Here is a 144,179-nt window from a genome sequence, read left to right as displayed (position 1 = left end):
AGTATTTTTAACACTTTTTAGGAGTCAATGGGACATAACCTTCATTATCACATGTATGATATATATCATGCAAAAAAGAAGTTCTTCAAAATAGCCCCGAATACTCCTAGAGTTTTCAAACTTAGATTTTTAATTAAATACATTTTTATTCCTATACTATTTTATATCTTCTACATTTTCTTAGATGAGGCCAGGCCATCCCGTGCGGCCGACGCGGGGCCGCACCGGACGGCCACCAACCCTGGTCATGTTAATCTTGATTGACCTAGAGTCTGGGGGATTGATTGCCTTGAGCCTAAGCAAGTCCTTGAGGTAATCATTTGAGTTGTAACCATTTTATGAAATGGGATCAAGCATTGTTGGCTTGAATTTTCATGCAATTTTGGGATAATTTCTATGCTTATATACATTTATTCTTGTATGATCTTTTCGATGGCTTGCTCTTGTAAAGAATGTATGCACCTTACATACGAATGCAATAGTTACACCTTCAGTATATGGTGCAAAAAGAAATGTCTTGGGTTTCTCGGTTGCGTCGCTTTGTCTATCCTCCTCGATCCATGAAACAAAGACTGCAAATTTATCCATGAAACGGAGATACACGCCTCCAACATGCGTGGTCATGGAAGACCGAAAGCTCCTTTCCAGCGTCCCGGTGAAGATCTGCACCGAACTTGATCATGTTTTGTTCCGTGGGAGCTCCGTGCCCGGCTTGTCCGGTCCAGGACGAAAAGATCAGTTTTTTTGCCCTTTTGACAACATCAGATCAAAATATTGGATCTTGCTTGGCGTACAATCGTTCATGTGCCATTTCGATTGATTGAGAGGAGTATAACGCTCACGTGCATGCATCAGCTACAGCAACAGCTACGTGCGTGCATGCATATGCATGGTGTCATGCAGCTAGGTTTGAATGATTGAATCGATCAGCTACGTACAAGTAGCACATGCATGCATGCACAAAAAATAGATTACCTAATGCATACGTGGACAAAAAAAATATTGTGGAGCACGTGTGTACGTATATACATGTACCTACTCAGCTACTCCACTGGTTTTATACCATCGTCGGATACGCGGCTAGGATGACCTCGTCGTTCCCCGCGGTGGCACCGTGCACCCGCAGCCGAGCTCAACGTCGATGATGAGGAGCCGTGGCCCCTGCGGCGCCGGCCGGAGCAGAAGAAGATGAGAAGCGAGAGCATGACAAGCCCGGCCACGGATGGTGTCTCTAGACATGGTGATCCGTTTTATTATTTTTCCGAACCAAACCTAACCACTCTACTCCGTCACCCGAGCTCCTCCACTGACGATATCGGGCCTTTCCCGTCATGGCGGGCAGCAGAACCAAATCTCACACCTCCATACCCGTCGACTTCGAGCTCATCCCATAGTGCCCCGAATGGCGCTCCAACTGGGCTCTATCTCTTGGCTGCACGCGACACGCTGACGCGCTGTGACCCACACCGAACGTCGTCGACTGTGCGTGGTGGCGAGGTGTATACCATCGTTGGGTAGACGGCCAGGACGGCCTCGTTGATTCCCGCAATGGCGCACCCGCAGCTGAGCTCGACGTCACGCTCGGGTGCGATGACGACGACGACGACGCCGCCGCCCCTCAACGTCGATGAACTATTCCTGTAGCTTTGAATAATTTATATTCCTGGGACCATTTTTGTAAGAAAAAATCGACGAGATCGACCTTTTAGCTTTGATTAATGTATTTGTGGACGCGGCAAGGTTGGCGGCGGCGATGAATAATCGGGGGTTGTACGTGTTGAGTGGGCGTTTCGTCTCCAGAGAAAGTTTTGTTATGTTATGTTTTGTTTTGTTGGGCCACGGAATGGATCGCTACTTCCTTCCTTCCTTCTCATTTGTGAGTCCTGTTGTCCCACGGATTCATTCTATCTCAAACATATCTCAACCGACCGTCTATATCCAACTGTGCCTTGAAATGCATGATAAAAGTTGGTGTTTCTTCATGGGTCAATCTCGTCATTCCATGTCTCCTCAGCCATCGGCCCACATCCGATGACAACGCGTATACCGCATCCTCTTATTTTTCTTCTCTTAATGGACTGTTAAACATGACTTGTGTTGGCGGGCGACCCGAAATACAAGTGATTTCGTTTGGTCCGCATGAGTGACGCCGGCGGCTGATCGATTGGACGGAGAGACACGTTGGTCCCATCATTGATCGGCAATGTAGGTACGAGCAACTCTAGGCTGGACTTGCGGACGCGAACGTAAGCCGAAAGGGGCTGTTAGAGAATTTTCAATAGAAGATGTATACGCTAAAATAACTACATTTTGCATCTCCGAAGCCCCAACAGGATAGTGTAGGTGCAAAATAAAAATAATACATCTCTTCCTTTCGAAGATGTAAACTACAACACCTTGTGGTGTAAATTTGCATCTCCTCCTCTAGGAGATGTAAAAATGCAACCACACACCATTTGCCCAGCTGTCGTTCATTTCAATTCTGTGCGACTAGCCGCTCGCCCGCCCAACTACGTCATCGGCCGAATCCACACAAAATCAACGCCATCGGCGCGACTTCCCTCCCCCTCCCCCGACGCCTGCCTCGTCGGCCCGCCGCCCACAACCGTTGATTCACATCTGCATGCGCCGGTCCACCTTGACGAGGGCACGAACGGCAGTGTAATCCGGCTGTAGATGCTCTTAGCTACTCCCTCCATCCAAAAATACTTATCGGAAAAAAAATGTATCTATATGTGTTTTAATTTTAGATACATTTATATTTTTTTATTTCAACGATAAGTATATGCGGAGGGAGAAGTATTTCACAATAGGGAAACTAATTATCTTCGAGACAAACTCCCCTTGTTCATTCGGGGACGAGCACGTGCCGAAGTTGGCAATGATACGACAATGGAGCCGATGATGGTGGGTTCGAGCTGCAACCAAAAAATGATGGCGGGATGACATCGCTGAGCAGAGAAAAACTTGAGAGGTCGAGTGGGTCCGATGACAACACGACACTATTGAAGTCAGAGCTCCGCGACAATGACACCAACAGGGGCATGCATGGCCTAAGCGAAGGTAAGACAACGGTGTAGGAATTAATTATGCTCTGACCCTCATGAAACACGTGCCCGATCTGAGGACAGTAGTGGAGCCGCTCAAGTGCATGAAGAAGAAGAGAAACACGAATCTGAATTTGGACGTGTCCGAGTAGGGAGATGTGGAATTCCGTTTGCAAGTGCGATCCTAGCCGTCCAATCTCAATCCATCCATGCAAAACTAATTTGATCCAACTTTGACCAACGGAATGGAATTCGTCAAACTGTTCAATAAAAAATACTCTCCCCCATCAAGTTAGTGTTCTTATTATCGGATCCAGAGTATAGAAAGGTTACTTGCTATAACCATTAGCTTTTTTGTGGAAAATTGCCTTTGTTTCGGAAAGCACAAAACGACATTTCTATCCAATTGATATATCGAGGTGATACAATCAGCCAGGCTGAATGTCCAACCTCTGGTTAACCTTGGTGTCCAGACCCGAAACTTCCAGAATTGCTAGCTAACCTTTGCATGCATGCATGCACGTGCGCATGTTTCCCGGCGAGCATATGCAGCAAGCGGTGGAGCTTCTGGAGTGTGAGATGGGATGGTCTCATTTGGGAATTTCATGCAGCAGATCGTCTTGGATCGATCCATTCAGCGCTGGTCTGCAGTGGATCTGCTTGGATCTAGCCGTCTTTTGCGTGCGGCTCAGCCGTCCCTTGTTTTTGTTTTGTGTTTGCATGTATCATCCTTCTAGTTTACACTTCTCATGGTCGATGCCTATTGTCATTTTGATGCGTTGGTTCTTTGGGGCTTGCCACGGACACTTCGCTACTTTCTTCTACAATAAGACTTGCCCGGTTGTGGACTTCTAGTGAGGAAGGAGCGATCATGACGGCGTCTTCGGCTCGTTCCGGTGCTTGTAGTCGCCACTAAGTGGTCCTTTGACATGGTTACGGTATTTGTTACTTACGAAGATCTTTGTATTTTCATATTATTAATAGTCTCTTCATCCAGATTAGATTAGTAGTCGTTTAAACAAACGGATGTATCTAGCATCAAAGGCATTTTTAAAGGAAAAAACTGAGACATGGGTGTGATGAGGCACTGTGTATTTGTTTTTGTATTAATAACATATATTGTTGTGGAATTTTAATTAAGGATTCTATTACGCGTCGGCCAACGGATCTTTAAAAAGATACATCGCCTAATGAACCGTTGGACCCGACAATTTTACTTTGCAACATACGTCTTGTTGTAGAGACATTTGCAACCGAGATTATGTTGTGGCTTTTTTGTGTAACATGGATCGTGTTACCGAATTTGTTTTTGCAACATGAATGGTGTTGTAGATTTTTTTTGCAACATGGATCATTTTGTGAGATTTTTTGCAACATTGGTCGTGTTGTAGGATGTAGTTGCTGTGGGATCTAGCCCTTGATGGGTTTGAACCTGTTTGATTAAATAAAATGGCTGGAGAGTATCCCGGTGCCAAAGGTGTCGCGGTCGGCGCGAGCTCATGCGAGGAGTGGTGAGGCGTCGGAAGCAGCAGCTGACGCCTGAGCAGCAACTCAACCCCGCCTACAATGTAGACTCTTCCGATTGAGAGGTCTGGTTTGTGTTTGAGCACGAGGAGCAGCGCCGGCACGGTGTCTGCGACGTGCGGGCTGGCACCCCGCGCTCCTCGTCGTGTGCGACGAATACCAGGAGGCGAAGGCCGCCTACCAGAAGGCGTTGGCGGCTGTCCTCTGTGAAAGTGAGGAGGAAGAGAGGCGCAAAAAGAAGAAGGGGGAGGCGGCTTACTAGGCACATGGATGGCGGAGGCCATGGCGCTCTCCGCTGTCGGCGACTGCGGCGTACCACCGCTGGCACCGTCGTCCCCCCGCCAAGGCCGAGCCGGGGCCAACCACCCTCAAGACCGAACGCTACACAAGGCACTACAAAAATCCTCAGGCAAGACACAACTTAGGACTATTAGGAATAGGAACTTAGTATTATCAAGAGGCAAAAGCCGCCACATATACATGTACAGGGGTGGCCAAAGGTCAGTATGTAAAAGGCCAAAGGCCACCATAAATAACTCTAACACCGCCCCTCAAACTCATGATGGATCCGAAACACTAAGCTTTGAGATGTAAAATTCATGTTGTGCTCTAGTCTGGTCCTTCGTGAAGAAGTCCGCTAGCTGTAACTCAGAAGGTACGTAGTGAAGGGAAATAATATGGTCCTGCACACCGGCTTGCAGAAAAAAAAAGCATCAACATCAATATGCTTGGTAAGCTGATGCTTCATAGGGTCCCATGCAATACTGATAGCACATGTACTTTCTGAAAAAAGTATAGTAGGTGTAGTAACATAACACCAAAATCCTCAACTTACCATCATAACCAAGTAATTTGTGCAAAAGTGACGAGCGACGGACGACAGAAGCACTCTGTGCTTTATTATTAGGGAAAGATAAAACATCTTTTCTCTAACACCAAATATTTTTTTCATAATTTTTAAAGCTTCCAAACATGGTTTTCACAAAAAGTGTTTTCATCGAATTAATATATTTCACTTCTAGAGAAGATCTACGAAACCAGTAAAGTAGTTGTACTGTTTGTATTAGCACGCATAGCATATTTTGGCTCCCGAGGTCACATGCTCTCATATGAACACTAAACTCAAAGTTTATGCTATTTTTAATATCCGTATCAGCACCTTTTTTTTTACCAAGAGAAACTCAAAGTCACATGCACTCATATGAACAGTAAACACAAATTTGGCTTTGAATGCGCTATGCTACTAGCTAAGTTACCTCACTATGACCAGCCCAATGTTACGAAAACAAGACAATAGCCACACCTGAAATTTGCGTAATAATATAGGTGCCTTATTTTAACCACTTACCTGATAATACATGTGCCTTATTTTGAGTCGATACAAAAATCTAGATATGAATGATGCTCCTTTACAAAGGCCCTTCGATTGCACGAATATAATAGTTTGGAATATATTCATAGTGTTATAAGAAAAATTGCAGCGGGTGGGGGAAGGGGCAAAACTCAGGCCGTCTTTTTCACGATAACAATGGTGGTGCTTGCTTATCTTTATTTTTACAGAAAGGCTTAAGTTATATATTAAGTACCACATGTTGTGGCAACACACCCTTAGAGAAAATAGACAAACTCATTAATTGGAGTCCCCGAGGGTGCTGAACTAATTCTTTTTCACCTGCATTCATCTAGGGGTGGCGCACCATGAACAAAGCTCATTGGACTATCTTTGTTTCCTTTGATTTGGTCATGGTATACAACCTAAGATGTTCAATGCATGGATACGAAATGAGTACTCCATCCGTCTCGGTTTATAGAACATACGCGTACGGCAATGAGTAGCCATTCTGGAGCTTTCGGCTCTGGACACCTAGGATCGACACGCTGCTCCTTCCTGCCTACACGTACGTACGTGCGCACGTAGCGTGATTCAGACATTTCTAACCAGCTGAAAAGGCCAATCATAGGATGCACACCGCCATCTACGAGTAGTTAACTAGGAGTGGCTTGGGTTGCAGCGACTCAACGACGGCCAGTAATATATTATCAGGATGTTGCTTTGTCACTCTGTCCCCTCTTTTGTGTTGGGATAACATGGCTCATCACAAACCGCATAGAATAAAGTGATGGTTTCCTTTTTGCTGGACCATACCGGGTAGCTGATGAGATGATGAACACCTGCCTACCTAGCAGTTTTAGGCTGGACATTTCTAACGAGGTCTGTGCAAAAAATACAATTTTGTAGCATTTTAACACACGGTACTATTCATCCCAAAAGTCCATGAATTTGTTCCTTTTGCACAGATCACATCTTAAGATATTTCATCTTGATTTTTTTTTCACACATATACATTTCATCCTTGTGTGCTTGAATATTTTTTCAGATATTTTTGAAACAAAAAATTTGAATTTTGAATTTTTCAAAAAGAAAGGGTGCCATGGAGCCCGAGCTCCAAAAGGCATTTCCGGTATAGATACATTTATTTTCTTCGACAAGTATTTTCGAATGGAGGGAGTAGCTAAGAGCATCTACAGCCGGATTGAGAAAATCTGGCCTCCATACGCCCGCAGACGCGCCCGGACATGCCCGCGGATGCATCCGTACGGCTCTTCATATTTCGTTTCGTGCATCCACATACCTCATATCCCAATTCTCAAATCCATACAAAACCATCTACGTCGATCATCCGGACATGCCAAAATGAAATCAATGTCCGACCGAAAAGTGATGTCAGATCACTGGCCGGATGAGTTCGTCCATGCGTCCTACTCCGCCTGGGCATCCATCTTCGTCTGCATCCTGGCTACCTCCTCCGCCTGCATCCTAGCAACGATCGTCGTCTCCATACGGTCTGCCTTCTCCACCTGGGCATCCATCTTCGTCTGCATCTTGGCTACCTCCTCCGCCTGCATTCTAGCAACGATCGTCTTCTCCATCCGGTCTGCCTCCTTCGCCTGCATCCTGGCCGCTTGCTCCGCCTGCATCTGGGCTGCTTCCTGACCGCCTGCTTCGCTTGCATGGATGGGGTGCGGGGAGCCCGGCTCGTCGGGGGAGACATCTCGTCGACGACGCCCGCATGTACCTGTGCCGCCAACTCCCTATGTCGCTGTCGGCGACGGCGTAGCTTACGGGCGATGTTCTCCGGTTTGCAAGACGAAACGGAGGAAGCGTCGTCGATGGACGAGGCGGACTGCGTCTCCATTGCGGTGGTCGGGGACGGGGTGGAAGATATCACGGCGATGGATCGGGATAGGTGGTGAGGATGATGAGCAAGTGTGCCGGACGGGGAGGAGTCGGACGCGGGAAATGTTGATGGGCAGCGGGAGGAGGAGAAGAGTTTGAGGGATTTGATGCAATTTAAGGTAGGGTCGGGCTATCGGGTCCGACCTGACGGACGTGCCTAGACGCGTCCGACCTCCCCATATCCGCACCATATTTAGGCTAGAAATGGGGTCTATCGATCAACCCGGGCATTTGAGGCCGGTTTGAGAGACCCGTCTGAGTCGAATTTTTGTGACCGGGCAATGACCAGGCGGACTTCTCGGACGTTTGAGGAGGGTTTAAGGGTCCGATTGCAAATGCTCTAACACGCGCTAATTTGAGGGCATGAGATGAGAGTACTATCGGCGTTCCATTATCTTCATAAAATATAAGGCCTGCTCGGTTTTTTCTATTCTTTGACACACAAATTTAGCTACTCCTTCCTGTCCATATTAATTGGCAGTGTTTTAGTAAAATTCTGTACTAGAGAAACGTCTTAATATGAATCACATGAAGTATGATTTGTCACTTATGATATGTCTACAGAATTAGTATAAAGAAATTTAAAATAAAAATATTTTACCATATTACTTTTACAAGACAAATATATAATTTATTATATTTTGGTAGTCAAAGTCGGGTTGGATCCATTCGATCTAAGCTACTCTTTATCAACAGTGGTTGCTATTCTGGTTTGTTGTCTTATGAGGCCTTAGCACGGTGACTTTCTGACTGTCTACTACAACAAGTTTAACCTGGCTTCAGTGAGGAATGAGCGATGAGGGCGGCACACCTTTGGCTCGCTTCGCTGCTTGCAGTTGTCGTTAGGTGGTCTACGAAACTAATTTTATTTTTATTATTCCCGATGTTCGTTGTACTATTATGTTTGAAGATGAATAGATTTAATGTTTTGCTGCAAAAGAAAAAAGTTTCCCATTAACAAGCCAGGTTGTTGGCAAGAAATTCATTATTATTACTTTCCTCTTTTGAAAGCAATCGAGTTCGCCAAGTGTTCTGCATTTTCTTTATTTTGAAAAGTTATCAGATATGCTAGAATACAAATGCTTTTGATAAAGGGTGATGTATATACCAGCTGCAGCCCGGTGGGATGCATGACTACTTGGCAGATTCTCCTGTTCCTTTTAGACAGCAGAGGATCTGAGTAGCTGACAGACTGATAAGTAGGAACATTCCTAGAAGCAACAGGGTGTGAAAAGTCTGAAGAAGCAACGATAAAGCCAAGAGAATGTTTGAATTAACAATGTAAAAAGGGAGATGCACAAAAGGTGATAGAGAAAAGGAATCACCTGAGGTTTTATTCAATTTGAGTCTCTTTCATAGGTCTCTGGGTGGATTGATCCTCGCCTCCGTGCCCCTTTTCACGGTTTGTACCAAATTGACTGCAAGTTCCACACTGTGTTTCAGGTTTCTTCATATCGTGAAATAAAATTGTATGTTGAAGAGGTGGTATTCTACAAACATAGTATATATAATTTCTCGTTTAAGATCACATTCATTTTGGAATTACGAGAAATAGGTTCACAAGAAATAATGTTGAACGGTACAACTCTCTTGTTCATCTATATTGTTTTCTTACGTCCCAAATGAATATGAGTTTGAACTTCAACACACAGATTTATCAAACATCACATTTGTAAAAAACAATATGCTTTTGCGATTTTTTACAGCTTCCAAACATGATTTTCATTAAAAATAAAAGCATTGTACTAATTTAGTTTACGCGCAATACAATTCCGGAATAATTCTGAAATCATTGTTTTGTTTTTTCTATGATATAAAAATAATGTAACACGCGGCATTGATTTTGGACATGGGTGCAACACCTGCTGGCTGCTGGTGCCCTTGGGCTGGGCCACGGGACAAAGTCTTGGTCAACCAGACATCCAACCAAAGCTGACCACGACTCACCATGGTACGTGTAGCGGGGTCCACACGGGAATCGATCAATTCTATTTTTTTAATACAGTACACACGTAAACGTTTATACATACGTGCATATACTCATTTATATAAACATACATATGCATACCCTATCCTATAAAGACTTTCGAGGCATATCATCTATAAATTTAGAAGCTATCGTAGGCAACTCGTCGTCGACGGGACGTCATTGAATGCGCAATACAATTCCTGAATAATTTTGAAACCTTTGTTTTGTTTTTTCTATGATATAAAAATAATGTAACACGGTATTGATTTTGGACATGAATGCATTACCTGCTGCCTGGGCCACGGGACAAAGTCTTGGTCAACCAGACATCCAACCAACACTGACCACGACTCGTCAGGGTACGTGTACTTAAGTAGGGTCCACACGGGAATCGATCGATTCTTTTTTTTTTAATACAATACACATGCAGTTTATATATACTTTTTAAAAACTGAGCCGACATAACATCTTTAAATTTACGAAGCCATAGGCAAGTCGTCATCGATGGGAACGTCTCGTCCCACTGAATGCGCATAATCAAAAATCCTGAAATAAATTCAGAAATAAATGCGAGCATCAGGATTTAAACCCTGATGGGCTGGGAACATCATAGTCCCTCTAACCATTCAACCACGAGTTAATTCACGATCAATTCTATTATTAAAATTTGGGAAATCTGATTTTACACGAGCGTCCACGGCCTCCATGTCGGTTGGATGGGCTCCGTCAATGGTCAGGAGCCAACCCTTCCGTGAACACATTCTATGATTTTATTTTATTTTTGAAATAGAAGAAAGCCTTCGGCCTCCGCATTGTGGCGATGCATGCAATCATTTTATTTAAGCAAACAAGTTCAAACCGACCAATGGCTAGATCCCACAACGGCTACATCCTACAACACGACCAATGTTGCAAAAAACCTCACAACACGATCCATGTTGCAAAAACAATCTACAACACTATTCATGTTGCAAAAACAAATTCGGTAACACGATCCATGTTACACAAAAAATCCACAACATAATCTCGGTTACAAATGTCTCTACAACAAGATGCATGTTGCAAAGTAAAATTGTCAGGTCGGACGGTTCATTAGGCGATGTATCTTTTTAAAGATCCGTTGGCCGACGCGTAGAACACTTAAAATTCCACAACAGTATAGTAGGTGCTTGGATACGTTTTAGTCCCATGACTAAAATTAGTGGAACTGAAACTTGCTAGTCTCATCCATGCTTGGATCCAAATACTAAAAAGACTAGAATCAAGTTAATGAGCATTTATTATCCTCCAAACCCTCCAATCCAAAACTCACATGTGTTAAAGGAGAGGAGTTAAATGAGAAGAGTGAGAACTAATCCACATTTTAGTAGGGGTACCCTTGATTAAAAAAAATAGTCTCAGCCTCCCTCTCTCTGCTCTGGATCGAGTCGGTGTGTCGATGACGCTCTGGCCCGGAGAAGCTTCAGGATTCACCGATTCGGCAGGTGGAAGAGGCGCCCTGTTCATCCAGCTCCTCGGACTCCGACAAGGGAAGTGAGGCCCCCTCTCCTCGGCCCGCCGGCGACGATCCGATCGCCCCGAAGAGGAAAGCAAAGAGATCGCTGCGGAAAATAATCTCCAAGACGCAACAGAAGAAGAAGCCCAAGGCGAAGGATGCCTCGGGCTCTAGCGACGGCGAGGTCGAGCAGCCGGCTGGCGAGGCCGAGGGATTTCCACCACCTTCCTCCCTGGAGCAGACGCCGTCAGAACCAATCACAGAGTCGTCGCCGACGTCGGTGGAGATGAAGACGGAGACGGAAAGGCGAGGGGATAGATTCAAGTTCCCCCTGGCGGCGTTCGTCCCGGTCATCCTCGGCGGAAGCTCCCGACGACGGCGCTGGCCGTGCTCTGCGTGGCCTTCTTCGGCGCGCGCCGTGGAGTGAGTTTAGGCAGGCAGTGATGCGCTGAGTTTGAGTGTTCCGATCGACTAATCCCCTCGAAACCGGGGGAGATGAGTAAGTGAGTGAGTTCGTTCGATCATCCGTCCGGCTGTAAAAAGTAAAAAAAATCAGAGACAGAAGAAGAAGAGTCATGTTGAATGTTGGCTCTTATAGGCCCACGCATCAGCAGCCACAGACGTCCTTTTTCAATCCGAGCGTGCGGCGGGACCGTCCTCATCCTTTTCCAGAAGCTCGACTCCATCTAGCCAACCCCTCAGCTCATACATCGGTGACAAACCCTAGCCACCATGGGTTTTTTCTCATGCGCTGGCTCAAGCTCAGGCAAGAACAAAGGCAAGGTCCCCGCCGTCCCTTGGCGCGCGCTCCCCACGCCATCGTCTTCTGGCCCGCCTCGACAGCGGATAAGCATCCCAGTGCACCAGGCAAGGTGGCACTAGGAGCATTGCATCCCCATCCCTACCCCGACGTGACTCTGACACATGACTCTCACTTGGATCTGGAGAGTATCCAAGTATCGGCGGTCGGCGCAGGCGCATGCGGAGGAGGTGAGGCACCGACGACAGCAGCTGACGCATGAGCAACGGCTCAACCCTGCCTATGATGCAGACTCTCCCGATTGGGAGGTATGGTTTGCGTTTGAGCACAAGGAGCAGCGGTAGCGCGGCATCCGCGACATGCGGGCTGGCACCCCGCCGCCCCTCATCATGCACGCGCGAGGACCACAAGTCAGAGGCCTCCTACCAGGAGGCGCTGGCGGCTGGCATCCGTGAAAGCGAGGATGAAAAGTGGCTCAAAGAGGAGGGGTGAGGCGGCTTACCAGGCGCGGATGACGGAGGCCATGGCGCTCTTCGCCAAGGTCGAGCCGGGGCCGATCGCCCTCAAGACTGAGCGCTACGCATGGGACGGGGTAGTGCGCAAGTGGGTGAGCGCGCCACCTGTTTGGTTGGGGGCGCAGGCGCATGAGCAGATCTACCTGAAGAACTGGCGGCAACGGCTGCCGACGGAGGAGCGCCTCGAGGGCCAGTGGCTCGAGCAGTTACAGCGCGACGCCGAGGCGGAGGAGGAGGAGCGTCTTGTCGTAGCCCAGCCAACGACGATGCAGCTACCGATGGACGACGTCGTCGCCGCCTAGGATACGGCGTTTCACTGGGCTCCCGACGTCGACGCTCATCGACCTCACCGGCCCCGGCAACATCGACAACGAAGCCTAGTGCAGCACGTCTTCTGTTTTCAGTTTAATGTAATGTTTAATTAAGATTTTTTATTCTTTAAATATTTATGGTGTATTTTCTCGTGCTACCTAAAAAAAAGTTATGATAGTGTTGGACGCAAGCACCAACTCATTTTAAAAAGCGAACATAAAATATTCATCGGATCAATTCAAACAAAAATAACACCAACAAAACATGGGTCCATTTACGTCACGCGTTGCTCTTACTAGAGTATGTAGTAGTCACTTCATAAACTAATATATAATCGTTTAAATAGATCGCTTTTATATTAGTTTACATCTCTCGGTTTCTAAATATATGTCTTTTTTGATGTTTTCTCATGAAACTACATACGATACGAAGCAAAACGAATAAATCTACAATCTAAATTATGTATGTATACACATCCTAATGAAATATTTAAGAGAAGATTTATATTTAAGAACGGACAGTATAGTACACAAAATTAATCCCTACTCAAACTAGAGTACTATAATAAATATTTGCACTAATTAGCGGCGGTTTTCTTGTTTTCTTCGGTCACGAACTCCAAAGCCAAAGGAAACAAGGAGACGGAGGCGCTCCCTCCCCATAAATCCAAAGCCAAAGCCAAAAGAGACCATCCCACTCCACACTCCACACTCCGGCAGCTCGGCCGCCTCCTCTCCTGCGCTCCTGCATGCTCGCCGCCGGCGATGCCCAGCACGCTGAAGCGCCCCTCCCTCGGCCGCCTGCTGGCCTCCCTCCGGTCTCCCTCCCGCGTCCCCGTCCAGACCGGCTTCCCCACCTTCCTCGCCGACCTCGTCGTCAAGAACCATGCCCGCCTCAGGAACCCCCGCAAGCCGCGCAGCCACACCGCCCAGCTGGCGCTGCCCCCGTCTCCGGCCGAGACCCCGGTGGTTGTAGAGGGGGAGAATCCTTCGCTGCCGCCGTCGCCCGAGCCTCCCTCGCCGGTGGCCGTAGAGCCGGACTCCTCGGCTCCGGTGGCGCGGCCGCTGGACGACGCGCCCAAAGGCGCCGCCTTCCTCCGGCCCCGCCCGCAGCTCCTCGCGCTCGGCGGGGCCGTGGCGCTCGCGCTCCTCGCCGTGTGGAGCGAGGGCACCGTCGCGGTCCTCACCGTCGCCTCGCTGTCGCTGCTCTGGATCGAGTCGGCGTGTCGACGGCGCTCTGGCCCGGAGGAGCTGCCCGATTCGGGCGGCCGAGCCCCCGTATCGCCGATTCGGCAGGTGGAAGAGGCGCCCCGGTCATCCAGCTGCTCGGATTCCGACAAGAGCAGCGAGCTCGTCTCCGGCGGCGAAGATCCGGCCACCCCGAAGAGGAAAGCGAAGAGATCGCTGCGGAAAATAATCTCCAAGACGCTGCAGAAGAAGAAGCCCAAGGCGAAGGGCTCCGGCGACGGCGAGGTCGTCGAGCAGCCTGACGGCGCCGGACCAACCAAAACCGAGGCCTTTCTAATTCTAGCCCCTTCCACTTCCACCACAGACACAGAGGAGGCGCCGTCGGAGCCAAGCACAGAATCGTCGGTGGAGATGAAGACGGAGACGGAAAGGCGAGGGGACAGATTCAAATTCCCCCTGGCGGCGTTCGTCGCGGTCATCCTCGCCGGCCTCGCCGCCGGGAAGCTCCCGGCGACGGCGCTGGCCGTGCTCTGCGTCGCCTTCTTCTTCGGCGCGCGCCGTCGAGCGTGTTTAGGCAGGCAGTGATGCGCTGAGTTTGAGTGTTTTCCTGATCCCCTCGAAACCGGGGGAGATGAGTGTGAGTCCGCTTGTAAATAAAAAGTAAAAATCAGAGACAGAAGAAGAAGAAGAAGAAGAAGAAGAAGAAGAAGAAATCCATACATACATGTTGAATGTTGAATGTTGGCTGCTCAAATCCAACATTCAACATTCTGAATGGAATGGACAGATACATGGTGTGATTCTCAAATCCAAGTAGAAATGCTGCTGCCATGTCATGTCTGAATTTCCTTCCTGTTGAACACTTCTTTCCATGATAGCGACCGACCGTGCAAAACCGTTAGCGTGCGACCACACTTCAGTTCAAAATCGATGATGATGACAGATGAAATGGAATTAAACTGAAATTCTGTCGGCGTCAGCCATTCAACTCCCGATATCACCATGCTAGTAGTAGTACAGTATCAGAACCAGACCAATAATTCCACAGCACTTGTTTGGTCTTGCATGTGTTTTGTGCATGCAGAGTGGTGTTCAGATCAATCAACCAATAATTGCATCTGCATCCGATGAGAAATCAGACCAAACAAGCGCGGGCGTTTTCCATGTGCGTGGGTGGGTTTCCGTGGTGGTAACACCAACCGCAACCACGACAGACAGAGATACTCGTCCTTTAGGTTCAGGTTCAGTTCAGGCTCTTGGTGAGAAAATAGCCTTCATCTTGTTTATATTAATAACTTAGATAAACAAAATCAGGGTGCTGTGGTCTGTGTCTGTGTCTGTCGGCTACACCTTCTTCAGTATAGCATCATCGATATCTAAATATGAGCAAGAGCAACCAGCCTCTGCCACAATCGTTTCTCTGCATCTTCAGTTGCGCGACCAAATGTATGCACTGTGCATACTTTCTTTCCCCGCAATCAACCAATCATCTTATCTTATCCCGTACAATAAGGTGATATCAGACTTATCTTGGCGATGTCATGTCCGTACGTAAGATGATTGCTGAGCTAAAAAATGATCTCCGTCCTTTCATACATTATTTTTCTGCTTTTTTTATATCTTTCATTTCTTTGCCTGTTAACAAGATGTCAGCTCTTATTCACATAATCGTTTTTTCCCTACTTAATTTTAAGCACTAGAGATACATGTCAGCATTGTTGATTTGTTGTCACCGTCAATACAACAGGAGATAAGGTTATTGATACTTAGTACGGTTGTGGAGTGTTTTTATTAGGGGCGTATACGACGACCTTATACTAAGGTATCCATACACTGAATTGTTTTGTAAATAGGTTACGTCGAACTGTGGTTGTGGTCTACTTCTATGTTAGGATCGATGCACGGGGCAAGCTTGTAAGGACTAGCTAGGTCCACTCTCAACATCGGGTCACTTGTGATCTGCTTCTCCGATGATGTAGATAGTAGGTCTCCCTTGGAGCTACATGTATCTTGTGCAAAATGCATCAGGCATTCAACTCCGGGGGAGCCTACACCATCAAACCATCACAGTACCTGAGTTGATTAGGTATAGCGATGCATACATTCAGACCAGCCAGTCAATCAATCAGTAATTGCATTAACACCAACAACATCACAGTAAGCGGGTTCAAGTTCTTGGAGAAACACAGGCTGCTAAGAATCGACAAAATATCTAAGAAAATGAGTCATGGCATCGTATTTTGTTAAACAAATGAGTCATGGCAGCGTATTCAAGTGTCCGTCGTGTGATAACACCAACCACACCACAGACAGACAGAGATATGGTGGTTCACTGGTTCAGGTTCAGGTTCTTGGTGAGAAAATATGATCGTCGTCATCTTGATACTAACTGGTAAACAATCAGGGTGCTGTGGTCTGTGCCTCTCGGCTGCGTGTTGTTGGGTGTAGCTTGTAACAAGAGGAAGAAAAGGTATCGATCCTTTGGATTCTGATGAGTGTTAAGATCATGTCTGTCAGTTGTTGGGTTTCAGACATCTCATCAAACAACCCTATGTCAAGCGGCTCTGCATAAGGTTAGGAATGCATGCACTCCACACAAAAAATTCTTCGCCATAAACAAATCATCTTTATCATGTACTCCCTCCATCCCATAATTTAAGAGCGTTTCTGATACTACGCTATGTTGGAACTCGTCCACGGATTGATCACATCAAATCACGATAAACACGCGTATACAAAACCATGTACACGCTAACACGTAGCTGAAATCTTTTACTCTCCATGCACACACCATGTACAAGTTCAAACCGAACTCAACATGCATGCATACTGCCAAGACACCTCTTAGCCGAACTAAACAATTGAGCTGAAAACTAACTAATCTACTACTAGACAAGATTATCACTAACATTCTCTCCCTAATCTTGACATGTCATCTCCTTGTGCTTTTTTTGAAATTAACTCGTTGTTGACTCGTGACTTGTCGACACATCGACTAAACCGCCGTATTCGTACATTGAGTATGACCCGTCTGGAAACATTTAGAACCTCCTTGCTCTACAATGTTGTGCCACCGTCATTGCTTGGCCGCTGCCTTGCACTCGGTCCACACCATACTCCCTGTACTTGCTTGCAGTATATCCACTCTCCACTCCTTGCACATCTCCTCGCTTTACGATGGCATCGCCTACCACCGTCCGCCTTCGGCATGACACCGAACCCACGCTGGCCGCAACCAGGACGCTCCACGAGGACATGGACATGACTCACGGAACACCGTGCACACCACTTCAACTTCAACGAGTCATCACCAAGACAAGCACTTGGGCATGATGACACCGACGACTCACTGACACCATGACGACCGAACATGCGACTCGCACGACTCCTTGACTCGCCTAACTTCCCCGGACGACGATCTTGACGAGCTCCAGCGCCGCACCTCAGCACCACCTCTCCCATCAATGATCTCCTTCCACCACCTTGCTGACGACAGCCCGTCGTCTCCCTCCATATCGCTCTGCCGAACAACGATCTCCTGAACCTCCTCATACTCCATCGCTCAACGAATGACTATTATCTGCTCCTCCTCGTTGGTGCATCACCCAGCGACCATATCGCCCGCCCCGAGACGCTAATCGGGTCACCTCCCCGAGGCAAGCGCAACTTTGCCTCGACCTTGTTCTGATACCAAATGTTGGAACTCGCTCACGGATCGATCACATCAAATCACGACAAACACACGTACACAAAACCATATAGCCAAGGACCCTTGTCATGCCCTAGTTCTTCCCTCTACTATTTTACATTTTCGCAACTCATGATACAAAGACTAAAGCCCCTCATGCATATATATATAGACACACACACATACATACACGAACAACCGGCTCATAGACTACGTAAAACTTGATTTCAAGTCCAAACCAGACTGCTGGCAACTCCTATCTAACTAGGACACGTTTAACACTAGGACACCGCTAACACGTAGCTGAAATCTTCTACTCTCGATGCACACACCATGTACAAGTCCAAACCGAACTCAACATGCATGCATACTGCCAAGACACCTCCTAGCAGAACTGAACAATTGAGCTGAAAACTAACTAATCTACTACTAGACAAGATTATCACTAACACGCTACTGTCAAAAACGCTCTTACATTATGAAACAGAGGGGTACAGTAACAGAATGATATCAGAGTTATCTTCGCGATGCCATGTCCATACGTAAGATGATTGCTGAGCGAAGAGATGATCGCGATCCTTTCACGCTTAAGTTAATACATGCTTCTCTGCTAATTAATGAGATGTCAGCTCTTACTCGCATAATCTTCTTTTCCTACTACTTAATTTTAAGCATTACATAATACAACTAGAGCGCATGTCAACATTTGTTGTCGCCGTCAATACAGTACAAGATAAGGTTATTGATGGTTAGCGCTTATTGATGTACGCTCAAGTGTTTGGTAAATACTCCCTCCGTTCGGATTTACTTATTGCATAAATATATAAAAATGAATATATCTAGAATTAAAATACATTTAAATACATTAAATAAAATACGATCTGGAGGAAAAACCGTGAATGTATGTGATCGGGTTGCCGTAGCAAAGTTGTGTCTCAAAAACCCCAATACCTCTAGTATATATATAGGAGGGAGGGAGGGGAGGAGGCAGCCTCAAACCCTCAAGGTTTGGCCGAAATTGGAGGTGGAGGAGTCCTACTCCAATCCTACTTGGAGTAGGATTCCACCTTCCCACTTGGAAACTCTTTCCACCTTGTGTTTTTCCTTCTCAAACCTTATCGGCCTTAGTGGGAACTTATTCCAGCCCACTAGGGGCTGGTTTATCTCTTCCCATAGCCCATGAGACCCCTTGGGGCGTGACACCCCTCCCGATGGTCCCCCGGCACCCCTCCCGGCACTCCCGGTACATTACCGATAAGCCCGAAACTTTTCCGGTGACCAAAACAGGACTTCATATATATATCAATCTTTACCTCCGGACCATTCCGGAGCTCCTCGTGACGTCCTGGATCTCATCCGGGACTTCGAACAACTTTCGGTTACCAACACCTATAACTCAACTATACCGAAAACATCATCGAACCTTAACTATGCAGACCCTGCGGGTTCGAGAACTATGTAGACATGACCCGAGAGACTCCTCGGCCAATATCCAATAGCGGGACCGGGATGCCCATATTGTGTCCTATATATTCTCCGAAGATCTTATTGGTTGAACCTCAGTGTCAAGGATTCATATAATCCCGTATGTAATTCCCTTTGTCCTTCGGTATGTTACTTGACCGAGATTCGATCGTCAGTATCCGCATACCTATTTCAATCTCTTTTACCGGCAAGTCTCTTTACTCGTTCCGTAATACAAGATCCCGTGACTTACACTAAGTCACATTGCTTGCAAGGCTTGTGTGTGATGTTGTATTACCGAGTGGGCTCCGAGATACCTCTCCGTCACACGGAGTGACAAATCCCAGTCTTGATCCATACTAACTCAATGGACACCTTTGGAGATACCTGTAGAGCATCTTTATAGTCACCCAGTTACGTTGTGACGTTTGATACACACAAGGTATTCCTCCGGTGCCAGTGAGTTATATGATCTCATGGTCATAGGAACAAATACTTGAAACGCAGAAAACTATATCAATAAAACGACACGATCAATATGCTATGCTCATAGTTTGGGTCTTGTCCATCACATGATTCTCCTAATGATGTGATCCCGTTATCAAGTAACAACACTTGCCTATGGTCAGGAAACCTTGACCATCTTTGATCAACGAGCTAGTCAACTAGAGGCTTACTAGGGACAGTGTTTTGCCTATGTATCCATACAAGTATTGTGTTTCCAATCAATACAATTATAGCATGGATAATAAACGATTATCATGAACAAAGAAATATAATAATAACTAATTTATTATTGCCTCTAGGGCATATTTCCAACAGTCTCTCACTTACACTAGAGTCAATAATCTAGTCCACATCACTATGTGATTCTAACGAATCCAACACCCTTACAGTTCTGGGGTTTGATCACGTATTGCTTGTGAGAGAGGTTTTAGTCGACGGTTCTGAACCCTTTCAGATCCGAGTGAGCTTTACAAATCTTTATGTCATTTTGTAGATGTTGCTACTACGTGCTATTCGGAAATACTCCAAATATCTACTCTACTATACGAATCCGTTTCACTACTCATAGTTATTCGGATTAGTGTCAAAGCTTGCATCGACGCAACCCTTTACGACGAACTCTTTAACCACCTCCATAATCGAGAAAAATTCCTTAGTCCATTTAGTTACTAAGGATAACTTTGATCGCTGATCAGTGATTCAATCCTGGATCACTCTTTGTACCTCTTAATAGACTTGCTGCAAGGCCCACATCAGGTGCGGTACTCAGCATGGCATACTTTAGAGTCTACTGCCAAGGCATAGATGACGACCTTCGTCTATTCTCTTTATTCTGCCGTGGTCGGGTTTTGAGTCTTACTCAAATTCACACCTTACAACACAGTCAAGAACTCCTTCTTTGCTGATCTATTTTGAACTCCTTCAAAAACTTGTCAAGGCATGCATCTTGTTGAAACTTCTATTAAGTGTTTCGATCTATCTCCATAGATCTTGATGCTCAACGTTCAAGTAGCTCAATCCAGGCATTCCTTTGAAAAACTCCTTTCAAACAACCTTTTATGCTTCACAAAAATTCTACATTACTTCTGATCAACAATATGTCAACCACATATACTTATCAGAAATTCTATAGTGGTCCCACTCACTTCTTTGGAAATACAAGTTTCTCATAAACCTTGTACAAACCCAAAATCTTTGATCATCTCATCAAAGTGTATATTCCAACTCCGAGATGCTTGCACCAGTCCATTGAAGGATCGCTGGAGCTTGCATACTTGTTAGTATCCTTAGGATCGACAAAACATTCTGATTGTATCACATACAATCTTTCCTCAAGGAAACCGTCGAGGAAACAATGTTTTGACTTCCTATGTGCAATATTTCAGAAATAATGCAGCAACTACTAACATAATTCCAACAGACTTTTAGCATCGCTACGAGTGAGAAAGTCACATCATAGTCAACTCTTTGATCTTGTCGAAAACATCTTTGCGACAAGTCGAGCTTTTCTTAATAGTGACTTATCACCATCATCGTCTGTCTTCCTTTTAAAGATCCATCTTTACTTAATAGTCTTACTACCATCAAGCAGTTCTTCCAAAGTCTACACTTTGTTTCATACTTGGATTCTCTCTCGGATTTCATGGCCTCCAGCCATTTGTCGGAATTTGGGCCCACCATTGCTTCTCCGTAACTCGTAAGTTCATTGTTGTTCAACAACATGACCTCCAAGACAGGGTTATCGTACCACTCTGTAGTAGTACACGACCTTTGTCGACCTACGAGGTTTGTAGTAACTTGATCCGAAGCTCTAATGATCACCATCATCAGCTTCCACTTCAATTGGTGTAGGCGCCACAGGAACATCTTCCTGCGCCCTGCTACACACTGGTTGAAGTGACGGTTCACTAACCTCATCAAGTTCCACCACCCTCCCACTCAATTCTTTTGAGAGAAACCTTTCCTCGAGAAAGGACCTGTTTCTAGAAACAAATACTTTGCTTCTGGATCTGAGATAGGAGATGTATCCAACTGTTTTGGATATCCTATGAAGATGCATTTATCCGCTTTGGGTTCGAGCTTTATCAGACTGAAACTTTTTCACATAAGCATCGCAGCCCCAAACTTTCAAGAAACGACAACGTAGGCTTCTCCCAACCATAGTCTATACTGTGTCATCTCAACAGAAATATGCGGTTCCCTATTTAAAGTGAATGCGGTTGTCTCTAATGTATAACCCATAAACGATAATGGTAATTCGATAAGAGACATCATAGCATGCACCATATCAAATAGGTCGCGGCTATGACACCATCACGCCATGGTGTTCTTGGTGGCATGAATTGTGAAACAACTTCCACATTGTCTTAAGTGTGTACCAAAACTCGCAACTCAGATATTCATCTCTACGATCATATCATAGACAATTTATCCTCTTGTTACGACGAACTTCACTCTGAAACATAATTGAACTTTTTCAATATTTCAGACTTTGTGATTCATTAAGTAAATACTCCTATATCTACTGAAATCGTCATTGAAGTAAGAACATAATGATATCCACTGTGTGCCTCAGCACCCATTGGACTGCATACATCAAAATGTATTACTTCCAACAAGTTACTATCTTGTCTCATCTCAATGAAAACAAAGCCTTGCTCATGTGGTATGATTTGCATGTCACAAGTGATTCAAAATCAAGTGAGAATAAAGATCCATCAGTATAGAGCCTCTTCATGCAATTTATACCAACACGACTCAAGCGGTAGTGCCACAAGTAAGTGGTACTATCATCATTACCTTGTATCTTTTGGCACCAATATCATGAACATGTGTAACACTACGATCGAGATTCAATAAACCATTGAAGGTGATTATTCAAGAAAATAGAGTAACCATTATTCCTTTTAAATGAATAATCGTATTGCAATAAACACGATCCAATCATGTTCATGCTTAACGCAAGCACCAAATAATAATTATTTAGGTTTAACACCAATCCCGATGGTAGAGGGAGCGTGCGACGTTTGATCATATCAACCTTGGAAACACTTCCAACACGTATCGTCACCTCGCCTTTAGCTAGTCTCCTGTTTATTCCGTAGCTTTCATTTCGTGTGACTAATCACTTAGCAACTGAACCGGTATCCAATACCCTCGCGCTACTAGGAGTACTAGTAAAGTACACATCAACATCATGTATTTCAAATATACTTCTTTCGACTTTGCCAGATCTACCAAGCATCTAGGGTAGCTCCGCCTCAGTGACCGTTCCCCTCATAACAGAAGCACTTAGTCTCGGGTTTGGGTTTAATCTTGGGTCTCTTCATTAGTGCAACAATTATTTTGCCGTTTCACGAAGTATCCCTTCTAGCCCTTGCCTTTCTTGAAACTTAGTGGTTTTACTAACCATCAACTATTGATGCTCCTTCTTGATTTCTACTTTCGCAGTGTCAAACATCGCGAATCTCTCAAGGATCATTGTATCTATCCTTGATATGTTTATAGTTCATCACGAAGCTCTCATAGCTTGGTGGCAGTGACTTTGGAGAACCATCACTATCTCATCTGGAAGATTAACTCCCACTTGATTCAAGCGATTGTCGTACTCAGACAATCTGAGCACACGCTCAACGATTGAGCTTTTCTCCTTTACTTCGTGGACAAAGAATCTTGTCGGAGGTCTCATACCTCTTAACAAGGGCACAAGCATGAAATCACAATTACATCTCTTTAGAACATCTCTTATGTTCCGTGACATTTCGAAACGTCTTCGGCGCCTTGCTTCTAAGTCATTAAGTATTTTGCACTGAACTATTGAGTAGTCATCAGAAACATGTATGTCGGATGTTCACAACATCCACAGACGACGCTCGAGGTGCAGCACACCGAGTGGTGCATTAAGGACATACGCCTTCTGCACAGCAATCGAGGACAATCCTCAGTTTTACAAACTCAGTTCGCAAAGTTTGCTACTATCAACTTTCAACTAAATTTTCTCTAGGAACATATAAAAACAGTAGGGCTATAGGGCAAGCTACATCTTAATTCGCAAAGACCATTAGACTATGTTCATGAAAATTAGTTCAGTTAGTCATATTAGTTCAGAACTCCCACTCAAAAAGTACATCTCTCTAGTCATTTGAGTGGTACATGATCCAAATCCACTATCTCAAGTCCGATCATCACGTGAGTCGAGAATAGTTTCAGTGGTAAGCATCTCTATGCTAATCATATCAACTATATGATTCATGCTCGACCTTTCGGTCTTTTGTGTTCTGAGGCCATGTCTGCACATGCTAGGCTCGTCAAGTTTAACCCAAGTGTTCCGCGTGTGCAACTGTTTTGCACCCGTTGTATGTGAACGTTGAGTCTATCACACCCAATCATCACGTGGTGTCTTGAAATGATGAAATGTAGCAACGGTGCACAGTCGGGGAGAACACAATTTCGTCTTGAAATTTTAGTGAGAGATCACTTCATAATGCTACCGTCGTTCTAAGCAAGATAAGGTGCATAAAGGATTAACATCACATGCAATTCATAAGTGACATGATATGGCCATCATCAAGTGCTCCTTGATCTCCATCACCAAAGCACCGGTATGATCTTCTTGTCACCGGCGCCACACCATGATCCCCATCATCATGATCTTCATCATCCTTCCGCCATCGAGGTTGTCGTGTATGCTATGCTATTACTACTAAAGCTACGTCCTAGCAATATAGTAAACGCATCTGCAAACACAAATGTTAGTTTAAAGACAACCCTATGGCTCCTGCCGGTTGCCGTAGCATCGACGTGCAAGTCGATATTAACTATTACAACATGATCATCTCATACATCCAATATATCACATCACCTCGTTGGCCATATCACATCACAAGCATGCCCTTCAAAAACAAGTTAGACGTCCTCTAATTGTTGTTGCATGTTTTACGTGGTTACCATGGGTATCTAGTAGGATCGCATCTTACTTACGCAAACACCACAACGGAGATGTATGAATTGCTATTTAACCTCTCTCCCAGGACCTCCTCGGTCAAATCCGATTCAACTAAAGTTGGAGAAACTCACACTCACCAGTCATCTTTGAGCAACGGGGTTGCTCGTAGCGATGAAACCAGTCTCTCGTAAGCGTACGAGTAATGTCGGTCCGAGCCGCTTCGATCCAACAATACTGTGGAATCAAGAAAAGACTAAGGAGCGCAATAAATCGCACAGCACCGCCCACAAAAACTTTTGTGTTCTACTCGAGATAACATCTACGCATGAACCTAGCTCATGATGCCACTGTCGGGGAACATCGTATGGGAAACAAAAAAATTCCTACGCGCACGAAGACCTATCATGGTGATGTCCATATATGAGAGGAGATTTGGATCCTACGTACCCTTGTAGATCGCACAGCAGGAAGCGTTAACAAACGCGGTTGATGTAGTGGAACGTCCCCACGTCCCTCGATCCTCCCCGCGAACCGTTCCACGAACCGTCCCGCGATCCGTCCTACGACCTGTCCCGCGATCCGTCCCACGAACCTTCCCGCGATCCGTTGCACGAACCGTCTTGCGATCCATCTCACGATCCGTTTCGATCTAGTGCCGAACGGACGGCACCTCCGCGTTCAGCACACGCACAGCTCGACGATGATCTCGGCCTTCTTGATCCAGCAAGAGAGACAGAGAGGTAGATGAGTTTTCTGGCAGCGTGACGGCGCTCCGGAGGTTGGTGGTGATCTATCCCAGCAGGGCTCCGCCCAAGCTCCGCAAAAATACGATCTAGAGGAAAAACCGTGGAGGTATGTGGTCGTGCTGCCGTGGCAAAGTTGTGTCTCAAAAACCCCCAATACCTCTAGTATATATAGGAGGGAGGGAGGGGAGGAGTGATACGTCTCCATCGTATCTACTTTTCCAAACTCTTTTGCCCTTGTTTTGGACTCTAATTTGCATGATTTGAATGGAACTAACCTGGACTGACGTTGTTTTCAGCAGAATTGCCTTGGTGTTATTTTTGTGCAGAAATCAAAGTTCTCCAAACATCCTGAAAATTTACGGGGAGCGGTTTTGGAAAATAAGAAAAATATCTGCGCCAAGTTCCACCTGAGGGGGTGGGCCAGTGGGCCACAAGCCCTGGCTCTGCCACCACCCCCTGGTGGCGGTGGGTAGGCTTGTGGGGCCCACACGGCTTTGTCGCCCCCAACCTCAGGTCTATAAGTCCCCTTTCGTTCGAGAAAAAATAAAAAGAGAAGTTTTCGTTGCGTTTACGATACGGAGGTGGTGGCCGCCGCCACCACCTGTTCTTCATATGGTGGGTAGATCTGGAGTCCGTCTTGGGCTCCGGAGAGGGGAAATCGTCGCCATCGTCATCATCAACCTTCTTCCCTCTCCAATTCCATGAAGCTCTTCGTTGTTCATGAGTAATCCATTCGTAGGCTCGTTGGGCGGTGATGAGTAGGATGGGATCTATCATGTAATCGAGTTAGTTTTGATGGGGATTGATCCCTAGTATCCACTATGTTCTGAGATTGATGTTGCTACTACTTTGCCATGCTTAATGCTTGTCACTAGGGCCCGAGTGCCATGATTTCAGATCTAAAATTATTATGTTATCACCAATATATGTGTGTTTTAGATCTGATCTTGCAAGTTGTAGTTACCTACTATGTGTTATGATCCGGCAACCCCGGAGTGATAATAACTGGAACCACTCCTGGTGATGACCATAGTTTGAGGAGTTCATGTGTTCACCAAGTGCTAATGCGTTGGTCCAGTTCTTTATTAAAAGGAAAACCTTAATATCCCATAGTTTCCTTTTGGACCCCGCTGCCACGGGAGGATGGACAATAGATGTCATGCAAGTTCTTTTCCCTAAGCACGTATGACGACACACGGAATGCATGCCTATATCACATTGACGAACGGGAGCTAGCCACATATCTCTCCGTGTTATAGCTGTTGCATGATGAATATCATCCAAACAAATCACAAACCCATTGCCTACGAGTTTGTCCTACTACTGCTGTTACTTGTCTTGCTCTGCTGCTGCTACTACTGTTGCTACTGATGTTACTTGTCTTGCTCTGCTGCTACTGTTGCTACTACTGTCGCTTGCTACTGTTGCTACTTGCTACTGCTGTCATTACTGAAATTCAGAAATTTGCCTTCTGCCACGGCGGACGGCAAAGGGGGGAATCACGGATGGCAAAGGCTTTGCCGTCGGTCAGCAGACGACAAACTAGACGGTAAAAAAATCCGATGAAGAGGTTCTTTGCCGTCTGCTTTTGTAAAGCGGACGACAAAGAATCTTTGCCATGAGGGGGCAGACGACAAATTAACTAGGACGACATATACTGCAACGACCCCGTTAAGTGTTAACGGCAGGCGTCCTCTCTTTGCCGTCTGCCGTCCCCCCCTTTGCCATGTGGGGGCAGACGGCAAAGAGGGGAGATAGGGGGGGGGGGCTTATTCACCCCTTTGCCGTCTGCCCACCCCCCTTTGCCATGTGGGGGCAGACGACAAAGAGGGGAGAGAGGGGGCAGATTCCCCCTTTGCCGTGTGCCCACCCCCCTTTGCCATGTGGGGGCAGACGGCAAAGAGGGGAGAGAGGGGGGGGGCAGATTCCCCCCTTTGCCATCTGCCCACCCCCCTTTGCCATGTGGGGGCAGACGGCAAAGAGGGGAATCTGCCCCATTTTAAATTATTTTTTATTATAACCAGCATTTGACATAAATAAATTTCTTTTCGTACTCATAACCATATTAAAATAACTCTCATCCATAGTGCATACATATTATGCAAGTTGCATCCGTACCAAACCATATATTACACGAGTTTCATCCACATGCATACAAAGTTTCATATATATCCATATACTACAATAGTTTCAATACAAGCCATGGTACAAGAAATCATCTTCAAGCATTCCATCAATATAATCCAAGCTTCCTGTGAAGTGAAGGTAATCTGCAAAATGACAAATAAGAAAGTAAGAAGAATAATACTAGATGAAGAAGTCTATATATAGGTTATTTCGGAGAGAAATTAGCTAAGTATAGACCATTTAGGAGCTAACTAAGCTAATTATGTCATTTAGGTGGAACCCTAGCTAACTATAGGTCGTTTCGGAGCTAACTTGGGTAAAATAGGTCATTCAGGAGCAAACTATGCTTATTAAGCCATTTTGGATCTAGCTAGGCTAATTATAGGCCATTTAATACCTAAGTTAGGGGGAATAGGTCATCTTGGAGCTACGTAAGCCTTATTATGTCATTTAGGAGAGAACTTAGCTAACTGTAGGTCATTTTTTATTAAATAGGTCATTTTGGAGCTAACTAAGCTAATTATGTCATTTCGTAGGATAATAAGCCAATTTAGCCTTTCTTGGATGAGTCTAAGCTACGTAGAAGAAGAGAAAGAGAAGAAGAAGTAAAAGAAGGAGGAGGAGGAGAAGGATAAGGAAGAGGAGAAGAAGAAGAAAAGAAGAAGAAAAGAAGAAGGAGAAGGAGGAAGAAGGAGGAAGAAGAAGGAGAAGGAGGAGAAGGAGGAGCTCCTTCTCCTTCTTCTCCTCCTTCTTCTCCTTCTTATCCTCCTCCCTCTCCTTCTTCTCCTCCTCCTCTTCTTCTTCTTCCTTCCTTTCATTTTTCCTCTTTCTTCTCCTCTTGTCCCCTTCTTCGGGCTAAATTGGCTTAGAATGCCTTTTTGGAGCTAATTATGTCATTTCGAGGATAATTAGCTAAATATAGGTCATGTTTTATTAAATAGACCATTTAGGAGCTAACAAAGCTAATTATGTCATCTAGGTGGAACCCTAGCTAACTATACGTCGTTTCGGAGCTAACTTGGGTAAAATAGGTCATTCAGGAGCAAACTATGCTTATTAAGCCATTTTGGATCTAGCTAGGCTAATTATAGGCCATTTAATACCTAAGTTAGGGGGAATAGGTAATCTTGCAGCTACGTAAGCCTTATTATGTCATTTAGGAGAGAACTTATCTAACTATAGGTCATTTTTTATTAAATAGGTCATTTTGGAGCTAACTAAGCTAATTATGTCATTTCGTAGGATAATTAGCCAATTTAGCCTTTCTTGGATGAGTCTAAGCTAATTATGTCATTTAGATGGAAGTCTAGCTATTTTTTATTAAAACACTAGAAATAACATACCATTATCGTCATCACAGCGGTGAAGCACGGTGGCTCTGGCTTGTTTCACCTGGAGAAGGGTGCCCTCGAGAAGGCTCCACTGTAGAAGGGTCGTGCGATCCGTTTTGGGAGATATTCTGCACCAAACATCGTTTGCAATGTGTAGTTAGCACGAGGACACTCTTAAGATCACTACACTGAAATGAAACTCACCGTCCCCGCCACGTTAATGACTGGCATCGGCGGAGGGACTTGGCCGTTCTTCTCGCACATAGACTGTACATTTGGTTTCGATAAGTCAAACTTTTTATTTATTAATGAAACGGACATTCAAATGCAAGATTTAAAATAACAAGAAGAAGAAACTTACCACGAAGAGCTCGTATATGGCCCTGTTAGACGCATCATTCCGTGCCCTCTCCGCCTCCACAAATGCAGTCGTCCTCTCCTCCAGCTCCCTAATTTCCTTATCCTTCTCCACCATAGCCGCCTGCATTGCCTCTCTCTCTTTCTGAATAGCAGCCTGCAACACAACTCATTGTTAGCAATGTAATCATATTGGTTCCAACGCACAACATAATGCGGAAAGATAGTTGAGTCCATTGAACTAACCTCGATGGCGAGCTTGACTGGCCATGGACGACATGTTATCTCCGGACAAGAGCTCATTTGGCATGCCTTTATTTGCTGGAGAGTGCTAGGACAACGTATAAGGCCGTATCCAATGGCGATCGAGCCATGGGGCCTCCCGTTGCCAGCTATCATCACCAGCTCTGGATCAATAGGCCCCTCGCTCGAGGTAAAGTCCTCCCCTTTCCTCGCCTTCCCGTGATCTCTGTACTTCACGAGCTTGTGGTGGGAGGAGATGTTGGTGAAGTTTTCTGGATGCTCGAGGTCAGACTCAGAGAATGCCTTGACCTTCTTGTATGAGGCAGTATGGGCCATCGCATACAGGTCGTACATCTGTGATGCCTCCATCTTATTGTGACGCGCCTAAAAGAGAGAGAGAGAGGAAAATTGTATTAGTAAAGGGCTCATGATAGCATTAAGAATGAATTGCATGAGGCATGAAGCAAACCACATACCCAGTTCTCGCCAAATTGGGTTAAGTTGACGCTCCCTTGATGGTGTGGCACGCCAACCATTTTGACACGCCTCTCCTTGGCGTTGTTGTGGCTGGCCTCCCACGTTTCGGAGCAACACTGATCCACCAAGGCCTCCCAACAATCCATCTTATCCACACACCATCTCGGGGGCACCTAAGTTAATAAAGAGAAATTTGAGCGCGTAAGAACCAAATCAAGGAAACTAACTACAAAGCCTTAATAATATGTAATTACCTTCATGTAATGCTCCTTCTCCATCTTAGCATCACGGCACTTCGCCTTGTCAAGCGTAATACGCCGCGTGGCATAGTAGTCCCGAACAGCCTGCAGCCGAGCCTCGTGCCGAAAGTTTTGAAGTAGGCGGCGACATTCGGTTTCGATAACCTTTGCCGCGTCCTCCTCGTATCCCTCCTCACACCTGTAGTAGGTCTGCAAACGAGACAAAACCGATTAGTACAATAAATAGCTATGGTTGATTTATAATTGTGTGAAGGAGAAATTACCCAGAACTTTTGGATCACCATGTTCGCCCTCGTGTCGCACAAAACACCGTCGATCTCCACCTCTGGCGGGGCCGGGGCGCCCAAGTAGTGCTCCCAGGTCATTCCTACCTCTCGCTCCCAACCGGGCAACGTAACAAACCCTGGGAAGTTTTTACGGCAAAGAACACCAAGGACGCTGTTGGGCTTGCGGACACCCTTGGCAACAATCCAACCCTTACAGTATGACAAATTAAAGCCAAAACATTAGATATTTGAGAAAACGCGAAGGCAAAAGGTTAAATAAGAGTAAATTAACTTACTTGTCCCCATTTGGCCTAATCGACCACCTCTGCTCGGGGGTCGATGGCACGAGCGGGAGCCCCGAACTACCACGCTGGTAGACGGTAGCCCCCTCACCCAGCTCCTCGTCGCTACCAGCATCCCACTGGGTCTCTTGGGACGTACCCTCATCCCTGCTTTGCTCCGGAGTCGCGTGGAAGGAAGCCTCTAGGACACGAGTCTCGTGGGTCGAAGGCTCGTCGACCTGAGGCTCGTCGACCCGAGGCTCGTGAACCGGAGACCGTGTAGCCTCCACCTCAGACGAATCCACCCTAGAAGTCTTGTGCTCAGGTGAATCAGCTTGGGGTGGTGGCGGAGACCGTGTAGCCGCCACCTCAGAAGGCGTGGCAGCCACCGCCCTACCTCTCCCGCGGCCACGTGTACCTTTAGTACAACATAAATACCAACATGAGTAATAAAATGTATATAAATACCAATATGCATACAACATGAGTACAACATAAATACCAACATGAATACAATGTGTACCTTTAGTGCCTCTCGGCTTCGCGGGGGGTCGACCTCCTCTCACGGGGGGCGCTCCTTGCATAGTAGAGAGCAACACTCTCCAAAGAGGCGAGGCAAGAATGGAAGTACCCATCCCATCACCCGCCGACGAAGAAGGAGCCGCGGAGTGCTTTCGACCCTTTCCCACCATCTTTCAACACCTGTCATGACAAAGAGTAAATGAAATTAGTACAACATAAATACCAACAGGACTAATAAAATGTATATAATTTAAGTGTATCATCGTCATAAATACCAACATGACTAATAAAAATTGAATACCTAACATGAAATCAAAATTTATATATAGTATAATAGTTGAATACCTGACATGAACTAATAACAATCGTGCTCGTCTATATATGCTTCGGGGTCAATAAATGCATCATGATCATCAATAAATGCATCATCATCATCACTATCACGAAGAACATGTGGAAGGCCACCATTATGTAATCGGTCAAGAAGTGAGAGGTCATCCGCAGCAGTAACCTCTTCTTCTTCCAGCTCTTCCTGTTCGGGCTCAGGGGTTAAGACGGATTCACTGTCGCTGTCTACTTCAATGTTCTGGGGTGAAGTAGAGCGGTTCTTGAAACGTTTCTTGGACATACGTGTTTCTTGGAAGAATTCTCCTTCATATGTGTCTGGGTTAATGTGAGATTCATAATCGTCTTCATTGAGGGTAGGTGGTCTAAAATGTGGTGGCACTTCATAAACGACATCCCAACCTTTGAGATTTGGATCAGTTTGGTAGGCCCACGGTAGATAGAAAACTTGTGTCACCTGTTGAGCCGTAATATAGACATCGGGAACATCTAAGTGGGTGTTTTGGTTGATTTCGACTAGTCCTATATGTTCATGAGTCCTTCTAGTCTCCCTCGGCTCAAACCAATAACATTTGAATACTACGACGGTCGATGGGTTTTCACCATAGAATAGAAGTTCATAAATTGCTTCAACTCTTCCATAATACTCGGTGTCTCCTTCGCCGATAGCAGAGACAGAACAATTTGTAGACTTTAGGTCGGGCATAGATAGCTCTTTGCCAAAGGTACGAAAGAGATACCCGTTGATGTTGTATTTGTCAAATGAATGGACCTTATAGTCAAAACCATTAGCGACTTGTCTCAACTCGGCGTCCATAGACTCTGCATCAGCCTACAAGTTTAATACGAAAGAATGGATGCATTAGCCGCAAATTAGACCAAGAAATCAAATGGGCCCTTAATGGTAATTAATTACCCTTTGTTTGAACCAAGAGATGAAACCGGGACAGTCGCCTCCATGCTTTGCGAGAAGCTCATACTCTTCGACGGAATCCTTTTCGATGACCGCTCCATCCGAGAATTCGGCGACGTATCGACTATATCAAATATCTGGGAATAATAATAGTTCAAAGCAATTAGAAGTTGCGGAACAATAAATTACCGAGAACTTACTCGATGTACGGCCACACTTCTGTTAGGTTGGTGAAAATATACAATGAAATGGTCCGCCATTCTTCGACATCCAACGATTTCCCTTTCGAAGCACCGGATGGTGCGAGCTTAGCTTTGTATAGGCTGAGGTTGGATCAAACTTTTTTTCAATCGCCATCATTGTACCGAGGCTTCGGGTCATGCAAATGATGATTTTCGGCTTCGTAGTGTGCTGTCACGAAGTTTGCCGCCTCCTCAGTAATGAATGCCTCGGCCATCGATGCTTCAATTCTACGTTTATTTTTACACTTAGCTCGAAGCGTCTTCTATATCCTCTCAGTTGAGTAGCACCATCGATTTTGAACGCCCCCCCCCCCCCCCGTTCTTGCCTCGGTCGGGATATGCAAAATCAAATGTTGCATTGGATTAAAGAAGCCCGGTGGAAAGATCTTTTCTAATTTGCAGATCAACTCCGGCGCCAACTCTTCCATTTCATCTAGCACGCCAGGCGATAGTTCTTTCGCACAAAGAGAACGGAAGAAATAGCTCAGCTCTGCCAGTACTAGCCATTCATCCTCAGGGATAAAGCCACGCAACATCACCGGCATTACCCGCTCAATCCATATGTGCCAATCATGACTCTTGAGCCCAAATATTTGCAATTTCTCAAGACTCGCTCCCCTCTTTAGATTCGCAGCATACCCATCGGGGAACATCAACCGCATTTTCACCCACAATAGCATTTCCCTCATAGCTGGCCTTTCAAGATTGAACCATGCCTTTGGCTTCGCTATGCTTTGCTTTCCTTTCCGTCGTCGCAAATTTTGCAACGGTCTATCACATAGAGCCTCCAGGTCGATTCTAGCCTTAGGATTATCTTTTGACTTCCCCTCTATGCCGAACAATGTACCAAAAATGGCCTCCGCAATATTCTTTTCAGTGTGCATCACGTTAATGTTATGTGGGCAAAGGAGGTCTTTGAAGTAAGGCAGATCCCATAAGCATGACTTGTGAGTCCAAGCGTGTTCCGTATTATACCCTTTGAAGTATCCTGGACGCAAAGGATCACGCTCGAGAGCGTTTAACTGATCAAGGGTTTGTTGGCCTGTCAACGCAGCTGGTGCAGTGTTTTTGACAACTCTACCTTTGATGAAATTCTTCTTGTCTTTTCTGAACTTATGGTCAGGATCCAGGAATTGTCTATGCATGTCGAAGCAAGAATACTTGCGACCAGCCTGCAGCCAACGGAACTGAAGAGCTGCCTTGCATGTGGTGCACGGGAACCTTCCATGCACACACCAGCCAGCGAATAGCGCAAACGCCGGATAATCATGCGTTGAGTACATGTACCACACATGCATTTTGAAATTTGTTTTGGTAGCCACGTCGTAGGTCTTGATCCCATTATCCCAGGCTTCTTGCAACTCATCCTTAAGCGGCTGCATGTACACATTCATATTCTTCCCCGGATAGTTTGGCCCTGGAATTATCAACGTCAGGAAGATGTTCTTTCTTTTCATAATCTCTCCGGGTGGCAAATTTAGTGGAATGACAAATACAGTCCAACAACTGTATTGTGCTGCCGTCATACCATACACATTGAACCCATCTGTGCTGATGGCAACTCTAGGTTGCCTTGGATCTTCCGATTTATCCTTATGTAATGCATCGAAGTGCATCCACGCAAAACCATCTGAAGTGTGTACCAGCATCTTGTTCCCATCCGCATCTAGTTCGGTTCTTTTGCCCAATGTGTGCCATGTCATCTGTCTGGCCGTCTCTTCGACCATGAAAATACGTTGAAGTCTTGGTACGATTGGCAGATACCGAAGAACACTAATGGGGATTTTGGTCTGATTCTTCTCACCCATGCCGTTGTCTACCACAATATACCTAGAAGAATTGCAAATGGGGCAATAGTTCAATGACGCATACTCAAGCCTAAATAAGGCACATCCATTCTCACAGGCATGTATCTTCTCATAGGGCATCTTAAGTACACGGAGGATTTTCTCTGACTGGTACAGGTTTGCAGGCAGTACATGGCCTTTGGGTAGAAAGCGTCCAAATATCGTCATCATCGCGTCGTAGCATTCTCTGCCTAGGTTGAATTGAGCCTTCAGAGCCATTACTTGCGCGATGGCATCCAGCTGACAAAGCTCAGTCTGCTCGTGGAGAGGACGTTTTGAAGACTCCAACATTTCATAGAAGGCCTTTGCAGATTCCTCCATCTCATCGTCCGAATCCCCAGCATCATCAAAGTCTTGCACCATGTCTTCAGTCCCGGTACCATGCTCATCGGTGCGACGAAGAATCACCTCAGCTCTGGCACGTTGGTCAGACTCACCATGAAAAGTCCACACCGTATAATTAGGGGGTAAAACCCCACTTCTGCAGGTGTTTACCCATTTCAAACCCTATCTGCTTTTTCCAGTTGCCGCAGTTGGGACATGGGCACCATGTTTTTTGCTGGCCATTTGCAAATGTGGCTCTCACAAACCCCCTGGTTTTTGTTAACCATTCATGAGTCATGTCTTTCTGACTAGGGTGACCAGTGTACATCCAAGCACGATCACTCATGTTGCCTAGCTACCTATGGGGGCACAAGAAATAAATATATAATTCATCATCTATATTCATACGCTAATCAAGTTTGTCAGTTTTATTACGTCCATGCAACCTACACGCTAATAGGTAAAGATAGGTCCTAATCCCACTCGAGTATGTGTAGATTGGGTTCATTTTCCCATGCTCTGCTCTAGATGCGACGTAGAATTTCGGCAGCACCTCCCCGCTATTCTCCTGATACACGTCTCGGCAATAAGCAGAGAGGATGTGTAATCGGAGAACAACACGGGAGGCACTGACGAAATTCCGCATCGGATCCGGAGCACAGCATACGGGAAAACAAACCCAATCTACATATACTCGGGTTGTCCATGGATAATGTTGGACAATTCGAAAGGATGGTGGTTATAAATATGCAAAGAAATGCATATTTATAGATGTCGCCCTTTCGAACGGGAGACGCATACTGGTCACCCATACTGGTCACGCATACTCATGATTGAAGAAAGCTATAGCTAGCAAGTTTCATCGGCACGAAGACCGAGACAGAGCAAATTAAGGGGGTAGGAGGAGAAGTCATTTGTGCTCACCAACAAACGCAGGGGCGGAGCTCGTCCAACGCACGTGGAGGTCGTCGAACAACTGCACATTGAAATTCACACGATCAACACAAATATGATGTTTTTATAATTAACATAATCGGAAAATATGTGGCCTAACTCATAATTTACAAAACTATGACCTCGTGGGCCTCTAGAAGGCCGAAAAGCACCTTCTCGTTCAAAAGAAGGCAGAAGAGGTGTCGGGGGTCGGGCTTAGTGGCGTCGGGAGTCAGTGCCGTCGAGGGTCGGTGGTGTCGGGTGTCGGTGGTCGGGAGTCGGGTTAAATGCGTCGATGGTCGGGGGTCAGTGTCGTCGGGGGTCGAGGGTCACTAGCGTCGGGGGTTGGGGTCTTTTCGATCAACAAGAGGCCAAAGAGGTGTCGGGGGCCCGGGGTTGGGGGTTAGTGGCGTCGGGGGTCGGGGGTCGGGGATCGAGGGTCAGTGGCATCGGGGGTCGGGGGTCGGGGGTCAGTGGTGTCAGGCGTCGGGGGTCGGGAGTCGGGGGTCGGGGGTCGGGGGTCAGTGGTGTCGGGCGTCGGGAGTTGGGGGTCGGGGGTCAGTGGTGTCGGGCGTCGGGGGTCGGGGGTCGGGAGTCGGGTGTCAGTGGCGTTGGGGGTCGGGGGTCGAGGGTCGGGGGTTGGTGGCGTCGGGCGTCAAGGGTTGGTGGCGTCGGGCGCCGAGAGTCGGGAGTCGGGTGTCGGGGGTCAGTGGTGTCGGGTGTCGGGGGTCGGGAGTCGGGTGTCAATGGCGTCGGGGGTCAAGGGTCCGGGGTTGGTGACGTCCGGCCTCGGGGGTTGGTGGCGTCGGGCGTCGTGGGCGGGGGGTCGGGGGTCGGGGCGTCCTTTTCTTTCTTCTTCTCCTCTCTCCTCCTCTTCTTCTTCTTCTTCTTCTTTCTCCTCCTCCTCTTCTTCTTCTTCTTCTTCTTCTTCTTCTTCTTTTTCTTCTTCTTTTCTCTCCTCTTCCTCTTCCTCTTCCTCTTCCTCTTCTTCTTCTTCTTCTTCTTCTTCTTTCTCCTCCTCCTCCTCCTCCTCTTCTTCTATTTCTTCTTTCTTTTCTCTTTCTCCTCCTCTCCTCTTTCTTCTTCTTCTTCTTCTTCTTCTTCTTCTTCTTTTTTCTTCTAAGTTTTTTATTTTCTATCTATTTTTTTCTATTATTTATTTTCTATCTACTTTATTCTACCTAATAAACTAACTATATAATTTAACAGAAAAAAAGAAAATCTAACTATCTAATTTAACAGGAAAAAAACTAACTTTCTTCTATTATTTTCTTCTAAGTTTTTTCTTTTCTATTTATTTTTTCTATCTCCTTTATTCTACCTAATAAACTAACGATATATTTTAACAGAAAAAAAGGAAAAAAAAACGTACCGGCGGCGCAGGGAGGAGGGGTGGCGCAGGGAGGAGGGGCCGGGGGTGCAGGGTGGTGGCGGCGCAGGGTGGTGGCGACGCAGGGTGGTGGCGGCGGCAGGTGGGGGCGGCGCAGGGTGGTGGCGGCGCCTTGTGGGGGAGGAGCGGGCGTGCGGGAGAGGGCGTGCGGGAGCCGGGAGGAGGGCGAAGCCGTGCGGGAGGTAGTGGGGGCCGGCAGCCGTTAGTGGGGTGGGGCCGCCGTCCCCTTTGCCGTCCGCCGTGCTCCCAAGCAGATGGCAAAGGAGTCCAAGGCAGACGGCAAAGGGGCAGGGTGGGTGGGGGTGGGTTTCGGCCGTTTGGGTGGGGGGCTTTGACGTCTGCCCAACCTTTGTCGTCCGCATAGGGCTCCTTTGCCGTCCGCCAGCGGACGGCAAAGAGATGGCCGACGACAAATTAAAACTTTGCCATCAGCCACCTCTTTGCCGTGAGCACTATGACAGCTGACGGCAAAGAGTACCTTTGCCATGCATCAACAGACGGCAAAGGCAAGGCAGACGGCAAAATTCTGAATTCCAGTAGTGTGTCACTACTGTTGTTCCTTGCCACTGTCGTTACTCACTACTTTGCTACTACTACTTTGCTTGCAGATACTAATCTTTTAGGTGTGGTTGAATCTGACATATTCAGCTGCTAATACTTGAGAGTATTCTCTCACCTCCCATCGTGCGAACCAACAAATTTGGGTTGAATACTCTACCCTCGAAAACTGCTACGATCCCATGCGCTGGTGGGCGTCAACAACATTCTTCTAGTTTCGATTGCCGGAGAGTGCTAGCAGCATTCTTCTGGTGCCGTTGCAAGGGGAAGAACAGTTGACATCAAGCATTTTTCTGGCGCCATTGCCGGGGAGGTATTGCTATATTCTCTGAGTCACTTGGGATTTATATCTGCTGATCACTATGAAGAATCTGAAGGATCCGAAGGCCAAAGTCTTGCCCTCAACTATGAGGGGAGGTAAGGAATTTCCATCTAGCTCTGCACTTGATTCACCTTCAGTTATGAGTAAGTTTGCGACATCACCTCCTGCTAGAAATCTTGATATGTCGCCTGTGCTTGATGATGCTTGTGATACTACTGCTAGAGATGCTATGCTTGGTACTATGCCTGATGATACTATGCTTGATACTATGCCTGATGCTATGCGTGATACTGCTAGAGATGTTATGCTTGATACTGCTATACCTGATGATGCTAGAGATGTTATTTTGCCTGATGATGCTATGCTTGATACTGCTAGAGATACTACTTTGCCTGATGTTCCACTAGGAGTGTTCCTTGATGCTCATATTGCTAGAGTTACTGCCAATGCTCGTAATGCTTCTGATACTGCCGATACTATTGAGATAGAACCTGCTTTCGCTCCTGCTAGATCTAGCTCTCCTAGATATGAATTTCCTGATATACCTGAGGGTTACGTTATGGAGGGAGAGATAGCTGAGGATTTTCTTGCGTGTAAGGATGCCTATGACGCTGAGAAATTACTTCTCAAGTGGAAGGAAAAATCTCGGGAAGCTAAGATGAAATATGACCCGAAGTTTGCTACTTCACCTATCTTTATCACCGATAAGGATTATGAATTCTCTGTCGACCCTGAGATAATCTCTCTAGTCGAATCTGATCCTTTTCACAGTTATGAGTCTGAGACGGTCATAGCCCATCTTGCCAAACTACACGAAATAGCCACCCTTTTCACTAATGAGGAGAAGATCCGCCACTACTATATCCTTAAGTTGTTTCCTTTCTCTCTAAAGGATGATGCTAAAGCCTGGTTCACCTCTCTTGCTCCTAGATGTGTGAGTAGTCCCCAGGAGATCGTCTATTACTTCTGTGAGAAATATTTCCCTGCCCATAAGAAGCAAGCTGCCTTGCAGGAAATATACAACTTTGCTCAACTCCAAGAAGAGAGTCTTCCACAACCTTGGGGGAGGCTCGTCCAGCTACAAAATGCTTTGCCTGATCACCCTCTTAAGAAGAATGAGATACTTGATATCCTCTATAACAGACTTACCGATGCCTCTAGAGACCACCTAGATAGTTGTGCCGGTTGTGTTTTTAGGGAACGAACTGTAGAACAAGCTGAGACTCTGCTGAATAACATCTTGATCAACGATAATGCTTGGACTATTCCCGAACCACCTCCTAAGCCAACTCCGAAGAAAAGAGGTATTATATTCCTCAGCCCCAAAGATATGCAAGAAGCCAAGAAGTCTATGCAAGAGAAAGGCATTAGATGTGAAGATGTCAAAAATCTACCACCTATCGAAGAGATCCATGGTCTCGATAACCCGATACAGGTAGTAGAAGTGAATTCTCTGCGTAGGCGAAGAGATCCATGGTCTCGATAACCCGATACAGGTAGTAGAAGTGAATTCTCTGCGTAGGTTTGATGAGAGTGATATTCCTTTTGAAAAACCTGCTAGCCTATGCTTCGATGAATTTGACAACTTTGTTGCCAAACAACAGAGTTTCAATGATTATGTTAGCAGACATTTGGAACAAAGTACTCGTATGCTTAGCCATTTAAGTGCTTGTGTAGACAGAAATGTCAATGATCTGAAGCTTCTGAGTAAGCATGCCTCTATGATTACTACTCAGGTAGAATAAGTACTTAAAGCTCAGAATGACTTGCTCAATGAATTAAATGACAACTCTGTCAGAGTCATTACTAGAGGAGGCAAAATGATTCAGGAACCTTTGTATCCTGAAGGTCATCCTAAGAGAATTGATCAAGATTCTCAAGGAATCAATGATGATACACCCAGTCATCCTAAGGAGAAGAAGAAGGATGATAGAAACCTACATCCCAGTTCACCAAATACTGTCGCACTGGAAGAACCTAATGATATTTCTGCGTCTGATGCAGAAACACAATCTCGTGATGAACATGAACCTGGTGACAATATGGACAGTGATGTTCATAATAATGCTCAACCTAGCAATGATGAGGATGTGGAGATTGAACCTATGGTTAATCCTGATAAGCCATAATCTAAGAAATACGATAAGAATGACTTCACTGCTAGGAAGCATGGTAAAGAAAGAGAGCCATGGGTTTAGAGACCTATGCCCTTTCCTCCTAAGCCATCCAAGAAAAAGGATGATGAGGATTTTGAGCGCTTCGTTGAGATGATAAGACCCATCTTTCTGTAGATGCGGTTAACTGATATGCTCAAGATGTCTCCGTATGCCAAGTACACGAAAGATATCGTGACTAATAAACGGAAGATACCAGATCTTGAGATCTCCACCATGCTTGCCAATTACACTTTTAAAGGTGGAACTCCTAAGAAACTTGGTGATCCCGGAGTGCCCACTATACCTTGCTCCATTAAAGGAAACTACGTAAGAACTTCCTTATGTGACCTTGGAGCCGGTGTTAGTGTTATGCCGCTCTCTCTTTATCGTAGACTTGAGTTGGATAAGTTGACACCCACTGAAATTTCTCTGCAAATGGCCGACAAATCAACTGCTTTCCCTATCGGCATTTGCAAGGATGTGCCTATTGTGGTTGCTAACACCACTATCTTAACAGACTTTGTTATATTGGATATTCCCGAGGACGATGCCATGGCTGTCATCCTTGGAAGACCCTTTTTAAACACCGCAGGGCCTGTTATAGATTGTAACAAAGGTAATGTCACTTTCCATATCAACGGTAATGAGCACACCGTGCACTTTCCGAAGAAACGATATCAAGTACATTGCATCAATGCTATCGAAAAGACTTCATCGATTCTCATTGGGAGCTTTGAATGCCCTATTCCTCGTGTCAAGATGAAGTATGATTTTCTTGTTGGGGAGATACATATCCCCATTGAGGTGACTTAGTGGCTATTCGAAAATTCTCCGTTCTCTCTTGCGATTCGAGAAGGTTTTGTCATAAGGACTTGATCAACCCCATTGATGGATTTATTTCGATGACCATGAAATGGATGAATCAGAGAGTCACATACCTCTGTTTTAAGCTTTCATTTTCTTTTGCTTAGAAGAAAAATGATAGAATTAGTTTAGATTTTCCTGTTTTCTGTTTTAGCGTCCCAGAGAAATATACCTCGAAAATAAAAGTTCTCCGATGGTCCTGAAAATTTAGTATGATTTTTTCTGGAATTTTTGAAAATTTCTGGACCTGAGAGCTGGCCTGGGGGCCACACCAGTGGGCCACAAGCCCTGCCACCACCACCTACCCCCCTGGTGGCGGGGTGCAAGCTTGTGGGGCCCATGGGTACCCCCTCCACTCATTCCAGCTCCCAGCCTCTTCTTCCACCTCCAGAAAAAATTGTTTCGCAGCTCAAACCCGTGTTCTTGCTCATTTGGCTGTGATTTTCGATCTCCTTGCTCAAAGCACCATTCTCCTAACCATTTTGGGGAAATTACTCCTTGGTAAGTGACTCATCCATTGGTCCAATTAGTTTTTGCTCTAGTGCTTTATCCTTCGCGTATTCTTGCTACCTTGGTGACCCTGTTCTTGAGCTTGAAAGGTTGATTTTAGCTAGTCCCAAGTAGTTTTAGCGCGTGATACGGTCTCTAGGCACTAGTAGGAGTAGTTGCTACAAGGTATGGTTGGTCTTCATTCACCTTTATCTTGAACTTCAAAAATTTCAGCAAAAGGAAATTATGCTCAGGAGGAAATTTCATGGTGGTTCCTCAAGTAAGAAGGGTCCCCGTCTCTCTTTTCGGGAGCCCGAACCTTTTCAACTAAGGGACGCACCGGTGCAACCATGTGAATGGCCTTACGATGAGTTCATGATCGAAGCAGGTTTCAAGGATGAGTTTGATACACTTGTCCGCAATGCCGGGTTAGAAGAATTCCTCTCAGATAAATGTCAACAGTATGCTATGCTCACTGCCTCTTTCGTGTGTAGATTTAAATTCTCAGTTGGCCGTGACTCATTCATACTGTTTGATCTGTACGATAAATCCTATACCGTGGATTTGAAGGATTTCAATAGGATTTGCAAGATACATGATGGGGGTAGTATTAATGATCCTTCTAAGTCTTCGGTCAGAGACTTTGTCTCCAGTATAATTGTTGGAGAAACCAGAGATATCACGCAAGCCACCATAGGAAGCATCCATTTCCCTGCCTTGCACTACCTTGCCCTCTTCATAGGTAGGTGCATTAACGGCAAGGGTGCACATTGTCACCTATGCGCTTCCGACCTTAGTATCCTTAAGAGTGCAGTAACAGGTGACAGGAGCTTCAATATGGGAGCTACAATAGCAAGGAGGCTGAATAAAAATGCCAGTGAGGGGGATTTCTTTGGCGGAGTTTATGCTACACGCTTAGCGAATTTTCTTGGAGTTTCCATCCGTCCAGAAGACCCTCCTCTCCGTACAGCCTACCTTGATCGTGTCACTCTAACATGCTACCAGTTCCTTGAGAGAGATCATGGATCCCTCCTTTACCGCTTGATATTTAACCGACAGCGTGTTTTCCATATTACCCTTCCTGCTCCTGCTTTCTTTGACTTTCAGGTAAAACGAAGATACTTCATAACCGTAGGAGAGGCAGAGGAGTATGAGAGGGAGGCGACGGCTGCTCGACTTCGTGAGGCAGCTATTCAGGCAGTGGCTGCAGCACTCCCGTATAACACCCATTATGACTTTGGGTTTCGCCAGGACCATCCATGGGAGTAGACTAAGCTAGGCCAAAAGCCTAAGCTTGGGGAGTACGTGTTCTCACCGACTTTACATTCATGCTTATGCTTTCACTTTGTTAGCCGGTGTTTACACTTTGCCACTATATTATCCATGCTAGTTTTATTTTTGTTTTCTTGTTTTCTTGTTTTGTGTCCTTTTGAGAAAACCCAAAAAGATTTTTCTTTCTTCTTTTGCTTGTTGGAAGCTTTCCTGTGTAAATAGTTTTCTTTTTCTTTGGGTCAAGGTAGAAGATATTGGTTACTATGCTTAGTGGTTCTTATATGCTTACCTGTTTAACTTTCAAAGAGCCATATTACTTTGTCTTCTCCGTTGTGTTTGCCTGCAGATTAAGCTTAGTCCAATGCGCTTATTATTGTTCACATCGTTCGATCGTGCAAATGAAAGGCAACAATGATAATATATGAAGTGTCTGAGACTGAAAAGCTGGTATGAACTCTATCTATTTTGTTTTTGTAAATATGACTAGCTTGTTGACCCAGATTTAGCTTTGTTGTGAGAGAACTATGTTTGCAATGACAACTTAGATATCATAGTTTCTGATGCCATGCTTATTTAGCTGAGAGCTTATAATGGTTTGTCTTGAATGCCAACATAGATTTTGAGATGACTATGATGTAGTATGATAGGATGGTATTCTCCTTTGAATGTTTCAAGTGGCTTGACTTTGCGCATGTTCATGCATGTAGTTGAAACAAAATCAACATAGCCTCTATGATGTTCGTGTTCATGGTGATTTATATCCTGTTCATGCTTGCATTCAATGTTAGTCAAACTCATAGCATCTTGATGACTGTTGTCGCTCTCTAGTTGGTCGCTTCCCAGTCTTTTGCTAGCCTTCACTTGTACTAAGCGGAATACTGCTTGTGCATCCACTTCCATAAACCCAAAAGTTTTTCCATGAGAGTCCACCATACCTACCTATTTGCGGTATCTATCTGCCGTTCCAAGTAAATTTGCATGTGCCATTCTCTAAACCTTCAAGAAATAATCTGTTTTGCATGCCCGAACCGCTCATGTGGTGACAGGGGGCTATTGGTATCTTCCATGCTAGGAGTGTTATACTCGACATGTGTTTATTCACTGTCATTCACGAGAAAGGGGCCGGTAATTGGAATGCCCAGTTCCACGCTTAAATCGAAAACATAACTGTAAAACAAGACTCCCCCCAGATTGATGTTAATATGGACGGTACCCGAGGATTCGGCTAGCCGTGGAGTGTGATTGATTGGTGGTGGGGGAGTTAAAACTTTACTTTTCTGTTTGGGAACCGCCTATAGCATGAGTAGCATGGAAGATATTGAGAACTCTTGGTCATTGCCTTGACAATGAAAGCATGCCACCCAAAATTATTATCTCTGTTTTCAAAGCTTGAGCTCTGGCACCGCTGCAAATCAATGCTTCCCTCTGCGAAGGGCCTGTCTATTTATTTTCCTATTGAGTCATCCTCCTCTTATATAAGCACCAATTAGAGAGCACCTCTGTCATTTTTATGCTTTGCTTTTGATTGACATTGAGTATGACTATGACTGGATCTTCGTTGCTATGAATTACAATGTTTAGTCAGCCCTTGATCTTTGAAAGTGCTCTGCATTTATGTTTTGCGGTCTCAGAAAGAGCTAGCGAGATACCACTTATTCATATTGCTTGTTTTGATTGAAGTGTTGGTATTTGAAACTCGTTATTATTTGCTCGTTAGTTGATTATGCCATTGATATTAGTTTACCGTGAGACCTTTGTGTCATTTGCTTATGTGGTTAACTTGTGATCTTGCTGAAATTCTGGTTATGAGTTAGACATAGTTGCAACAACAAGATCAAACAGAGTTTGTCAAAGTTTTTATTTCTCTCTCAGTTTGTCAACTGAGTTGCTTGAGGACAAGCAAGGTTTTAAGATTGGGGGAGTTGATACGTCTCCATCGTATGTACTTTTCCAAACTCTTTTGCCCTTGTTTTGGACTCTAATTTGCATGATTTGAATGGAACTAACCTGGACTGACGCTGTTTTCAGCTGAATTGCCTTGGTGTTATTTTTGTGCAGAAATCAAAGTTCTCGAAACGTCCTGAAAATTTACGGGGAGCAGTTTTGGAAAATAAGAAAAATATCTGCGCCAAGTTCCACCTGAGGGGGTGGGCCAGTGGGCCACAAGCCCAGGCTCCGCCACCACCCCCCTGGTGGCGGTGGGCAGGCTTGTGGGGCCCACACGGCTCTGCCGCCCCCAACCTCAGGTCTATAAGTCCCCTTTCATCCCAGAAAAAATAAAAAGAGAAGTTTTCGTCGCGTTTACGATACGGAGGCGCCGCCACCACCTGTTCTTCATATGGAGGGCAGATCTGGAGTCCGTCTTGCGCTCCGGAGAGGGGAAATCGTCGCCATCGTCATCATCAACCTTCTTCCCTCTCCAATTCCATGAAGCTCTTCATCGTTCATGAGTAATCTATTCGTAGGCTCGCTGGACGGTGATGAGTAGGATGGGATCTATCATGTAATCGAGTTAGTTTTGATGGGGATTCATCCCTAGTATCCACTATGTTCTGAGATTGATGAATATCATCCACACAAATAACAGACCCATTGCCTACGAGTTTGTCCTACTACTACTGTTACTTGTCTTGCTCTGCTGCTGCTACTACTGTTGCTACTTCTATTACTTGTCTTGCTCTGCTTCTACTGTTGCTGCTATTGTCGCTTGCTACTATTGCTACTTGCTACTGCTGTCACTACTGTTGTTCCTTGCCACTTTCGTTACTCGCTACTTTGCTACTACTACTTTGCTTGCAGATACTAATCTTTCATGTGTGGTTGAATCTGACATATTCAGCTGCTAATACTTGAGAGTATTCTCTCACCTCCCGTCGTGCGAACCAACAAATTTGGGTTGAATATTCTACCCTCGAAAACTGCTACGATCCCATGCGCTGGTGGGCCTCAACAACATTCTTCAAGTTTTGATTGTCGGAGAGTGCTAGCAACATTCTTCTAGTGCCGTTGCAAGGGGAAGAACAGTTGACATCAAGGAGGCAGCCTCAAACCCTCAAGGTTTGGCCAAAATTGGAGGTGGAGGAGTCCTACTCCAATCCTACTTGGAGTAGGATTCCACCTTCCCACTTGGAAACTCTTTCCACCTTGTGTTTTTTCCTTCTCAAACCTTATGGGCCTTGGTGGATCTTATTCCAGCCCACTAGGGGCTGGTTTATCTCTCCCCATAGCCCATGAGACCCCTTGGGGCGTGACACCCCTCCCGATGGTCCCCGGCACCCCTCCCGGCACTCCCGGCACATTACCGATAAGCCCAAAACTTTTCCGGTGACCAAAACAGGACTCCTATATATCAATATTTACCTCCGGACCATTCCGGAGCTCCTCGTAACATCCTGGATCTCATCCGGGACTCCGAACAACTTTTGGTTACCAACACCTATAACTCAACTATACTAAAAACATCGTGGAATCTTAAGTGTGCAAACCCTGCGGGTTCGAGAACTATGTAGACATGACCCGAGAGACTCCTCGGTCAATATCCAATAGCGGGACCTGGATGCCCATATTGGATCCTACATATTCTCCGAAGATCTTATCGGTTGAACCTCAGTGTCAAGGCTTCATATAATCCCGTATGTCATTCCCTTTGTCCTTCGGTATGTTACTTGCCCGAGATTCGATCGTCAGTATCCATATACCTATTTCAATCTCATTTACCGGCAAGTCTCTTTACTCGTTCCGTAATACAAGATCCCGTGACTTACACTAAGTCGCATTGCTTGCAAGGCTTGTGTGTGATGTTGTATTACCGAGTGGGCCCCGAGATACCTCTCCGTCACACGGAGTGACAAATTCCAGTCTTGATCCATACTAACTCAACGGACACCTTTGGAGATACCTGTAGAGCATCTTTATAGTCACCCAGTTACGTTGTGACGTTTGATACACACAAGGTATTCCTCCGGTGCCACTGAGTTATATGATCTCATGGTCATAGGAACAAATACTTGACACGCAGAAAACTATAGCAATGAAACGACACGATCAATATGCTACGTTCATAGTTTGGGTCTTGTCCATCACATGATTCTCCTAATGATGTGATCCCGTTATCAAGTAACAATGCTTGCCTATTGTCAGGAAACCTGGACCATCTTTGATCAACGAGCTAGTCAACTAGACGCTTACTAGGGACAGTGTTTTGTCTATGTATCCACACAAGTATTGTGTTTCCAATCAATACAATTATAGCATGGATAATAAACGATTATCATGAACAAAGAAATATAATAATAACTAATTTATTATTGCCTCTAGGGCATATTTCCAAAAGTCTCCCACTTGCACTAGAGTCAATAATCTAGTCCACATCACTATGTGATTCTAACGAATCCAACACCCTTACAGTTTTGGGGTTTGATCACGTCTTGCTTGTGAGAGAGGTTTTAGTCGACGGTTCTGAACCCTTTCAGATCCGAGTGAGCTTTACAAATCGTTATGTCATCTTGTAGATGCTGCTACTACGTGCTATCGGAAATACTCCAAATATCTACTCTACTATACGAATCCGTTTCACTACTCATAGTTATTCGGATTAGTGTCAAAGCTTGCATCGACGTAACCCTTTACGACGAACTCTTTAACCACCTCCATAATCGAGAAAAATTCTGTAGTCTGTTTAGTTACTAAGGATAACTTTGACCGCTGATCAGTGATTCAATCCTGGATCACTCTTTGTACCTCTTAACAGACTTGCTGCAAGGCACACAACAGGTGCGGTACTCAGCATGGCATACTTTAGGGTCTACTGCCAAGGCATAGATGACGACCTTCGTCTATTCTCTTTATTCTGCCGTGGTCGGGTTTTGAGTCTTACTCAAATTCACACCTTACATCACAGTCAAGAACTCCTTCTTTGCTGATCTATTTTGAACTCCTTCAAAAACTTGTCAAGGCATGCATCTTGTTGAAACTTCTATTAAGTGTTTTGATCTATCTCCATAGATCTTGATGCTCAATGTTCAAGTAGCTCAATCCAGGTATTCCTTTGAAAACTCCTTTCAAACAACCTTTTATGCTTCACAGAAATTCTACATTACTTCTGATCAACAATATGTCAACCACATATACTTATCAGAAATTCTATAGTGCTCCCACTCACTTCTTTGGAAATACAAGTTTCTCATAAACCTTGTACAAACCCAAAATCTTTGATCATCTCATCAAAGTGTATATTCCAACTCCGAGATGCTTGCACCAGTGCATTGAAGGATCGCTGGAGCTTGCATACTTGTTAGTATCCTTAGGATTGACAAAACATTCTGATTGTATCACATACAATCTTTCCTCAAGGAAACCGTCGAGGAAACAATGTTTTGACTTCCTATGTGCAATATTTCACAAATAATGGAGAAACTACTAACATAATTCCAACAGACTTTTAGCATCGCTACGAGTGAGAAAGTCACATCATAGTCAACTCTTTGATCTTGTCAAAAACATCTTTGGGACAAGTCGAGCTTTTCATAATAGTGACTTATCACCATCATCGTCTGTCTTCCTTTTAAAGATCCATCTTTACTTAATAGTCTTACTACCATCAAGCAGTTCTTCCAAAGTCTACACTTTGTTTCATACATGCATTCTCTCTCGGATTTCATGGCCTCCAGCCATTTTTCGGAATTCGGTCCCACCATTGCTTCTCCATAACTCATAGGTTCATTGGTGTTCAACAACTTGACCTCCAAGACACGGTTATCGTACCACTCTGTAGTAGTACATGACCTTTGTCGACCTACGAGGTTTGTAGTAACTTGATCCGAAGCTCTAGTGATCACCATCATCAGCTTCCACTTCAATTGGTGTAGGCGCCACAGGAACATCTTCCTGCGCCCTGCTACACACTGGTTGAAGTGACGGTTCACTAACCTCATCAAGTTCCACCACCCTCCCACTCAATTCTTTCGAGAGAAAGCTTTCCTTGAGAAAGGACCCGTTTCTAGAAACAAACACTTTGCTTCCGGATCTGACATAGGAGATGTATCCAACTGTTTTGGATATCCTATGAAGATGCATTTATCCGCTTTGGGTTCGAGCTTTATCAGACTGAAACTTTTTCACATAAGCATCGCAGCCCCAAACTTTCAAGAAATGACAACTTAGGCTTCTTCAAACCATAGTCTATACTGTGTCATCTCAACGGAAATATGCGGTGCCCTATTTAAAGTGAATCTTGTTGTCTCTAATGTATAACCCATAAGCGATAGTGGTAATTCGATAAGAGACATCATAGCATGCACCATATCAAATAGGTCGCGGCTATGACACCATCACGCCATGGTGTTCTTGGTGGCATGAATTGCGAAACAACTTCCACATTGTCTTAACTATGTACCAAACTCGCAACTCAGATATTCATCTCTATGATCATATCATAGACAATTTGTCCTCTTGTTATGACGAACTTCACTCTGAAACAGAATTGAACTTTTTCAATATTTCAGACTTTGTGGTTCATTAAGTAAATACTCCTGTATCTACTCAAATCGTCATTGAAGTAAGAACATAATGATATCCACTGCGTGCCTCAGCACCCATTGGACTGCATACATCAAAATGTATTACTTCCAACAAGTTACTATCTTGTCTCATCTCAATGAAAACAAGGCCTTGCTCATGTGGTATGATTTGCATGTCACAAGTGATTCAAAATCAAGTGAGAATAAAGATCCATCAGTATAGAGCCTCTTCATGCAATTTATACCAACATGACTCAAGCGGTAGTGCCACAAGTAAGTGGTACTATCATCATTACCTTGTATCTTTTGGCACCAATATCATGAACATGTGTAACACTACGATCGAGATTCAATAAACCATTGAAGGTGATTATTCAAGCAAATAGAGTAACCATTATTCCTTTTAAATGAATAATCGTATTGCAATAAACACGATCCAATCATGTTCATGCTTAACGCAAGCACCAAATAACAATTATTTAGGTTTAACACCAATCCCGATGGTAGAGGGAGCGTGCGACGTTTGATCATATCAACCTTGCAAACACTTCCAACACGTATCGTCACCTCGCCTTTAGCTAGTCTCCTGTTTATTCCGTAGCTTTCATTTCGTGTGACTAATCACTTAGCAACCGAACCGGTATCCAATACCCTCGCGCTACTAGGAGTACTAGTAAAGTACACATCAACATCATGTATATCAAATATACTTCTTTCGACTTTGCCAACCTTCTTATCTACCAAGCATCTAGGGTAGCTCCGCCTTAGTGACCGTTCCCCTCATCACAGAAACACTTAGTCTCGGGTTTGGGTTTAATCTTGGGTATCTTCATTAGTGCAGAAACTGTTTTGCCGTTTCACGAAGTATCCCTTCTAGCCCTTGCCTTTCTTGAAACTTAGTGGTTTTACTAACCATCAACTATTGATGCTCCTTCTTGATTTCTACTTTGGTAGTGGCATCATGAGCTAGGTTCATGCGTAGATGTCTTCTCGAGTAGAACACAAAAGTTTTTGTGGGCGGTGATGTGCGTTTTGCTGCCCTCCTTAGTCTTTTCTTGATTCCGCGGTATTGTTGGATTGAAGCGGCTTGAACCGACATTACTCGTACGCTTACGAGAGACTGGTTTCATCGCTACGAGTAACCCCGTTGCTCAAAGATGACTGGCAAGTGTCAGTTTCTCCAACTTTAGTTGAATCGGATTTGACCGAGGAGGTCCTTGGATGAGGTTAAATAGCAATTCATATATCTCCGTTGTGGTGTTTGCGTAAGTAAGATGCGATCCTACTAGATACCCATGGTCACCACGTAAAACATGCAACAACAAAATTAGAGGACGTCTAACTTGTTTTTGCAGGGTATGATTGTGATGTGATATGGCCAACGATGTGATGTGATATATTGGATGTATGAGATGATCATGTTGTAATAGATAATATCGACTTGCACGTCGATGGTACGGCAACCGGCAGGAGCCATAGGGTTGTCTTTAAACTAACGTTTGTGCTTGCAGATGCGTTTACTAGTTTGCTAGGATGTAGCTTTAGTAGTAATAGCATGAGTAGCACGACAACCCCGATGGCGACACGTTGATGGAGATCATGGTGTGGCGCCGGTGACAAGAAGATCGTGCTGGTGCTTTGGTGATGGAGATCAAGGAGCATGTAATGATGGCCATATCATGTCACTTATGAATTGCATGTGATGTTAATCCTTTTATGCACCTTATTTTGCTTAGAACGACGGTAGCATTATGAGGTGATCTCTCACTAAAATTTCAAGACGAAATTGTGTTCTCCCCGACTGTGCACCGTTGCTACAGTTCGTCGTTTCGAGACACCACGTGATGATCGGGTGTGATAGACTCAACGTTCACATACAATGGGTGCAAAACAGTTGCGCACGCGGAACACTCGGGTTAAGCTTGACGAGCCTAGCATGTGCAGACATGGCCTAGGAACACATGAGACCGAAAGGTCGATCATGAATCATATAGATGATATGATTAGCATAGGGATGCTTACCACTGAAACTATACTCAACTCACGTGATGATCGGACTTGAGCTAGTGTAAGTGGATCATGAGCCACTCAAATGACTAGAGAGATGTACTTTTTGAGTGGGAGTTTAGCAAATAATTTGATTAAGTTAAACTCTAATTATCTTGAACATAGTCTAAGTCCACTTTGAATATATTTGTGTTGTAGATCATGCCTCACGCGACAGTCACCCTGAATTTTAATACGTTCCTAGAGAAAGCTAAGTTGAAAGATGATGGAAGCAACTTTGTAGACTGGGCTCGTAATCTTAAGCTAATCTTACAAGCTGGGAAGAAGGATTATGTCCTTAATGCTGCGCTAGGAGATGAACCACCCGCTACGGCTGATCAGGATGTTAAGAACGCTTGGTTAGCACGTAAGGAGGACTACTCAGTAGTTCAATGTGCAGTCTTGTATGGCTTAGAACCGGGACTTCAACGTCGCTTTGAGCGTCATGGAGCATTTGAGATGTTCCACGAGTTGAAGTTTATCTTTCATAAGAACGCCCGGATCAAGAGGTATGAGACCTCCGATAAATTCTATGCTTGCAAGATGGAGGAGAACTCGTCTGTCAGTGAACATGTGCTCAAAATGTCTGGGTACTCAAACCGTCTAGCTGAGCTGGGGATTGAACTCCCGCAAGAGGCTATCACTGACAGAATCCTTCAATCACTGCCGCCAAGCTATAAAGGCTTTGTGTTGAGCTACAAGATGCAAGGGATGAACAAGTCACCCGGCGAGTTGTTTGCGATGCTGAAAGTCGCAGAGTCTGAACTCCGTAAAGAACATCAAGTGTTGATGGTGAATAAGACCACTAGTTTCAAGAGAAACGGCAAAGGCAAGAAGGGTAAATCAAAGAAGAGCGGCAAGCCTGTTGCCAATCCAATGAAGAAACCCAAAGCTGGACCTAAGCCTGAAACAGAGTGTTACTATTGCAAGGGTATGGGTCACTGGAAGCGCAATTGCCCCAAGTATCTGGCTGATAAGGAGGCGGCCAAAGAAAAATCAGGTATATTCGATATACATGTTATTGATGTGTACTTAACCGGCTCTCGTAGTAGTGCCTGGGTATTCGATACCGGTTCTGTTGCTCATATTTGCAACTCAAAACAGGAACTGCGGAATAGACGAAGGCTGGTGAAAGATGAAGTGACGATGCGCGTAGGAAATGGTTCCAAGGTTGATGCAATCACCGTCGGCACAGTTTCACTTCAGTTACCATCAGGATTAGTTATGAACTTGAATCATTGTTATTTAGTGCCTCCGTTGAGCATGAACATTATATCTGGATCTTGTTTATTGCGAGACGGTTACTCTTTTAAGTCAGAGAATAATGGTTGTTCTATTTCTATGAGTAACATCTTTTATGGTCATGCACCCAATGTGAGAGGATTGTTCATATTGAATCTTGATAGCGATACACACATACATAACATTGAGACCAAAAGAGTTAGAGTTAACAATGATAGCGCCATATTTTTGTGGCACTGCCGCTTAGGTCATATTGGTTTAAAGTGCATGAAGAAACTCCATGCCGATGGGCTTTTGGAGTCACTTGACTTTGATTCACTTGACACGTGCGAACCATGCCTCATGGGCAAGATGACTAAAACTCCGTTCTCCGGAACAATGGAGCGTGCAAGTGACTTGTTGGCAATCATACATACCGATGTGTGTGGTCCGATGAGCGTAGAGGCACGCGGCGGATATCGTTATTTTCTCACCTTCACTGACGATTTGAGTAGATATGGTTATGTCTACTTAATGAAGCACAAGTCTGAAACATTTGAAAAGTTCAAGCAATTTCAGAGTGAAGTTGAAAATCATCGTAACAAGAAGATCAAGTTCCTACGGTCTGATCGTGGGGGTGAATATGTGAGTTTCGAGTTTGGTGCTCACTTAAGACAATGTGGAATTGTTTCACAGTTGACACCGCCTGGAACACCACAGCGTAATGGTGTGTCCGAACGTCGTAATCGTACTTTATTAGAGATGGTGCAATCTATGATGTCTCTTACCGATTTGCCGTTATCGTTTTGGGGTTATGCATTAGAAACAGCTGCATTCACTTTAAATAGGGCACCATCAAAATCCGTTGAGACGACACCATACGAACTGTGGTATGGCAAAAGGCCAAAGTTGTCGTTTCTTAAAGTTTGGGGATGTGATGCTTATGTCAAAAAGCTTCAGCCTGAAAAGCTGGAACCCAAAGCGGAAAAGTGCATCTTCATAGGTTACCCAAAAGAGACAGTTGGGTACACCTTCTATCTCAAATCCGAGGGCAAAGTGTTTGTTGCTAAAAACGGAGCTTTTCTCGAGAAGGAGTTTCTCTCGAGAGAATTGAGTGGGAGGAAGATAGAACTTGACGAGGTTGTCGAACCTCTCATCCCTCTGGATGGTGGCGCAGGGCAAGGGGAAACCTCTGTCGTTGTGATGCCGGTTGAGGAGGAAGTTAATGATGATGATCATGAAACTCCGGTTCAAGTTTCTGTCGAACCACGCAGGTCGACGAGACCACGTGCTGCTCCAGAGTGGTACGGTAATCCCGTCTTGTCAATCATGTTGTTAGACAACAATGAACCTGCAAATTATGAAGAAGCAATGGTGGGCCCAGATTCCAACAAATGGCTAGAAGCCATGAAGTCCGAGATAGGATCCATGTATGAGAACAAAGTGTGGACTTTGGAAGTACTACCTGAGGGCCGCAAGGCTATTCAGAACAAATGGATTTTTAAGAGGAAGACGGACGCTGACGGCAATGTGACCGTTTATAAAGCTCGACTTGTGGCAAAGGGTTTTTCACAAGTTCAAGGAGTTGACTACGATGAGACATTCTCACCCGTAGCGATGCTTAAGTCCATCAGAATCATGTTAGCAATAGCTGCATTTTTCGATTATGAAATCTGGCAGATGGATGTCAAAACGGTGTTCCTTAACGGTTTCCTTAAGGAAGAGTTGTATATGATGCAACCCGAAGGTTTTGTCGATCCTAAGAATGCTAACAAGGTGTGCAAGCTCCAGCGATCCATTTATGGACTGGTGCAAGCATCTCGGAGTTGGAACAAACGCTTTGATGAGGTGATCAAAGCATTTGGGTTTATACAAGTGGTTGGAGAATCTTGTATTTACAAGAAAGTGAGTGGGAGCTCTGTGGCGTTTCTAATATTATATGTGGATGACATATTGCTGATTGGAAACAACGTAGAGTTTTTGGAGAGCATAAAGGATTACTTGAATAAAAGTTTCTCTATGAAGGACCTAGGAGAAGCTGCTTACATTCTAGGCATTAAGATCTACAGGGATAGATCAAAACGCCTGATAGGACTTTCACAAATCACATACCTTGATAAAGTTTTGAAGAGGTTCAAAATGGAACAGTCCAAGAAAGGGTTCTTGCCAGTTTTACAAGGTACGAGATTGAGTAAGACTCAGTGCCCAGCAACTGATGAGGATAGAGAGCATATGCGCACCGTCCCCTATGCTTCAGCCATAGGTTCTATCATGTATGCAATGTTGTGCACTAGACCGGACGTTAGCCTGGCCATAAGTATGGCAGGTAGGTTCCAGAGTAATCCAGGAGTGGATCACTGGACGGCGGTCAAGAATATCCTGAAGTACCTGAAAAGGACTAAGGAGATGTTTCTTGTGTATGGAGGCGACGAAAAGCTCGCCGTAAAAGGTTACGTCGATGCAAGCTTTGACAGAGATCCGGACGACTCTAAGTCGCAAACCGGATACATATTTATTCTTAATGGGGGTGCGGTAAGCTGGTGCAGTTCCAAGCAAAGCGTCGTAGCAGATTCTACATGTGAAGCGGAGTACATGGCTACCTCGGAGGCGGCTAAGGAGGGTGTCTGGATGAAGCAATTCATGACGGATCTTGGAGTGGTGCCAAGCGCACTGAATCCAATAACCTTGTTCTGTGACAACACGGGTGCCATTGCCTTAACAAAGGAACCGCGGTTTCACAAGAAGTCCAGACATATCAAACGACGCTTCAACCTCATCCGCGACTACGTCGAAGGAGAGGACGTAAATATATGCAAAGTGCACACGGATCTGAATGTAGCAGACCCGCTGACTAAACCACTTCCACGGGCAAAGCATTATCAACACCAGAACTGTATGGGTGTTAGATTTATTACAATGTAATTCACATGATGATGTAAGGACTAGATTATTGACTCTAGTGCAAGTGGGAGACTGTTGGAATTATGCCCTAGAGGCAATGATAAATATAGTTATTATTATAATTCCTGTATCAAGATAATCGTTTATTATCCATGCTATAATTGTATTAAATGAAGACTCATTTACATGTGTGGATACATAGACAAAACACTGTCCCTAGCAAGCCTCTAGTTGGCTAGCCAGTTGATCAAAGATAGTCAGTGTCTTCTGATTATGAATAAGGTGTTGTTGCTTGATAACTGGATCACGTCATTAGGAGAATCACGTGATGGACTAGACCCAAACTAATAGACGTAGCATGTTGATCGTGTCATTTTGTTGCTACTGTTTTCTGCGTGTCAAGTATTTGTTCCTATGACCATGAGATCATATAACTCACTAACACCGGAGGAATACTTTGTGTGTATCAAATGTCGCAACGTAACTGGGTGACTATAAAGATGCTCTACAGGTATCTCCGAAGGTGTTCGTTGAGTTAGTATGGATTGAGACTGGGATTTGTCACTCCGTGTGACGATGAGGTATCTCGGGGCCCACTCGGTAATACAACATCACACACAAGCCTTGCAAGCAATGTGACTTAGTGTAAGTTTCGGGATCTTGTATTACGGAACGAGTAAAGAGACTTGCCGGTAAACGAGATTGAAATAGGTATGCGGATACTGACGATCGAATCTCGGGCAAGTAACATACCGAAGGACAAAGGGAATGACATACGTGATTATATGAATCCTTGGCACTGAGGTTCAAACGATAAGATCTTCGTAGAATATGTAGGATCCAATATGGGCATCCAGGTCCCGCTATTGGATATTGACCGAGGAGTCTCTCGGGTCATGTCTACATAGTTCTCGAACCCGCGGGGTGTGCACACTTAAGGTTCGACGTTGTTTTATGCGTATTTGAGTTATATGGTTGGTTACCGAATGTTGTTCGGAGTCCCGGATGAGATCACGGACATCACGAGGGTTTCCGGAATGGTCCGGAAACGAAGATTGATATATAGGATGACCTCATTTGATTACCGGAAGGTTTTCGGAGTTACCGGGAATGTGCCGGGAATGACGAATGGGTTCCGGGAGTTCACCGGGGGGGCAACCCACTCTGGGGAAGCCCATAGGCCTTGGGGGTGGCACACCATCCCTTAGTGGGCTGGTGGGACAGCCCAAGAAGGCCCTATGCGCCATAGGAAGAAAATCAAAGAGAAAAGAAAAAAAAGGAGGAGGTGGGAAAGGGAAGAAGGACTCCACCTTCCAAACCAAGTTGGATTCGGTTTGGAAGGGGAGACCTTCCCCCCTTGGCTCGGCCGAAACCCTTAGGGGTCCTTGGACCCCAAGGCAAGGCTCCCCCTCTTCCCCCTATATATACGGAGGTTTTAGGGTTGATTTGAGACGACTTTTCCACGGCAGCCCGACCACATACCTCCACGATTTTTCCTCTAGATCGCATTTCTGCGGAGCTCGGGCGGAGCCCTGCTGAGACAAGATCATCACCAACCTCCGGAGCGTTGTCACGCTGTTGGAGAACTCTTCTACCTCTCCGTCTCTCTTGCTGGATCAAGAAGGCAAGATCATCGTCGAGCTGTACATGTGTTGAACGCGGAGGTGCCGTCCGTTCGGCACTAGATCGTGGGACTGATCGCGGGACGGTTCGCGGGGCGGATCGAGGGACGTGAGGACGTTCCACTACATCAACCGCATTCACTAACGCTTCTGTTGTATGGTCTACAAGGGTACGTAGATCACACATCCCCTCTCGTAGATGGACATCACCATGATAGGTCTTCGTGCGCGTAGGAAAATTTTTGTTTCCCATGCGATGTTCCCCAACAAACAGGACTTCCTATATATCAATCTTTACCTCCGGACCATTCCGGAGCTCCTCGTGATGTCCTGGATCTCATCTGGGACTCCGAACAACTTTCGGTTACCAACACCTATAACTCAACTATACTGAAAACATCATCGAACCTTAAGTGTGCAGACCCTGTGGGTTCAGAACTATGTAGACATGACCCGAGAGACTCCTCGGTCAATATCCAATAGCGGGACCTGGATGCCCATATTGGATCCTACATATTCTCCGAAGATCTTATCAGTTGAACCTCAGTGTCAAGGATTCATATAATCCCGTATGTCATTCCCTTTGTCCTTCGGTATGTTACTTGCCCGAGATTCGATCGTCAGTATCCGCATACCTATTTCAATCTCGTTTACCGGCAAGTCTCTTTGCTCGTTCCGTAATACAAGATCCCGTGACTTACACTAAGTCACATTGCTTGCAAGGCTTGTGTGTGATGTTGTATTACCGAGTGGGCCCCGAGAAACCTCTCCATCACACGGAGTGACAAATCCCAGTCTTGATCCATACTAACTCAATGGACACCTTCGGAGATACCTGTAGAGCATGTTTATAGTCACCTAGTTATGTTGTGGCGTTTGATACACACAAGGTATTCCTCCGGTGCCAATGAGTTATATGATCTCATGGTCATAGGAACAAATACTTGACACGCAGAAAACTATAGCAATAAAACGACACAATCAATATGCTACGTTCATAGTTTGGGTCTTGTCCATCACATGATTCTCCTAATGATGTGATCCCGTTATCAAGTAACAACACTTGCCTATGGTCAGGAAACCTTGACCATCTTTGATCAACGAGCTAGTCAACTAGAGGCTTACTAGGGACAGTGTTTTGTCTATGTATCCACACAAGTATTGTGTTTCCAATCAATACAATTATAGCATGGATAATAAACGATTATCATGAACAAAGAAATATAATAATAACTAATTTATTATTGCCTCTAGGGCATATTTCCAACAAAAACAAAGTATCCTGCTGATTTCCTTGTTTTTGCTACCACCCAAGATAGCTTTTGTCCCATCATATTTGGCAGACCTTTCCTCAATACCTCTAATGCTCATATTGACTGTGAAAAGCAAACTGTCACTGTTGGCTTTGAAGGCGTGTCACATGAGTTCAATTTCTCCAAGTTTGGTAGACAACCTCATGAAAAAGAGTTGCCAGTAAGGATGACACTATTGCCTTAGCTTATTGTCGTGCCTCCTACTGATCCCATAGAGCAATACTTGCTTGAGCATGAAAATGATATGCATATGGATGAAAGGGATGAGATAGATAGAGTTCTCTTAGAACAATATCCTATTCTTAAGAATAACTTTCCTATTGAACTGCTTGGGGATCCACCCCCACCAAAGGGTGATCCTGTGTTCGAGCTTAAACAGTTGCCTGATACTCTTAAGTATGCTTATCTTGATGAAAAAGAGATATATCATGTTATACTTGGTGCTAGCCTCTCAGAGCATAAAGAAAAGAAGTTACTAAAAACTCCGAGGAAGCACCGTGCTGCTATTGGATATACTCTTGGTGATCTTAAGGGCATTAGTCCCACTATGCCAGCACAAGATTAAAACTAATCCTGATTCCAAGCCAGTTGTTGATCATCAATGGAGATTAAATCCTAAGATGAAAGAGGTAGTAAGAAAAGAAATACTAAAGCTCCTGGAAGCAGGTATTATCTATCTTGTTGCTCATAGTGATTGGCTAAGTCCGGTGCATTGCGTCCCTAAGAAGGGAGGTATTACCGTTGTCCCTAATGATAAGGATGAATTGATCCCACAGAGGATTATTACTGGCTATAGATAGTGATCGGTTTTAGGAAATTGAATAAAGCCACTAGGAAAGATCATTACCCTTTGCCTTTTATCGACCAAATTCTAGAAAGATTGTCTAAACACACACACTTCTGCTTTCTAGACGGTTATTCTGGTTTCTCCCAAATACCTGTTGCACAAGCTGATCAGGAGAAAACCACTTTCACCTACCCTTTCGGTACCTTTGCTTATAGACTTATGCCTTTTGGCTTATGTAATGCACCTGCCACCTTTCAAAGATGTATGATGGCTATATTCTCTGACTTTTGTGAAAAGATTGTTGAGGTTTTCATGGATGACTTCTCCATTTACGGGTCTTCTTTTGATGATTGCCTCAGCAACCTTGATCGAGTCTTGCAGAGATGTAAAGATACCAATCTTGTCTTGAATTGGGAGAAGTGCCACTTTATGGTTAATGAAGGCATCATCTTAGGACATAAAATTTCTGAAAGAGGTATTGAAGTCGATAAGGCTAAGGTTGATGCAATCGAGAAAATGCCATACCCCACAGATATCAAAGGTATAAGAAGTTTCCTTGGTCATGCTGGTTTCTATAGAAGGTTCATTAAAGACTTCTCTAAGATTTCTAGGCCTCTTACCAATCTCTTGCAAAAGGATACTCCTTTTGTTTTTGACAATGATTGTGAGGAAGCCTTCGAAATACTTAAGAAGGCTTTGATAACTTCACATATTGTTCAACCACCTGATTGGAACTTACCTTTTGAAATCATGTGTGATGCTAGTGATTATGCTGTTGGTGCTGTCCTAGGGCAAAGAGTTGATAAGAAGTTGAATGTTATTTACTATGCTAGTAAAACTCTAGACAGTGCCCAAAGAAACTATGCTACTACGGAAAAGGAATTTTCAGCAGTCGTGTTTGCATGTGAAAAGTTCAGGTCTTACATAGTTGATTCCAAAGTCACTATTCACACTGATCACGCTGCTATTAATTACCTCATGGAGAAGAAAGACGCTAAACCTAGACTTATAAGATGGGTTCTCTTGCTACAAGAATTTGATTTGCACGTTGTCGACAGGAAGGGTGCTGATAACCCCGTAGCAGATAACTTGTCTAAGTTGGAGAACGTTCTTGATGACCCACAACCCATTGATGATAGCTTTCCCGATGAGCAACTAAATGTCATCAATACTTTACGTAGTGCACCGTGGTATGCTGATTATGCAAACTATATCGTTGCCAAATATATACCACCTAGTTTCACATACCAATAAAAGAAGAAATTCTTATTTGACTTGAGACATTACTTTTGGGATGATCCTCACCTTTATAAGGAAGGAGTAGATGGTGTTATTAGACGTTGTGTACCTGAACATGAACAGGGACAGATCCTACATAAGTGTCACTCCAAGGCCTACAGAGGACACCATGCGGGAGATAGAACTGCACACAAGGTATTGCAATCAGGTTTCTATTGGCCCACTCTCTTCAAGGATGCCCGTAAGTTTGTCTTGTCTTGTGACGAATGTCAAAGAATAGGTAATATTGGTAAACTTCAGGAAATGCCTATGAAGTATTCACTTGTCATTGAACCATTTGATGTTTGGGGCTTTGATTATATGGGACCTTTTACAAAGTCCAACGGGTATACTCATACCCTAGTTGTTGTTGATTACGTCACTAAGTGGGTAGAAGCTATCCCCACTAGTAGTGCTGATCACAACACCTCTACCAGGATGCTTACAGAAGTTATTTTCCCTAGATTCAGAGTCCCTAGATATCTAATGACCGACGGTGGTTCACATTTCATTCATGGTGCTTTCCGTAAAACGCTTGCTAAGTACGATGTCAACCATAGAATTGCGTCTCCCTATCACCCTCAGTCCAGTGGTCAAGTAGAGCTAAGCAATAGAGAGATTAAACTAATTCTGCAAAAGACTGTCAACAGGTCTAGAAAGAATTGGTCTAAGAAGCTCGATGATGCACTATGGGCTTATAGAACTGCCTATAAGAATCCCATGGGCATGTCTCCGTACGAAATGGTATACGGTAAAGCATGTCATTTACCTCTTGAGCTAGAGCATAAAGCTTATTGGGCAATCAAAGAGCTCAACTTTGATTTCAAACTTGCTGGTGAGAAGAGGTTATTTGATATTAGCTCGCTTGATGAATGGAGAACTCAGGCATATGAGAATGCCAAGTTGTTCAAAGAAAAGGTTAAGAGGTGGCATGACAAAAGGATACAAAAGCGTGAGTTCAATGTAGGTGATTATGTCTTGCTATATAATTCTCGTTTAAGATTTTTTGTAGGCAAGCTTCTCTCTAAATGGGAAGGTCCCTATATTGTTGAGGAAGTATATCGTTCCGGTGCTATCAAGATCAACAACACGAAAGGTAATTGTCTGAGAGTGGTAAATGGGCACAGAATCAAGCACTATATCTCAGGTACTCCCATAAATGTTGAAAGCAATATTATCAATACCATAACTTCGGAGGAATACCTAAGGGATATTTATCATCCTGTTTCAGACTCCGAAAACGAAGAGGTATGTGTTTCGGTAAGTAAACAGACTCCAAAACTTTTCCAGTAGGAATTTTTCTCCGTTTTGGAATATTTAGAAAAATAGAAAAATTGGAAGTAGTCCGGAAAGCGCACGAGGAGGCGACAAGCCTGCCAGGCACGGGCCCACCCCCTCGCTGCGCCTGGGGGGCTTGTGGCCACCTTGTGTGCCTCCCAGACTCCGTTTTCGTGCGGAGTACTCCTTCTGGTCGGAAAAAAAATCATTATATATTCTCCCATAAGGTCTGACCCTCGTATCACGCAGATTTCCTCTGTTTTCGTTTCGAGCCTGTTTTCTGCCGCAGATTTAGAGCAAGATGTCATCTCAGGAATCTGTGGGGGAGAACAATCTCCCTCAAGTCTATGGAGAAGTAAATGCTGATATGAAAAGAATGGAAGTCATGGAGGCCAGGAAAGGCTACCTAAAGAAACCAAGGGCAAAACTAAGGAGAAGAATCAGGCGTGGAACGCAACACAATCTGTGTTCAACAAGGAAGAAGTTGAAGAAGTGGATTTCCTCCAACCCTACCTCCACCTACTGTCTCCATCCTTGATTGAACTCTTGAGGTTTTGTGAAACAACTCGTGCTCACAATACTTATCTCACTCGTGAAGTTATTTTGCTGGAGAAACATATTACAGATCTTCAAGGTATAAATCAAAGATTGATGGCCCTCTTGGAATCAAAGGACAAAACAACTCCACCACCATCACCTCCAAAGGAAGACAACTAAGCATGGGTATGGGCAATCCCCTTGGCTTGTGTCAAGCTTGGGGGAGTTGCCCCAGTATCGTATCACCATCACATCTTTTGCCTTTACCTTTGTTTCTTTTGTTCCTTTTCAGTTTTCTCTTTCTCTAGTAGAATAAAAGTCTTAGTGTTTTAGTCTTGAGTTTTGCTTTGTGTCACCCCCGATGTATTCGAGCTCGTGAGCCATATAATAAAGAGTGTCTTAGTTGAGGGCTTTGCCTCTTGCCATGATCAAAACATTGAGAAAAGAACAAAAGCATGAAAGATCGTGTAATGATCTTATGGAAAGTGATGGCTTCACACATAAAAAGGATGATGATTGAAACTTGTTGAGGGTAGACAAACGTAGACCTTGGTCATTGCTGCAATTAATAGGAAGTGATAAAGAAGGAGAGGTTCACATATAAATATATCATCTTTGACACCATCTATGATTGTGAACACTCACTAAACTATTGCATGCTTAGAAGTAGATGTTGGACAAGGAAGACAACATAATGAATTGTGTTTGCTTGGTTCCGAACAATGTTATATGACTAGAGACCCCTTAGCATGTGACAATTGCTTCCACCTCATATTAGCCAAAACTCCCGCACCAAGTAGAGATACTACTTGTGCATCCACAAATCTTCAACCCAGTTTTGCCATGAGAGTCCACCATACCTACCTATGGATTGAATAATATCCCTCAAGTAAGTTGTCATCGGTGCAAGCAATAAAAATTGCTCCCTAATTTGTATGATCTATTACTGTGTGGAAAATAAGCTTTGTACGAACATGTGATGAGGAAGCCATAAAAGCGATAGACTGCATAATAAAATTCTTTATCACAGGAGGCAATATAAAGTGACGTTCCTCCACACTAAGAGGACACACATCCAAACCTAAAAAGCGCATGACAACCTCTGCTTCCCTCTGCGAAGGGCCTATCTTGTACCTTTACTTTTTGTCCTTGAAAGAGTCATGGTGATCTTCACCAATTCCTTATTTCGCCTTTATCTTAGCTAACGTCATATGCTAGGGAAAGATCTATATTCATATGTCAACTTGGAAGTAAGTATTCATGAATTATTATTGTTGACATTACCCTTGAGGTAAATGGTTGGGAGGCGAAACTATAAGCCCCTATCTTTCTCTGTGTCCAACTAAAACTTTGATCTCATGAGTACCACATGAGTTGTAGCAATTATAGAGAACGAAAAGATGATTGAGTATGTGGATTTGCTTTACAAGCTCTTATTTGACTCTTTCCGATGTTGTGATAAATTGCAATTGCTTCAATGACTAAAGGCTGTCGGTTGTTAATTCTCGGTAAGGTTCTTGATCCATGCTTTACTTTGTGAAGGAATTGTTACTTTAGCATAAGAGTTCATATGATGGTATTGTTGTTCTGATCATGATCATGATGCGTGCATGTTCGTATCTTGTTTTGTCGACACCTCTCTCCCTAAACATGTGGGCATATTTATTAAGCTCGGCTTTCACTTGAGGACAAGCGAGGTCTAAGCTTGGGGGAGTTGATACGTACATTTTGCATCATGCTTTCATGTTGATATTTATTGCTTTTTGGGCTGTTATTACACTTCACGGTACAATACTTATGCCTTTTCTCTCTTATTTTGCAAGGTTTACATGAAGAGGGAGAATGCCGGCAGCTGGAATTCTGGCCTGAAAAAGGAGCAAGTTTGAGATGCCTATTCTGTGCAACTCCAAAAGCCGTGAAAATCAACGTGGATTTTTTTTGGGATTTATAAAAAATACTGGGCCGAAGAAGTACCGGAGAGGTGCGAGCAGGGGGGCACAAGCCTGCTAAGCGCGACCACCTCCCTGGCCGTGCCTAGGGGGCTTGTCGGCTCCCAGCTGGCCCTCTGGCTCCCCCCCTTTTGCTACAATAAGGGTTTCGGTCTGGAAAAAATCAAGAGGAGGCTTTTCGAAGGATTCACCGCCGCCACGAGGCGGAACTTAAGCAGAACCAATCTAGAGCTCCGGCAGGACGATCCTGCTGGGGAAATTTCCGTCCCGGAGGGGGAAATCATCGCCATCCTCATCACCAACACTCCTCTCATCGGAGGGGACTCATCACCATCAACATCTTCATCAGCACCATCTCATCTCCAAACCCTAGTTCATCTCTTGTAACCAATCTCCGTCTCGCGACTCCGATTGGTACTTGTAAGGTTGCTAGTAGTGTTAATTACTCTTTGTAGTTGATGCTAGTTGGATTACTTGGTGGAAGAGTTTATGTTCAGATCCTTGATGCTACTCATTAACTCTCTGGTCATGAATATGATTATACTTTGTGAGTAGTTACTTTTGTTCCTGAGGACATGGGATAAGTCATGCTAAAAGTAGTCATGTGAATTTGGTATTCGTTCGACATTTTAATGTGTTGTATGTTATTTTTCCTCTAGTGGTGTTATGTGAACGTCGACTACATAACACTTCACCATTATTTGGGCCTAGAGGAAGGCATTGGGAAGTAGTAAGTAGATGATGGGTTGCTAGAGTGACAGAAGTTTAAACCCTAGTTTATACGTTGCTTCGTAAGGGGCTGATTTGGATCCACTAGTTTAATGCTATGGTTAGACTTTGTCTTAATTCTTATTTCGTAGTTGCGGATGCTTGCGAGAGGGGTTAATCATAAGTGAGATGCTTGTCCAAGTAAGGGCAGTACCCAAGCGCCGGTCCACCCACATATCAAACTATCAAAGTAACGGACGCAAATCATATGAACATGATGAAAACTAGCTTGACAGAATTTCCCATGTGTCCTCGGGAGCGTTTTTCCTCCTATAAGACTTTGTCCAGGCTTGTCCCTTGCTACAAAAGGGACCGGGCCACTTTGCTGCACTGTTGCTACTTTTGTTACTTGCTACTTGCTACGAATCATCTCACCGCACAACTACTCGTTACCGATAATTTAAGTGCTTGCAGATATTACCTTGTTGAAAACCACTTGTCAGATCCTCGTTGGGTTCGACACTCTTACTTATCGAAAGGACTAGATAGATCCCCTATACTTGTGGGTCATCATCCACCTCCTTCATCCTCGTCCAGCACCAGCTCATTGCCAGCGTCACCGTCGTCTTCCCCGACCACTTCATCTACTCCGACCACCGCGGACAACATCGGCCCCTGCCGATTTGTGTCGCAACCATCGTCGAGTCCTTCTCTGCTAGCCTCCTCGACATGGAGTACAAGTTGTGTGCAGGTCCCCGTCTACGCATGCCCGGTGCTGGCAACACCGACGCGTGCCTTCGTCCCCGGTGTGTTCCCAGGCCTGGCAAACCTGGAGAGACGCATCGTCAACATCGACTTCGTCCGTCTACGCATGAGCAATGCTGGCAACACCAATGCGTGCCTTCATCCATGATGTGTCCACGGGCTTGGCAAACTCGGCGTGAAGCGTCTCAACTACGTCTTCTTCCCGGCGCACCACTACTTCGACACCACTGCACCCATGACTAACTCGGCGCCTCCTTGCGCCCGCGGCTCCACGGCGACTTCCTCGACACCGGCTACCCCGACTCGACATCGACTACGGCGTTCTCCGCACGGCTACCTCGACCACGGCTACACCACCCTACGCTCTCGGCTACTTCGACATCGACACAAAGGGCTATCACCTCGCTTGAGCAACTAGTTGGCTTCCTCTACAGTCCACGCGTCCGCGATGCGACACCGTCCGCGACGCTCCCGCTCCGACTATGGGGGGATGTCAGCCCGTCGGGTGTTATTCTCTCCAGTCTGACCGTCCGCGACGTTCCTGTTGTTCGCAATGCTACCGCTACGACCACGGGGGATGTTAGAGATATATTTGGTGTACATGTATTTGGTAGTCTAGAATTTGTAATCCATCTCCTACCTTATCTCTAGGAGAGGCTTTTTGCCCTCCAAGTCTTGTACCTAATATATACTCGCCCATGAGGCTCAATAAATCATCAATCATAAACATCTATTCCACCAATCCTCTCTCCTGTTCAACACTCTCAATGGCTTTACGTCACTGATGACTACCTCATCACTCTAAATGACTTGTGAGTAATGGCTAGTCATCACTGATCGGTGGGCCGGTCACTGATGAATGTCGAAGGGGCGGCAAAGAAAGGTCACCATCGACCAATCGTGCCAATATGGTCCGTCAGTGATTAATATTCGCACAACACATACGCATGCAATGCTCATTGCATATACACATTTATGTTCACATAACACATAAATTCATTGCACATCCATAATTGCATAAATCAGAGTCGAAACATCTACATTTGCGTTGTTGTTACACCCAACAACGCCTTTTGCAACGTTAAGCCTTGACGCAAACCTTCCTTCGGAGCAAAGTCATCATCCGCATACCTTCTCGTGACACTATATCTCGGCTTGGAAGAAGAGTTGTCGGGTCAGCTCCGCCATCAGAACATACACACTTTGAACCCTATATGGCAAGTGGCTATGTGCATGGTTAGGAATGTGTACATGCATTGTGCATACTTTTTATTCGCCATCAACCAATCATCTTATCATGTACATTACGGTGATCTTCGAGACTCTTGACTTCTCTTTGTGATGCCATGTCCATATGTAAGATGATTGTTGAGGTAAGAGATAATCGTAATTAATCTTCTCACACTTAAGATAAGACATGTTTCTCTATTAGTGAGATGCCAGCCCTTATTCGTGTACTTTTTTCGTACTTAATTTTAACCATTACATAATACTAGAGACATGTCAGCATTTTTGTCGCCGTCGAGGCCACATGAGATAAGGTTATTGATGGTTAGTGGTTGTGAAAAAAATCGGTAGGGGTGCACATGACAACCTCATACTTAGGCCCCTTTCACACGGCAAAGTTGGTGTTTTTTTGCCTTTTTATTGTTTTTTATTTTGTTTATACTTCAAATTATTATATAAAAATAGGAAATCCAATTTGGCTCCGAGCATTTGCTCATGCGCGTGATTTTTTTTCTGAAATGTCAAAAAATTCCAACAAATTTTTTATGTATTTATAGTCACATTCAAATGCTACCTGCAAATTTTTAGGCAAAGATGTTAAACATTTTGGCCTATGAAAAAAATAACAAATTTGAACATCAAATATTACCTCATAATGTCACCACAAATTTGTTTTTCTCACCGACGACACACTACCGTTCCGTTTGACATGAAAATTGTCAGCATGCTTGCGACACTAACACGGACATCCGCAAAAACACTCAGAATTTTTTGAAAATTGTGACCACTTTTTTGGTGGTATTGTTCATTCGGGAGCAAATGCTCCCGGGAGCCAAAACTCCCTCCCCTATAAAAATATATTAAAAAAAGAACTTTACATAAAACATTAGAAACAATTGTTAACCAATCATTTGAAAAATGGTAAATGTGTATAGAGAAAATGTTTCTCAGTATACAAAAAATGTATACAAATAATATATAATGTGTATGAAAAAGTTGATCATGTATTTGGAAAATGTTAATAAAATATTTGAAAAAAATTAATAAAGAATTTGAAAAATATACAAAATGTTGACCAAGTATTACAAAAAAACATGTATTGTATTCAAAAAATGTTGCACATGTATTTTCAAAATGTTAGCCCACATTTATAAAATGTTAAGGTTGTGTAGAGGAAAAATGTTGACTATGTATGAACGAATGTTGAACTTGTATTTTTAAAAAGTTAAACATGTATTACAAAAAATTCTTGACATACACGAAAATTTTAGAATGAAAACAAAAGGTAAAAAAAATCAATGAAAACCTAAAATGATACAAAAAAATAACTAAACATCACAAAAATAAAGTACAATAAAAATCAAGAAGGAAACAAAGAAAAAAGAGTAAAAAACTAAATAGAAGGGAAGAAAACCAAAGAAAAAAGTAAAACCGAGAAAGAAAGAAATAAAACAGTGAAAATACAAAGAAAAAGTAAAGAAAAATAAATGAGAACCGAGAAAAAAAGAATGAAACCGGTGAAAAACAAAGAAAATAGAAAAAAACAAGAAAACAAGTGACGAAACAGGAGATAGCGAAAAAAACATAGCGAATGAAACCCGACGAACAAGAAAACTACAAGAAAAATTGTGGCTACAAGTGGGGGATAAAACCTTCAATGAGGCTTATATTAGTCTCGTTATAAGCGAGAGATAATACCCCGCAAAAAAAACCGCAAAAAAAATAAGCGAGAGATAACATATACACAAGAATTTTGTTGTTCTTGGAAGAAACTGTGGAGTCGGGCTTGTGGAAGTAACTCTGCAAAACACAAGTACCGGGCAAAGTGTGCATGTTCTTATGGAGGCTCTCTAAACACTCAATATCAACAAAAGACATGAGAGCTCATAGGCATATGTCCGAATCTAGTTATTGTGGTTTGTTCCCCTAAAAAAAAGTTATTGTGGTTTGTATGGGTCACCAGACTCTTGGAGACACTCCTTGATCAACTGTACAACAACACGATGCATATGAGTTATTGTTGAAGAGGAGATGATCCATGTCTTGGTTAGTACAATTGAAAGGTCGTGGATGTCGTCTAAAGGGAGGGTGAATAGGCACTTTAAAATAATTACGGTTTAGACTTGAACAAATGTGAAATAAAACTACTGTTTAAGTTATCAAGCACAAAACCTAAAATAACTAGGCTCATCTATGTGCGCCAATAACCTATGCTAAACAAAATAAACAACTAAATGATAGCAAGATATATACCATGAAACAATACGGCTATCATAAAGTAGAATACATAAGTAAAGAGTTCGGATAAGAGAGAACCAAGGCACGCAGAGACGAGGATGTTTCCCAGAGAAAACCGAGGCACCCAAAGACACTAAATGTAGTCCGGGAGTAGATCTTCACCTCCTTCCAGACTAGAAGCAACCCACCTTTCCTTCCGTGCAATAAGTTTATAATCCATGCCCATTTAACCATTTTCCTCCTCAACTCTTCTGCCTTCACTTCATGCATATGCGTCTCAGATAGGAAGAACGCATCGGGGCTCCCAAGAGACCTCGACAGTTCCACCTTATGAGTTTCATTGTTCCTGACAAGTATGGTTTGCTGTGTTGGAACTAGCGTTCATTCTCATCGATGAGTTTCAGCAAAGTTTTTCATTTTAGATGGTCCGGTTCAGTAAAGACCCAACAGCCCACATAGACTAGAAGATCTCAGTTATTCCCTTCTGTGCTCGAAAAGAAGGTGCAAAATTTAACCGAGTCACTTGATCCGGTTGAATTCAAGGTAACAAAACAAACTAACCCTAGCGCGTCTCTCTTCATATGCACCCCAGTTGCAGCTGGTGCTTGTCAAAAGAAGCATGAAAGGCCGGCAACAGAAAAAGAACAAATGGTTCGCTGAAACACTAGCAAAGCTGGTAAAACTTACAAATTATATCAAGCAATGCATGCAATTACTTGGTCCCAAAAATTATACTGGACACCAACAGCCACAAATGAACGACCCTGGTGCTATACTAGCAGATAGAAAAACCTCTCTGTACACATGACAACATATGCTCAAGTCTGGAACCACTCTATTCGCGACACATCGTCAAGGATGTGACAAGCACTTCAGTGACATCTCCGATTAATTGTTTGTTCGTCCGTTCAACCCGTCATCAACCATTGGACAATCTGCATGAGCAACGTGGTATTTATTAGTTTTAGCCTCTTTTGCTTAGGTCAGTAATGGAATGGGGATGTAGCATGAGGGAAGTCGAAAAATAGGAATGGTGCGAGCCTGACCTTGATATCTGGCATTGCAAGGTGGTACAACTCAAGAGCTCTTGTCGACGGTTTTCGTTGAAGGCAGCGTTCCAAATACGTGGTCCCACAGGGTCGATGTTATTCCAAAGCCCTTGTTTTGAATTCTGAAGTGATGGTTAAGATGGTATTTCTGATATGCAGCACAAACAACACGTTAGTTGGCGCACAAAGAGATGGGAGTGCTTTGATAAGCTTCAGGTTGACATGATAAGCACCTTGAGATATTTTGCTGGATCGAACGAGGGGTGGGCGTGATGCAGGTAGTAGTGTGTGCAATCATAGATCACGTAGCCCAACAGGCCACCTCCAAACACGCCAGGAGTGGTAGTTGTAGTAGTGAAGAGCTTGACAAAATTCCAGAACTGGATGGACGGAGCACAAGAATAGCATTAATTAAAAATAAATACAGCATGTTAGAACAAAATGACGAGTTCAATACATTCTTTCACGATCCTGCAGAGGGCATCCAACTCAGTTCGAATGGCTAACACTCTTTCATGTACAGCCAGGCACTAAAAGGCTAAAGCAGTATAGAATAAATGTGGAAAAGTGTTGCCATGCTTCAGTTGATGGGTGCCACTAACAGAGTCGTCCTGATATTTTAACAACAAGGAAGATCATATTTACCGGATAGCACAAGATGGCTGCGGCAGTTGGTGGAAATACAAGTCGAAGCCCATCCATTGGGTGCTTGTGATGGCATCCATGCAGAAGATAATGAGCCGTGTTTGTCCTGCCATGCCAAAACAGCTATGATCAGGAGATGGTCGTCTCATCTGCTAGACTTAAGCAGTAAACGGGAGCACAACTTACCAGTAACTTTTAGTATCTATGTGGAACAGGTACCGATGCAGCACGTATTCAACCAGTGTCCAGATAAATATTCCTGCCACAACCATCAAAGCTACTTCTGGAACTGTGTGGCCCATTTGGATCGATGTATTCAGGCACCAGCAAACAACAGGCAACCAAATGAGAGGAACTGCCCACCATTTCGTACGTGTTAAGAACTGAAATGAGCCATTCATCAGAACATAATGTCCGAAATTTCAAACAGATGAAGTGCAAAAGGAAACAGAGTATTCACCTCCAATACATCATTGGCAAAAAAGCGCGGCCCCTCCTTGCTAACAATTGGCTGGTGAACCCAGTCCTGATACTGTTCCTCCAGATGACCAACCTGAAAAATTACACCCAAATATTTGAATGCATAATCAAAGAGCAGGCCTGTATTACAACTGCACCCAAACACCAATGCTTAAACAGGGGAAATAGGCAACAGTCATGATCAATGATTACTGATACATCTTGGGGATGAGCAAAGGAATTCTACAGCTTCTCAATTTAACTATCATAAATTACATGTACTAGTACATGTACTCTACATCATCGGGGTGAGCAAATAATGTGATTTAAGAAGTAACAGCACCTGTAGCTACGATCTCTATGGCTTATTCCTTTGGAAAATCCACGTATTCCACAATTCTTTTATTAAAGCCAAAATGCCAAATAGGCACTCAGAGTTGAAAAACAACGGAAATCTTATATTGCTGACTTTCGCTGGGACAGGGTGGCATTTCGAATGTTTTTGCTGGCAGTTTTAGACTTTTAGTTGTGTCGGGGCTGGCAGTTTCTTCAAAGTAACATTGCTTTTCTGGGAGGATGGCAGTTTTGAGCTTTCATCACAGAAAATGCCATGCTGTTCTGAAGAAACTGCCACCCCACACACAACTAAAACTGCCATCAAAACGTTTGCAAATGCACCCCTCCTGGCGAACGTTCGCCAACTAAGGGGGGTCCAAAAACAGTGCAAAATGAAATATGGGCACATTTACCTGAAATACAAGAGGCTTGTCCAAATCGACGGTAAAGGCTTGTGCAACCATTGTCTTGGACTTTGATTACTGTTACTGTACATAAGAAAAAGTAAGAATTAAGATAATTCGTATAAATAAAAGGTCAATAAATGTAGAACAAATAAATGACAGAAAATACATTCAAATCCATGCAGGACAAGACGAACTAACGGGATCACTACCGGTCTGTGACTGCTACTGTGCAACATTCACAGTTTGCACTACCTACCTTCTGCATTTTTACTTCCAAGTAGGGTAATTATTAATTGACACTCAAGTGACACCACAGCACCATGCTCCCACATTTCTGTCATGATATGGACCCAGCAGCCAGCTCTTAGTGCCCAATCTTCAACAATTTGAGCAACTGTTGTCAGCCAACCGATTGAACATTTAAACAAACAAAGAGAGCAAGTGGCGATGCCGCCCTGGCGTGCGTCACTATTCTATGAGGACCTTGGGCCCAAGGGCCGAATCAGGCCTTGATCTCAGGGAGTGGCACAGCACCACAGACTGAGAATATCCTCAGATCGTCCAGATCACATGATCTGGTTTTGGAGCCCATTTATTATTATTACCAAAGAAAAAGAAAACTGAAAATTCCAGTTCAGAGACAGGTGCACATGGGGGCAAGGCAGGGCCCTTTTAGCCATGTTACAGAAATTCATGGCATTTTGACTCCGCGGCATATTCTAATAAAGCAAGCTGTGCAAGAATACAAGGGAGGCACAGCTCAGAACCCGGCTGTATGGCATCTCAGCATCCCACTGGAATCCAAGGGGAAAAGCTGTGTGCCGGCTGGGGGATTGCTCAATCACAACCCCCCCATAATTAGAAAACTCTTGATGTTTTAGCCCGAACTGGGACATAACATCGCTCGTTCCAACAGTTGGCCAGCTAAATAAAGAGCGTAATGAACCAGGCATCCTACTACACCGCCGGGATCAATTGCCGCCGCGTCGATTCCGTGGCTTGTACAAAAACCTGATCGTTCTCACGCACCGTCAGGCAGGCGTAATTCAAGCAGCTCTTTGCCTGGCTGCGGCTGGTCCTCGCTCCCCTATCGTAAATTTCCCAAGAGTGGACCGCGGGATAGCACTGATTTCCCAAGAGTGGACCGCGGGATAGCACTGGTCGTGGCAACGACTCGCCGGCCGGGCGCCGGCCATTGTGAATTTCCCGAGAATCCGAATGCTGACGAACTCTTTGACTGTTATAAAGCTTAGGGCCGAAGCAAGGAACCAGGGGTCGCCATCCGGCCACGCACGCAAAGGAGAAATATGCTATGCTCGAGAGCTCCCAGTGCTAAATCACCGTCCACAGCCAAGGCATGATTCTTCCCCGAGCCGAGGCGCCGTCGGCCAAAAAAAGATAGTTTTTTTTCCCAGATGCGTGAGCAGTTGAGCACTGCGCGCGCGGCTTGGGCTCGGAGATGCCGACGACGAGGCTGGCCCCCCGGCGGAGGGCGGCCCGCCGGGTAATGCGGCGGATCTAGCCCCCGTCTCCGGCCGGATCTAGCGCCTGGCCGAACGAGCTCCAAAGAAGAGAGAGAGGGAGGGACAGGGGGACGGGACGGCGGACGAACCTGCGCGACGCAATGCCTGCCGCCGACGGCGCCGGAGGAGGAGGAGGAGGGGCGGCGGGGTTCGGGCCGGCGCGAGCTGCTGGGGCGCCGGAGGAGGAGGGAGGGAGGGAGGGAGGCCGGCCGCCGCTGCTGCTGCTGGGGAGCTCGCTCGGGGATGGGATGGGGGAGGCGGAGGGAGGGAGTTCCGCTTTAGTTATAGCGGAGACGACTTGGCAAGCTGTGCTACTCCGGTCTGCTGCTGGCGTTTGCCATTTTGTAGATCCCTCCCTGGGCTTTATGGGTTTTGCTGGTTTGTCCCGCCCTCATGGTGGCCCGCTGGGCCGGGATGGGATGGGCTGGGATGGGATGGGCTTTAAAATAGGCCTGGATGTTCGACTGTTGTTGTTTGGAGGCCCAAGCTATCTATCCTTTAACCCAAGAAAGATCCTAACAATCCTAACCCAACTTTGAAAGGGAGGGAGCAACTAGTTAGCGAGTACTTCTTCAAAAATAAAAATACATCCATACCTAGACAAATCTAAGACAAGAATTTAGGACGGAGGGAGTACGTGTTTTTTTACGAGAGACGCGGTTTTGCTTCTACGAGAGGCACGGTTTGCCTTCATAAATGTGTTTTCTGCTTCTTCTTCTTCTTCTTTTCTGTCGCGAGAGGTGTGGCTTTTTCGTTCGGATTTTTCGTGCAAAAATAAAGTTCGACAAAACCTATCAATATGGGATCTGGTTTTGAAGATCTCGACGCGAGAAACCCAACGGTGAAACGGCTCGAGATTTGAACGCACGGTTTAAAAGATAAAATGTTTTGAAAATAAAGATCTACGAAAAAAGGAAAACTCTCATGTTGTTACAAGTGACACGGGTGGAGTGTGACACTTATCGCAACCTAAGTAAGTGGGAGTGATCTTTCAAAAGAGTACTCCTTAATTAGTGATTTTATAAAGTAGAGGACGGGAGTTACTCCTATGTGACCCGTTTCGCGTCAAAATTTTGCGCTTTTGCGCAGAGGCAGTGTCCTTGGCGGAATTTGAGGGCAACGCGCGTGATTCTGATCTTTCCTCTGCTGTTTCGAACTGTCATTGATACAAAAAAGTATGCATTAATTGAAAAATATGTTCATTTTTTCAGAAATTATTCGTATATTTCAGATAAGAGTTCGGGATTTCAAAAATTGTTCATGGTTACATAAATTGATTTTTTTAACAATGTTTAATAAAAACACGAACACAATTCAATATATTTTAACAAATATTAAAAAAATCAAAAATTGCGAACATTTTTGAAAATCAACGTTGCACTTTTATTAAAGCAAATCGAAAATGCCAAAATAGGAATAAAGCTTGCTATTATTAGATTAAATATATTTGATACCTCATAAAAACACTAGAAAACGTGAACAATTTTGTAAACAGAGACATAAATTAAATTCTGAACATTTTTTTACCAAAATAAACAAGTTTATAAAAGATGTGACCATTTTTTGAAAGTACGGCCAAAATTGGTAAAGGGAACTTTTTTAAATAGTGAACAATTTTTGACAAAACGGAATTTTGCATCTGTAAAAAAATTTGAGACTCTGAAAACAAAATTAGGAAAGGGCGAACATTTTCTTAATTTATGATTTTTTTAAAACAGGAACATTTTTGGAACTATGTACATTCTTGAAAAGGCGAACATTTATTAGAAAATGAAGAAAAACAATTGAAACTCCTGAATAAAAATATAAAACAGGAACATTTGTTATATTTTGTGACAAATTTTTGAACCAGGAACTTCTTTTGAAATTCCAAATAATTTTTAAATAACTCCGAAGAATTGTTGAAAAACACAAACAAAAATTGAAAACACGAACATTTTTTCTCTTGCAAGAAGGAAAACATGAACATTTTCAAGAACTGGTGAACTAGTTTTGAAAGCAGGAACCTTTTTTGAAATTCCAAACACTTTTTGAAATACTTGTGGACATTTTAGAGAAAACATAAAGAGCAAAATTGGTAAAACGATCGATTTTGAAAATTATGAACAATTTTTGAAATATGAACATTTTTGAACTCACAACAAATAGACATTTTGCAAACAATTAATGAAACATTATTTTTTTTTAAATTTATGAACAATTGTTTATAATGGAATCAGTTTTTGAAATTCTATTTTTTTTAAAGTACGATCATTTGTTGAAAATCCTGGAAACAAAACAATAAACATAATAATTTTTTTTTGAAAAGAATAGAAAGAATGAAAACCAAAACTGAAAATGAAAGGAAAGAAAAGAAAAGAAAACGAAATAGAAACAAAAAAACAGAAAAAAGGGAAATGGGAAAAAATAAAGGAAAAAAGAAAACAAAAGAAAACAAAAACGAAAAGAAAAAGAACAAAGGAAAATCATGCAGGAACCTTTCAGCAAGTTTTCCGAAACAAGAACAGAAAAATGGCTGGCCGAATTTGGGGACATCGAAACGCTTCAACGGTTGACCCATCGCGTCGCCACTCGGTCGCTCGCCAGTGTGCAGTTCTGATAGTTTAACACAACGAGTGGAAAATAGGAAATTCCATGGAAAACTGGTGTATTCAGAAGAAAATGAATTCCCGCGAGGGTCATATCCCACGAGGATGCCTTATCTGTGTTCGTACACCCCTAAATAAAATCTATGCCGGTGCAATTAGATTCGGTTTAAATGGGCACTACTCTACGCCGGTGTGCCGCAGCAATAGTTTGATCGAACACCACGGGGCCACTTGATTTGATTGCGTTTGACCATGAGATAATGGCCCCGAATCTTTTTCTTTCCCAAAAAACACATCCAATAAAAACTAGAGGGGGAAACAAAAGCAACGCCGCCACCAACACTCGCCATAGACGCGCGATGTACCAAACCTTGAAGAATCGCGACCGATCCCCACCGTCGCCGCCCTCGCCGCCGGTTGTCGTCCTCTTCTCCGGTCATCGCCAATCCACACATGTGTTTTTTATTCAGGCATGCAACAACGTGCACTTGTGGTTGCAGCTCCGGGGGAGATGGACGCAGCTCCGATGGCGCCGGCCGCCGGCTACATCACCTGTCGTTGAGCTCGCACTATACCTCTCGATGTGCCCGCCCGAGGCTCGTGCTGGTTCCAACAAAAAACAATGTCGGGTGTAGCAAAAACGTTTATCGCTTCCATTAAAAAAAAAGCTTATCGATGCCGTCCGCCGTCGCAATTGTAGCAAAATGCTATCCGGATGTAGCTTCCGTAGTTGTCGGTTGCAGCAAAAAAATGACGTGGTTGTGGCAAAGAAGTTTATCGCGGCAAAAATATCTTACCGCTGTCTTCTGTCGTCGCCATTGTAACAAAAATATTAACCGGATGTAGCTTCCATAGTTGCCGGTTGCAGCAAAAAAATGACGTAATTGTAGCAAAAACTAAATAAATATCGGCTGGGAGCTATGTACGGTGTTAACAAACCCTGTAGCCGGTGGTAGCAAGAGATTCCATGGTTTACAGCAAAAAAAAACATTTTCACCCGTCATCGAGGTTGCATCATCTTCACGAATTACGTCGCAAAAAGAGGTCTTCGACGGTAATAGCAAATGAAAACAGTGGTAGTAGCAAAATAAAACATTGGTTGCAGCAAATAAAAAATTAACGACAAATCATGTGATTGGTTTCAAAAAAAAGATCGGTTGTAACATCCCTTGCCGTCGGATATAGCATCTCCCGTGGCCTGTTGCAACACTCCTTGAAGTAAAAAAAAGTGAAGTTGTGTATAGACGCATCCATGGCTACCGTTGCATCGTCCTCAGAGTGGTGTGTTGTGCAGAACAGCAACAAGAGAAAGCGGAGGCAACAAAGACCGTCCGAGTTGTTGCTCCGCATGTACTTTGGTTTTCTCTCGGGTTTACAAGCGACATACGCCTCATTATCCTCCTGCGGAGGAGAGAGAGGAAAAAGAAACAAAAGGAACTTCCAGCATTTCAAATCAAGGGTCGTCACACGATTCGTGATGATGCACTGAAGATGTATAAGGGAATGAAGAAAGATATCGAAGTTGAGCTCCAAAATTTGGACTCCCGCATTTGCTTAACATCTGACATGTGGACATCATCACAAAATTTGGGCTACATGTCCATCACCGCCCATTATATCGATGCAGAATTCAACTACAAGAAGAAGATCATAAGTTTCACAGACGTGAAGTATCCCCACACAGGCTATGCAATAGAAGAAGAAATCGTTGGTTGCTTAACAGAATGGGGCATAAGGGGCAAGCTATTCACTTTGACACTAGATAATGCGAGTAATAACACTAATGCATGTGACGAGTTAATAAAGTATCACAAGCATGAGCTTCTCCTTGAAGGTCAACATTTGCATGTCAGGTGTTGTGCACACATTCTTAATATCTTGGTTCAGGATGGAATGAAAATAATCCATGGAGCCGTAAGATACGTGAGCTGCTGAAATATATTGACTCTTCTTCTTCAAGGCTTCAAGAATTCAATACAATTGCAATTGGGATGGGCCTGCCTTCAAAAAAAGGTATCTATGTTGATACACCAACCAGATGAAACTCAACTTGGAAAATGCTTGTAGAAGCATTGAGATACAAATCTGCCCTCACTAGTTACGCCAATCGAAAGATGATAGAATCTCCAAGTGAGCAAGAATGGAAGAGGGCAGAAGCTATTTGTGACTTTCTAAAAGCTTTTGAAGAGCTTACCTTAATTGTTTCAGCTCACAGGAAGCCAACTGCACATAAGTTTCTGCCGGTTGTGCTTTGTATTCGCCATGCATTGAAAGATCCGGGTTGGCAGACCTCTGATGTGCTGAAAGAATTGGCGGCAGCGATGCAAACAAAGCTGGATAAATATTAGGATCCCGAGGAGAAGGAGAATGCAGAGCCTAACCGTCGCAGAAAAAGCAAGGACATTGCCTTCAACCACGCACTTGTCATTGCTACATTCCTGGATCCAAGGAGGAAAGAAGATTACTTGGATTTCTTCTATTGCAAATTGTCTACCAACGAGGAGGAGGTTTCAAAACAAGTGGAGGTTGCTTTAGAATGGGTGAGAAAGTATTTCAAAGAATATGAGCTACTTGTAGCGACAAGCACTGCACACTCGACACCTTCTAGTCAAGGCAATGCCACTATTGGATCTCCTATTGTAGGGAAAAGAAAGTTGGAAGAAGAGTTTGCCCAACACAAGTCCCGTCGGAGGACACGTGTACACAAATCGGAGCTTGACGCATACTTGGAAGAAGCATCAGAGGAGGATGGTGTTGACTTTGATGTCTTGGCTTGGTGGAAGAGGCATGCCGAGAAGTTTCCTATATTGGCTACCATGGCTCGTGACTTTCTTGCAATTCCTTTGAGCACTGTGGCGTCTGAAGCAGCCTTTAGCTGTGGTAAAAGGATACTTGGCGACTCGAGAAGCTCTTTGACCCCTGATATGCTAGAAGCGCTTGTTTGTGCTAAAGATTGGTTGTTCATACCAAAGAAAGGTGAGTATGTGTGGATGTAACTTGTGATATATGAAACTTGCAGTATAAAAGTGTTGATATGCCTTTAAATTAATATTTTGTTTCATTTGCAGTAGATGGACAGTAAGGACGCAGCTCACTTGAACAAGGTTATCCCTGTAAACTTAATGGTAGTCCAGACTTGTTTCATTTGCAGTAGATCAGACTTGTTTCATTTGCTTCTTGTCACGCTGAGCTGTCCCAAATACTAGCAGTAGATACTTGCTGGGGATTATCCTGAATCCATCTACTTGCTGGGGATTATCCTGAATCCTGATTACATTTCTATGGGGCCATCACAGTAGCAGTAGTTTGTCTTTGTCTTTTGGTTCCACTATTACTAGCAGTAGATGCGCTACAAGTTTACAAGTAGCTGATTATTATTTGTTAATATTCTTTTTTTCCTTTAGGAGCGTAGGTGGGGAGCCACCGTCGACATGTTTACCATATTCTCTTTGAATCAGTGGCGCATACAATTATTATATATGGAAGATTAACTCCCGGCCTCTGCTTACAGGGATCCTTGGTGTACTTAAAGCGCATCATATATACATGCCATGGCTGCCATTCTCTTCTGGACGAACTGATGAAGCAGTGGTGTCACATCACTTATTCTACGAGCCAATGTCCCGCTCGGTCATCGAAATGGACGTCATCGTTTCCCTCCTAATTGTGTTGTTGGCTGACATGAGCATTCTGAATGTAGAAGTAGGGTACTGAACCCTTTGTGCATTTCATAGTGATATTCTTGTTCGTGTTATTCCTGTTATTCCTGTTTGCATCTCGCTACTGAACGCTGTACTGAACCCTTTTTGCATCTAGTTACTGTCATCAATGTCCCGCTCGGTCATCTCTGTTCTGTTATTCCTGTTGCCGGCATTCGGGGAATTAATGGTTAAATATATTCCATGTATTGCCCTCACAAACTCCCAAGGGCGCATCCGAATATATTCCATGATCATTTTAAATATTATTGTTCAAAATATTGTTTGGCATGTCACTATTAAACCAAAGTTTAATATGGTTTTGTATTGGGTTTAAACTGGTTTGGGTGAGAAAAATATTGGGTTTAGTTTGGTTGGGCTGAAAATGGTATTAATTGGTTATGGTTTAGGTTTGGTTTTGATACATACGTGTATGGGTATGGTTTAGTTATGGTTTGGTTATCAACCCGTTCCCAGATTTAAAAGGAAGAAGAAAGGTACGAGATAAAAAAAATAGAGAAAAAGAAAATGATTGGTCAAGTAAGGAAGGATGCGCGACCGCAGGATACACACAATCGTAAGAAGCCTGCGCGTCGGTCGAAGACTCGGCCGGACTGCCGACCGAAAACATTTACTTGTTTTAATACCCTTCTATTCCTTCGGCCCATACTTGGCAAACTTACCGTTGGTTCTTTTTTTATTTTCTATTTTGGGTTGCCAATTTTCTTTCTTTTTCTATTTAAATTCAGGATTTTTTTAATCAGCCATGCTTTAGTGAACGGGCATTTTTTACTTGTCATGAGCGCTTTTAAAAAAAAATAAGTTAATGCATTCCTATATTTTCATGAATATCTTTATTAAATTCCATGATCCATTTTTTAATCGTGCAAATATTCTGGTTAAATGGTACAAATGTATTATAAATGCCACACACATTTTATTAAAAGGTGTAAACAATTTATTTGTTTCAGGGAAAATTCCTAATGCATGCCACGTCTGCATCCCACGCCGCTTTCGACACTGCCGCGCCACAAATATCACTGTTGCCGATCGGATCGGGCGCATCTCCATAAGATTCGAGGCCCCGTGCAACCCCATATCCGGCAAAGAGAGACGATGTCTGCCGCCGCCACCACCGTCGGCCACCAGGCTTAGACCGGCCGAGTCCCCCGATGACGGTGAAGGTAGGGAAAGGCCGGTTGGAAAATACATATATACATACAACAGATATTCAGAGAAATGAGTGTTGGAGAGGCCGGTTGCATTTTTGTTGTTTCCAGGAAAAATGTTTTGAAAGTTCCTCATGACCCTGCAAAGGGAAAAAAAATAGCTGAAAGCGCAACCACTGACACGCATGATCAAACACCATACTCAGAATCAACAAGACCAGAATCCAAGGATCGTTTTCCTCTTGCAGATATTTTGTCGATTCTTAGCAGCTTGTGTTTCTCCAAGAACTTGAATCCGCTTACAGTGATGTTGTTGGTGTTAATGCAATTACTGATTGATTGATTGGTTGGTCTGAATGTATGAATCGCTATACGTAATCAACTCAGGTACTGTGATGGTCCGTTTAATTGATGGTGTAGGCTCCCCCCGGAGTTGAATGTTTGCGCAAGATACATGTAGCTCCAAGGGAGCCCCACTATCGATATCACCTTATTGTACAGGATAAGATAAGATGATTGGTTGATTGCGTGGAAAAAAGGATGCAGAGTGCATACATTTGATCGCGCGACTGAAGATGCAGAGAAACGATCGTTGCCGAGGCTGATTGCTCACGCTGATTCCAGGAAAGCTGGCTTCAGTTCAGAGCTCGTGACGATCTCGCGGTCGCAGACAGATACCTGAATCCATATTTAGATACTGAAGAAGGTGTAGCCGACAGACACAGACACACAGACCACAGCACCCTGATTTTGTTTATCTTACCTACTAATATACCTCTTTACCTACTAATAAAGCAATTAGTGCTTCTGTCGTCCGTCATTAACATTGCCCATAAAATTGATGAAAATTACCCACAATTGTCACTTATAAGTCATAGAAAACGTTTCAAACAGGAAAATCTCCTGACTGGGCCGGCCCATGTAGGCACCTCCTATATTACGCTCTGGGCATTGGAAAAAGATGCAGCACCTATTTGGGCCGGCCCATGCGTGGCCGCCTGTTCTTTTAGTTAATTTTTTTATTTTACTTTTCAGTTCCATTTGTTTCTACTTTAAATAATTTAGAACTTCAAATAACTTTTCTTAAATTTAAGAAATTGAGAATTTTGAAATAAAATATTAAAAAACATTTTTTTTTTGAGAATTCAAAAACTACTCAACAGTTTTGAAAAATGTTTGCATATACAAAAAAATGTTTAGATTTTTAGAAAATGTCTGTAAAATGAAAAAAGTTAATAATTTTAAACAAAAGTCCGTGTAAAAATTCTTAAAAACAGTTCGTGCCTCTGCTTTTAGTCTCTTTTTTATTTTCATTTTCTGTTTCATTTTTTAAAATTTAAATAATATAGACTTTTGAAAAACTTTCGCAACTTATAAAACTGAGAATTTTGAAGAAAACATAAAATGTTGGATAGTAAATCCATCCGTCATCACCAACGATTTTGAACTCAACTAACGGTTTTGCACGATCGCTATCATGGAAAGAAGTGTTCAACAGGAAAGAAATTCAGACATGACATGGCAGCAGCATTTCTACTTGGATTTGAGAATCACAACATGTATTTCAGAATGTTGAATGTTGGATTTGAGCATATTTCGAATGTTGGATTTGAGCCAACATTCAACATTCAACATGTATGTATGGATTTCTTCTTTTCTTCTTCTTCTTCTGTCTCTGATTTTTACTTTTTATTTACAAGCGGACTCACACTCATCTCCCCCGGTTTCGAGGGGATCAGGAAAACACTCAAACTCAGCGCATCACTGCCTGCCTAAACGCGCTCGACGGCGCGCGCCGAAGTAGAAGGCGGCGCAGAGCACGGCCAGCGCCGTCGCCGGGAGAGATGAGTTGTGTATTCCTGTAGGAGGTTTTTGTACATGTGTCTTTAGTTTCCCTTTTATCATCTCGTCCAAGAGAGAAAGTTCTTCTAATTCTATGAATCTTTCTAGAATCCTTTTCTCTTGAATATCAGTTAAGAGAGTTTCGGATTGCCTGGTATTCCACCAATTCTTAATCCAAAGTTCCAGACATTTGTTAAATGAGGAAGAGACCCCCCAAGGCAAAAGTACGATAAATACAAGATATAGTAAAGAAGGCAATGCTTTCTTTTTTTTTTCATTTTTGATCTGTAAATGGAGTTGTTAATGAATATGCTTCATTCGCTGACTCTATTCCATTCCCTGACTCTATATGATGATATTTCTATTTCATGATATTTCTATTTCTTTGAAGCAAAAACTCTACAGGTTTGATACCCTGTATCTATTCTTCTTTTTTGTATATTAGTGGAATTTCAGTGCATTGGGTTCTTTCTTAGATCTAGATGGAATGAAATAGTGAAATAGAATAAAAAAAAGCCCTTTCGGGTGAAAATGGAAGAGAAGAATAGTATGCAATATATCTAACTTCGACAAAAGAAATTTAAAATAATTTTATCTTATCCTCGTTTGTTCCTTCCTTTAGATAAATACTTAAAAATCCCCTTACAATAACAAATCCAATTTCGAAGGGACTTCCTCCCCATGTTGAGAAAACTTTTCTTCTTCCAATTTATCTTTTCTTCATTCAATTCAGTTCAAAAAAGATACCTCAAAATACTTCAATTGGTACGCGCAAGAAATAGGCCAATTCGGCAGCTTTTTGTTCAATTTCTCGTGGAGTAAAAAACTTATCATCAGTACGAGTCAAGGGAATGATCCCCTGGCCCCGGATTTCCATATAAAGAATACGACGAGGATAAAGACCCTCTTTAACCTGAATTCTAATTGATTGGATATCCCGCATAAGGAATCGAAGGAAGACGCGACATTTTATTCCAGGGAATCCCCAACGAAAAATGCAAACTATTCCCTCTTTTCTATCGAATCGGTCATAACCACTACCTACATTCCACAAAATAGTACACCACAGGTAGGAGCTAATGAATAGGCCTGCGATTCCGTAGAAAGACATCACGACCCCCTGCGGAAAAAAAAGAATTTCTTGAGATGGAAGTATAGATATAATATTCTTACCAAGATAACTGGAAGTCCCAACCAATAAGAATCCTAGTGAACCTAGAAAAAGAATACAGGCCCAGAAAAAATTACTCCTTTTTCGAGAACCTTTTAGAAGTTCTACCCATATGTGTTCTGATCGCCAATTCATATTAGATATACTAAATCCAGCAGCGGTCGATTGAAATTGAGAGAATAAGCTAATTAATTTTGCCTTTACTTTTTTTGATTCTGAAATCGCCTTCAGCAACTAGTACTCCTGTGAAATAATAGGTTAGATACATTGACTTTCTATTCAAAAAATATTCGTTGATTCAATTAAAATAAATAAATAAAAACTCGCTATACCAAGCTCTGCATATTCATGCATTTATGCTCGTAGCCTATATCTGCATCCATATTATATTACTTACACTAAAAAATACTAGACAATCTTTTTTTTTTGCACATAAAGAAATAAAGAAGTCATTGCAATTGCCGGAAATACTAAGCCTACTAAAGGCACGAAAATAGAAGGTAAGTTTAAATCCGTCATGGAATAGGTGTCTCAATTCAAATTTACTATTTCTATCTAGTCGAAAAATATCTTAAGATTCTTATGATATAATTAAGTATATCTATTATAAGGAATATTGACTATTGTATTTTTTTAGTTTGCAAAATATTCTGTAAAAAAAATGATAAGGATAATAAGAAAATTCCAAAAAAGGAGAACTAATTAAAAAGATTTTTTTTATTTTCCCATCCTCATGGCCTTTCTATCTTTCTAATCTAATTTGAAATTGGATTCAAAAGAAAGCGACTAGAATTTACTTCCTGCATACATACTTCTCTAGAAGCGCATACAATAATGCGTGGTAAAGGCAGAAAAATAGTATATTCAATCAAAATCAAAGGGCAAATTATCTTACCTACTATAGATCCCCTACTACCCTCTTAAGATCCCCTACTACCCTCTTAAGATCCCCCCTACTACCCTCTTAGACTTTTAAAGGCGATATACCACCCAAAGAAAGGGTATGAAAATGCCGGGTGGTGTTAGCTTTTCGACGAAGACCCGTCCTGTGCCGCGAAGTCCTGTTAGTAAGACCCCGCGCAATAATGGATTATAGAAGAATAGTATTCAAAATACTGCTCTGGACGCATATAGTAGCATTGCGATTCCTAATCTTTTTTATTTATGAATATGAACAGAAAAAATTCATTGTATCGTTGGGTCGGAGCGGAGGTTTGGTCCAGAAAAATTAGGAACAAAACGTCTACTCTACCACACTGAAGTCTATAGCGCTGTATTTCCACGAAAGTATAATTCTTACCATCAGGATACGCTCCTTTCAACGTCTCTCCGATGGGTCCAGGTTCTATGTCCAATCCCAAATCAAGGATTTCTCGCTCTTGATCGGAGTCATAAACTAAAACTACCTTTTTATCCTTTTTATTAAGGTTATAGAAAACTTCCTTATCTAGTTCTAGCATGTTGACTCACGATTACGCCTGTTAAAAGTTTCAAACATCCTCTTTTTTGAAATTGAAAGAGAGTCTTATAAAAAGGTCTAACTTCCAAACTATGTCTTTTTTCATTCATTCTCCTTTAGTTTTTTTCTCTATCTAGAAGTGGAATAGAATAACCCGGTTGAAGGGTAATGATCATACGTCTGTAATGCATTGTACGGCCCAGAATAGGTCCTATTCTTCTACCTTTTCCAGGTAGTCGATGGCTATTCACAGCTACCACCTTAATCCAAAGAAGAGTTTGAACCAATGCTTTATTTCTGTCTTAGTGAATCCCGATTCGACATTAAAAGTATATTGATTCTTTCCCAATAAACGAAGACTTTTTTCTGTAAATACTGCGTATTTGATTCCATTATCATATGATACTACTATATTTTATTATTTTATTTTTATTTCTTTATTGTATTATACCTTAATATATATATATATATATTCTAGATATATAGAATAGACGAATCTCGATTTGTCAAGTCTCATGATCATATCATGATCTATTTTTATTCGGCTCAATCTTTTTTATAAAAAAAAGATTGAGCCGAGTTTAATTGCAATCAATTAGAAGAATAAAGAAGAATTACTGCATTTCATAACTTATTTTTTTCTCTTTTTATTTCGTTTATTTTTTTTAGACCTTCTTATCGATAGTATCTACCGGCTCGAACTCGAATTTGATCGCCTTCCATACTTCACAAGCTGCGGCTAGTTCAGGACTCCATTTGCAAGCTGCTCGGATAATTTCATTACCTTCGCGAGCAAGATCACGCCCTTCGTTACGAGCTTGTACACAAGCTTCTAAAGCCACTCGATTAGCTGCTGCACCAGGTGCATTCCCCCAAGGATGTCCTAAAGTTCCTCCACCAAATTGTAATACAGAATCGTCCCCAAAGATTTCGGTCAGAGCTGGCATATGCCAAACATGAATACCACCTGAAGCTACCGGTATAACACCTGGCATGGATACCCAGTCCTGAGTGAAAAAGATACCGCGAGCACGATCTTTTTCAATAAAATCATCGCGCAATAAATCAACAAAACCTAAAGTCATTTCGCGTTCCCCTTCTAACTTACCTACTACTGTACCGGAGTGGATATGATCTCCCCCAGACATACGCAATGCTTTAGCTAATACACGGAAATGCATACCATGATTTTTCTGTCTATCAATAACTGCATGCATTGCACGGTGAATGTGAAGAAGTAAGCCATTGTCGCGGCAATAGTGAGCCAAAGTAGTATTTGCGGTGAATCCCCCGGTTAAGTAGTCATGCATTACAATAGGAACCCCTAATTCTCTTGCAAATACAGCTCTCTTAATCATTTCTTCACATGTACCCGCAGTCGCATTCAAGTAATGCCCCTTGATTTCACCGGTTTCGGCCTGTGATTTATAAATAGCTTCGGCACAAAAGACAAAACGGTCTCTCCAGCGCATAAATGGTTGTGAGTTTACGTTTTCATCATCTTTGGTAAAATCAAGTCCACCACGTAGACACTCATAACACGCTCTACCATAATTTTTTGCGGATAATCCCAATTTTGGTTTAATAATACATCCCAATAAAGGACGGCCATACTTGTTCAACTTATCTCTTTCAACTTGGATACCATGAGGCGGGCCTTGGAAAGTTTTTGAATAAGTAGGGGGAATTCGTAGATCCTCCAAACGTAGAGCACGTAGGGCTTTGAACCCAAATACGTTACCCACAATGGAAGTAAACATGTTAGTAACGGAACCCTCCTCAAATAGGTCTAATGGATAAGCTACATAACAGATCCATTGGTTGTCTTCCCCAGCAACAGGCTCGATGTGATATCATCGTCCTTTGTAACGATCAAGACTGGTAAGTCCATCAGTCCAAACAGTTGTCCATGTACCAGTAGAAGATTCGGCAGCTACTGCAGCCCCTGCTTCTTCGGGCGGAACCCCAGGCTGAGGACTTACTCGGAATGCTGCCAAGATATCAGTATCCTTAGTTTCATACTCTGGGGTGTAGTAAGTCAATTTATAATCTTTAACACCAGCTTGAAATCCAACACCTGCTTTAGTTTCTGTTTGTGGTGACATAAGTCCCTCCCTACAACTCTTGAATTAAGAATTCTCACAATAACAGGGTCTACTCGATGTTAATTAGGCGTAAATGAAACTTTAGCAAAAATCTCGTAAAACAAAAAGGATATTCAATTAATATAATATCAACTCATTAAAGAAAATTGAGGGCATGCTTAGGTTAATGAATATGTTTCATTCATATATAATGCGTACACCCTGTGTATGTTCTATCCTATAGGAATTCCACTATAGGAATTCGATAGGAATTGAGTTGTTGTTATGGTAAGTTAACACGGTTCGTTATTAAACCATGGATTTGATTTACCAAATCCATCATTATTGTATACTCTTTGATAGGTATAGCGCAACCCAAATTAATCCCTAATCCTTATTTTACAAGTTCTTAATAGGTCCCTTTTCTTATTTGGAATGAAAATACCTAACTAAATACTAATAAAATTCTTTGTTGACAGCAATCTATGCTTCACAGTAGTATATATTTTGTATATCGAAGTCCTAGATAGGAAAGTAGAGTAGGCACAAATCCTCCACAAAAGGCAAAATGTATATGAAAAAAAGATTGATTGAACTTTCCAACGGACTCATTCCATGAGTAAACGATTGAATGGGATTCGCTTGGGCAACGAAATCAAGTCCTGGTCCCCTTTTCTCTCTTATTGAATTAACTAATTCATTTCCTTTTTACTTTTGGATTTTTTTTGATTTGATTTGGCATTATTCAACAATAAAAAAAGAAAAATTTCGACAAATTCCTTTTTTTTAATTATGTGATAATTATGAGAACCAATCCTACTACTTCTCGTCCCGGGGTTTCCACAAGTGAAGAAAAAAGTACAGGTCGTATCGATCAAATTATTGGACCCGTGCTGGATGTCACTTTTCCCCCGGGCAAGTTACCTTATATTTATAACGCTTTAGTAGTCCAGAGTAGAGACACTGCCGATAAGCAAATTAATGTGACTTGTGAGGTACAACAATTATTAGGAAATAATCGAGTTAGAGCTGTAGCTATGAGTGCTACGGACGGGTTGATGAGAGGAATGGAAGTGATTGACACGGGAGCTCCTCTCAGTGTTCCGGTCGGTGGAGCTACTCTCGGACGAATTTTCAACGTTCTTGGGGAGCCTGTTGACAATTTGGGTCCTGTAGATAGTAGTGCAACGTTCCCTATTCATAGATCTGCGCCTGCCTTTATCGAGTTAGATACGAAATTATCCATCTTTGAAACAGGTATTAAGGTCGTCGATCTTTTAGCTCCTTATCGACGTGGAGGAAAAATAGGACTATTTGGGGGGGCTGGAGTAGGTAAAACAGTACTGATCATGGAATTAATCAATAACATTGCTAAAGCTCATGGGGGCGTATCCGTATTCGGTGGAGTAGGGGAACGGACTCGTGAAGGAAATGATCTTTATATGGAAATGAAGGAATCCGGAGTAATTAATGAAAAAAATATTGAAGAATCAAAGGTAGCTCTAGTCTATGGCCAAATGAATGAACCACCGGGAGCTCGTATGAGAGTTGGTTTAACTGCCCTAACTATGGCAGAATATTTCCGAGATGTTAATAAGCAAGACGTGCTTTTATTTATCGATAATATCTTTCGTTTTGTTCAAGCAGGATCAGAGGTATCCGCTTTATTAGGGAGAATGCCCTCCGCAGTGGGTTATCAACCTACTCTTAGTACAGAAATGGGTTCTTTGCAAGAAAGAATTGCTTCTACTAAAAAGGGATCTATAACTTCGATTCAAGCAGTTTATGTACCTGCGGATGATTTGACCGACCCTGCCCCTGCCACAACATTTGCACATTTGGATGCTACTACCGTACTTTCCAGAGGATTAGCTTCCAAGGGTATTTATCCAGCAGTAGATCCTTTAGATTCAACATCAACTATGTTACAGCCTCGGATCGTTGGCAACGAACATTATGAAACTGCGCAAAGAGTTAAGGAAACTTTACAACGTTACAAAGAACTTCAGGACATTATCGCAATTCTTGGCTTGGATGAATTATCGGAAGAGGATCGTTTAACTGTAGCAAGAGCAAGAAAAATTGAGCGTTTCTTATCACAACCGTTCTTTGTGGCAGAAGTTTTTACTGGTTCTCCAGGAAAGTATGTTGCTCTTGCGGAAACTATTAGGGGATTTCAACTAATCCTTTCCGGAGAATTAGACGGCCTACCTGAACAGGCTTTTTATTTGGTGGGTAACATCGATGAAGCTAGCACGAAAGCTATAACCTTAGAAGAGGAGAACAAATCGCAGAAATGAAATTAAATCTTTATGTACTGACTCCTAAGCGAATTATTTGGGATTGTGAAGTGAAAGAAATCATTTTATCCACGAATAGTGGCCAAATTGGCGTATTACCAAACCACGCCCCTATTAACACAGCAGTAGATATGGGTCCTTTGAGAATACGCCTCCTCAACGACCAATGGTTAATGGCGGTTCTGTGGAGCGGTTTTGCGAGAATAGTTAATAATGAGATCATCATTTTAGGAAATGATGCGGAACTGGGTAGTGATATTGATCCGGAAGAAGCTCAAAAGGCACTTGAAATAGTCGAAGCTAACTTGAGTAAAGCTGAGGGTACGAAAGATTTGGTTGAAGCGAAGCTCGCTCTCAGACGAGCTAGGATACGAATCGAGGCTGTCAATTGGATTCCCCCATCCAATTGAAGACAATCCAGTGGTTTATAGTTGATACAAAGAAAAAGGGAAGAGGGGTAGAAAAAGTTATTAGATAGCGAAGCGAAGTAAGTCCAATGCTATCTAGTAATTTTTCTACCTACTTACCTACTATTGGATTTGAACCAATGACTCCCGCCGTATGAAAGCAATACTCTAACCACTGAGTTAAGTAGGCAATTTATCACCACAAAGGAAGACCCATTACTTCGATCGATTATATATTGAATCCCTTTTCTAAGCAATACCGCTCTGTTATTGGTCTGTTATATACTAAATACTAAACTAAATACTAAACAGATACAGATCAAAGGGATATCCTCTGGCATTAGAAAATATTCATCTTGACAAGAAATTCTCTATATGTTAAGATATCTCTGATAAGGGCTATAGCTCAGTTTGGTAGAGCAACTCGTTTACACGTGCGCCAATGCTTTTCAAAGGAGCTTATTATGCAATGAACATAATCGATCTTATTGCAAAATCAATGTCTTACTTCATAGATTCGAGAGAATAGGAGAACAGTAGCCTGACAAACAGTCGGTTCAGTCCGATTCAGGTGCCAATTCAGGTGCCTAATCAAATAGAACCCTTATGGATTTGCTAGTTGATAAGGTAAATATCCAGCCCACTAAATGCTAGGCGTAATGAGGATAAGGGCCTCCAAAAAACTTCTTTTCGTTCTATGAACTTTAAGGTGTATGAAGTCTCATAGTTAACTCTTGCAGTGGAACGATAGAGACTCCATTTCACTTAGGTTGATTTAATTTAGACCAGAGGCAGACCTAAGTCAAGGTAATCCTCCTTTGAAACACTTTGGTATTGCTCCTAGATAGATCATAATACAAAAAATCAATCAGAGCACAGGGAGCCATCTCATTATCTTTCCGTAAAGAAAAACTATGGTGGACTAACTGATCTTTAAATCAGTTTATGAAAGAGCCCAATGCAAAAAAATGCATGTTGGGTCTTTGAAACAGTTCAAATCATTTCGATAATAATCCGTTTGATCTGTTTTACCGGGAAGGTCTACGGTTCGAATCCGTATAGCCCTAATATGCCCTTTTTTCTATTTTAGGATCTCTATCCTATGCTTTCTTTAGTTTAGTATAGTTTTCATTTTCGCATTAGTATTTGTTTATAGACTGGATAGGCGCCTGCGACATAGAATAGAGATAAAAGCATTACCAAAGGCTCATTCATCGAAAATCAAAATCATACAGACAGGAAAAGAAAAACGAAAAATAGAAAAAATAAAGTAAAGAGTAAATAAGAAAACAGAATATTCTGTCTCATAGTTCTGAAATAGAGTTCTTTATTTTTATTTTTATAGTATTACTTCTCATTATACTGCATAGATTAGTCCTACTATCTTAATTAGGTTCTAATTATTCTAATTAGTAGTATTCTCATTTTTATTTAATAGTCTCTTATTATTATTAAATAGTAAATAAAGGATAGAGCTATTCTTTTTTTATAGAGATTCTAGAGAAAGCGAGACAAAGTGAAACGATAAAGTTTTCTTTATATAAGAATTAGATCTACATACACCATATCTAAATAGAATGGAAATCCAAAAGAAAGGGAGTTGGGATTCCATTGGATGAATCTTTAAAGAAGATGCAGCACAGAGGAAACAAAGGCTAAACTAAGCGCTTTTGTTTGAACAAAAAAGATTCTTGTTTCACCGAGGAAAAGAGAGAAGTTCTGGATAAATTGACAATGCTGAATTGAATTGACTAATTTAAGTTCCGCCTATTCCACATTAATGGGAGTACATTATGTTTCTGCTTCACGAATATGATATTTTTTGGACATTTCTAATAATAGCAAGCCTTATTCCTATTTTGGCATTTTCGATTTCAGGGCTTTTAGCCCCGGTTAGTGAAGGACCAGAGAATCTTTCTAGTTATGAATCGGGTATAGAACCCATGGGAGGGGCTTGGGTACAATTCCGAATACGCTATTATATGTTTGCGCTCGTTTTTGTTGTTTTTGATGTGGAAATCGTCTTTCTATACCCTTGGGCAATGAGTTTCGACGTATTGGGTGTATCCGTTTTTATCGAAGCTTTGATTTTCGTGCTTATCTTAGTTGTCGGTTTAGTTTATGCATGGCGAAAAGGAGCCTTGGAATGGTCTTAACTGAATATTTAGACAAAAAAAAGAAGGAAAAGATTCTATTGAGACAGTTATGAATTTGATTGAGTTTCCCTTACTTGACCAAACAAGTTCCAATTCTGTTATTTCAACTACACTAAATGATCTTTCGAATTGGTCAAGACTCTCCAGTTTATGGCCCCTTCTATACGGTACCAGTTGTTGTTTCATTGAATTTGCTTCATTAATAGGTTCACGATTCGATTTTGATCGTTATGGATTGGTACCAAGATCAAGTCCTAGGCAAGCAGACCTAATTTTAACAGCCGGTACGGTAACAATGAAAATGGTCCGTCTTTAGTGAGATTATACGAGCAAATGCCTGAACCAAAATACGTCATTGCTATGGGAGCCTGTACTATTACAGGGGGAATGTTCAGTACGGATTCCTATAGTACTGTTCGGGGAGTTGATAAGTTAATTCCTGTGGATGTCTACTTGCCGGGCTGCCCTCCTAAACCGGAGGCAGTTATAGATGCCCTAACAAAACTTTGTAAGAAGATATCGCGAGAAATAGTTGAGGATCGAACTCTATCTCAAAATAAAAAAAGATGTTTTACTACCAGTCACAAGCTTTATGTTAGGCGCAGTACTCATACAGGAACTTATGAGCAAGAATTGCTCTATCAATCACCATCGACATTAGATATATCTTCTGAAACTTTTTTAAAATCCAAAAGTCCAGTACCTTCCTACAAATTAGTGAATTAGGAGGGGGGGGGGCTCTTTTGTGTAGAAAAAGAAAAAGCAGAGCAATCTTTCAAACTTGCATCCGAAATGTGAAATATTTATACAAAGAGGGAGAGATGAAGACAATGCAGCAGGGTTGGTTATCTAATTGGCTAGTCAAACATGAGATGGTTCATAGATCTTTGGGCTTTGATCACCGAGGAATAGAGACTTTACAAATAAAAGAAGGGGATTGGGATTCCATTGCTGTCATTTTATATGTATATGGTTATAATTATTTACGCTCCCAATGTGCTTATGATGTAGCACCCGGTGGATCTTTAGCTAGCGTGTATCATCTTACAAGAATACAATACGGTATAGATAATCCAGAAGAAGTCTGCATAAAAGTCTTTGCCCAAAAGGATAATCCTAGAATTCCGTCTGTCTTCTGGATTTGGAGAAGTGCCGATTTTCAAGAACGCGAATCTTATGATATGGTGGGAATCTCTTATGATAATCATCCGCGCCTTAAACGTATCCTAATGCCTGAAAGTTGGATAGGCTGGCCCTTACGTAAGGACTATATAACCCCCAATTTTTATGAAATACAAGATGCTCATTGAATGATAAGAAATTCGTGCTCACTTATACAACACAACTCCAGATTTTATTCAAGTCAAGGAATATTTTTAGGTTCTTTTCCTAGATGAAACGGAATACCTATTTATAATTAATTCCTATTATACAAAAGCATTCCAGATAGACTGAGCCAAAAAAGGGTTTCATTTGGATTCCCCTATTTTGAAAATCACATATTAATTTCCTTCATATGAACAGAAAAATAGGATGACTCAAAGAAGTTCTCTACCAGGAACTTTGTATCGCGCACATGACTTAGCACAACTAGGAAAATAAGATAAGATAAAGATAAGCAAGACTAAAAAAATATTCGTCGGAATAGTGGAATACAAAATAAAGAAACGCAAAAAAATAAAGGGGAACCTAATCTCACCCCCTTCCTTATCATAAAGAAAGGGTATATTTTAAAACTTCTCTAAAAAGAAGTGCCTCTATATTTATATTATAGATTTATCCACTTAGATGAATAAATCATACTCTATCTATATTATATATTATTAATAAATATGTATCACAATCCATCTCGAGGTATTTGGATCAATACCTATTCGGTGGATCTTTTTTTTTCTCTGCCAGGAACCAGATTTGAACTGGTGACACGAGGATTTTCAGTCCTCTGCTCTACCAACTGAGCTATCCTGACCTTTTCTTGTGCATCATCCCAGTAGAGTATTTGTATCTATGTCAATTAAAAGGACTAAAAAATCAATTAAAGTATTTCAAATTCAAAATTTGAAAGGGGGGGGGGGGGGTAGCCCTATGCATTGTGCATGGTTTACTTAAATAATACTTAAAAATAGAGTGAATAACCAAGATTTCTTGCCGATACTCTAATAAAAAAGAAATCTATTCAATGAATAGGATAAGATCCATTGAGTTCTCTTCGCATTCCTTTCCTTTGTGAAAGAGTATAATGAGAAAGCTAATGAATCTTAAACCCATTGATAAAAAGAAAAAAAAAGAGGATTTGGGGATAGAGGGACTTGAACCCTCACAACTTAAAAAGTCGACGGATTTTCCTTTTACTAGAAATTTCATTGTTGTCAGTATTGACATGTAGAATGGGACTCTCTCTTTGTCCTCGTCCGATTAATCCACTTTCTTTTTAAAAGTTCTCAAAACTTTGAATTTGAATTGAAGAATTTGATTATTCAATATTCGAATGGAGTGGATTCACAATAATTCAAAATAAAATTATGATATGAGTTTTTTATTTCATAATCATTTCGAATTTTATTTTGAAATTTTAAAAAAGATAAAGAACCTATATTATAATATGAGTTCTGTGATTAATCGTTTGCTATGTCAGTATCTATACGTGTTTATTAAATGTATAAAGTATAAAACCCCTCTTTCTCTAATTTAGAATTAGAAGGAATTCCACTAACAACACAACGTAATTAACTCGATTCGTTAGAACAGCTTCCATTGAGTCTCTGCACCTATCCTTTTCCTTTGTATTCTAGTTCGAGAATCCCTTCTCAAAACACGGATTTGGCTCAGGATTGCCCTTTTTTAATTCCAGGGTTTCTCTGAATTTGGAAGTTACCACTTAGCAGGTTTCCATACCAAGGCTCAATACAATCAAGTCCGTAGCGTCTACCGATTTCGCCATATCCCCACTTCCCTCTTCTTTGAGACCAGGATTCCTTGTGTAATTTCATCCATCTCATAGTTTTTTTTGAATCATTGAGTTCATCACTCAACGTAGTCTAGCAGTTCAGTTCGACTCTATTTGAGAGACCCCGCTTGCTTATTGCAATTCTGAATTACATTGATTCTATCCTTGATGTATTTGCAATTCAATCCGAATCAATATATCCAAAACTTTTTATCTCCCCCACCTCCCGTCTTACTTTTTTATAGTATTCGAAATTATACTATAACGCTGGATATTTATTCTTTTTTCTAATCAGAATTATCAATTTTATTTACTCTGACTTTATGTTCCCCTTAGTGAAATATTAATCCTCAAATTATTAACAAATAATAAAGTCTATAATGATCGAATGAAAATACCCATAAAGTCTATAATTTTCTTTTTAAATATCCTATAGTTAAGCATATCAAGCTAACTTTATCTTTAAGAAGTTTTAGTATTTTTTTATTTAGTATTTTTTTATAAGTAGAACTTCAAATTTAGAACTAGTTAATAGCTAAGAGTAATAACTAATATCTGAGATTTTACGGATTTCCTATACTATACCTATTTCTATTTGTTACACTATTTCCGTTATGTAAGCCCACTTAGCTCAGAGGTTAGAGCATCGCATTTGTAATGCAAGGGTCATCGGTTCAAATCCGATAGTCGGCTTTTTTTTTTCTCTATCGATGTTCTACGAACAAGAATCTCTTTTTTTCCGAATTAAATGGAGAATCCAGGATCTTTTATGTTTTTTACCTTACTATTTTGCTAGATACAAAACAATAAAATAAATAATATATATACAAAAAATACAAAAAATACAGATTTTGATGAAATTCCATTTTTTGTGGTACTTTAGTTGATTTTACTCTGTTTATCCTGTAGTTTAATTCAGTTTTAATTTCGATGTATTCTGTAATGTAAATACAATGAAATTAATTGTGTAAAATGAAATTTCAATAAAAAAAAGGAGTCTTCATGTCCCGTTATCGAGGACCTCGTTTAAAAAAAATACGCCGTTTGGGAGCTTTACCAGGACTCACTAGAAAAACACCTAAATCCGGAAGTAATCTTAAAAAAAAATTCAATTCTGGGAAAAAGGAGCAATATCGTATTCGTCTTCAAGAAAAACAGAAATTGCGTTTTCATTATGGTCTGACAGAACGACAATTACTTAGATATGTACATATCGCTGGAAAAGCAAAAAGGTCAACAGGCCAGGTTTTACTACAATTACTTGAAATGCGTTTGGATAATATCCTTTTTCGATTGGGTATGGCTTCAACCATTCCTGGGGCCCGCCAATTAGTCAACCATAGACATATTTTAGTTAATGGCCGTATAGTCAATATACCAAGTTTTCGTTGCAAACCCCGAGATATTATTACTACGAAAGATAACCAAAGATCAAAAGGTCTGGTTCAAAATTATATTGCTTCATCGGACCCGGGGAAATTGCCAAGCCATTTGACGATTGACACATTGGAATATAAAGGACTAGTAAATAAAATCCTAGATAGGAAGTGGGTCGGTCTCAAAATAAATGAGTTGTTAGTTGTAGAATATTACTCTCGTCAGACTTGAACTTAATGAAAAAAGGAAAGGTTCATAGAATTTTCTTCCCCTTCCTCTTTCCCCGAACTAAATAGCCCTAAGACCATTACCATTAATTCGTATTTTCCCATCAACTAGCTAAAATTGATTAACCCTAGAATTAGGATCCTTTTTGCTTTTTTCCTCTATGTTTACATACCACAGTAATTTGCTATAGAGAATTTTTAATTTCTATTAAATAAAAATAAGATAATATAAGATATTATTACTGGAATAAATTGCTATTTGATTTGATACATTGTGATCCTTAACGTTGATGAATTAAGAAAAACGGAAAGAGAGGGATTCGAACCCTCGGTAAACAAAAGTCTACATAGCAGTTCCAATGCTACGCCTTGAACCGCTCGGCCATCTTTCCTACATTACTTATTATGGAAAATAAACTGAGTGAATAGCGAGTTTTCTTATTCCTGCAGTACAGGTACAACCGCAACCGCTCGGGGGTTCCCTAGTTCTATTGGAAAAATTCCTTTTGATCTAGGTGGAAGGATACAGGATTTTTTACTAGAAATTGCGCTCGCTATAAAATAAAAGTTTTAATTTAGGTTTTCCCGCAACTAAAGAAAAAGAGAATGCAAGAATTCTTCTTATTGCATAATAAAATAAAGAAACCTTAGAATTCCGTTTGCATAAGATACGCTACACCATTGAAATCAAAAATAGAGTATGAGACAATTAATAACTTTGAAAACACGAAATAGTTGATGACATAAGTTGTTGTTCAGAAATAGGAAAGTGGAATGAAATCCAGTCTTAGTCAAATATTGCATATCTCTTCGTGTCCAAGCAGAAGGAAAAGGATACAATTTGAGCTGAGCGGAAAATCCATATCTCTCTTATCCATTTAAAACATATGGATTTAGAGCATATGGATCAATCTATTTATAATTATAAGAATCGAATGTGTTTGTTTTTATGTTATTTTGTGAAGGAATGAAAACAATTCTATATAGAATGGCTTGGGAATTATGCCTAGATCCCGTGTAAATGGAAATTTCATTGATAAGACCTTCTCAATTATAGCCAATATTTTATTGCGAATAATTCCGACAACCTCAGGAGAAAAAAAGGCATTTACTTATTATAGAGATGGTGCGATTTGACTCTTTTTTTTTTGCTTTTTTTAGACCTACCTATACCTCAGTCTTAGGAAAAAGAAAAGGGGTTGGCATAGAGAGAACCAAATTTGTAAAGCAAGCAAACCCACGCTTCGGGAAGGTGAGGTGAACTAACAATTCCTTCCGTTGTGTATCCTCGATTGATGCGGCTTCAGATACTTCAATTGTAGATTTGAGTATTGAGCGAAAGGTTACACCTACAGGATATGGTATGGTATGGATTACAGGCCACTCTATTAGTATCCGTAGGCAGCATAGGGGAGAAAAGCACTACACCTAGAAATAGGAATCAACAAGAGAAAAACTTTGGTAGAAATTACCCCTTTCCTGATCGGTATCAGGGCTGGGAAGAATGGTTGGGATAACAAACAACCATCAGGTTTGTACTTTGGATACCCCTATAACCATCAAAGATCGTTGAAGTAGCTAATTCCTCTAAATAGGAGGCGTTGAGAACAAAGAAATTATTGGAGCTATGGTTTTCCTCTAGCATTAATAGAATTCATTGGTGTTAAGAAAAACCTCTTGTGGGAAGGTTGGCTAGAGATTTCTTGGAAAAATACCAGCCCCTTTCGGTTCATAATGAGAGGGGACTAATTCTATTTTGATTCTATAGATTAAGATTATTTCGCTTAGTACTATTATGTACAGAAGGGAGGAGCCGTATGAGATGAAAACCTCATGTACGGTTTTGGAACGGAGATTTTTTGAATAGAATGAACGACCATAACGGATGTTGGCTCAATCCGAAGGAAATTATGCGGAAGCTTTGCAAAATTATTATGAAGCTACGCGACTAGAAATCGATCCCTATGATCGAAGTTATATACTCTATAACATAGGCCTTATACACACAAGCAATGGAGAGCATACAAAGGCTTTGGAATATTATTTCCGGGCACTAGAACGAAACCCCTTCTTACCGCAAGCTTTTAATAATATGGCCGTGATCTGTCATTACGTGCGACTATCTCCACTATAGAAAGACAAAAAAAGAGAGGATCAAATTTTCTAGTAAATACTGGAAAAAAGGGCTTTCTACATAGGGATCGTAAAAACAACGATTTTTCCCTATCAGCTGTAGGAAGGAAGGACACTTCACGAGAATCAAAAAACGAAGAAAGTATGGCCTATACTACTACTCTATGGATAAAGTTTCTCAAATTGATAGAGAAATCACCGTAAAGATCAATTAGTGAGCGACTGGGTCGATACAACTAAAAAAAACTGCTTACTTATCCCATGATATGGGGCAAAATTTAGGAATCCGCTTATGTAATAGAGCCGATCCACTAAGGGATTAAGCAGCGGTGTAGTATCAGATCCCAAAGATAGTAAGTTCTTTTTTCTTTCTTATGGAAAAAAGTCTTTTTCAAGGATTCTATAGAGATTTCATATATGAAACCGGGATAGTTACCTTTCAGAAAATTTGAACGAAGGCTCTATATCTATCTATGCTTCATTCTTCTGAAGGTGGGAAAAAAGATCAAACTAATTATTGATAAAAATTAGGGTTTGAAACTTAGGTAATTAATTTCTTCTGCTTAACACAAGAACAAATTGGATCGATTTTTGATAAATCGAATTCAGTTAAGATAGGGGAAATTAAGATAGCAATTTCTGAGCCGTATGAGGTAGGAAACTCTCAAGTACGGTTCTAAGGGAAGGAACTGCCTATTCCGACCGAGGAGAACAGGCCATTCTAGAGGGTGATTCGGAAATTGCGGAAGCTTGGTTTGATCAAGCTGCTGAATATTGGAAACAAGCTATAGCGCTTACTCCGGGAAATTATATTGAAGCACAAAACTGGTTGAAGATTACGAAGCGCTTTGAATTTGAATAAGACCATGCTCCTTTTTTTTCCTAAAATGGATGGTTTGGTTGTTGATCCATTAATCAAATAAATTAGGTCGTAAGATCGAATCAAGAATTTCATTATATCCATTTCTTATACCTTCTATTTTATAAGATATTTCATAAGAATAAACCATAGGGATAGGGTCTAGAATAGAAGTAATAAAGTGAATAAAAAAAAGGGGGCCAATCTAAATATTGCTAATATATTAGAACCATCTTATTAATAATTCTAATGAGTTATCTTGGAATTTAGAATCAAATAAAAAATAAAAAAACCCTATATTATGCTCAAGGAAAGTAGATATAGATAGGAGCTTATGCCCTAAAAAAATACACTAGTTTCTTAAATTTAAAATAAAAAAGATTTTTTCTTACGCCGAGAAATATTTGTTTTTTCAAGATAAACAATGTCCGTTAGGCACCTAACCTTTATGTCATAATAGATCCGAACACTTGCCTCGGATTGACTTTAATATATAATTGCTCCAGTGAATAACTAAAAAAAAAGAAGGGTGGTAGTATAGTAAAGAAAAGAACTAATCACAATATCTATCTTTCAAAATCTATCTTTCAAAGATTCACTAAAAAAAAAGACAGTTGGCGGGTCTCTTTGTATGTCTTGTCCGGAAAGAGGAGGAGTTAATGATTATTCGTTCGCCGGAACCAGAAGTAAAAATTGTTGTGGATAGGGATCCTGTAAAAACATCTTTTGAGGAATGGGCGAGACCCGGCCATTTCTCAAGAACACTAGCTAAGGGCCCTGATACTACCACTTGGATCTGGAACCTACATGCTGATGCTCACGATTTCGATAGTCATACTGGTGATTTGGAGGAGATTTCTAGAAAAGTTTTTAGTGCTCATTTCGGGCAACTTTCCATTATCTTTCTTTGGTTGAGTGGCATGTACTTTCATGGTGCCCGTTTTTCCAATTATGAAGCATGGCTAAGTGATCCTACTCACATTGGACCCAGTGCTCAGGTAGTTTGGCCTATAGTAGGGCAAGAAATATTGAATGGTGATGTAGGTGGGGGTTTCCGAGGAATCCAAATAACCTCTGGTTTTTTTCAGCTTTGGCGAGCATCTGGAATAACTAGTGAATTACAACTCTATTGTACTGCAATTGGTGCATTGGTTTTTGCAGCGTTAATGCTTTTTGCTGGTTGGTTCCATTATCACAAAGCCGCTCCCAAATTGGCTTGGTTCCAAGATGTAGAATCCATGTTGAATCACCACTTAGCGGGATTATTAGGACTTGGGTCTCTTTCTTGGGCGGGACACCAAATTCATGTATCTTTACCAATTAACCAATTTCTTGATGCTGGGGTGGATCCTAAAGAGATACCACTTCCTCATGAATTTATCTTGAATCGGGACCTTTTGGCTCAACTTTATCCTAGTTTTGCCGAAGGAGCAACCCCTTTTTTCACTTTAAATTGGTCCAAATACGCAGAATTTCTGACTTTTCGTGGAGGACTAGATCCAGTAACCGGTGGTCTCTGGCTGACCGATATTGCACACCATCATTTAGCTATTGCTATTATTTTCCTAATCGCAGGTCATATGTATAGGACCAACTGGGGTATTGGCCATGGACTTAAAGATATTTTGGAGGCTCACAAGGGCCCATTTACAGGACAAGGCCATAAGGGTCTTTATGAAATCTTAACAACGTCATGGCATGCTCAATTATCTCTTAACCTAGCTATGCTAGGCTCTACAACCATTGTTGTAGCACATCATATGTATTCTATGCCTCCCTATCCATACCTAGCTACTGACTATGGTACACAACTTTCCTTGTTCACACACCACATGTGGATTGGCGGATTTCTAATAGTCGGTGCTGCTGCACATGCAGCAATTTTTATGGTAAGAGACTATGATCCAACTACTCGATACAACGATCTATTAGATCGCGTCCTTAGACACCGCGATGCAATCATATCCCACCTTAACTGGGTATGTATATTTCTAGGTTTTCACAGTTTTGGCTTGTACATTCATAATGATACCATGAGTGCTTTAGGCCGTCCACAAGATATGTTTTCGGATACCGCCATACAATTACAACCTATCTTTGCTCAATGGGTACAAAATATCCATGCTACTGCGCCTGGCGTAACAGCTCCTGGTGCAACAACAAGTACTAGCTTAACGTGGGGAGGCGGCGAGTTAGTAGCAGTAGGTGGTAAAGTGGCTTTGTTACCGATTCCATTAGGAACCGCAGATTTTTTAGTCCATCACATTCATGCATTTACCATACATGTGACTGTATTAATACTTTTGAAAGGTGTTTTATTTGCTCGGAGTTCCCGTTTGATACCCGATAAAGCAAATCTAGGTTTTCGCTTTCCTTGCGATGGGCCTGGCCGAGGGGGAACATGTCAAGTATCTGCTTGGGATCATGTTTTCTTAGGTTTATTCTGGATGTACAATGCAATTTCGGTAGTCATTTTCCATTTCAGTTGGAAAATGCAGTCGGATGTTTGGGGTACCATAAGTGATCAAGGGGTGGTAACTCATATTACAGGGGGAAACTTTGCACAGAGTTCCATTATGATTAATGGGTGGCTTCGAGATTTCTTGTGGGCACAGGCATCGCAAGTCATTCAGTCTTATGGTTCTTCATTATCTGCATATGGTCTTTTTTTCTTAGGTGCTCATTTTGTCTGGGCCTTCAGTTTAATGTTTTTATTCAGCGGCCGTGGTTATTGGCAAGAACTCATTGAATCTATCGTTTGGGCTCATAACAAATTAAAAGTTGCTCCTGCTACTCAGCCTAGAGCCTTGAGCATTATACAAGGACGTGCTGTAGGAGTAACCCATTACCTTCTGGGTGGAATTGCCACGACATGGGCATTCTTCTTAGCGAGAATTATTGCAGTAGGATAGTGGCTAGGAGGATTTGAAAGGCATTATGGAATTAAGATTTCCCAGGTTTAGCCAAGGCTTAGCTCAGGACCCCACTACTCGTCGTATTTGGTTTGGTATTGCTACCGCACATGATTTCGAAAGTCATGATGATATTACTGAAGAACGTCTTTATCAGAACATTTTTGCTTCTCACTTTGGGCAATTAGCAATAATCTTTCTATGGACGTCCGGAAATCTGTTTCATGTAGCTTGGCAAGGAAATTTTGAATCATGGATACAGGATCCTTTACACGTAAGACCTATTGCTCATGCGATTTGGGATCCTCATTTTGGTCAACCCGCTGTGGAAGCCTTTACTCGAGGAGGTGCTGCTGGTCCAGTGAATATTGCTTATTCTGGGGTTTATCAGTGGTGGTATACAATAGGATTACGCACCAATGAAGATCTTTATACTGGAGCTCTTTTTCTATTATTTCTTTCTACGCTGTCCTTAATAGCGAGTTGGTTACATCTACAACCCAAATGGAAACCAAGCCTTTCGTGGTTCAAAAACGCGGAATCTCGTCTCAATCATCATTTGTCAGGACTTTTCGGGGTAAGTTCTTTGGCTTGGACACGACATTTAGTTCATGTTGCTATTCCCGCATCCAGGGGGGAGTACGTTCGATGGAATAATTTCTTAGATGTATTACCCTATCCCCAGGGGTTGGGACCCCTTTTGACGGGTCAGTGGAATCTTTATGCCCAAAACCCTGATTCGAGTAATCATTTATTTGGTACCGCTCAAGGAGCGGGAACTGCCATTCTAACTCTTCTTGGGGGATTCCATCCACAAACACAAAGTTTGTGGCTGACTGATATGGCTCGCCATCATTTAGCTATTGCATTTATTTTTCTCATTGCCGGTCACATGTATCGAACTAACTTCGGAATTGGGCACAGTATTAAAGATCTTTTAGAAGCGCATACTCCTCCGGGGGGTCGATTAGGGCGTGGGCATAAGGGCCTTTATGACACAATCAACAATTCGATTCATTTTCAGTTAGGTCTTGCTCTAGCTTCTTTAGGGGTTATTACTTCCTTAGTAGCTCAACATATGTACTCTTTACCTCCTTATGCATTCATAGCACAAGACTTTACTACTCAAGCTGCTTTATATACTCATCACCAATATATTGCGGGGTTCATCATGACAGGGGCTTTTGCTCATGGAGCTATTTTTTTCATTAGGGATTACAATCCGGAACAGAATGAGGATAATGTATTGGCAAGAATGTTAGACCATAAAGAAGCTATCATATCTCATTTAAGTTGGGCTAGCCTCTTTCTAGGATTCCATACCTTGGGCCTTTATGTTCATAACGACGTCATGCTTGCTTTTGGTACTCCAGAAAAGCAAATCTTGATCGAACCTATATTTGCCCAATGGATACAATCGGCTCATGGCAAGACGACATATGGGTTCGATATACTCTTATCTTCAACGAATGGCCCCGCTTTCAATGCGGGTCGAAGCCTATGGTTGCCCGGATGGTTGAATGCTGTTAATGAGAATAGTAATTCGCTTTTCTTAACAATAGGACCTGGGGATTTGTTGGTTCATCATGCTATTGCTCTAGGTTTGCATACAACTACATTGATTTTAGTAAAGGGCGCTTTAGACGCACGCGGTTCCAAATTAATGCCGGATAAAAAGGATTTTGGGTATAGTTTTCCTTGTGACGGCCCAGGGCGCAGCTGTACTTGTGATATTTCTGCTTGGGACGCATTTTATTTGGCAGTTTTCTGGATGTTAAATACCATTGGGTGGGTTACTTTTTATTGGCATTGGAAACATATCACATTATGGCAGGGCAACGTTTCACAATTTAATGAATCCTCCACTTATTTGATGGGATGGTTAAGAGATTACCTATGGTTAAACTCTTCACAACTTATCAATGGATATAATCCTTTTGGGATGAATAGTTTATCGGTATGGGCTTGGATGTTCTTATTTGGACATCTTGTTTGGGCTACTGGATTTATGTTCTTAATTTCTTGGCGGGGGTATTGGCAGGAATTAATTGAGACTTTAGCATGGGCTCATGAACGCACACCTTTAGCTAATTTAATTCGCTGGAGAGATAAGCCTGTGGCTCTTTCCATTGTGCAAGCAAGATTGGTTGGATTAGCTCACTTTTCCGTGGGTTATATATTCACTTATGCAGGTTTCTTGATTGCCTCAACATCAGGCAAGTTTGGTTAATTTAGTTTGTTTTTTTGTACTGTATCAGCACCTAGTTCATTACTCTTGATAGAGAGGGAGGATCCGCCTTCTTAAATTTATTTTTCTATTTATTTTTCCATCTAGGATTAGAACCGTATACTTGATAATAATAGCAACGGCACATTATGGCAAAAAAGAGTTTGATTCAGAGGGAGAAGAAGCGGCAGAAATTAGAACAGAAATATCATTTGATTCGTCAATCTTTAAAAAAAAAGATAAGAAGCAAAGTTTCTCCCTTGAGTTTGAGTGAAAAAACGAAAATGCGAGAAAAATTGCAATCCCTACCGCGTAATAGTGCACCTACACGCCTTCATCGACGTTGTTTTTTGACCGGAAGACCTAGAGCTAACTATCGACATTTTGGGCTATCCGGACACGTACTTCGAGAAATGGTTTATGAATGTTTATTACCGGGTGCAACAAGATCCAGTTGGTAAGGATAAAATACCCTTTCGTATTTGTATGGATTTCTGGAATTGATAATCATAGAGGAGCCCTCTTTACCATTCTGTATAAATGGACTATTCTATTTGTATAGATATGGTAGAGGGACGTATCGAACCCTCTTTTATCCACTAGTTACCCCTCTTTAGTTTAAGAGTATAGAGCAGTTTGGTAGCTCATAAGTCTCATAACCTTGGGGTTGCGGGTTCGATTCCCACTACCGGCCCCATACTCCTTCTTTAATGATATATGCATGATATATACATCATCCATTTGTATCTGGATTTTTTGATTTCCTAAAAGAGTTTTGGTCTAACAGTTTTTTCTCGGAAGAAGACAACAAATAAAAGAAAGAATAAAAGAAAGAATAAAATACGAAAGAAAAGCGTCCATTGTCTAATGGATAGGACAGAGGTCTTCTAAACCTTTGGTATAGGTTCAAATCCTATTGGACGCAATCTTATTTCTATCTATTCTTTAAATAACTATACTAAACTAAAAACAAAGAAAACTTTTTTGCATGATTCAAATAACAAGAGTAGACATGCAAAATAACAAGAGTAGATATGCCAAATTTATTTGTTACTGAAGGGAAAACCGTTCCAGCTGTTCCTGAATAGCTTCCTTCAAAAGGATTTCCGCTTGCTCGGTGAATGTCTTGCTAGAAGATATAATTTCTTGGAATTGAGGTTTAGTATCTTTTAGGTGTTTACGTAACTCATCTAGAAATTTATTTACCTGTTCGATTTCTAACGAATCAAGATATCCTCTTGTTCCGGTATAAATAGTAGCTATCTGCTCTTCTAGTGGGAGAGGATTTGCCTGGGATTGTTTAAGCAATTCCCTTAATCGTCGACCCCTTGCCAATTGATTCTGACTTGTTTTATCGAGAGCAGAGGCGAATTGTGCAAAGGCTTGTAACTCTGCGAATTGAGCTAGTTCCAATTTTGATTTGCCAGCTACTTGTTTCATGGCTTTAATTTGAGCCGCGGATCCTACTCTGGAAACAGAAATACCCACATTAATAGCGGGTCGAATTCCGGCATTGAATAGATCCGCCGATAAGAATATTTGTCCATCTGTAATGGAGATTACATTAGTAGGAATATAGGCGGAAACGTCTCCAGATTGAGTCTCAACTATTGGTAAAGCGGTCATACTTCCTTCGCCTAAAAGAGAATTTAATTTAGCGGCTCTTTCTAAAAGGCGTGAATGCAAATAAAAAACATCCCCTGGATAAGCCTCACGGCCGGGAGGTCTTCTTAATAGAAGGGACATTTGGCGATAAGCTTGTGCCTGTTTGGAGAGATCATCATAAATTATTAAAGTATGCCGTTCGCGGTACATAAAATACTCAGCCAGGGCTGCTCCCGTATAAGGAGCGAGGTATTGTAATGTAGCAGGTGAATCCGCCATTTCAGCTACTACAATAGTGTATTCCATGGCCCCCTCCTCATGGAAAGTAGTTACTACTTGAGCTACGGAGGATGCTCTTTGACCGATAGCTACATAAACACATATTACACCTTGCCCTTTTTGATTGAGAATTGTATCTGTAGCTACTGCTGTTTTGCCAGTCTGTCTGTCCCCAATAATTAACTCTCGCTGACCGCGCCCTATAGGAATCATCGAATCGATAGCAATAAGCCCTGTTTGAAGAGGTTCGTATACGGAACGCCTGGAAATTATACTTGGAGCAGGAGATTCAATTAAGCGAGATTCGGAAGCTATAATTTCGCCTTTCCCATCAATAGGTTTAGCCAGAGCATTTACAACACGACCCAAGTAAGCCTCACTCACGGGTATCTGAGCAATTCTTCCTGTTGCTTTTACAAAACTGCCCTCTTGTATCATCAACCCATCGCCCATTAATACAATCCCAACATTTTTGGATTCCAAATTCAGAGCAATACCCCTAGTACCTTCTGCAAATTGGACTAATTCACCCGACATTATTTCACCAAGACCTATAATACGAGCAATCCCATCCCCCACTTGAACTACGTGACCTATATTCTCAATCCCTACTTTCCTATTATATTGTTCAATACGTTCGCGGAGAATTTTATGAATTTCGTCGACTCGAAGGGTTGCCATTAGTGTTTCTTGACTCTTTTTTCGAAAGCAAGGGGAAAAATAATGCCTAAATTCTAAACGAAAGTAGAAGTTCAAGGCCTAATTAATTTAATTATCTCTTCCATTCCAGGGACCCGAGAATGCCAATATTAGCACGAATCGTACGGAAATGTAACTCGGTATTCAAACAACTATTCAGAGTTCTTAGAGCTCCTTGTACGACCTGTTGGAAAACCCGCTGTCGGACCTGATTCATTGCCCTTTGTTTTTCAAAATAAAGGGTTTCATTTTTAGACTTTTCTAATTGTTCCAAACTAATAGAAGTAGCATTAATCAAATTTGCTTTTTCTCGTTCTATCTCAGAGTATCCATTCATTCGATACTCATCCGCTTCTAGTTCGACTTTCTGTAATCGAATCCGAGCTTTTTCGAGTTGCTCAATGGTCCCTCTACGCAATTCTTCTGAATTTCGAATAGTACTCAAGATCCTCTGTTTTCGATTATCTAATAAATCTTTTAATGAAAGTAGATTATTTTGTAAGTTTACAACTTTTATGATCTCTTCCCGAACCAAACATGAATCTTTCGATTCATTTGGCTCTCACGCTCCTTTTTTTCTTTTTTTGCTATAGCAATTTCCATATCTTTTTTTAAGTATAAGTAATGAGCCTATCCTCTATCTTATTTTTTATGTTTATATTTCAATATACCGAAACCTATATAAGACTAGATAAATATTAAGAGGACTCTTCCGCCTAGATAAAAATATATCATGGTCAGCAAAGTTGTTTCTTTATTTATATTTGCCCTTTAGTTAATAATTTCAATTTCATTAAGAAAAACTAACTAAATAAATGGAAAATGAAAATTAATAGAATTCTTTTTTTTTCTTCAAATCCAAAAAATTTCTCTTTTTTATACATAGGTCGTCGATTCGGCATTGGTTAAAAAAGGGCAGGGTGCCCCTTCTTTTTTTTCTAGTAAATAGTTCAAACCATTTTATCGATATGAGTGTTCTATATCAGATAAATTTTACATTAGCTATTTCCCGTTTAAATTCGGTACTAATACTAATATAGTTGTAGAAAGAGTACCTCTTTTTGCCTGGACTTCAAGCAGTTTAGCTTTAACCGTGTTAATGGTCTCACATTCTTGGTTTATAGAGAATCAAAATTGATTTACCAATGAGTCGCGAAATGCTATGGTTCTTCCATATGATTTCTGAATTTATTCAGAAGTAATTCGTCGAGATCGTGCACCCTTTTCTTATTTATCCGAAAAATACTAAAAAATATTCTAAAGTGCAGCCGGATAGATCCAATCTATTCTTGAAATAGACAACTCGCACACACTCCCTTTCCAAAAAAAATCAAAACACCAACCACTACAGTTAGATTTATTAGATTTGTTGCTAAAATATCGGTATTAAGCCCGAAACTGCCAGCGGATGGCCAGTGAGCTAAAAAAACGAAAGAATGGGTTACATTTTTCATATGCTCTCCTCTTATAGATAGGACGAACAAAGAACAAAGTTTTTCGATCACTTACTTCGCTCGCCCTTTTTTGATCGGTTTTTTTAATGCAAATAGATTCAATCTAGTAATTTCTTTTAGATTAAGTCTTAGGTCTTGTTTGACCGGTGAAAGGCTTCCTTTGTTGAAATGTTCCGTTCCCAAAATTCCTAAAATAAAAGGAAAAAACTTTCCACTTTCCTAAACTAAGGACGGGAAATAAGAAGGCGAGCATATCTTCTAAATTAATCATACTCAACTCAGCCCTTCCTAGAATGCGGTATTATCTGTCCCGATAAATAGATAATTCCAGGAGTAATAAATAGGAGTAAATTAAATAAAGTATTGATATAATTGGAATTGCGGAAGCAAATACCAATTTACTAAAAAAAGAAAAAAGTATCTAATCGAAATCGAAAGAACTTTTTTTTTAGGATTAAACAAAAGGGTTCGCAAATAAAAGCGCTAGTGCCACAACTAGTCCATAAATTGTTAAAGCTTCCATAAAAGCTAGACTAAGCAATAAAGTACCTCGTATTTTACCTTCTGCTTCTGGCTGTCTCGCAATACCTTCTACAGCTTGTCCTGCAGCAGTACCTTGACCAACTCCAGGTCCAATAGAAGCAAGCCCTACGGCCAATCCAGCAGCAATAACAGAAGCAGCAACAATTAGTGGATTCATGGTGAGTAGTTCCTCGTGTCAAAAAAAAAAGAAATGGTTAAGGATACAATCAACCAAAAAATTCTTACTTCTAAGCTCTATTGGGGAGAAGTAAAGTAACTAAAAAGTACAAATTGAAATCAAATTGAAATGTGAATTGTCCGAACTACATAGAAGGGAATTCTATATCCATATATCGGATTAGATAATGAATCTAACCTAGGAATATATAATATACTATCAATATCCTATATACATTTGTTTCTTCTATTTTGTTTGCATATTTTCTCATTTTCTATTGAATCGGATTCTAAAATCATTGCTTAAAGTGGAAACCCGCATAAAAGAGGACTCCACTTATAGATATTAAGGATATTTATTATAGTATAGATCTAGCCTGACTCCACCCTCCTTAATGCATATATACTTTGAAAATTCCATAATATAGTCTATTCTATTCTCTCTCCTACAACTCTAGGCTATATATTCATACGCATTTCTAACTATTGCAACCAAGCAGATTATCTGGAACCATGCATGAATTGAGCTAAGCTGAAAAAAAAAATACTATATTCCAAAACTAGTCAATTCAATGATGACCCTCCATGGATTCACCTATATAGGCTGCGGCTAATGTTGCAAAAATAAGAGCTTGAATACCGCTTGTAAATAATCCAAGAAACATGACCGGTATAGGGATTACTAAGGGGACTAAAGAAACAAGAACAACAACGACTAATTCATCCGCCAATATATTCCCGAAAAGTCGAAAGCTAAGCGATAATGGTTTTGTGAAATCTTCTAGGATGTTAATTGGTAAAAGGATTGGGGTTGGTTTAATATATTTCTCGAAATAGCTCAATCCTTTTTTGCTAAGACCAGCATAAAAATATGCCGCTGACGTGAGTAAAGCTAAAGCAACAGTAGTATTTATATCATTCGTGGGCGCTGCTAATTCCCCATGGGGTAACTCTATAATTTTCCAAGGTAAAAGAGCACCCGACCAATTTGAAACAAAAATAAAAAGGAACATAGTTCCAATAAAGGGAACCCAGGGACCATATTCTTCTCCAATCTGAGTTTTGCTCAAGTCTCGAATAAACTCAAGGACATATTCAAAAAAATTCTGCCCGTCGGTCGGGATGGTTTGTGGATTCCGAACAGCTATGACAACTGAACCTAGCAAGATAGTAATTACGACCCAAGAAGTGATGAGTACCTGGGCATGAATTTGAAAACCTCCTATTTGCCAATAGAAGTGTTGGCCTACTTCTACACCCGATATATCGTATAACCCCTTGAGTGTTTTAATGGAACAAGGTATAATATTCATATTGTCCTCTGATAAAAATTGAACTTCAAAAAAGGAATTCTTTTGATTCAACCATCTCTTTCTCAACTCAGCAACTTGAACTATTAATTTGATATTTAGGATACCAAGAAAGCACATCAGATCATAATATATATCAATACCCTCTAATATATATCAATATTCCCCTTCTTTTTTCTATGCAAAACAAATTCTATGCAAAAAAAGATATAGTAAGTGATTCCATAAATCTACGCAGTTGTCCAAGAATTCACTATATATTCTTAATCAACGATTTCTTATATAGAGAGAACGGCCCTCACAAATTGAAAATACTAATTTGTTAAGAATCAATCGAATTGAAGTCATAGTGTCATCGTTGGCTGGAATCGATATATTCGCGAGATCCGGGTCACAATTTGTATCGACTAAAGAAATAGTAGGAATTCCCAAAATGGCACATTCCCGAAGAGCTATATACTCTTTTTGCTGATCAAGGACGATCACAATGTCTGGCAATCTCGTCATATATTTGATCCCGCCGAGATACCTTTGTAAGGTAGATAATTTTCTCTTCAAGATTGCCACATCTCTTTTTGGGAGATGGTGGAATTTTCCCATTTTTTCTTCCGCTCTTAAGTCTCTAAATTGAGAAAGTCTAGTTTTCGTAATCGACCAATTCGTTAACATACCACTGAACCACTTTTTATTAACATAATGACAACGAGCCCTTATTGCAGCTGATGCTACTAAATCTGTTGCTCTTTTTTTGGTACCAACAATTAAGAAACTTTTTCCCTGACTTGCTGCATCAAAAACTAAATCACAAGCTTCTGATAAAAAACGGGCCGTTCTAGCGAGATTTATAATATGAGTACCTTTACGCTTTGCCGAAATGTAAGGGGCCATTTTAGGATTCCATTTCTTAATACCATGACCAAAATGAACTCCTGCTTCTATCATCTCTTTCAAATTAATGTTCCAATATCTTCTTGTCATTTTTTCCACACTTCCTTTTTTTTTCATCCTAACATTCCATTACGGAATTTATTTCTTTTTGAAGATTAAGAAAGATCCGAAATAGCTTGAAATAAATAAAATAATAATTGTTCTGAGAGAACCTTGTACTAAGAGTTGGCCATTGATACATTGATACATGGTATAAACAAAACCTTAATTTAATGAATTAACTGACTTGTTTTACTTATTAAAATAAAAATCTTAAAAATCTAAAATTTAACCTGTTAGTGTTCTAAGTTCAAAAGTCTAGTAAAGTAAAAAATATGTTTTATGTATCCTTAGGGTTAAATGTTAAATGGGGGTTTTTATGTCTCATAAAAATTGTTTGTTACGTCAGAATCTGAAGAAACTAATTCTGTATGGAGAAACAAAAAATCTCTCATTTCCGACGCGAATAGATTTTTTTTTATTTCGAAATAAAGGTTCTTGTCTTGTGGGGAACGATGCACAAATTTTTGGAATCCGGTACCAACAGGTATAATCCCCCCCCCAGAACTACGTTTTCTTTCAAGCCTTTCAACCAATCAATGCGACCTCGTAGGGCAGCTTTTGCTAAAACTCGAGCAGTTTCTTGAAAACTTGCTTCAGATATGAAACTTTGGGTATTCAGGGAAGCCCTTGTTATTCCCAATAAGATTGCCCGATAATAGATCGATTCATCCAAAGCTCGCCCTGCTCGTTCCGCTCGCAATAGTCCAATTAATTCCCCAGGCGAAAAAACATTAGACATTCCATCTTCGGAAACCCGCACTTTTGATGTTACTTGGCATATAATAATCTCTATATGTCTATTATGGATCTGTACCCCTTGGGATCGATAAACCTTTTGGATTTTATTAACCAAAGAAATACGACTTTGGGCTACGGTTAGCTCAGCTCCAATCAAGAATCCCCAAGGGACCCCAAGAATTCTTGGTATACGCTCATTCCAATCCTCAATTCTCCTTTCGAGATTGGGGGATAATGAATCAATTGAACGCGCTTCAAAGATTTGTTCCACTTTTGGAAGACCTTGCGTTATGTCACTAGATCTCGATTTTTCATATATAAACGTAACTAACCTATCTCCCTTGTAAAGGATTTCTCCATAATGACCATTAACAGTTGCTCCTGTAGTGGCCAAATAAGGTTTAGCTGCTCTTATAACAAAGGAATCCATATTTACACTGAAAATTTGACCAGATTTTTTTATGTGCGATTTAAATAGACATACATTTTCACAAATAAATTGTCCAAGGTGAATTATTGCCAATGTCTCTTCCCAAGAATCATGATGGACAAAGTGACAATTCAAAAGGAATGGATCCAACATTATGTTACTATCGAAATTTGAAATCCTTTTATTTTCATCTATTAAAGAGTATTTAAGTTCTTGAAGTACTTGGAAGGTTTGTTTCAAATTGTCAACGAACAAATATTTTTTTAGCAGGATTTTATTATGCGTTAGTAAATAGTGAGATGAAGAAAAATGCGATATACTAGCTACAATAGCCCCTAAGGGCCCAAAAATTTCTAGAATAGGAATTCTAGGATTCCATTCTTTTATCGCATTGGGATGTTTTGAATTCTTGAATAAACCAATTCGAGAACAGTTGGATGCCGACAAAATCATCAAAGATTGGTATTCTTTATTTCGATTCAACAAAGTGCCAATAGCTTCTTGATGTTGGCTAAGTGATTCAATCTTCGCCTTGGAATAAAAAGAATTGCTATTGGCGCGATCTAACCTATTATGGGGAGTTGGTCCTCCACTTGTCCTATCATACCTTTTTCGTGTATACGAAATAGTGGACTTGACTAACTCAATTCTTAGGAAATCGCGAATAAGATCATTTGCTCTTACCTCAACAAGGGAAGCACCAGCCTTTTCTTTTTCTTCTTGTTCCCAATTCACTACTAAGCAAGTTCTAACAAATTGACTATTTGTGTGATAAATTCTTTGAGTTAACTTGCTATTTTCATGATAAATAAAATTGACAAGTCGAATTTGGAGATTATTTTCTTCTTGCAAGAGATCCTGCGGGAAAAGTGTTGCTAAATTTCTTCCTTCGTCCATTTCATATGCCACTGTAGGGCGAACGGAAACAAAATACTTTTCCTTGCTCTTGAGAATTTTTTTCCGTTGTACATAGACCCAATTTTTCTTTTTTTTTGATTCCTTAGAATCTTTTTTTTGTCTTTCTGGCAGTATCAAACACCCACCTAATATCTTATCTGCCTCTTCAGGAAAATGAATATCTCCGGAAAATATTTTGAGTTCCGTATGGCTTTTTTTTCTCTTCACTCGGACCAGTCCGCCTAGTCCACTTCTTGTATTTTTTGTGAGTTGTGTATCCACTCCAGTAATACTATTGTCAAGTATCTTTAGGGATGAAGATCTCGGCAAGATATGAAGTTCTTGAAGAATGAAAAAAAACCGATCTACTTCTTTTTGGTATTTTAGACTAAATTCTTTTGTTCCTCGATGCTCAATCAAACCCTCTTTTTTTAAGATGGAATCTTCCTCTGGGCTCTCGTATTCGTCCTCTGAGTCTTCTTCTGAGTCTTCCTCTAAAGTACCATATTTTTCCTCGCCGCTTTCCCCGGGGCTGCCATATTCGTCTTCTGAGTCTTCTTCTAAAGTTCCATATTCGTCCTCTTGGGTCCTATATTTGCTCTCTGGGTTCCCATATTCCTCTTCTGAGTCTTTCTCTAAAGTCCTATATTCGTTCTCTGGGTTCCCATATTTGTTTTCTGGGCTCCCATATTCGTTTTCTAGGGTTTCATATTCGTATTCGTCTTCTAGGATTCCATATTTAGATTCTTCTAGGGTTTCATATTCGTCCTCTCGGGTCCTGTATTCGTGTTCTAGGGTCTCATATTCCTCTTCTGAGTCTTCCGCTCGAGTCCTATATTCTTCTTCTAGGGTCCTATATCTAAATTTAACAATTCCTGAACCCTTTTTATCTTTTCTGTATCGGGGATCGTCAAAATAAGCAAAAATAGTATTTCTACGTAAAACACCCATAAAGGGGATTTCAATCGAAATCCCAAAACAGGATATTAGTTCTTTCTCTTGTTCTTGATGATATTGTAATGGAATGACGAACCTATTTCTTCGCTTTTTCGCCAACAAATCTGAATTATCTTGAAAAATAGAAGGATAGATCAAATTCCAATGGCCATTGGACATGATTCGATCCGACGTTGAATAATCAAGAATTTCCCTATCTTTTTTACCATAAGTATTCATTTGATCTTGATCCTTGTGGAGTGAAAAAGACGCTATACTGGATCTGCACATACTTACGGATAATATCCATAAATGGCTTGTTTTTGGTAATCGACGAAGATTACCATATTGATATTCGGGCGCATGGTAAACATCAGTACTCCAGTGCATTTCGCCGTCTGATTCAGAATAAATATGCTTTTGTACCCTTTCTTTAAAATGTAAAGTGGACGTTCCGGCACGAATCTCCGCAATTACTTGTTCAGATTTTACATATTGATCATTTTGCACTAGAATCAAGCTTTTTGAGGGAATATTCACACTATATAGAATATCTTGACTCTGAATAGTTACATGCAAGTCTATATAACATAGAAAAGCAGGCTGTCCATGACGGGTACGTGTGGGGTGAACCAAATTCTCATTGAATTGGATTTTTCCATTCGAAGGGGATCGTACAAGGTCGGCAGTACCCCCTGTGAATACTCCGCCAGTATGAAAAGTTCTTAATGTTAGTTGAGTCCCTGGCTCCCCAATTGATTGACCCGCAATAATACCTACGGCTTCTCCCAATTCCACCAGATCACTATGAGTAGGACTCCGGCCATAGCATAATTGACAGATCCAAGAAGTGCTTCGGCAAGTAAAGGGGGTTCTAATATATATTGGTTGTGCTCGAAATGGTTGTGCTCGAAAGGCAGTTATGAATCGATTGACTAATCCAATTCCAATATCTTGATTTTGCGCGGCAATGCATCGTGAACCGATATATATATCGTCTGCTAATACACGACCAATTAGTGTTTGGACAAAAAGTTTTTCCGTCATCCCATTTTGAGGACTTACAGAAATACCTCGGATAGTACCACAATCTCTTCTACGCACAATAATATGTTGAACTACTTCAACAAGTCTACGTGTAAGATATCCAGCATCTGCTGTTCGTACAGCAGTATCTACAACCCCTTTGCGGGCTCCATAGCAGGAAATTATATATTCTGTCAAAGAAAGTCCCTCGCGTAAATTGCTTTGAATAGGTAAATCAATCATTTGTCCTTGAGGGTCCGACATTAATCCTCTCATACCTACTAATTGGTGTACTTGAGATGCATTTCCTCTGGCTCCTGAAAAAGACATTAGATAGACTGGATTAGAAGGATCCGTTATCCGAAAATTTGAATTCATTTCTTGTTTCAAATATTCACTTGTCGCATACCATATCTCAACAGATTGGCGTAATTTTTCTACCGCGTGTACAGCCCCATAATAATAGTGTTTCTCCAAAAGAAAACTCTGTTATTCCGCGTCTTGGACTAACCATCCCTTAGAGGGTATTGTTAAAAGATCCTCGATTCCTAACGAAATCGATGTAGTAGTGGCTTGATAGAAGCCTAGAGTCTTTAGTTGATCCAGTATATGGGATGTATATCCCATTCCAAAATGATCTATTAATCTGCTAATAAGTCGTTTCATACCAGTTCCGTCTATCTCTTTATTATGAAAGACCAGATTGGCCCGTTCCGCCATACATAAGTACCCCCTTTTCGGCTGAGTAGGATTCGACAATTGCTGAGTAGGATTCGACAATGGGCCTGAGTCAGTGATTCGAAAATTTAATTAACTTAATTGCCTCAATCTCAATCTGGATTCGCGTGGCAAATAATGATGATACTAGGGAAATCAGAATGCCCCCCGAAAGCAAAGGGGAGGGGCATCGCCGAATCTAACTTTCTTGTTTAGGTAGTGTATGAATAGGCCTGACTAAATCCTTGTACGGCTTCCTCTATTTCTCTATAAAAAGAAATATGACCAAGAGTGGTTCGAATGTATATCGAACGAATTTCTTTTTTCTATTTCCCATTATTAGATAGTGAGCATAAATCTCATGATAAGTCCCCAAAGATTCATATTGAATTTCAATCGGAACTTCTCTTGACCCAATGACGCGTTGATCCAGGTTCCATCGTAGCCACAAGGGACTATCTAAACTGATTAGTTTTTGTCTATAAGCTCCCAGTGCATCATAAGAACTAGAAAAATGGGGTTCTTTATCTTTCCTATACTTAGAATTATTATTATTGTAATTGACTTTTAAATTTGGATAGTTTCTGAAACTATTATATCTATTTGCACAAATACCTCGACGCTTTCCAATTGTTAATACATAAAGCCCGATAAGCATGTCTTGGGTTGGTACGCAAATAGGATCCCCAATAGCAGGAGATAAGAGATTCATATGAGAAAACATAAGTAAACGGGCTTCCGCCTGAGCTTCCAAGGATAAAGGTAGATGAACAGCCATTTGATCTCCATCAAAGTCTGCATTGAAACCCTTACACACTAATGGGTGTAAAGAAATAGTACGCCCCTCTACTAAAGTGGGTTGAAAGGCCTGTATGCCTAATCTATGCAGAGTAGGTGCTCTATTTAACAGTACAGGATGTCCCCGCATAACTTCTTGAAGTATTTCCCATACAATGGGTTCCTTTTCCCAAATTTTCCTTTTAGCAATCCTGACATTAGAAGTGGCGCGTTTCGTGATTAAATCGCGAATTACAAATAGCTGAAAAAGCTTTATTGCTATCTCTAGAGGTAATCCACATTGATGTAATGAAAGCGAAGGACCCACAACAATGACAGAACGCCCTGAGTAATCGACCCGTTTCCCAAGCAGAGTCTCGCGAAACCTTCCCTCTTTACCTTCAATTACATCTGAAAGTGATTTGTATACTTTATTGTGACCATCCCTCGTCGGTTGCCCGCGGGACCCACTATCAAGAAGTGTATCCACGGCTTCTTGTACCAATTTTTCCTGGCACATTACTAAATCTGCTGGCGCTAATTCACTTCTTTTTAATAGATAGGCAAGATTGTTGTTCCGACGGATAACTCTCTTATAAAGTTCATTAATGTCTGAAGTCACTACTTTATCTCCAGACCTATAAACAATAGGTCTCAATTCGGGAGGAAGAACCGGTAATAAGCACAAAACCATCCATTCTGGTTCTACATTTGTTTGAATAAAATGTTTCGCCAATTGCATGCGTCTAATCAAAAAAACTTTTCTTATTCGTCTTTTTCTATCTTCCCACTCATCTCCACTATACCCCTCGTCTTCTAATTCCTTCCATTCGACCAAAGAATTCTCTATAATAATTCGCAAATCCAAATCTGCTAATTGTTCTCTAATAGCACCTGCTCCTGTCGCAATTTCCCGATTTCGAAATGTTGCAAAGCCTGGGGTAGAAAAAAAGGGAGAAATGCTGTGGTTACAGGATGCAATTTCCTCTTCGAATAAACCTCGTAATCGTAAAAAAGTGGGTTTTTTAGTGCTGGGCCTAGCAAAAGAGAAATCGCCGTATACTAGGCCCTCCAACTTCTTAAGAGGTTTATCTAAAAGATCCGCGATATAACTAGGAAGACCTTTCAAATACCACACATGAGTCACGGGACATGCGAGTTTGATGTATCCCATTTGATATCTTCGTATCCGAGAATCCACAAATTCTACCCCGCATTTTTGGCAAAATCTTTCGTCTTCGTTTTCAGCTCCGCTCGCTCGAGAATTTCCACAACCGCAAATCCCGCTTTTTATGGGTCCAAAGATTCTTTCGCAAAACAATCCATCTTTTTCTGGTTTATCGGTTTTATAATGAAAAGTAGAGGGCCTTGTGACTTCGCCAACGGCTTCTCCATTAGGTAGGTTTTTGTTAGCCCAAGCCTTTATTTGTTGAGGGGAAACGAGTCCAATTTGAAGTTGTTGATGTTTATATTGGTCAATCATAAAATAGAAATAAGAAAAGAATTTATATTTATTCCGATCAAACTTCCTCCCTATTAACCTGGAAGTTCTTTTCAGATACAAGGAAATGATTCAGTTCTAGAGCCAAAGATCGTAGTTCTCGAACGAGCACTCGAAAAGATTCTGGAGGATCCTCATGATTAGGTATTCTTTTTCCCCAGATCGTAGCATTAAGTATTTCTTGGCGAGCTATAAGATGGTCAGATTTATAAGTAAGTATCTCTTGTAAAATATGAGCAACACCAAATCCTTCTAAAGCCCAAACTTCCATTTCTCCTACTCGTTGTCCCCCTTGCTTGGCTCTTCCTCTAACCGGTTGTTGTGTAACAAGTGAGTAGGGCCCAGTAGAACGCCCATGAATTTTCTCATCAACTTGATGAATTAATTTTAAGATATAGGACTTCCCTATTAGAACAGGTTGCTCAAAGGGGTCGCCTGTTCTTCCATCAAATATTCTGCTTTTTCCCGGGTACTCGGGTTCAAATACCCATGGATTTTTTGTTTCTTTACTGGCTTCATATAATTCTGAAAACACAAGTTTTCTTGAAGCCTCTTGCTCATATCTCTCATCAAAGGGTGCTATTCTATAATGTTTCTTTAGAAGATCCCCCGCTAATCCGAGCGAGCTTTCAAATATTTGTCCCACATTCATTCGGGAGGGTACTCCTAAGGGATTGAAGACCATATCAACGGGTGTTCCATCTTGCAAATAGGGCATATCTTGCCTAGGCAAAATTTTGGAAATGATCCCTTTATTCCCATGTCTTCCGGCTACTTTATCCCCAACTTTGATTTCACGTTTCTGTAAAATATATACACGAACCATTATGTCGAGGGGGTCCCTTTGGATCCATTTCACATCGATAACGCGCCCTCTTCCACCTATAGGTAATTTCAGAGAAGTTTCTTTTGAAGTGGAAACCTCAAGGCCGAATATGGCCCGTAATAATCCAGCTTCTGCGATATATGATGATTCGCTCGCTATCTGAGGCGTTAATTTACCTACTAAAATATCACCAGTTTCTACCCAGGATCCCAACCTAACAACTCCATTTTTGTCCAAATTGCGGAGTAAATGTTCTTCTAGATGTGGTATTTCTTTAGTGATTTTTTCAGCGGAGCCCTGGCTTGTCGTATCCGTCTGAATTTCATATTTCCGGATGTGAAAAGAGGTATAAATATCCTCATATACCAAACTTTCGCTAATTAGTACTGCGTCTTCAAAATTGTAACCTTCCCATGGCATATAAGCTACTAATACGTTTTTTCCTAAAGCAAGTTCCCCCCCAACTGTAGCAGCTCCTTCTGCTAAAATTTGTCCTTTTTTAATGGATTTACCCCGTGGAACCCGAGGTTTTTGGTGCATACAAGTATTTTTGTTAGAGCGACGGTGGTTAACTAAAGGAATACTTATAGTCTTCCCACTACTTGATAAAAGTATCTTATGACTATCAGTAGAAATGATCTTTCCCCCGCGTTCGGCTATAACGGAAACCCTCGAATCTAGAGCTGTTTGGCGTTCCAATCCAGTTCCAACAATGCATTTTTCGGACCGAGAAAGTGGAACTGCTTGGCGCTGCATATTAGAACTCATTAAAGCCCGATTCGCATCATTGTGCTCAATAAAAGGAATGAGAGAACCCCCAATAGAAAAATATTGGAAAGGAAAAATACTTCTAACATGAATCTGTTCCCATGCAATAGTCAAGAATTCTTGGCGGTATCTAGCTGGAACAACCTGTTCTTCCTGAATACCTTGATTCAAGGACAAAGAATTTCCTGCTGCTATCATATAATACTCATCTATATTTGGTGATAGATAAACCACCTGTCTCTCTTTTTTTTCTTTTGCTTTCTCAGCAGATATTTCATAAAACGGACTCTCTATAGATCCCCACAAGTGATCAATTCTCGCATGAATTGCTAAGGATCCAGTAAGTCCAACATTGATTCCTTCAGACGTGTCAATTGGACAAATACGCCCATAGTGACTCGGATGAATATCTCGGCTCCGAAAACTTGCGGTTCTCCCCGTCAACCCTCCAGGACCTAAACAACTCACTTTTCGCCCATGAATAGTTTGTGTCAATGGATTCGTTTGATCAAAAACTTGAGATAATGGGTATGTGCGAAAAAAGGTCTCATAAGTAGTTATTAATAAAATTGAAAGTTGAAGTTGGAGTTACCAAAGTTTGGGGAGTCGGTTTCGATTGACGTATGAATACTCTACGAATAGTTTTTTGAACTGCATGTTGTAAACGACCAAGAGCCAATCCGAATTGATCTTGTAACAGATCCGCAACCGAACGAATACGTTTATTTTTCAAGTGATTCATATCGTCATCGTCAAGTATACCCGTTCCAAATTTCATTCCAATCAAATGATCCGTAGCGGCCAATACATCTCGTGGTAACAAGAATGTATTGTTCTGAGGTATATCAAGATTAAGTCTCCGATTCATATTTCGTCGACCAATCCTTCCTAATTCACATTTTTGTTGAAAAAATTTCTTTTGTAATTCCTCGCATAAGGACTCCGAAAATACCAGGTCCCCACCTACACAAGCAAATTGTTGATAAAACTCCAAAATAGCTTTTTCTTTTGACTCAATCCTCTTCTTCTCCTTAGCATTCGGGAAAGACAAGAAAATTTCAGGGTAGGAAACATTATCTAGAATTTCTCTTAGATTCGAACCCATAGCTGATGATAGAACTAGAATAGATATCTTTTGTTTTCTACTCACGCGAGCCCATATCCTTTCTTTTTTATCAATTGCTAATTCCGATCTCCCTCCCCAATCTGATATTATAGTCCCGGTGTAGATAGAAATTCCCTTATGATCTAATTCCGAGCGGTAGTAAATACCAGGACTTAGCAATATTTGATTGATCACAATTCGGTATATTCCATTTATAATAAAGGTTCCTAAGGAATTCATTATAGGAATGTTTCCGATAGAAATGGTTTGCTTTTGCACATCGAAACCAAAAATTAATCTCGCAGATACATATAATTCGGAAGAATAGGTGAGTGATTCATACACAGCATCTCTTTCTTTTATCGAGGGTTCTAGCAATTGATATCCTTCCGCAAATAATTGAAATGCAATTTCGTGATCTGGATCTTTAATTGTTGGAAACTTGTCAAGTTCTTCTGCCAAGGCTTGATTAATGAACCTAAAAAATCCCTCGAATTGGATCTGACTAAATCCGGGTATTGTGGACATTCCCTCGTTTCCATTCCGGAGCATCTTAATCTTAAGTTTCCTGTTTATCAAAGAAAAATTCCATTATCAGCTCACTCTTCATCAATCCCTACGGATTGATCTAGCAATCATGGAATCTATATTCTGTTTACTGAATCACATGAAATTCTAGGGAACTCCACATACGTATTTCATATATGTATTTCATACATATGAATAGAGACCATTTCGACGAAAATTCTAGTTTACCAGGGGTACAAATGAAATGAAAATGAATTGCTAAAATATTCCTACAAAAAAAATTATGCCACTTATACTTTATAATATTCTAATCAGATTGAATGGCAAAGATTTCTCATTTTATCCCCTTTCTATGAATGTAATAAAGCCGTAATATAATACACTAGAAAGTTTTACTTTACTTCGATTTAGAATAGCGTGCTTACTTTAATTTCTAAAAATAATTTGAGGGTTCTTTTTTATTTCGGATCGGAGTAGTATAATTGCTAGAAAATTAAGTATTTCATTGTGGAATTCTAAAATAAAGTAAGTCCCTTTTTTAAGTACATGCCAATCTAATTATCCACCTCTCCCCATATCCATGCTTTTCTTTTATCGTAATTTCACTTGGGTAGGCCAAGATAGTCAGGTTATACTCTAATATCAGAGCAAATTTCCTTTTTTTATTCAAGATATTTAATTTAATACTTTGAAAAATTAAAGCACGATTCCCCATAGAGATATGTACATAAAGGGGATCTTTGGATAATAATGCTGCTCGGACCTAAAGTTCACCTATACACGGATTAAGCATAAAGCCATAATATTTTATTATGCCATTGAAATTGAAGGGGGGGAGATAATACCGATTTAAGAGTAGTTCACTACTGCAATTCAAAAAAGAAAGAGAATTCTAGTTAATGGTTCCAATTTGTTCTGAATTTTGCAGCCTGTGACTAGAAATCCACTTTTCTTCTTTTTCATCTCAATAGAAAGAAATGGGAAGTTTTATTGTGTTAGCAATGTATGTTTTAAGATAGAATCTATCGAGGAGAATAATCGAAACTGGATCAAAAAAAGCAGGAGTATCTTTTTTGAAAAAGATTGGAAAAAAGTAAGTTTAATTATATTCAAAATAAAAGAAAGGGGCTTTTCGTAAGAAAACGTGGATGAATACTTGCTGTTTTCTAGATTTTCGATCGGATTTTTTGGCGGCATGGCCAAGCGGTAAGGCAGGGGACTGCAAATCCTTTATCCCCAGTTCAAATCTGGGTGCCGCCTGATCAATAAAATACTTAGGTTTTCTAGTACTGATCGAATTCAATCAATTTTTACTTCGCATAAGTTCGGGCAAGAGAGTAACTAAGCCTGCCGATACTGGGTTTAGAGAAACCATACCATAGTTCTATCCTTAAACTAGGGTTAGGGTTTGTTTTGGCGGTAGTGGCCAAAATGGTTATCAATAGGGGTGAGGTAGTGTTTCCTTATTCTTTTATTATATGAATTTGAATTGGTTCTTAATTGATTCGATTTGAGAATTTTTAAATACGAGGATAAGATGTCAGAAATCTTGGTATCCAAAGAAAGGTCCCTAAGGGGCATTCTTCTCTTTTTCAATCTAAGATTCCAGAAGGGACTCCACGAAAGAATATCAAGACTTCCTAATTATCATACATTTTTTTATCGTACATCTTATGTGACCTACATACACTAGAGTAACAAAAGGAATAAAAAATCTTCCTATTCCCGCTTCTTCTATTCAGGACATCATTCCCGTACTCTTTCTTTTTTAAGGTAAGGAAAAAAGGGCTTATAGTATAGTATCGTATTTTTAATGCTCTCTAATTCTACAAGAATTCCTATAAGAATTTGTTAGGAGTAAATTCCTTGAACTGATTGATCCATGGCCTTAGGGCAGAAGCCCTTTTTGACTCTGTACCCTTGATTCCACTATGATTATTGATCAATAGTAGAATAATCCCTTCATAGAAATAGGAGACATAATTTAGATGGATATAGTAAGTCTCGCTTGGGCTGCTTTAATGGTAGTCTTTACATTTTCTCTTTCACTAGTAGTATGGGGAAGGAGTGGACTCTAGGGATACGATACTACTAATTGATTAAGTAATCAAATTGTTGTATCAATTCTTTTTTTAATTGATCGTTTTGCATTAATTATTTTGTCAAACGTTATTCTTTAATCTTTTTCTTTAGTTTTGTTTCACTCCTGTAAGAAACTCTTGTATTGTAAGAAAGAGCCATTATACCAATTAAGAATTTCTACTAGAAATGACTAATGGTTAAAAAAAGTTCTATACATAAGAAAATTAGACTTTCTTCCACGGAACTATTCACGGCATATCACACATTTTCCATTTGTTTTATACTCTTTCTTTATTCTTAGAATAATTTTTATTCTCTTTTGAAGCATCTCGCGGGATATTTAAGCATGAAAGATTCGCTGGTTTTTTCCTTTTACTTTTTACTATAGTCTATTCTTATATTATTTTTCTTTCCTTCCATGGATTCTTTGGTCAAGAATTGTCTTCGATTTTTTTATTTTGACCTGATTGAAATTAAGTGGATGCAATGAAAAAAGAAATTGAATTAGACTACTTAACTATTTCAATCTACTAATCTATTCTATGTAGATTCAAAGATAATATAATAGAAAGACTCTAAAGTGTCGTAGAAAAAACTATATGTAGTTCTTTCTACCACACTTTAAGATTCCAACCAGATCCTTTCATTTAAGACTTGGATTTTTTTTATTTAATCCCTTTTTCATTTCTTCAATGATTAATTGGAATTCCACTTAATTATTTTGGCTGACTGTTTTTACATAAATAATAAGTAAAAAAGAAGTAGGAATTAGAATGAACAGTGCAGTAGCAATAAATGCGAGAATATTGACTTCCATAACCTCTTTATTTTTTATTTTCACAATAACTCGGGATGTAATCCCATGGAGAGGAAAAAGGGGTATCTTGTAAATTCAAGGGTAGGGCTTGCATTCTGATAATACTGAATCAATTCAATATTATGAATATCGGATCTATCAAATCAATTCATGGATGAGAGTTATATAGTATAACATAGGAAGATCCTATATCCATACTAAGACCAAAATGGGTTTTTTGATTGGATTAGGAATTCCCTCTTTTTTAATCCTTTTTTTTCTACTTTTTCTTTTCTATATCTCTAACCCACGAGCTTTCTTAATCTTATACAATTTCTCTTCCTTTTTCTTATAGTTATACATACAATTATGTATGTATTATATGAGCAACTTTCTATGGGTCACATAGACATCCAAATAAGCAGTAGAAGTGAGATGGGGAAAAGAGGTCTGAAATAAAAAGGGAATACAATTTATGTATGGATTCCGGTAAAATACCGGTACTCTATTCCATAACAGTGGAATAGGAAATTAAGATGAGGATGGTATCATCATAAAGAAAGATAGAGTAATATCCTAAAATTCTACTAATCCACATATCGTATGTGTGTCTTTCTTTATCTTTATCGATCGGGAGTAGTGAAAAAAATTCCTATACTCCTTCCCTCCCTCTTTAATGAGAGATGCAAAATAAAAAAGTGAAGTAAGGGTGCCCTATGGGTATTTGATCTTGCTCCCTGCCCCTTTTTTTTCATGGAAAAAGGAAATATGAATTTCTCCATTCATTGAACCCTAGTTCGGGACTGACGGGGCTCGAACCCGCAGCTTCCGCCTTGACAGGGCGGTGCTCTGACCAATTGAACTACAATCCCCGCGGGGTGTATGGCATACCCATTCTTAAATAGAACCATAAGAAGATTCGATTCGTCTGTCGTACTCTAAGAAATAGACGAATCATATACTACATACCCACATATTAATATTATATTATACGTGGGTATAGTGAGAGTGACATAACTAGTATGTCGTGATTTTTTATCACTAAAAATGGATAATAATCCACCCTTCAACAAGAAAAACTCTTTTGTTTGTAAGAAAGGAATGAGAGAGATATGGATTAGAAAAAAAATCCCCTTTTTTATTTCTCTTTTATTTCTATAGATCAGACATTTTATTTTATGGGAGAAAAACAAAAGGATTTAGTTCATATTCACGAAGCCCTAGATTTTTGGGCCGAGCTGGATTTGAACCAGCGTAGACATTGTCAACGAATTTACAGTCCGTCCCCATTAACCACTCGGGCATCGACCCAGGAAGAATTTATTCTAGGGTTTTTGCTAATCTATGATTAACCTCCTTTCATAATACTCCCTACCCCCAGGGGAAGTCGAATCCCCGCTGCCTCCTTGAAAGAGAGATGTCCTGAACCACTAGACGATAGGGGCATCACTAGACGATAGGGCCATATACAACCGCTCGTGATTATACTATAATCATAGTATGAGCAGTTTTTTTGAATTGTCAATATACTCGAAAAGTATAACTAGATCCAAAGCAAAGAGTTTTTCTAACTTTTCTGCTATGTTTTCATCTAGGATTTTTTTAGTTGATGGTTAGATTAATTCATGGATCATCCTCTACCTTTTAGGGAAATTCATTTTAAATGTATAGGATAAGAATGGATTACTAAAAGGGATTCTAGATTAGTTCAGTACAGGTAGTTATTTTATTGATCTAAGATAAGATGAAAAATAGTCCATTTTTTTTTATTTCCATTCCGTGCTTCATTTAGTGTTCAGACCAAAAATGCATTCATCCCGCACTAAGTCATAAAATTCTCTAAAGAGAAAGCTTCAAAAACAAAGAAAAAAGCGAATCAATTTAGTAGAAAAGTACTCTATCAGATTCGAACCAATGACTTACGTCTTAGCACGAGATTACTCTACCACTAATTTAAAAAGCCCTTTATCGGATTTGAACCGATGACTTATGCCTTACCATGGCATTACTCTACCACTGAGTTAAAAGGGCTTTTTATTTAATTCAAAAATTTGCCACTTTGATTTCCCATTATGGGTCTACTGCATAATGTACATATTATATATATATAATATATAGAGATATAGAGAGAGACATTATGTATAGATTGTATATGTATTGATATCTTGAGAGCTCAAAATAAAATTAAGAAAAAAAAACATACCCAACTCTTCTTGGTTCATGGTTTTCCGTTTCCGAAGGCTAGTAAAATAGGCGGATTCTGGAACCCCAAGGATTCAATGGTATATGGAAAATATAAGATTTCCAATCCTAGCGGGAAAAGGCAGGGAACAGATACCCAATAGGATAGGATCCTTGGGAGGAACTTTTGGTAATGGCCTTGATCCTCTATGCTATTTTTTATGTGTTCTTAGTTCTATTGAACTTTTTTGATTCTTTTAAACAAGAATCTAATAAACTAGCATTGAGTCAGTGGAAAAAAGGAGAGAGAGGAAAGTGTTAAATGGAGAGAGTCGACTAATCATAGACTTTTAGGATCTTCTTTACATCAGGTAAATCTGTCAGCCCTGTCCGTTTTTTTCTTTAAGTTACGACTCTTTAAGTTACAACTCTTTGCTTCTTACTTCTATCAAGCCATAGGGAAAGTCTATGATGAATTTGGAAAACTCATCTCACTCTTACTCTATGGCTCGGACTTAATGGGGGAAGAAAACATCTTCTATAATTTCTTTTTTGTTCAATTCTGGACAAAAAAGAAAAGGAAAAAAGGAATTTATAGGGACAGTGTTACCCCCTATATCCCCTAGTTTATATTGTAGGAATAATAAAACAATTTAGCAGTCTGGCACACTTACGTCCTCGCAAAGTAAATAATGATTATTGTAGTCGTAACCGTAGAATAGGATAGGATCCTAATCAAAATAAATACATTTGGTTCAGGCGCTATTAGCAGGGTAAGAAGAGATTTATTTTACAGACCAGAGGGAGAGGGGCCATCTAAATCCTAAAGTAAAGGCGCGCGATCGAAGTAGAAGTACCAATGGCTCAGTGTCATGAACCTTCTCCATCTGATTCAATAAGGGGGAATTAGCCTCCTTGTCAAATGGCTATCCTTGACAAAGGGTACCATTTATACCATAATATACAATGTAGCGGGTATAGTTTAGTGGTAAAAGTGTGATTCGTTCTATTAATAACTGAATTTGAAATGATATACTTAAGGCATCCTTAAGTTTTTTTTATATTCCGATGAAAACTTTAGTTCTTATAAAGGATTAAATCCTTTTCCTCTCAATAGCATATTGAGGAAGAATATACATTCTGGCGATTTGTACCCAAAAACTAATTTAAATTGCATCCAAAATAAAAATTGGATTATGATATGAGTACAGAGTCGCGAAGCATAATTTTGCATTGGATTTAAGTATTCCAATTTTGAAAATATGAGTAAAGGATCTATGGATGAAGATACAAAAAAGTTGATTTCCAATCGTAACTAAATCTTCTTTTGTTAAAGGATAAGGAAGCCAAATAGCTAAAAAACGATAGTTTTGGTTTACTAGAAGCATCCGCATATTGTTTCAGCTCGGTGGAAACCCAATTCTTTTCCTCAGGATCTCTTGAATGAAATTAGGGAACGAAGTAAGTAGATTAGATGGATTTAGATAGAATTTCTATCTCCTACTCTATAAGGATCATCTAGAAAGCAGAGAGCTTTGGTTCCATTCAAATAGAAAAGCTGACATAGATGTTAAGTGGTGAGAATATCCATAAAGGAGCCGAATGAAATCAAAATTTCATGTTCGGTTTTGAATTAGAGACGTTAAAAATAATCAACCAACGTCGACTATAACCCCTAGCCTTCCAAGCTAACGATGCGGGTTCGATTCCCGCTACCCGCTCCATTCTGTATAAAAGGAGTATTCTATTTGTCTAGACATGTTAAAGGCTTGTATTCAAGCCTTTTTTGTCCACCAGTTTCTGGTACTACAGAGCGGAGTAGAGCAGTTTGGTAGCTCACGAGGCTCATAACCTTGAGGTCACGGGTTCGATTCCCGTCTCCGCACTTAGCAGTCTCTATAAAAGGAGTATTCTATTTCTCTAGATATGGTAGAGGGGCGTATCCAACCCTTTTTTATTCATTAGTTCCGGGCCCTAGAGGGCAAAATTGAGCAATTTGCGAAGCCACTTGCCTTCACAAAAAGAAGGCGCAAGGCTTCTCCCTACCTTGCAGAAAATAAAAATGAAATGAAAGGGACAGTCTACCTCTCCCTTCCTTTTAAAAACAGTTTGCCCGTTGTTTGTCTCAGTTAATACCCAATTTTGGGGCTCTGTTGGCTAGTTCTATTTCTGCCTCCGGAGCGCCCTCTTTTTTTGAGGGGGATGCAAAGGAAGGGTAAATATAGTAAGGGATACGGCACTAGACTAATACTTAATTAATACTTAATTTAATATAAGTAGTTCAACAATTAACTAGACTAAACTTTTTATCATAGTACTTTGATAAATTAAGCGGGCGAGCGGCGGGAATCGAACCCGTATCTTCTCCTTGGCAAGGAGATGTTTTACCATTGAACTACGCTCGCTACGGTATATATTTTATAGCGTATATCCGCTTGGGTCGACCGTCTATGTCTGGGTCGACCGTTTCATTTCATTTTCTATTCTATTATATTAGATATAAGAGTTTTCCTTTTTTTATTATCTGTCAATGAATATTCTAATGGGAATTTCATAATACTGAAAGAGAAGAGCTAGCAATTCGGAACGCAAATTGCGTTTTAATACGTCTCACTATTCGAATTTTTTAAATGGCCTTTATTATTTCTTTTTTATGGGGTTACTAAATATTAACCAAATTTAATTTAAGAAATGAGAGAATTCAGAATAGCTACGAGAAAGACTAGTCCAATCCATAATGATGTACCGGAAAATACAACATTTTTATTATTTGACCAACCATCAGGAGAAGCAAATACAAGGGGTACACTAATTACTAAGACTGAGGAAGTCGCAATTAATGCAAAAACAGCTAATTGGAAAGCAATAGTCATATTTCTAATCCTCCAAGCTACCATCAAATAAAGTTGACTACATATTTGATCCCTCACTTAACCAAAATTGTAAAAAAATACAAGAAGTAGGAGGGGTTTAATCATGAATCCATTGATTCTTCTCTTTAATTAAAATTTATTACTTAACCTCTTTTTTATTTGGATATGGGGGTGAGAGGAGGTTATTTAGTCTTTATTTCACAAGCGGGTATAGCGGATCCTGTATCCGTGTATACAGTATACAGAGATATATCGAAAAGGAACTTGTATCTGATATCTTTCTAGAGGTTAATAAATATTTTTATTTTTTATATGGCTATGTTCTATTTGTAGGAGTAAAATAAGGATTAGGCGGTGGAGAGATGGCTGAGTGGTTGATAGCTCCGGTCTTGAAAACCGGTATAGTTCTAGGAACTATCGAGGGTTCGAATCCCTCTCTCTCCTTTTGCTTATTGAATACGTTTGTTTCTTTCATTTTTTTATTCTGTCCCTTATCTTTCTTTCATAAAAAGGAATGAATGGCTCGGCTAGATAGAATAACCGAGCCAGAACAGAAAAAAAGTAGAACAGGTATAAATAAGAAAATCTTAGTTAAGAGGGTTCATGTAAAGAACAGGTTCCAAATCACGATCGATTCCCTTTTCAAAACCTGCTGCAGCAGCTCGGGCTCTTCCTGCATGCCATAAATGGCCCACAAAAAAGAAGAATCCTAGAACAAAATGAGAAGTTGATAACCAACTTCTAGGAGAGACATAATTAACTGCATTGATCTCGGTCGCTACGCCACCCACGGAATTTAAAGAGCCTAAAGGAGCGTGGGTCATATATTCTGCTGAGCGCCATTCTTGCCAAGGTTGTATGTCTTTTTTCAACCTACTCAAGTCCAAACCGTTGGGGCCCCTTAGAGGTTCTAACCATGGAGCACGAAGGTCCCAAAAACGCATAGTTTCCCCTCCAAAGATAACCTCCCCAGTTGGGGAACGCATTAGATATTTCCCTAAACCTGTGGGTCCTTGAGCGGATCCCACATTAGCTCCAAGACGCTGGTCTCTAACTAGAAAAGTAAATGCTTGAGCTTGAGAAGCTTCTGGCCCGGTGGGTCCATAAAACTCACTCGGATAAGCTGTATTATTGAACCATACAAAACAACAAGCGATAAAACCAAAGACAGATAAAGCAGCTAAACTATAAGACAAGTAAGCTTCTCCAGACCATACAAATGCACGGCGAGCCCATGCGAAGGGTTTGGTTAAAATATGCCAAATTCCCCCAAATACACAAATAAAACCCAACCATACATGTCCACCAATTATATCTTCTAAATCATCTACACTAACAATCCACCCTTCTCCCCCAAAAGGAGATTTTAGTAAATAACCAAATATAACACTGGGACTAAGGGTCAAATTGGTAATTTTTCTTACATCTCCCCCCCAGGGGCCCAGGTATCATATACACCGCCAAAATAAAGAGCCTTGAGTACTAGAAGAAAAGCACCTAGACCTAACAAAATTAAGTGAATACCCAAAATTGTAGTCATTTTATTTCTATCTTTCCAGACATAACCAAAGAATGGAAAAGATTCTTCAAGAGTCTCGGGTCCCAGAAGCGCGTGATAAATGCCACCGAAGCCTAAGACTGCGGAGGAAATTAGGTGAAGTACGCCAGATACAAAGTATGGAAAAGTATCTAGAACTTCCCCCCCTGGCCCTACTCCCCAACCTAGAGTAGCTAAGTGTGGAAGTAAAATCAACCCTTGTTCATACATGGGCTTTTCTGGTACGAAATGGGCCACTTCAAATAGGTTCATTGCTCCGGCCCAGAATACGATTAATTCGGCATGGGCTACGTGTGCTCCAAGTAGTTTACCGGACAAATTGATAAGTCTGGCATTCCCAGCCCACCAAGCAAAGCCGGTGGTTTCTTGGTCACGACCAGCTAAAACGAAAGTTCCATTAAAGAGCGTTTCCACGTGGTAGAACCTCCTCAGGGAATATAAGATTTTCATGAGGCTGATCCTGAGCTGCCATCCACGCACGAATACCCTCGTTTAAAAGAATATTTTTGGTGTAGAAAGTCTCGAATTCAGGATCTTCCGCTGCACGGATTTCCTGGGAAACAAAGTCATAGGCACGTAAGTTCAGAGCCAAGCCAACTACGCCAATAGCACTCATCCATAAACCGGTGACGGGTACAAATAGCATAAAGAAATGTAACCAACGTTTATTGGAAAAAGCAACACCAAAGATTTGGGACCAAAAGCGGTTAGCAGTGACCATTGAATAAGTTTCTTCAGCTTGAGTTGGGTTAAAAGCACGGAAGGTATTTGCACCATCACCGTCCTCAAATAGAGTGTTTTCTACGGTTGCTCCATGAATAGCGCATAGCAGAGCCGCGCCTAATACTTCGGCAACTCCCATCATATGAAATGGGTTCAACGTCCAATTATGAAATCCTTGGAAGAAAAGGATGAATCGAAATATCGCTGCTACGCCAAAACTCGGCGCAAAGAACCAACCAGATTGCCCCAGTGGATAAATAAGGAATACCGAAACAAAAAACAGCAATTGGACCAGAGAATGAGATTGCATTATAAGGCCGCAATTGAACAGACCGAGCAAGTTCAAATTGGCGTAACATGAAACCTATTAGTGCAAAAGCCCCGTGGAGAGCTACAAAAGTCCATAGACCGCCTAATTGACACCAACGAGTAAAATCTCCTTGTGCTTCTGGCCCCCATAGTAGCAACAAAGAGTGTGCTAAACTATTGGCAGGGGTAGAAACTGCTGCGGTTAAGAAATTACAACCTTCCAAATAGGAACTTGCCAATCCATGGGTATACCAAGAAGTTACAAAAGTTGTCCCTGTAAACCAACCCCCTAAAGCGAAATAAGCACAAGGAAAGAGCAATAGGCCAGACCATCCTACAAAAACGAAACGGTCCCTTCGTAACCAGTCATCCATAGTATCAAATAGATCATTTTCTTCTTTAGGAACTCTACCAAGGGCTATAGTCATAGTGATCCTCCTATTCAATTACTTCAACCATTTCCGAGCACCTCATATCACTTTCCAAGGCATATGATAGTTTTATATCTGTGGACGATTTCTTTCTCGTTCAATGCCCTTTTTCAATGGTCTCGAAGAGAGAAATTTTCCATTTTTATCTATGGAGTCACAACCGAGGTCGTTGTAAATCCATGAATTTGATTCGATTTGTTTTTCTTATCTTATACTTATAGAAATAAACCTTTGAATTCAGCATTATTCCAAGACTCCTATTTCAAAGTCTATCTTTTAAGGGAAAAATGAAAATAAAAGTAACCCCTTTTTTCCCATTCCCTCTCTATTGCATGGGGGGAAGAACTAAAATGGAGGATTCTGAAAAAAAAGGACCTTCGAAATCAATTTTTATGTGTAGCGCAAAGGAGTTGCGATTTCTTCTTATTCCTATAGAACATCTAGTAACAAGAATATGAAATCGTAAATAGCGAAAAATTCTTGTCTTGCGCGGTCTAAGTCTAAGGAAATACGAAAAATTCGCTTATACAATTTCATCTACATCGAATTTATATATCAGAATAGCGGATAGAGGCATCATTCAAGGAGTCAGGTCTACTTACTTTATGCTTCTTTCCAATTTTATGGTGGATTTGATAAGAACCCTTTTTGCTTTCTTGATAAATAATCGACAAAAAAAAGCGTTTTTTTATACATAGCTTGTTTTATTATAATTATAACAAGTCCTATATGGACATGCCCGCTAAAGAGAAAATCTATTTGATTGTCTCTCGGTCAATATCGATTTTTACAAAGAAAAAACAAGAATTTTCTTCTTTTTTTATTAACATTAAGAAAAAAGAATATAACTAAAATGGAATTGGCAATATAATTTTTATAGACTTTTGAAAGAAAAAAAGGGGTTTTTTGCAACCGTTATTTCTTATTTCTTGCCTATATCATATCACGGAAACCTTTCGCTTTGGAACGTGGAGAGATGGCTGAGTGGACTAAAGCGGCGGATTGCTAATCCGTTGTACAATTTTTTTGTACCGAGGATTCGAATCCCTCTCTTTCCGCTCCCTTGGATCATTTGGGACTTTCAAACTAGAAAGAATTCTGACCCCCGGATTTTCTCATAGATAAATGTACGAAACAAATCCAATTTGTAAGAAAAAAAAAATTGAATTTTTACTCCTCGCGTCCAGGATTCCGTCCTGGATCATTAGATAAGAATCCAAAGATAAAGAGTGAAACAAAGAATATCACTACTGTATAAACAAAAAGTTTGAGAGTAAGCATTACATAATCTCCAAGATTTTTTTTTAAGGAATAGATTACCAATTTTTCCTTACCACACGGATCCACTAGGATGGTTTTTTTTGATACCTAAAAATGCAAAAATGAATTCTGGAAAAAAATTGCAAGAATTCATTTATAATAAGAACTCTTATCAATAGCAAAAATAGGGTTAGGTGGTATTGAATAGGTATTGTGTAGGTACCTAAAGGTACCTGCTCAACCTAGGTGCAGGGGAGTAGAAAGGCTGATCCAAATTTATTGCTGTAGCTACCCATTCAATGTAGAATAATTTCAATTTTAGAATTGAGGGTTCATAATATAAAAATATAAAACTTCTCGGCTTTTACCCATTTTAATTTTTTTTTTGGAATGAACACATCATTCAATTTGGCATACAGAGTACTAAAGATTTCATCGAAAACTTACAGCAGCTTGCCAAACAAAGGCTAATAGAAAAAAGAATAGAGGTATAACATGCATAATATCCACGATTGGATTGAAAATAGCATAAGCTTCGGGCAATTTGGCAAAGAAAAAACTAGTAGGATAAAGAACAGAATTAAAACAGATACAGGTTAAACTAAGTATATTAGGCATAACAAGCATTTCATTCTTGTAGAGTAAATAATTGGATTTTGATTGAGTTATTTTTTAAGGGAAAGAAGGAAAAGGCAGATTCAAAATCTTTTTTTCTTCGGGCTTTCCCAAACACAAAATACCTCCTTGTATTCGCACTCTCAAATGAGAGTGGAATAAATTCGACTTTCATATAATATCTTAATAGAATTCCATGTAATGATCAATGCATTTTTTTGATTCTATATTATCTGCATGTGTAGAATACTAGCAAGAGAATATCTCTTCTTTATTTATGTAATTGAAATGGTATTGACGAATAACAAATAAACATAATAGTGTTTATTAGTGTCGCATAAAACCCGAAATGGGGCGTGGCCAAGTGGTAAGGCAGCGGGTTTTGGTCCCGTTACTCGGAGGTTCGAATCCTTCCGTCCCAGATTGTTTCTGATGAAACAAACGGTGAAATCATATAGTACTCCGTATGAGACAAAAGTTTATTAAAGAGAATAATGATATCTTATGTTTTCTCAGAAAACATAATAAAGTCTTAAGTCCAGTCAAATTGACTACCTTTATTTTCATGAAAAAAATGGGATCTAGCAGGCACATTCAGGATATGCCTCTACTATGATCACTTAATAATCACTTAATCATATTTTTTTCTTCCTTTTGGTCTTCGAGTCGAAGAAGTACCAAAAACAATTAACTACCAAAAACTTTCAATCTATTCATTGGAATAGTTTATTTAGTTATTATAGTTAATTGTTTTTGGTACGGAAAAAATATATTACTAATAGAATTCTAATTCTAGTAATTAAATGAATTAAACTTTTTTGGAGGTTGATAGTTTATTTATTGAGGAAGAGTCAATCCTTCTCTTCTCACTTCAAGATTGATCATCTCGAGCCATCCGTTGAGGGTGGAAATTTAATAATAAATAAGTTTTAAGCAAACTTGTTTAGTCGTCTTTTTCTATGTTTCATTCATATGATAGAATTCGAATATGGGTTTAAATAAATTGGATCTTGGCGGAGGCTTCCCGGATAAATACTTACTTTCTTTTATCCATATTGCTCCATAGATAGCAAGTTTTAATTTTAATTAGTATACAAAAAACAAAACCAATGACTATTCATGATTCCATCCATATTGGATCAATTTTCTATACCACTTTGCAATGAAAAGAGGAATGTTTGTTATGGTAAAACTTCGTTTAAAACGATGTGGTAGAAAGCAACGTGCGACTTGAAGGACATGATCGATTGTGGATTTTGCTATCCATCATTTTCCATAGTAATGAAAATGCTCTTGGCTCGACATAGTCTGTTCTATTCGTTCCGAACCAAATTTGCGCAGGGTTTAAGTAACATAGTACACGATGGAGCTCGAGAGGACAGAGTTTATTTTTTATCAAGGGAAAGAATCTAGGGTTAGTGAAAACTAATAAATTAGGCCAACTTTGTCAGTCTATCCTTAATATAGAAATAAATCGAAAGGTTAAAATAAGAAGAAAGTCCAATAAAAGTATATCAGAATCAATCCCCCTTATTAGATTTCTATAGAAGAGATAAATGCTTTATCTAAGGAAATAAGAAAAAAGGGTATGTTGCTACTCTTTTGAAAGAAAAAAATAGGAATTCCCGAAGTAATGTCTAAACCCAAGGATTTCACAAATCAAAGATAAAGGATTCCAGAACAAGTAAACACAATTTTCAATTGTCTCAACAACAGAGTTGGATCAGAATAAGGAATAAAAGTCAATTCGTTCGAAATGAGACAAAGAAAAGAGTTTAAAGACGACTCAAATTTTTTTGAAGGATTTTGCCTTCGAAGTTTCTCAGGCAGAATTAGCCAACTTGAGTCATGAGTATAAATGAAATTTGTTTTTTCTGTAAGGAAATTAATGGACGTCATAGTCTAATTTCTATTATTATCGACAGAAATTCGAATCATTTTCTCGAGCCGTATGAGGAGAAAACCTCCTATACGTTTCTAGGGGGGGCGTTGTTTATCTACATCTATCCCAATAAGCTGTCTATCGAATCGTTGCAATTGATGTTCGATCTCGAAGAGAAGGAAGAGATCTTCGAAAAGTAGGTTTTTATGATCCGATAAAGAATCAAACTTGTTTAAATGTTCCAGCTATTCTCTATTTCCTTGAAAAGGGTGCTCAACCGACAAGAACTGTTTATGATATTTTAAGGAAGGCGGAATTCTTTAAAGAAAAAGAAAGAACTTTGAGTTAATTGAAGAACTAAATGAATAAAAAAGTAGGATAGGAGAAGATTATTAGTATTCCTCGTTGTCTAATTATTTAGACACAATTTACCTCTTTCTTAATCCTATTTGGATTTATATCGTGCCAATCCAACATAAGCCCCTATTTTATTTACTTTTTCTATCTAATTTGTTTTCTTACCATTGTATTTCCATTGACAAAGGTCTATTGAACAAATAGAATTTGTAGATAGATGGGTCTCTTTATCCTCACTCCATATTTAATTTTTCTGCTTACACTTCGCTCAAATGATAAGGGTGTTCCTCTTGCATGTATTCTCATACAATATAATATATATATTTCTTAATAAAAATCGCTAAAAAAGGAGAATTTGGCCATCGTGATTAGGGTCGCTCTTTTTTTTCACTTTAGTGGAATTTAACCGGACCTGTTCGTTTTGCCATTTGAGTGTTTTTCATGGTCGATAAAATCTTTCTTTTGATGTCTTGCTAGTTCAATGTTTTGACAGAAGCGCGCGGTGTAATTCCATTGATTTTTGGATTTGGATCGTATCTAAGATCCTTTTTTTATCTGGGTTGCTAACTCAATGGTAGAGTACTCGGCTTTTAAGTGCGACTATGATCTTTTACACATTTGGATGAAACAACAAATTCGTCCAGACTCTTGGTAGAGTCTAGAAGACCACGACTGATCCTCAAAGGTAATGAATGGAAAAAATAGCATGTCGTAATAAAATCAATCTTTTTTGAATGGAATCCAAAATTACGATTTTCTGGGTCTAGTGAATAAATGGATAGAGCCTGGCTCCAATTCTGGTAAAATAAAAAGCAACGAGCTTAACTTCCTAATTGGAAGGATTCCCCGCTCTAATTAGACGTTAAAAATAGATTAGTGCCGGATGTGGGGAAAGGTTGGGTTTTCCTATGAGTGGACCCTTTATTTTTTCTTTTTTTTTAGAAATCCTAATTATTCTTGATTATGGATTGAATAAGGGATGTTATGGATTGAATGTGTAAAAGAAGCAGTATATTGATAAAGAGGCTGTATTCCAAAGTCAAAAGAGCGATTGGCCTGCAAAAATAAAAAACTTGTTCTGTTCTTTTTTGTAATTTAGAACAAACATAAACTAATTCGGTAGAAAAGGAGCGAAAAAAGATCCGTGGATTAGACTCCCTTTCTTTCCAGGGTTTGTATTAAAAATGCAACACCCTGTTCTGACCATATTGCACTATGTATCATCATTCGATAAACCGAGAAATGCTTCTTCTCTCTGATTCAAGTAGAAATACAAATGGAAAAATTCGAAGGGTATTCAGAAAAACAGAAATCTCGTCAACAATACTTTGTCTACCCACTTCTCTTTCAGGAGTATATTTATGCATTTGCTCATGATTATGGATTAAACGGTTCTGAACCTGTGGAAATAGTTAGTTGGAATAACAAGAAATTTAGTTCACTACTTGTGAAACGTTTAATTATTCGAATGTATCAGCAGAATTTTTTGGATAACTCGGTTAATCATCCTAATCAAGATCGATTATTGGATTACAATTTTTTTTATTCTGAGTTTTATTCCCAGATTCTATCTGAGGGGTTTGCGATTGTTGTGGAAATCCCATTCTCGCTACGGGAATTATCTTGTCCGAAAGAAAAAGAAATACCAAAGTTTCAGAATTTACGCTCTATTCATTCAATATTTCCCTTTTTAGAAGACAAATTTTTGCATTTGGATTATCTATCACATATAGAAATACCCTATCCTATCCATTTGGAAATCTTGGTTCAACTCCTTCAATACCGTATCCAAGATGTTCCATCTTTGCATTTATTGCGATTCTTTCTCAACTACTATTCGAATTGGAATAGTTTTATTACTTCAATGAAATCCATTCTTTTTTTTCAAAAAGAAAATAAAAGACTAGTTAAATTCCTATATAACTCTTATGTATCAGAATATGAATTTTTCTTGTTGTTTCTTCGTAAACAATCTTCTTGCTTACCATTAGCATATTCTGGAACTTTTCTGGAACGAATCCACTTTTCTAGGAAGATGGAACATTTTGGGATAATGTACCCTGGTTTTTCTCGGAAAACCTTATGGTTCTTTATGGATCCTCTTATACATTATGTTCGATATCAAGGAAAGGCAATTCTTGCATCAAAAGGCAGTTTTTTTTTGAAAAAGAAATGGAAATGCTACCTTATCAATTTCTGGCAATATTATTTCTTTTTTTGGACTCAGCCGCGAAGAATCCATATAAACCAATTAGCAAACTCTTGCTTCGATTTTATGGGATACCTTTCAAGTGTACCAAAAAAAAGTCCTTTGTTGGTAAGGAATCAAATGCTGGAGAATTCATTTCTCATAGATACTCGAATGAAAAAAATCGATACCATAGTCCCCGCTACTCTCCTCATAGGATACTTATCAAAAGCTCAATTTTGTACTGGATCGGGGCATCCTATTAGTAAACCCATTTGGACGGATTTATCAGATTGGGATATTCTTGATCGATTTGGTCGGATATGTAGAAATCTTTTTCATTATCATAGTGGATCTTCGAAAAAACGGACTTTGTATCGACTAAAGTATATACTTCGACTTTCATGCGCTAGAACTTTAGCTCGTAAACATAAAAGCACGGTACGAACTTTTATGCAACGATTGGGTTCGGCATTTTTAGAAGAATTTTTTACGGAAGAAGAGCAAGTTTTTTCTTTGATGTTCACCAAAACAACTCTTTTTTCTTTCAGTGGATCACACACTGAGCGTATTTGGTATTTGGATATTATAGGTATCAATGACCTGGTCAACCCTCTTAATTAATCATTAGACAAAACTAATAAACAGGAAAGGGTTGATAAATGATCAAGAAAAAACTTTCATATTTTTCATTCTGAAATGTTCCTTTTATTATAATAAAGAGTAGGTGAATCAACTTACTAATTAAAAAATTAGTAGAACTTCCTCTTTGGAATAGAATATTGGCTATTTCTACATAGGGAAAGTCGTGTGCAATGAAAAATGCAAGCACGATTTGGGGAGGGATTTTTCTCTATTGTAACAAGGAAGAATTATCTACTCCATCCGACTAGTTCCGGGTTCGAGTCCCGGGCAACCCATATAGAAAAGACCCATCAAAGTTTTTAACTTTTACTCACTTCATTTACAAATACAAAATTATTGGTTTGGTTAATTTATTTATATGGATAGCCAATCTTTGGGCTGACTTGGTTGACATTGGTATATAGTCTATGTTATACTGTTAAATAACAAGCCTTCTATTATCTATATTCTAGTTAATACGTGTGCTTGGGAGTCCTTGCAATTTGAATAAACCAAGATCTTACCATGACTGCAATTTTAGAGAGACGCGAAAGTACAAGCCTGTGGGGTCGCTTCTGCAACTGGATAACTAGCACTGAAAATCGTCTTTACATCGGATGGTTCGGTGTTTTGATGATCCCTACCTTATTGACCGCAACTTCTGTATTTATTATCGCCTTCATCGCTGCCCCTCCAGTAGATATTGATGGTATTCGCGAGCCTGTTTCTGGTTCTTTACTTTATGGAAACAATATTATCTCTGGTGCTATTATTCCTACTTCTGCGGCGATCGGATTGCACTTTTACCCAATTTGGGAAGCTGCATCTGTTGATGAGTGGTTATACAATGGTGGTCCTTATGAGCTAATTGTTCTACACTTCTTACTTGGTGTAGCTTGTTATATGGGTCGTGAGTGGGAACTTAGTTTCCGTCTGGGTATGCGTCCTTGGATTGCTGTTGCATATTCAGCTCCTGTTGCAGCTGCTACTGCTGTTTTCTTGATTTACCCTATTGGTCAAGGAAGCTTTTCTGATGGTATGCCTTTAGGAATCTCTGGTACTTTCAACTTTATGATTGTATTCCAGGCAGAGCACAACATCCTTATGCATCCATTCCACATGTTAGGTGTAGCTGGTGTATTCGGCGGTTCCCTATTCAGTGCTATGCATGGTTCCTTGGTAACCTCTAGTTTGATCAGGGAAACTACTGAAAATGAATCTGCTAATGAGGGTTACAAATTTGGTCAAGAGGAAGAGACTTATAATATTGTGGCTGCTCATGGTTATTTTGGCCGATTAATCTTCCAATATGCTAGTTTCAACAACTCTCGTTCTTTACACTTCTTCTTGGCTGCTTGGCCTGTAGTAGGAATCTGGTTCACTGCTTTAGGTATTAGTACTATGGCTTTCAACCTAAATGGTTTCAATTTCAACCAATCTGTAGTTGATAGTCAAGGTCGCGTTATTAATACTTGGGCTGATATCATCAACCGTGCTAACCTTGGTATGGAAGTAATGCACGAACGTAATGCTCACAACTTCCCTCTAGACTTAGCTGCTGTTGAAGTTCCAGCTATTAATGGATAAGGTTTTTCTGCTAACATATAAGAATTTTTGAAGAAAGAAAAGACAAAAATACCCAATATCTTGTTCTAGCAAGATATTGGGTATTTTGAATCTTTTTTTTCTTCTTAATCTTTCTATTCAGAATTCAGTTAACGACGAGATTTAGTATCCTTTCTTGCATTTTCATAACTCGTAAAATGCCGAGTAGGCACGAATTCTCCCAATTTGCGACCTACCATAGGATTTGTTATGTAAATAGGTATATGTTCCTTTCCATTATGAATCGCAATTGTATGGCCAACCATTGTGGGTAGAATGCTAGATGCCCGGGACCACGTTACTATTGTTTCTTTCTCCTCCTTCATATTGACCTTTTCTATCTTTGCCAATAAATGATGAGCTACAAAAGGATTCGTTTTTTTTCGTGTCACAGCTGATTACTCCTTTTTTCCTTTTTAAAGAGTGGCATTCTATGTCCAATATCTCGATCGAAGTACGGAGGTCAGAATAAATAGAATAATGATCAACGGAAAAAAGAAAAAAAATCCTTTAGCTGGATAAGGGGCGGATGTAGCCAAGTGGATCAAGGCAGTGGATTGTGAATCCACCATGCGCGGGTTCAATTCCCGTCGTTCGCCCATCGCATTATTGCAAATTCCAAAAATGCAATTTTCCATATTCCTAGTTACGTATTTACTTACGGCGACGAAGAATAAAACTATCGCTATATTTTTTCCTTTTCCTAGTTCTTCTTCCAAGCGCAGGATAACCCCAAGGGGTTGTGGGTTTTTTTCTACCAATGGGAGCTTTCCCTTCACCGCCCCCATGGGGGTGGTCCACAGGGTTCATAACTACCCCTCTTACTACGGGGCGTTTACCTAGCCAACACTTAGATCCGGCTCTACCCAAACTTTTTTGGTTCACCCCAACATTACCCACTTGTCCGACTGTTGCTAAGCAATTTTGGGATACTAAACGGACCTCCCCAGATGGTAATCTTAAAGTGGCCGATTTACCCTCTTTTGCAATGAGTTTCGCTACAGCACCTGCTGCTCTAGCTAATTGCCCACCCCTTCCACGTGTGATTTCTATGTTATGCATGGCCGTGCCTAAGGGCATATCGGTTGAAGTAGATTCTTCTTTTCTCTCAAAAACCCCCTTCCCAAACTGTACAAGCTTCTTCCAAAGCATACGGCTTTCTAGATGTATATGACGATCTCTAGACAGATGGATCTTATATGAATCATATGATGAAGCACCACATGAGTGGATATATAGGAAAGGAATCCAAATCTGCAGAATCGCTCATGTTATGATCTTCTACATCCTAGGTCTCTGCGTTCCGTCATCTGGCTTATGTTCTTCATGTAGCATTCAGATCGAATGACTCTATGAAATTACGTCGATACTTCCACATATTATGGGTAACGTAGGAGACATCCCTATTTTCCCCCGGGGGTCTTAATTACCACTGCTTAGCTTTCAATTTGCCTCTGACCATCAAATTAAATGTGAATAACCCGTCCTCCTCTCTTTGAAACAAGGGGCGCTTCCGGTTCTGTGCGTGCTTCAAACAATTTTGTCTTCTCCATATTACCATATCTCTAGAGTCAATAATTTTCTATGAGGAACTACTGAACTCAATCACTTGCTGCCGTTACTCAACAGTTTTCTGTTGAGGTCTATCCCGTAGAGGTAGTCAAATTGGATCAGTGATCGATTTCTAGGTTTCGTCGTAAACCTAATTGGTTACTTCCAATTACGTAAATCAATAGTTCAAACCGCACTCAAAGGTAGGGCATTTCCCATTGATATAGGAACTTTTGTACCAGAAACAATAGTATCTCCAATTATAGCCCCTCTGGGATGTAAAATATATCTCTTCTCACCATCCCCATAGTGTATGAGACAAATGTATGCATTTCGATTAGGGTCGTATTCTATGGTTACGATTCTACCAGATATGTCTTTTTGATTCCGTCGAAAATCTATTTTACGGTATAGGCGCTTATGACCTCCCCCTCTATGCCTTGCGGTAATGATTCCTCTGGAATTACGACCTTTACCACAACGGTGCCGTCCATGGATCAAATTATTTCGTGGATTGGATTTCACTTGCCTGTCTACGGTTCCCTTGCGTGTGCTCGGGATAGGTGTTTTGTATAAATGT

The 144,179-nt window shown here is 41.0% G+C and overlaps 3 protein-coding genes, 11 non-coding genes and 2 pseudogenes across 16 annotated transcripts; 8 read left to right on the top strand and 8 right to left on the bottom strand.

The window, feature by feature from the left end:
- The first annotated feature begins 13,528 nt into the window (after positions 1 to 13,528).
- Positions 13,529 to 14,883, top strand: LOC123396010. Its single transcript, XM_045091037.1, has one exon. It carries the CDS (start codon positions 13,625 to 13,627, stop codon positions 14,630 to 14,632), a length of 1,008 nt encoding a protein of 335 aa, XP_044946972.1. The 5' UTR covers positions 13,529 to 13,624; the 3' UTR covers positions 14,633 to 14,883.
- Positions 14,884 to 69,940: 55,057 nt separating this feature from the next.
- Positions 69,941 to 74,031, bottom strand: LOC123396782 (dihydroceramide fatty acyl 2-hydroxylase FAH1-like). Its single transcript, XM_045091609.1, has 8 exons — positions 73,813 to 74,031; positions 72,207 to 72,281; positions 71,459 to 71,551; positions 71,185 to 71,381; positions 70,999 to 71,104; positions 70,587 to 70,733; positions 70,351 to 70,501; positions 69,941 to 70,239 (listed from the first exon to the last, which is right to left on the bottom strand). The coding sequence occupies exons 2-7, from the start codon at positions 72,255 to 72,257 to the stop codon at positions 70,382 to 70,384; spliced, it is 714 nt and encodes a 237-aa protein (XP_044947544.1). The 5' UTR covers positions 72,258 to 72,281; positions 73,813 to 74,031; the 3' UTR covers positions 69,941 to 70,239; positions 70,351 to 70,381.
- Positions 74,032 to 86,212: 12,181 nt separating this feature from the next.
- LOC123452017 lies at positions 86,213 to 88,066 on the bottom strand (annotated as a pseudogene). The gene has a single exon (XR_006632555.1). The product of XR_006632555.1 is annotated as a ribulose bisphosphate carboxylase large chain-like (transcript).
- An 84-nt stretch (positions 88,067 to 88,150) lies between these two features.
- LOC123452016 (ATP synthase subunit beta, chloroplastic) lies at positions 88,151 to 90,475 on the top strand. The gene has a single exon (XM_045128589.1). It carries the CDS (start codon positions 88,538 to 88,540, stop codon positions 90,032 to 90,034), a length of 1,497 nt encoding a protein of 498 aa, XP_044984524.1. The 5' UTR covers positions 88,151 to 88,537; the 3' UTR covers positions 90,035 to 90,475.
- A 4,018-nt stretch (positions 90,476 to 94,493) lies between these two features.
- Positions 94,494 to 94,566, bottom strand: TRNAF-GAA. The gene has a single exon. It is a non-coding gene; the product is annotated as a tRNA-Phe (tRNA).
- Positions 94,567 to 96,164: 1,598 nt separating this feature from the next.
- TRNAT-UGU lies at positions 96,165 to 96,237 on the top strand. The gene has a single exon. It is a non-coding gene; the product is annotated as a tRNA-Thr (tRNA).
- Positions 96,238 to 97,453: 1,216 nt separating this feature from the next.
- TRNAS-GGA lies at positions 97,454 to 97,540 on the bottom strand. Its single transcript has one exon. It is a non-coding gene; the product is annotated as a tRNA-Ser (tRNA).
- An 8,592-nt stretch (positions 97,541 to 106,132) lies between these two features.
- On the top strand, positions 106,133 to 106,204 carry TRNAR-UCU. Its single transcript has one exon. It is a non-coding gene; the product is annotated as a tRNA-Arg (tRNA).
- A 13,135-nt stretch (positions 106,205 to 119,339) lies between these two features.
- Positions 119,340 to 127,113, bottom strand: LOC123398164 (annotated as a pseudogene). Its single transcript, XR_006610090.1, has one exon. The product of XR_006610090.1 is annotated as a DNA-directed RNA polymerase subunit beta-like (transcript).
- On the top strand, positions 123,754 to 123,824 carry TRNAC-GCA. The gene has a single exon. It is a non-coding gene; the product is annotated as a tRNA-Cys (tRNA).
- TRNAY-GUA lies at positions 126,672 to 126,753 on the bottom strand. The gene has a single exon. It is a non-coding gene; the product is annotated as a tRNA-Tyr (tRNA).
- A 288-nt stretch (positions 127,114 to 127,401) lies between the features above and the next one.
- On the bottom strand, positions 127,402 to 127,473 carry TRNAT-GGU. Its single transcript has one exon. It is a non-coding gene; the product is annotated as a tRNA-Thr (tRNA).
- A 1,962-nt stretch (positions 127,474 to 129,435) lies between these two features.
- Positions 129,436 to 129,509, top strand: TRNAM-CAU. The gene has a single exon. It is a non-coding gene; the product is annotated as a tRNA-Met (tRNA).
- A 448-nt stretch (positions 129,510 to 129,957) lies between these two features.
- On the bottom strand, positions 129,958 to 130,028 carry TRNAG-GCC. The gene has a single exon. It is a non-coding gene; the product is annotated as a tRNA-Gly (tRNA).
- Positions 130,029 to 130,852: 824 nt separating this feature from the next.
- On the top strand, positions 130,853 to 130,940 carry TRNAS-UGA. Its single transcript has one exon. It is a non-coding gene; the product is annotated as a tRNA-Ser (tRNA).
- Positions 130,941 to 134,487: 3,547 nt separating this feature from the next.
- Positions 134,488 to 134,575, top strand: TRNAS-GCU. The gene has a single exon. It is a non-coding gene; the product is annotated as a tRNA-Ser (tRNA).
- The last annotated feature ends 9,604 nt before the right edge of the window (positions 134,576 to 144,179 follow it).

This window comes from Hordeum vulgare, chromosome 5H (genome assembly GCF_904849725.1).
Source record: "Hordeum vulgare subsp. vulgare chromosome 5H, MorexV3_pseudomolecules_assembly, whole genome shotgun sequence".
NCBI lineage: Eukaryota > Viridiplantae > Streptophyta > Magnoliopsida > Poales > Poaceae > Hordeum > Hordeum vulgare.
Note: the sequence above shows the minus strand (reverse complement) of the source record. Positions and strands in the feature narration are given on the sequence as shown.

Bases quoted from the DNA above. Each gene is read 5' to 3' on its own strand.
- LOC123452016 (XM_045128589.1), top strand. From the start codon at position 88,538: ATGAGAACCAATCCTACTACTTCTCGTCCCGGGGTTTCCACAAGTGAA.
- LOC123396782 (XM_045091609.1), bottom strand. From the start codon at position 72,257: ATGGTTGCACAAGCCTTTACCGTCGATTTGGACAAGCCTCTTGTATTT. The intron at 70,734-70,998 runs GTAAATATGATC...CCGTCCATCCAG, and splicing joins CAGCCATCTTGTGCTATCCG to TTCTGGAATTTTGTCAAGCT. The intron at 70,502-70,586 runs GTGCTTATCATG...GCTGCATATCAG, and splicing joins ATCCAGCAAAATATCTCAAG to AAATACCATCTTAACCATCA.
- LOC123396010 (XM_045091037.1), top strand. From the start codon at position 13,625: ATGCCCAGCACGCTGAAGCGCCCCTCCCTCGGCCGCCTGCTGGCCTCC.